The following is a 144,179-nucleotide window of genomic DNA, read 5'->3' on the forward strand; positions in this document are numbered from 1 at the left end:
GCACGAGATGCTCTGTAAATCCCAACTGGATGCAGGTATCTGATTCCTACGTTATCCAAACAATGGAGGGTGCAGAGGAGGTTTACCAGAATGCGGCCTGGCCTGGGGGTTGTGGGGGTTCTGAGCTACGGGTAATGACAAATGACTGCGTCCAGCATCGGTTGCATCTTCGATAAACTGTACCCATTCATCATTGTTCAGAGGTGGAAGGGAATCACTGGTTCCGCCCCAGTCAAAAGCTGTGTCCCAGTTCCAGGATGGCTATTACCTCACAGGGCAGTAGAAGTGGATTCTGCTGGAGATCTCTCTGGAAATAACAGGAGGAGGATTCGGCCTAACTGGATCGAAATGTTGAAAGGGACAGTACTGATACCACAGGCAGAATGGCCTACTCCTGAGCTGGGAGATTTGAAGCAAAATAACACTGATTTATAAACAAACTTGGATTAGCATCAAAACAGATGATTGAGAACCTGAAAGGGATCTCCAGGAAGTTACACATATCTTTTTACCCACTCAGAGCCCAAGGGACACTCCTTTTGTCAGTTGTGATTTATTTTCAGTTTCGGGTAAGATCGTGCCAAAAAGGAACCTGTCTAAATTTGTGACTCAAAATGCTGCTGTCCACTGTGTGTGCAGTTCCTGATGGCAGCTAGCACAGCTTAGTTACTTGACTACCGGGAGTGTCTGATGGGGACAGTGTAGAGGGTGCTTTACTCTGTATCTAACCCCGTGCTGTCCCTGTCCTGGGTGTGTTTGATGGGGACAGTGTAGAGGGTGCTTTACTCTGTATCTAACCCCGTGCTGTCCCTGTCCTGGGTGTGTTTGATGGTGACAGTGTAGAGGGAGCTTTACTCTGTATCTAACCCCGTGCTGTCCCTGTCCTGGGAGTGTCTGATGGGGGACAGTGTAGAGGGAGCTTTACTCTGTATCTAACCCCGTGCTGTCCCTGTCCTGGGTGTGTTTGATGGGGACAGTGTAGAGGGAGGTTTACTCTGTATCTAACCCCGTGCTGTCCCTGTCCTGGGTGTGTTTGATGGGGACAGTGTAGAGGGAGCTTTACTCTGTATCTAACCCCGTGCTGTCCCTGTCCTGGGAGTGTTTGATGGGGACAGTGTAGAGGGAGCTTTACTCTGTATCTAACCCCGTGCTGTCCCTGTCCTGGGAGTGTTTGAGGGGGGACAGTGTAGAGGGAGCTTTACTCTGTATCTAACCCCGTGCTGTCCCTGTCCTGGGTGTGTTTGATGGGGACAGTGTAGAGCGAGCTTTACTCTGTATCTAACCCCGTGCTGTCCCTGTCCTGGGAGTGTTTGATGGGGACAGTGTAGAGGGAGCTTTACTCTGTATCTAACCCCGTGCTGTCCCTGTCCTGGGAGTGTTTGAGGGGGGACAGTGTAGAGGGAGCTTTACTCTGTATCTAACCCCGTGCTGTCCCTGTCCTGGGAGTGTTTGATGGGGGACAGTGTAGAGAGAGCTTTACTCTATATCTAACCCCGTGCTGTCCCTGTCCTGGGAGTGTTTGAGGGGGGGGGGGGGGGGGACTGTGATTAGCTGTTACCTTGCCCACCCCCCAGCCTATTTGTCCTGTGGGTCCCTGGGGCAGGAGTAGGAAAGGGAGGGCAGTTGTTTGTGCTGCTGGGTACTGAACTTCACCTTGAGGCAGTTGACCAGTTCATCAGGAAGGGCTCCTGCCCGAAACGTCGACTCTCCTGCCCCTCGGACGCTGCCTGACCTGCTGTGCTTTTCCAGCCCCACACTCTCGACCCTGATCTCCAGCATCTGCTGCCTCCTAGTGGACTCTGACCCCCCCCAATAGCGGTCTGTTGAGGTGTGGGGGAGAGGGGCAGGTTGTATTGGCGGGGGTTGGGGGTGGTGGAGGAAGTGGGGCTGGCTCCTGAGGAGAACGTTCCTCCCTCACAACCCCCTTCAATTACAAAGCTGAGCTCTCAGCACCTGGATGAGCAAGCTGCATTGGTATAGCACCTTGGCTTTACGCAAGCCGGGGCGATCGAACAGAGGTGACCCTGAGGCGCGCTGGTAGATTTATATCCGTGACTACAAAAGCCTGTTGGACGGGGTGAGATTTGAAGGCAGGGGGAGGTGCAGTAATGTTAGGGAGAGGAGATGGGCGTTCAGGGACACCCTCAGCTGAAGGGAGTGGTGGATTGACAGATACGAGGACACCCCAGGTTTCTCGAGGACCCCCTCGACGATGGTGGGCTAGAGACCAGACTCTTCGGAGAGAAACTGAAACGGTTTATTTATGATCACTGCGCGATCTCCGTTGCCAGGGCGGGGTGTCCTGTAAGCCGGGGTGGTACAGATTCTGGGATCCGTCCAGCTCTCAGGGACAGATGCTCCTCCTTCCGCTGGAACTGCGTGGCCCAGAGCAGGGAGGGCACAGCTCATCTGAAACCGGTTGGTTTTGAAACCAAAACCCTGGGCTGTTTGTTGAGAGAGAGAGAGAGAGAGAGAGAGAGAGAGCAGACAGGGGCAGTGCGTCACACACTTACTAATCTGCCCAGCGAGTTGACATTGGTGCACACACACTGACTCAGAGGTTTCAAAACAAAAGTGGGACAGTTGCCAGATTGACTTTGAAACATAAATTGAACATCAGGTTGTTACCACCTTCAGAACAATGTGGGATTTGACAGGCTGCTGTCAACATTGCAGCCCCACCACCCCAAAACACACACACACTCACACTCACATACACACACACTCACACACTCACACACACTCACTAACACACACACACACACATACACACACACACATACACACACACACACACACACATACACACACTCACACACTCACACACACTCACTAACACACACACACACATACACACCCTCACACACACACATACACACACACCCTCACACACACACACCCACACACACACATACACACACACACACCCTCACACACCCACCCACACATACACACATACCCACACATACACTCACACGCTCACACACACACATACACACACACACCCACACACACATACACACCCCCTCAAATACATACACACACACCCACACATACACACACACACATACACCCTCACACACACACATAAACACACACATACACACACACACCCTCACACACACACACACACACATACACACATACCCACACATACACACACACCCTCACACACACACATACACACACACACCCACACATACATACACACACCCACAAACACACACATACACACACCCCCCCCACACACACATACACACCCCCTCAAACACATACACACGCACACACACATGCACATACACACACACATACACACACACGCACCCACACACACACCCACACACACCCCACACACACACTCAAACACATACACACTCACACACACCCCCACACACACACATATACACACTCATACACACACATACACGCCCATACACATACACACATACACCCACACCCACACATATACACACACATACACACACACCCACACATACACACACACATATACGCACACACACGCAGCCACACCCCCACACACACACAAGCACCCACACACACGAACACACACACACCCACACACACCCACACACACACACCCACACACACAGACACACACTTCATCACACACACTCACCTACAGACACACCATCACACACACACTCATGCACACACACCTTCAAGCACACCCCCACACACACACCCACACACACAGACACACACTTCATCACACACACTCACCTACAGACACATCCTCACACACACACTCAAGCACACACACCCTCACGTACACCCTCACACACAGATGCCCACACTCACCCACACACATAGACACACACACACTCTCACACCCACACACCCACGCACACACCCACGCACACCCTCACACACCCCCACACACAAACACACTCACGCACACCCTCACACACCCCCACACACAAACACCCTCACACACAAACACCCACGCCCACACATGCTCACACGGACACCCACACATACACACACCCTCACAAACACTCATGCACACACACCCTCACGCACACCCTTACTCACAGACACCCACACACACACCCACACACAGACACACACACCCTCACACACACACCCTCACACTCACACACCCACAAACACACTTTCAGCTCCACACACATACACACCCTCATACATACACACACTCACACACTCACCCCCAAGCACACACATCCTCACACACACACCCCCACACACACAAACACCCTCATACACACACCCACAGACACACTCTCAGCTCCACACACACACCCCCTCACACACACGCACCCACGCACACACACCCTCACATACACACCTACACACCCATAGACACACACACCCTCGCTCACACAAACAGATGCACACACACTCACGTACACACCCCCTCACACACATGCTCACCCACAAACTCTCAGCTCCACACACACACCCACGCACATACACACCCTCACACACACCCACAGACACATACACACCCACCCACAAACACACACACACCCTCACACACACACCCCCACACCCACAGACGCAAACACACAACAAACACACACACACCCTCACACATACACATCCAGAGACACACACACACACCTCCTCTCAACGTTCTCCACCACTAACCCCAGTAAACTCTACTCCCTATGTCCTCACCTTTACCAAGTAACACAATTTACGCCAACAGAGATGTAGGGACTGGAGGGGGTTACAGAGATAGGGAGGGGGAATAGGGGCTGGAGGAGTTACAGAGATAGGGAGGGGGTGTAGGGGCTGGAGGGGGTAACAGAGACAGGGAGGGGGTGTAGGGGCTGGAGGGGGTTACAGAGATAGGGAGGGGGTGTAGGGGCTGGAGGGGGTTACAGAGATAGGGAGGGGGTGTAGGGGCTGGAGGGGGTTACAGAGATAGGGAGGGGGTGTAGGGGCTGGAGGGGGTTACAGAGATAGGGAGGGGTGTAGGGGCTGGAGGGGGTTACAGAGATAGGGAGGGAGGTGTAGGGGCTGGAGGGGGTTACAGAGATAGGGAGGTGTGTAGGGGCTGGAGGGGGTTACAGAGATAGGGATGGAGGTGTAGGGGCTGGAGGGGGTTACAGAGAAAGGGAGGGGGTGTAGGGGCTGGAGGGGGCTACAGAGATAGGGAGGGGGTGTAGGGGCTGGAGGGGGTTACAGAGATAGGGAGGGAGGTGTAGGGGCTGGAGGGGGTTACAGAGAAAGGGAGGGGGTGTAGGGGCTGGAGGGGGTTACAGAGATAGGGAGGGGTGTAGGGGCTGGAGGGGGTTACAGAGATAGGGAGGGGATGTAGGGAATGGAGGGGGTTACAGAGATAGGGAGGGGTGTAGGGGCTGGAGGGGGTTACAGAGATAGTGAGGGGGTGTAGGGGCTGGAGGGGGTTACAGAGATAGGGAGGGGGGTGTAGGGGCTGGAGGAGATTGGCAAGGGTCTGATTTGCTCCTGCACAGATGTCTGTTCGGGAGTTTGGGTGTCTGTAGGATTGGGGAGACAGGTTTCGGTGTCTCACGGCCCCTGGCCCTTGGTTGCGTGGTCATACGGGTATATACCAGCATGGAGACAGACCCTTTGGTCCAACCAGTCTGTGCTGTACATCATCGGAATTTAAGTTGTCCCTGCCCCTGGCCCATTCCCTCGCAAACCTTCCTATTCCTGCATACATCCAAGCTTTAACTGTCCCCACAGCCAGCTGGATCCCCTGGAGGTTCACTCCAGATGCGAACCTCCCTCTGGCCCTTTTTAAAATCTCCCTCCTCTGAAAAAAAAATTCTTGAACTCCCCCACCCTGGGGAAAAGACGGCTGCCATCCCCTTATCCCTCTCCCTGCTGATTATCTCCACACAGATTTGTATCGGGAAGGAGACATTGACAGAGTTGCTATCCTGAAAGGGTCTCTAGGGGAAGCTGCCTGGGGTTGCAGCCGAGAGTGAACGCGCTGAGGTGGCGTGTGTTCCTCTACTTCTTTCTGTTTTGGACGAACTGAAACAGAAATTGAACCGGTGGGAGAAGCTAAGGGATCGTCAGTCAGAGAGAAAAAAAAAACAGCCTGTGAATCTGCGGTCAGTGCCAAGTCAGCTCACGCACACCAGAGCTAAAGGTGTCTCCAGTTTCAACATCAAAGAATAGACAATTCTCAAAAGGGGTTGAAGGTGCTGAGGGACGGCTTACGAAACTCGCTCAAGGTTGCAGGACTGATGTAGGGGTCAATACATAATGCGCACAGTCTTTATTAATAGCAGAGTGGTGTACACAAGGGCAGAGAGACTTGTACAAGACATTTGCTGGGGTCAGCTGTGCAGTTGTGGAAGGCACGTTATTGAAGAGGATACTTCGCACAGAGTCAGGTCCCAACCCACGGTTTCAGGTATGAGAAAACGTCCGTGATAAAGATACTTTGAAGAAGTTCAGACTGCCCACCTTTGAGAGAGAAAACAGGTTGAGAGGGGATTTAACTGAGGTTTTCAAAGTCAACGAGCACAGAGGAAATCGGGAGAAATTGTTCCCGCTCAATAAAAGGGATGTGCAAAGATAGCACGAACATCGTTGTGAGACCGTTGCATGGATTATCGAAACAGATATAAGGTGCAGGGTTATCACAGAATGCCCAACAGGGTGTTGAAGGGGTGTCCCCACTGGATTAGTGGTGCTGGAAGAGCACAGCAGTTCAGGCAGCATCCAAATAGCTTCGAAATTGATGTCCCCACTGACAAGCATCCCACTCAGATCCCTTCCCCACATATCCCAGAGTTAACTCAGCCAGCCTTCCCATCCCTGGGCACTATGGGCCAACCCACCCTAACCTACACATCCCTGAACACTATGGGGTAATTTAGCACGGCCAACCCACCCTCACCTACACATCCCTGAACACTATGGGGTATTTTAGCACGGCCAATCCACCCTAACCCACACATCCCTGAACACTATGGGGCAATTTAGCATGGCCAATCCACCCTAACCCACACATCCCTGAACACTATGGGACAATTTAGCACGGCCAATCCACCCTAACCTACACATCCCTGAACACTATGGGTAATTTAGCATGGCCAATCCACCCTAACCTACACATCCCTGAACATTATGGGTAATTTAGCATGGCCAATCCACCCTAACCTACACATCCCTGAACACTATGGGGTAATTTAGCACGGCCAATCCACCCTAACCTACACATCCCTGAACACTATGGGGTAATTTAGCACGGCCAATCCACCCTAACCTACACATCCCTGAACACTATGGGGTAATTTAGCACGGCCAATCCACCCTAACCTGCACATCCCTGAACACTATGGGGTAATTTAGCATGGCCAATCCACCCTAACCTACACATCTTTGGACTGTGGGAGGAAACCGGAGCACCCGGAGGAAACCCACACAGACACGGGGAGAATGTGCAAACTCCACACAGACAGTCACCTGAGGCTGGGATCGAACCTGGGTCCCTGGGAGGCAGCGGTGCTAACCACGGAGCCACCGTGCTGGCCCTTACGGGGAAAGACTGGAGATTGAGTCAAATTAGTCGGAAAGCCTGCAGAGATACAGGAGCGAAGGGCTCCTGGATTATAACCATCCTGGGATTGTGTGTGCTTCGGGATGGGACAGGGAGGTTAGGACTGGGGCACAAAGTTTAAAAACAAGGGGCCTCCCCTTCAAGGTGGAGATGAGCAGAAATATCAGCCTTCAGATGGTCACAGTCGGTGGAATGCAGTGTAAGCGGGTGACTGAATACTCTTTCGGCAGATGTAGACAGATTCCTGACTGATGACAGAATCAGTGTTTCAGTTGCCGGTGGTAGAGTGCACTCGATTCCGCAATCAGTTCAATCTCAGATGGTGAAGATGTGAAACGTGACCATTCAGCCCATCATGTCTGCACAGGCTCTTCACTGCAGCATTTGGAACCAGTGTCACTGTCCTGAGCCTTCCCACAATCCTACCCAATGTTTCTATTCAAATAATCATCAAACACTCTCTTGAATACCTCACAAACTTATCTGATTAAATCTGACAGTGCGGCACTCCCTCAGCACTGACCCCTCTGACAGTGCAGCACTCCCTCAGCACTGACCCCTCTGACAGTGCGGCACTCCCTCAGCACTGACCCTCTGACAGTGCGGCACTCCCTCAGCACTGACCCCTCTGACAGTGCGGCACTCCCTCAGCACTGACCCCTCTGACAGTGCGGCACTCCCTCAGCACTGACCCTCTGACAGAGCGGCACTCCCTCAGTACTGACCCTCTGACAGTGCGGCACTCCCTCAGTACTGACCCTCTGACAGTGCGGCACTCCCTCAGTACTGACCCTCTGACAGTGCCCACTCCCTCAGCACTGACCCTCTGACAGTGCGGCACTCCCTCAGCACTGACCCTCTGACAGTGCGGCACTCCCTCAGCACTGACCCTCTGACAGTGCGGCACTCCCTCAGTACTGACCCTCCGACAGTGCGGCACTCCCTCAGTACTGACCCTCTGACAGCGCAGCACTCCCTCAGCACTGACCCTCTGACAGTGTGGCACTCCCTCAGCATTGACCCTCTGACAGTGTGGAGCTCTTAATTGCAGAGTTGTTGTGTTGTCCTGACGCTGGAGAAGATAACAATCTCGGGAAAGATTGAGTCTAGCGAGGTGTTTTGTAACAATGGTGGGTATTTGAAAATGGAGGCTTGGCGTAACTGGGAACCAGTGTGGGTCAGTGAGTGCTGGAGTGAGTGTGAGGGTTTTGATGACTTGTTTAACGTGACCCTTAGCAGTGCTTGACTTACCCAGAGAACAGGCTCGCCCAGAAGTAAATAGGAGCCACTGTGTCAATAATGAGAAACCATCATAAATAGACAGGATTCCTTCTTTGGATTGTTGGTCAATTTTATTGCAATTTATGCATACATTCACAGACTGTCCCACAGAGTGGAGGAAACAGATACCTAAGTAAGCATGGACACTCAGATTAGATTACCTACAAGAGTGGAAACAGGCCCTTCGGCCCAAAATGTCACACCGCCCCTCCGAAGAGTAACCCACCCAGACCCGTTCTCCTTCTGACTAATGCACCTAATACCACAGGCAATTTAGAATGACCAGTCTTCCCTAACCTGCACATCTTTGTGTCTGTGGGAGGAGACTAGCGCGAACCCACACAGACACTGGAAGGACGCGCAAACTCCACACAGACAGTCGCCCGAGGCTGGAATCGAACCCGCGTTCCTGGCGCTGGGAGGTAGCAGTGCTAACCAGTGAACGACTGTGCCAGTCAGTTCATTGAAATGCAGCAGAGGTGAATACATGATAAAGTGCTGTTTCTGACTGAGGTACACTACATTATGAGAGGCACAGGCAGAGTGGATCATGAGAGTCTCTTCCCCAAGGCAGACGTGTCTCAGACCAGAGGCACAAGTTGAAGATCAACAGCACGGTGCTGGAGAAGCTCAGCAAGTCAGGCAGCATCCGAGGAGCAGGAAAACCGACGTTTCGGGCATAAGGCCTTCAGCAGGAAAGGGTGACAAAGGACTGTTGCCCGAAACGTCGACTCTCCTGCTCCTGGGACGCTGCCTGACCTGCCGTGCTCTTCCAGCACCGCACTCTCAACTCTGACCCCCAGCATCTGTCACTTGGTCCTCACTTTCTCCTCCGCCTCGGTTGAAGGTGAGGGGTACGTGGCTCAGAAGGGAGCTGAGAAAATTATTTTTGACCCAGAAGGCGGTAGAAATATGGAACGCGCTGTCTGAGAGGGTGGTGGAGGCAGCAACAATTCAGAAACGTCTGGGTGAGCACTTTAAGCGTCAGGGTGATGGACCAAGTACAGATAAATCCTTCGACACCAGACGACACTAATCCCATTTATCTGCACTCGGTCCATCATTGACACGATGGGCCGAAGGGCCTGTTTCTGCGCTGTAGGACTCAATGGACGTCTCCCGTCGCAACCAGGGATGGACAATGGCCCTCACAAATTGAGGTCATATTTCACACACACACCGAGGAGAGCTGGGAGCTTTGCAGGGAAACCTGGAGCAGGTTGCACTGCGCAATACCACCACCTGCTGGCAGAGGGCGGGCTCTGCGCGGGCAGCCAGAATCAATCCAAGGAGGAGGCCATGTTGCGTGTCTGTGCCAGTGCGCTTGAGGGAGCTGTTTAACCAGCTCCACTCCCTGACTTGCCTCCACCCTTCCAGTGTTTTTCCAGCTCTCCGTTTTGAAAGTTCCTCTGGAATCTGTTTCCATCAGAGACTCATAGAGATGTACAGCACGGAAACAGACCCTTCGGTCCAACCCGTCCATGCCGACCAGATATCCCAACCCAATCTAGTGCCACCTGCCAGCACCCGGCCTGTATCCCTCCAAACCCTTCATATTCATATACCCATCCAAATGCCTCTTAAATGTTGCAATTGTACCAGCCTCCACCACATCCTCTGGCAGCTCATTCCATACACGTACCACCCTCTGTGTGAAAAAGTTGCCCCTTAGGTCTCTTTTATATCTTTCCCCTCTCACCCTAAACCTATGCCCTCTAGGTCAGGACTCCCCGACCCCAAGGAAATGACTTTGCCTATTTACCCTATCCATGCCCCTCATGATTTTATAAGCCTCTATAAGGTCACCCCTCAGCCTCCGACGCTCCAGGGAAAACAGCCCCAGCCTGTTCAGCCTCTCCCTGTAGATCAAACCCTCCAACCCTGGCAACACCCTTGTAAAAACAATGACTGCAGATGCTGGAAACCAGACTCTGGAGTAGAGGTGCTGGAAGAGCACAGCAGTTCAGGCAGCATCCGAGGAGCAGGAAAATCGATGTTTCGGGCAAAAAAGCCCTTCATCAGGAATACAGGAATAGTGATGAAGGGCTTTTGCCCGAAACATCGATTTTACTGCTTCTCGGATGCTGCCTGAACTGCTGTGCTCTTCCAGCACCACTAATCCAGAACATCCTTGTAAATCTTTTCTGAACCCTTTCAAGTTTCACAACATCTTTCCGATCGGAAGGAGACCAGAATTGCACACAATATTCCAACAGTGGCCCAACCAACGTCCTGTACAGCCGCAACATGACCTCCCAACTCCTGTACTCAATACTCTGACCAATAAAGGAAAGCATACCAAACGCCTTCTTCACTATCCTATCTACCTGCGACTCCACTTTCAAGGAGCTATGAACCTGCACTCCAAGGTCTCTTTGTTCGGCAACACTCCCCAGGACCGTATCATTCTGGATCATGCCAACACGATGGGTCAAAAGCACATTCTCCTCACGCACAACCCCCTCCCCACCGCACCCCCGGATCCGTATTGCTATTTCTGCATTCAGGTGGTTCCCAACTCTGCCACCAAAGGGAAGGACTACCCAGAAAGCTCAGCCCCAACAGTCAGCCATTTGTCAGTGTAAGTATTTCTGTCGCTAATTGTCAGTCAGTAAAAGCCTGACTTGGTTTGATGCTAAAGCTGACTATGGCTGGCTGGTCACAACTGAAGTGCAGGGGGACGATAGTCAAGCCGCCGAAATGTGTAGATCCTGCTCAGAGCACTGTGTACTGCAATTCCCGAGGTAAAAACAATGACTGCAGATGCTGGAAATCAGATTCTGGATTAGTGGTTCTGGAAGAGCACAGCAGTTCAGGCAACTTGGATGCCTACTGCAATTCCCACCAGAGAGGTAGACAGGCCACTCACTAGGTTGGGGGGATTGAGAGGGAGGGAACTACCCCAGGAGAGAACTCAACGTTTCTGCAGTACCAGCTTGCCAGGACGCCGAGGACAGTGGGACCTGATCGTGGTCTTTGAAGGGGTTTCAGGAAGGTGGGTGTCGACAGGATGTTCCCATTTGTGGGAGGAGACCATGACGACCCATCTCAGACTGTCCCTAATAAATCCGGTCAGGACTTCAGTAGAAATGCCTTCACCCAGATAGTGCAAGAGAAGGGACATTACAGAGATAGGGAGGGCGTGTAGGGGCTGGAGGGGGATACAGAGATAAGGAGGGGTGTAGGGGCTGGAGGGGGTTACAGAGATAGGGAGGGGGTGTAGGGGCTGGAGGGGGTTACAGAGATAGGGAGGGGTGTAGGGGCTGGAGGGGGGTTACAGAGATAGGGAGGGGGTGTAGGGAATGGAGGGGGTTACTGAGATAGGGAGGGGTGTAGGGGCTGGAGGGGGGTTACAGAGATAGGGAGGGGGTGTAGGGGCTGGAGGGGGTTACAGAGATAGGGAGGGGTGTAGGGGCTGGAGGGGGTTACAGAGATGGGGAGGGGGTGTAGGGGCTGGAGGGGGTTACAGAGATAGGGAGGGGGTGTAGGGGCTGGAGGAGGGTACAGAGATAGGGAGGGGGTGTAGGGGCTGGTGGGGGTTACAGAGATAGGGAGGGGTGTAGGGGCTGGAGGAGGTACAGAGATAGGGAGGGGGTGTAGGGGCTGGTGGGGGTTACAGAGATAGGGAGGGGGTTACAGAGATAGGGAGGGGGTGTAAGGGCTGTGGGGGTTACAGAGATAGGGAGGGGGTGTAGGGGCGGGAGGGGGTTACAGAGATAGGGAGGGGGTGTAGGGGCGGGAGGGGGTTACAGAGATAGGGAGGGGTGTAGGGGCTGTGGGGGTTACAGAGATAGGGAGGGGGTGTAGGGGCGGGAGGGGGTTACAGAGATAGGGAGGGGTGTAGGGGCTGGAGGAGGTTACAGAGATAGGGAGGGGTGTAGGGGCTGGAGGAGGTTACAGAGATAGGGAGGGGTGTAGGGGCTGAGGAGGTTACAGAGATAGGGAGGGGTGTAGGGGCTGGAGGGGGTTACATAGATAGGGAGGGGGTGTAGGGGCTGGAGGGGGTTACGGAGATAGGGAGGGGTGTAGGGGCTGGAGGGGGTTACAGAGATAGGGAGGGGGTGTAGGGGCTGGAGGGGGTTACAGAGATAGGGAGGGGGTGTAGGGGCTGGAGAAGGTTACAGAGACAGGGAGAGATGTAGGGGCTGAAGAGGGTGACAGAGATAGTGGGGGGGGGGGGGGGGTTCTGGGCCATTGAAGGATCAGAGAGCAGAATGAGACTTGGACACTGGGATTGTTTGATGTTGACCCTCCAATTATGTTTGAATGACCTTTTTCCAAGGTACGATTCCCAAACGTGCTCCTGTATTTCTCCCAGCTGTCCTGCAGCCCAAGCACGCAATCCTCAACGTGGTAAGGACTCTGAGGAAGCACCCTCGCTTCTGTCGCATTCCTGGCACACAGCGATGGGCAAACTATTCACCTGTGGGGGGCATCACAGGTGCAGCCAAGTGACAGGAGTGGACACTGGGCATTGGGGGTCATTGGATGTTGGGACCACCACATGGCCCGGAAAGTCAATGAGAAAAGAGGTAGAGATCAGAGCAGAAGCTCTCAGAAGATGAAACGAGCTGCCGAAATTCACGTTTTCAGTCTCTAGGCCTTGAATTCGCTTCTGACGCTGGGCTTATTGGTCAAGATGACCTCGATATCGCTGAGAATCTGCGGAGTCAGCTGAGGAAGGATCTGGACAGAGAAAATACCAACAATGTGATCAGCTACTCAGCAATGACAACCTGAATGAGAACATCCCAACAGTGCACGAGAATAGGGGACAGCGAGGGCGGCAGATGCTGGGCATCAGAGTCGAGAGTGTGGTGCTGGAAAAGCGCAGCAGGTCAGGCAGCATCCGAGGAGCAGGGGAATCGGCGTTTCAGGCATAAGCCCTTCATCAGGAATGTGATGAGAATCTTATGCCCTGTGCTTTTCCAGCACCAAACGTTTTCAGTCCAGTGCACAATAAAATGCCAAGTCTCAAAAGAAAACCAATAAACTGCTAAATCTTCCTCAATGACCTCGAGGAGAAATATTCATAACAGAGAGGAAAACGATTTAGATTGCAAGCATGAGATCAGTCACCAAACACTCCCAGGACAGGGACAGCACGGGGTTAGATACAGAGTAAAGCTTCCTCTACACTGTCCCCATCAAACACTCCCAGGACAGGGACAGCACAGGGTTAGATACAGAGTAAAGCTCCCTCTACACTGTCCCCCATCAAACACTCCCAGGACAGCAACAGCACAGGGTTGGATACAGAGTAAAGCTCTCTCTACACTATCCCCATCAAACACTCCCAGGACAGGGACAGCACAGGGTTAGATACAGAGTAAAGCTCCCTCTACACTGTCCCCCATCAAACACTCCCAGGACAGCAACAGCACAGGGTTGGATACAGAGTAAAGCTCTCTCTACACTATCCCCATCAACACTCCCAGGACAGGGACAGTACATGGTTAGATACAGCATAAAGCTACCTCTACACTGTCCCCCTCATCAAACCCTTCCAGGACAGGGACAGCACGGGGTTAGAATCAGAGTAAAGCTCCCTCTACACTGTCCCCCTCATCAAACTTTCCCAGGACAGGGACAGCATGGGGTTAGATACAGAGTAAAGCTTTCTCTACACTGTCCCCCATCAAACACTCCAAGGACAGGGACAGCACTAGGTTAGATACAGAGTAAAGCTCCCTCTACACTGTCCCCATTAAACACTCCCAGCACAGGCACAGCACAGGGTTGGACACTGAGTAAAGCTTCCTCAACATTGTCCCCATCAAACACTCCCAGGACAGCGACCGCACAGGGTTAAATACAGGGTAAAGCTCCCTCTACACTGTCCCCATCAAACACTCCCAGCACAGGGACAGCACGGGGTTAGATACAGAGTAAAGTTTGAACTACAACGTCCCCAACAAGGCTCAAAGGTAGAAGACAGAGGGTGGTGGTGGAGGGTTGTTTTTCAGACTGGAGGCCTGTGACCAGTGGAGTGCCACAAGGATCGGTGCTAGGCCCTCTACTTTTTGACGTTTACATAAATGATTTGGATGTGAGCATAAGAGGTACAGTTAGTAAGTTTGCAGATGACACCAAAATAGGAGGTGTAGTGGACAGCGAAGAGGGTTACCTCAGATTTCAACAGGATCTGGACCAGATGGGCCAATGGGCTGAGAAGTGGCAGATGGAGTTTAATTCAGATAAATGCGAGGTGCTGCATTTTGGGAAAGCAAATCTTAGCAGGACTTATACACTTAATGGTAAGGTCCTAGGGAGTGTTGCTGAACAAAGAGACCTTGGAGTGCAGGTTCATAGCTCCTTGAAAGTGGAGTCACAGGTAGATAGGATAGTGAAGGAATCGTTTGGTATGCTTTCCTTTATTGGTCAGAGTATTGAGTATAGGAGTTGGGAGGTCATGTTGCGGCTGTACAGGACATTGGTTAGGCCACTGTTGGAATATTGTGTGCAATTCTGGTCTCCTTCCTATCGGAAAGATGTTGTGAAACTTGAAAGGGTTCAGAAAAGATTTACAAGGATGTTGCCAGGGTTGGAGGGTTTGAGCTACAGGGAGAGGCTGAACAGGCTGGTGCTGTTTTCCCTGGAGCGTCGGAGGCTGAGGGGTGACCTTATAGAGGTTTACAAAATCATGAGGGGCATAGATAGGGTAAATCGGCAAAGTCTTTTCCCTGGGGTCGGGGAGTCCAGAACCAGAGGGCATAGGTTTAGGGTGAGAGGGGAAAGATATAAAAGGGGCCTAAGGTGTAGGGTCTGGAGGGGGTTACAGAGATAGGGAGGGGGTGTAGGGGCTGGAGGGGGTTACAGAGATAGGGAGGGGGTGTAGGGGCTGGAGGGGGTTACAGAGATAGGGAGGGGGTGTAGGGGCTGGAGGGGGTCACAGAGATAGGGAGGGGTTGTAGGGGCTGGAGGGCGTCACAGAGATAGGGAGGGGGTGTAGGGGTTGGAGGGGGTCACAGAGATAGGGAGGGGCTGGAGGGGGTTACAGAGATAGGGAGGGGGTGTAGGGGCTGGAGTAGGTTACAGAGATAGGGAGGGGTGTAGGGGCTGGAGGGGGTTACAGAGATAGGGAGGGGGTGTAGGGGTTGGAGGGGGTTACAGAGATAGGGAGGGGTTGTAGGGGCTGGAGGGGGTTACAGAGATAGGGAGGGGTTGTAGGGGTTGGAGGGGGTTACAGAGATAGGGAGGGGTGTAGGGGCTGGAGGGGGTTACAGAGATAGGGAGGGGGTGTAGGGGTTGGAGGGGATTACAGAGATAGGGAGGGGGTGTAGGGGTTGGAGGGGATTACAGAGATAGGGAGGGGTTGTAGGGGTTGGAGCGGGTTACAGAGATAGGGAGGGGTTGTAGGGTCTGGAGGGGGTTACAGAGATAGGGAGGGGTGTAGGGGCTGGAGGGGGTTACAGAGATAGGGAGGGGGTGTAGGGACTGGAGGGGGTTACAGAGATAGGGAGGGGGTGTAGGGGCTGGAGGGGGTCACAGAGATAGGGAGGGGTTGTAGGGGCTGGAGGGCGTCACAGAGATAGGGAGGGGGTGTAGGGGTTGGAGGGGGTCACAGAGATAGGGAGGGGCTGGAGGGGGTTACAGAGATAGGGAGGGGGTGTAGGGGCTGGAGTAGGTTACAGAGATAGGGAGGGGTGTAGGGGCTGGAGGGGGTTACAGAGATAGGGAGGGGGTGTAGGGGTTGGAGGGGGTTACAGAGATAGGGAGGGGTTGTAGGGGCTGGAGGGGGTTACAGAGATAGGGAGGGGTTGTAGGGGTTGGAGGGGGTTACAGAGATAGGGAGGGGTGTAGGGGCTGGAGGGGGTTACAGAGATAGGGAGGGGGTGTAGGGGTTGGAGGGGATTACAGAGATAGGGAGGGGGTGTAGGGGTTGGAGGGGATTACAGAGATAGGGAGGGGTTGTAGGGGTTGGAGCGGGTTACAGAGATAGGGAGGGGTTGTAGGGGCTGGAGGGGGTCACAGAGATAGGGAGGGGGTGTAGGGGTTGGAGGGGATTACAGAGATAGGGAGGGGGTGTAGGGGTTGGAGGGGGTTACAGAGATAGGGAGGGGTTTTAGGGGCTGGAGGGTGTTACAGAGTTAGGGAGGGGTGTAGGGACTGGTGGAGGTTACAGAGATAGGGAGGGGCTGTAGGGGCTGGAGGGGGTTACAGAGATAGGGAGGGGGTGTAGGGGCTGGAGAGGGTTACAGAGATAGGGAGGGGTGTAGGGGCTGGAAGGGGTTACAGAGATAGGGAGGGGGTGTAGGGGCTGGAGGGGGTTACAGGGATAGGGAGGGCTGTAGGGGCTGGTGGTGGGTACAGAGATAGGGAGGGGGTGTAGGGGCTGGACGGGGTGACAGAGATAGGGAGGGGGTGTAGGGGCTGGAGGGGGTTACAGAGATAGGGAGGGGGTGTAGGGGTTGGAGGGGGTTACAGAGATAGGGAGGGGTGTAGGGGCTGGAGGGGATTACAGAGATAGGGAGGGGTGTAGGGGCTGGAGGGGGTTACAGAGATAGGGAGGTGGTGTGGGGGGTTACAGAGATAGGGAGGGGTGTAGGGGCTGGAGGGGATTACAGAGATAGGGAGGAGTGTAGGGGCTGGAGGGGGTTACAGAGATAGGGAGGTGGTGTGGGGGGTTACAGAGATAGGGAGGGGTGTAGGGGCTGGAGGGGGTTACAGAGATAGGGAGGGGGTGTAGGGGCTGGAGGGGTTTACAGAGATAGGGAGGGGGTGTAGGGGTTGGAGGGGGTTACAGAGATAGGGAGGGATTGTAGGGACTGGAGGGGGTTACAGAGATAGGGAGGGGTGTAGGGGCTGGAGGGGGTTACAGAGATAGGGAGGGGGTGTAGGGGCTGGAGGGGGTTACAGAGATAGGGAGGGGGTGTAGGGGTTGGAGGGGGTTACAGAGATAGGGAGGTGGTGTGGGGGGTTACAGAGATAGGGAGGGGGTGTAGGGGCTGGAGGGGGTTACAGAGATAGGGAGGGGGTGTATGGGCTGGAGGGGGTTACAGAGATAGGGAGGGGGTGTATGGGTTGGAGGGGGTTACAGAGATAGGGAGGGATTGTAGGGACTGGAGAGGGTTACAGAGATAGGGAGGGGTGTAGGGGTTGGAGGGGGTTACAGAGATAGGGAGGGGGTGTAGGGTTTGGAGGGGGTTACAGAGATAGGGAGGGGGTCTAGGGGTTGGAGGGGGTTACAGAGATAGGGAGGGGGTGTAGGGGCTGGAGGGGGTTACAGAGATAGGGAGGGGGTGTAGGGGCTGGAGGGGGTTACAGAGATAGGGAGGGAGGTGTAGGGGCTGGAGGGGGTTACAGAGATAGGGAGGGGGTGTAGGGGCTGGAGGGGGTTACAGAGATAGGGAGGGGGTGTAGGGGCTGGAGGAGGTTACAGAGATAGGGAGGGGGTGTAGGGGCTGGAGGGGGTTACAGAGATAGGGAGGGGGTGTAGGGACTGGAGGGGGTTACAGAGATAGGGAGGGGGTGTCGGGACTGGAGGGGGTTACAAAGGTAGGGAGGGGGTGTAGGGGGTGTGGGGCTGGAGGGGGTTACAGAGATAGGGAGGGGGTGTAGGGGTTGGAGGGGGTTACAGAGATAGGGAGGGGGTGTAGGCGTTGGAGGGAGTTACAGAGATAGGGAGGGGGTGTAGGGGCTGGAGGTGGTTACAGAGATAGGGAGGGAGGTGTAGGGGCTGGAGGGGGTTACAGAGATAGGGAGGGGTGTAGGGGCTGGAGGGGTTACAGAGATAGGGAGGGGGTGTATGGGTTGGAGGGGGTTACAGAGATAGGGAGGGAGGTGTAGGGGCTGGAGGGGGTTACAGAGATAGGGAGGGGGTGTAAGGGCTGGAGGGGGGTTACAGAGATAGGGAGGGGGTGTAGGGGTTGGAGGGGGTTACAGAGATAGGGAGGGGGTGTAGGGTTTGGAGGGGGTTACAGAGATAGGGAGTGGGTCTAGGGGTTGGAGGGGGTTACAGAGATAGGGAGGGGGTGTAGGGGCTGGAGGGTGTTACAGAGATAGGGAGGGGGTGTAGGGGCTGGAGGGGGTTACAGAGATAGGGAGGGAGGTGTAGGGGCTGGAGGGGGTTACAGAGATAGGGAGGGGGTGTAGGGGCTGGAGGGGGTTACAGAGATAGGGAGGGGGTGTAGGGGCTGGAGGAGGTTACAGAGATAGGGAGGGGGTGTAGGGGTTGGAGGGGGTTACAGAGATAGGGAGGGGGTGTAGGGGTTGGAGGGAGTTACAGAGATAGGGAGGGGGTGTAGGGGCTGGAGGGGGTTACAGAGATAGGGAGGGGGTGTAGGGGCTGGAGGTGGTTACAGAGATAGGGAGGGGGTGTAGGGGTTGGAGGGGATTACAGAGATAGGGAGGGGGTGTAGGGGCTGGAGGGGGTTACAGAGATAGGGAGGGGGTGTAGGGGCTGGAGGGGGTTACAGAGATAGGGAGGTGTTGTAGGGGCTGGAGGGGGTTACAGAGATAGGGAGGGGGTGTAGGGGTTGGAGGGGATTACAGAGATAGGGAGGAGGTGTAGGGGTTGGAGGGGGTTACAGAGATAGGGAGGGGTGTAGGGGCTGGAGGGGGTTACAGAGATAGGGAGGGGTGTAGGGGTTGGAGGGGATTACAGAGATAGGGAGGGGGTGTAGGGGTTGGAGGGGGTTACAGAGATAGGGAGGGGTTGTAGGGGTTGGAGGGGGTTACAGAGATAGGGAGGGGTTGTAGGGGCTGGAGGGGGTCACAGAGATAGGGAGGAGTTGTAGGGGCTGGAGGGCGTCACAGAGATAGGGAGGGGGTGTAGGGGTTGGAGGGGGTCACAGAGATAGGGAGGGGCTGGAGGGGGTTACAGAGATAGGGAGGGGGTGTAGGGGTTGGAGGGGGTTACAGAGATAGGGAGGGGTTGTAGGGGCTGGAGGGGCTTACAGAGATAGGGAGGGGTTGTAGGGGTTGGAGGGGGTTACAGAGATAGGGAGGGGTGTAGGGGCTGGAGGGGGTTACAGAGATAGGGAGGGGGTTTAGGGGTTGGAGGGGATTACAGAGATACGGAGGGGTGTAGGGGCTGGAGGGGGTTACAGAGATAGGGAGGGGGTGTAGGGGCTGGAGGGGGTCACAGAGATAGGGAGGGGGTGTAGGGGTTGGAGGGGATTACAGAGATAGGGAGGGGGTGTAGGGGTTGGAGGGGAGTACAGAGATAGGGAGGGGTTGTAGGGGTTGGAGGGGGTTACAGAGATCGGGAGTGGTTGTAGGGGCTGGAGGGGGTCACAGAGATAGGGAGGGGGTGTAGGGGTTGGAGGGGATTACAGAGATAGGGAGGGGGTGTAGGGGTTGGAGGGGGTTACAGAGATAGGGAGGGGTTTTAGGGGCTGGAGGGGGTCACAGAGATAGGGAGGGGGTGTAGGGGTTGGAGGGGGTTACAGAGATAGGGAGGGGTGTTGGGGCTGGAGGAGGGTACAGAGATAGGGAGGAGTGTAGGGTCTGGAGGAGGTTACAGAGATAGGGAGGGGGTGTAGGGGCTGGAGGGGGTTACAGAGATAGGGAGGGGGTAGGGGCTGGAGGGGGTTACAGAGATAGGGAGGGGGTGTAGGGGCTGGAGGGGGTTACAGAGATAGGGAGGGGGTGTAGGGACTGGACGGGGTTACAGGGATAGGGAGGGCTGTAGGGGCTGGTGGTGGGTACAGAGATAGGGAGGGGGTGTAGGGGCTGGACGGGGTTACAGAGATAGGGAGGGGGTGTAGGAGCTGGAGGGGGTTACAGAGATAGGGAGGGGTTGTAGGGGCTGGAGGGGGTTACAGAGATTGGGAGGGGGTGTAGGGAATGGAGGGGGTTACAGAGATAGTGAGGTGCTGTAGGGGCTGGCGGGGGTTACAGAGATAGGGAGGGGTGTTGGGGCTGGTGGGGGTTACAGAGATAGGGAGGGGGTGTAGGGGCAGGAGGAGGTTACAGAGATAGGGAGGGGGTGTAGGGGCAGGAGGGGGTTACAGAGATAGGGAGGGGGTGTAGGGGCTGGAGGGGGTTACAGAGATAGTGAGGTGCTGTAGGGGCTGGCGGGGGTTACAGAGATAGGGAGGGGGTGTAGGGGCTGGAGGGGGTTACAGAGATAGGGAGGGGTGTAGGGGCTGGTGGTGGGTACAGAGATAGGGAGGAAGTGTTGTCTGCTGGAGGAATTTGAGTCATGCATTTGCAGAGAGAGATGTGTAAAGTTGAATGAAAATGATAAAACTTCTCTGGATTGACAGTGACTTGAGCTCTGTGAGAAACAGCAGGGGATTGGGGAGTGAAGTCGTATCCTCTTAATATTTTAGAAACTGTCCCCGTTTTGTGAATCCCTCTTTACCTCCCAGGCCTTGCTGCTGTTTGCGATGACCTCACTGGTGCCCTGTTCGACTTTGGAGCGAACGTTCAGGAACTCTCAAAGCCCCTGTCAGGATTTCCCCAGTTTAGGAATGCCGTACATTCGGACACCTACCTGAATAGCAGCGAGGTTTTCACGCAGTTGCCCAGCGTCTGATACTCCGAGTAGGACGGAACTGACTGTCTCGTTGCGCAGGCACCAGGCTGATAGGGAGACACGAGCACAGAATAACGCAGTGTTCAGGAAAAATCTACATACACAGGTCCCCACGTCAGAGAGTCCAAAGGATCTATGTATCCAATCACAACTGACTGAAATACACATCCCAATGGACCCAACCCCTTCCCATTCATTCCCATTGTACACCATCCCAATGGACCCAACCCCTTCCCATTCACTCCCATTGTACACCATCCCAATGGAACTAAACCCCTTCGCACTCACACCCATTGTACACCATCCCAATGGACCCAAGCCCTGCCCATTCACTCCCATTGTACACCATCCCACTGGACCCCAACCCCCTTCCCATTCACTCCCATTATACGCCATCCAAATGGACTCAAACCACTTCCCATTCACTCCCATTGTACACTATCCCAATGGACCCAACCCCTTCCCAATCATTCCCGTTGTACACCATCCCAATGGAGCCAACCCCTTCCCATTCATTCCCATTGTACATCATACCAATGGACCCAACCCCTTCCCAATCATTCCCGTTATACACCATCCCAATGGAGCCAACCCCTTCCCATTCACTCCCATTGTACACAATCCCAATGGACCCCAATCCACTTCCCATTTACTCCCATTGTACACCATCCCAATGGACCCAACCCCTTCCCAATCATTCCCGTTGTACAGCATCCCAATGGACCTAACCCCTCCCCAATCATTCCCGTTGTACCCCATTCCAATGGACTCAAACCGCTTCCCCTTCACTCCCATTGTACACAATCCCAATGGACCCCAATCCACTTCCCATTCACTCCCATTGTACACCATCCCAATGCACCCAACCCCTTCCCAATCACTCCCATTGTACACCTTCCCAAAGGACCCAACCCCTTCCTAATCACTCCCATTGTACACCATCCCAATGGACCCGATCCCCTTCCCATTCACTCCCATTGCACACAAACCCGATGGACCCGAAACCCTTCCCATTCACTTGCAATGTACACCATCCCAACTGATCCAAACCCCTTCCCATTCCTTCCCATTGTACACCATTCCAATGGACCTGATCTCCTTCTCATTCACTCCCATTGTACACCATCCCAATGGACTCAAACCCTTTCGCATTCACTCACATTGTACACCATCCCAATGGACCCAACCTCTTCCCATTCACTCCCATTGTACACCATCCCACTGGAACCAAACCCCTTCCCATTCACTCCCATTGTACACCATCCCAAAGGACCCAACTCCTTCCCAATCACACCCATTGTACACCATCCCAATGGACCCAAACCCCTTCCCATTCACTCCCATTGTACACCATCCCAATGGACCCAAACCCCTTCCCATTCACTCCCATTGTACATCATCCCAATGGACCCAAACCCCTTCCCATCCAATCCTATTGTACACCATCCCAATGGACCAAATCCCCTTCCCATTAACTCCCATTGTACACCATCCCAATGGACCCAAACCCCTTCCCATTCACTCCCATTGTACACCATCCCAATGGACCCAAACCCCTTCCCATTCACTCCCATTGTACATCATCCCAATGGACCCAAACCCCTTCCCATCCAATCCTATTGTACACCATCCCAATGGACCAAATCCCCTTCCCATTAACTCCCATTGTACACCATCCCAATGGACCCAAACTCCTTCCCATTCACTCCCATTGTACACAATCCCAATGGACCCAAACCCAATCCCCATTCACTCCCATTGCACACAATCCCGACGGACCCGAACCCCTTCCCATTCACTCCCATTGTACACCATGCCAATGGACCCAAACCCCTTCCCATTCACTCCCATTGTACACCATCCCAATGGACCCAAACCCTTTCCCATTCACTCCCATTGTACACCATCCCAATGGACTCGAACCCCTTCCCATTCACTCCCATTGTACACCATCCCAATGTACCCAAACCCTTTCCCATTCACTCCCATTGTACACCATTCCAAACAATCCAAACCACTTCCCATTCACTCCCGTTGTACACCATCCCAATGGATACAAATCCCTTCCCATTCACTCCCATTGTATACCATCCCAATGGATCTGAATCCCTTCCCATTCACTACCATTGTACGCCATCTCAATGTACCCAAATCCCTTCCCATTCAATCCCATTGTACACCATCACAATGGACCCAAACCCCCTTCCCATTCACTCCCATTGTACACAATCCCAATAGACCCAAACCCCTTCCCATTCACTCCCATGGACCCGAAACCCTTCCCATTCACTCGCACTGTACACCATCCCAATTGATCCAAACCCCTTTCCATTCCCTCCCATTGTTCACCATCCCAATGGACCTAAACCCCTTACCATTCAGTCCCATTGTATACTATCCCAATGGGCCCGAACCCTTCCCATTCACTCCCATTGTACACCATCCCAATGGACCCAAACCCCTTCCCATTCACTCCCATTGTACACCATTCCAATGGACCCAAACCCCTCCCCATTCACTCCCAATGTACATAATCCCAATGGTTCCCACAATGTTCTCACTTGGCATCAATGGGAGCCAATGATGACTTCAAATCCAGCGGTTTTAGGTCTAAAGCCTAGTTCTGTGGCCAATGCCTTCAAGGTTATGGCAACTGCAGGTCGGGGCTTGGCTTGTTGAGACATTGCAAAGAGATGGCTGTCCCTCTTCACCCCAGGCCTTGTTGACTCTGACATATCCTTTCCATTCAACATTCCCACCCACCCAACCCATATAGGGCAGGCTCACCAATCGCCAGCTGGGTGATGGTGCAGGGGATCTTCTCTGCGATTGGCTGCAGGGCCTTCACCTTGGCATGCTGTCGCTGGCCTTCCTCACTCGTTATTCTCGCCCTCAGCCACTCATAACCCTGCAGGCCAACATAGGGTCAGACTCAGTCAGAACTCGAGCAGAGAACATCAGGGAAAAACTCAGATGGACGGCAGGACACTGGCACTCTGCAATCCTCGGTCTGAATGCACAGAGAATGGCCATCAGGCAAAGGACCAGAGAGTACAGGCCCAGTGAGTTCAGGCCCAGTGAGTACAGGCCCGGTGAGTACAGGCCCAGAGAGTACAAGCCCAGTGAGTACAGGCCCAGTGAGTTCAGGCCCAGTGAGTACAGGCCCAGAGAGTACAAGCCCAGTGAGTACAGGCCCAGTGAGTTCAGGCCCAGTGAGTACAGGCCCAGAGAGTACTGGCCCAGTGAGTACAGGCCCAGTGAGTACAGGCCCAGTGAGTACAGGCCCAGAGAGTACAAGCCCAGTGAGTACAAGCCCAGTGAGTACAGGCCCAGTGAGTACAGGCCCAGTGAGTACAGGCCCAGTGAGTACAGGCCCAGTGAGTACAGGCTCAGTGAGTACAAGCCCAGTGAGTACAAGCCCAGTGAGTACAGGCCCAGGGAGTACAGGCCTAGAGAGTACAAGCCCAGTGAGTACAGTCCCACTGAGTACAAGCCCAGTGAGTACAGGCCCAGTGAGTACAGGCCCTGAGAGTACAGGCCCAGAGAGTACAGGTCCTGAGAGTACAGGCCCATTGAGTACAGGTCCTGAGAGTACAGGCCCATTGAGTACAGGCCCAGTGAGTACAAGCCCAGTGAGTACAGGCCCTGAGAGTACATCCCCAGTGAGTACAGGCCCAGAGAGTACAGGCCCAGAGAGTACAGGCCCAGTGAGTACAGGCCCAGTGAGTACAGGCCCTGAGAGTACATCCCCAGTGAGTACAGGCCCTGAGAGTACATCCCCAGTGAGTACAGGCCCAGTGAGTACAGGCCCAGAGAGTACAAGCCCAGTGAGTAAAGGCCCAGTGAGTACAGACCCAGTGAGTACAAGCCCAGAGAGTACAAGCCCAGAGAGTACAAGCCCAGTGAGTACAGGCCCAGTGAGTACAAGCCCAGCAAGTACAAGCCCAGAGAGTACAGGCCCAGTGAGTACAGGCCCAGAGAGTACAGGCCCAGTGAGTACAAGCCCAGAGAGTACAGGCCCAGAGAGTACAGGCCCAGTGAGTACAAGCCCAGTGAGTACAAGCCCAGTGAGTACAAGCCCAGGGAGTACAGGCCCAGAGAGTACAAGCCCAGTGAGTACAGGCCCAGTGAGTACAAGCCCAAAGAGTACAGGCCCAGTGAGTGCAAGCCCAGTGAGTACAAGCCCAGAGAGTACAGGCCCAGTGAGTACAAGCCCAGAGAGTACAGGCCCAGAGAGTACAAGCCCAGTGAGTACAGGCCCAGTGAGGACAAGCCCAGAGAGTACAGGCCCAGAGAGTACAAGCCCAGTGAGTACAGGCCCAGTGAGTACAGGCCCAGAGAGTACAGGCCCAGTGAGTACAGGCCCAGTGAGTACAAGCCAGGAGAGTACAAGCCCAGTGAGTACAAGCCCAGAGAGTACAGGCCCAGTGAGTACAGGCCCAGAGAGTACAAGCCCAGTGAGTACAGGCCCAGTGAGGACAAGCCCAGAGAGTACAGGCCCAGAGAGTACAAGCCCAGTGAGTACAGGCCCAGTGAGTACAGGCCCAGAGAGTACAGGCCCAGTGAGTACAGGCCCAGTGAGTACAAGCCAGGAGAGTACAAGCCCAGAGAGTACAAGCCCAGTGAGTACAGGCCCTGAGAGTACAGGCCCAGTGAGTACAGGCCCAGTGAGTACAAGCCCAGAGAGTACAAGCCCAGAGAGTACAGGCCCAGTGAGTACAGGCCCAGAGAGTACAAGCCCAGTGAGTACAGGCCCTGAGAGTACAAGCCCAGTGAGTACAGGCCCAGTGAGTACAGGCCCTGAGAGTACAGGCCCAGTGAGTACAAGCCCAGTGAGTACAGGCCCAGTGAGTACAAGCCCAGTGAGTACAAGCCCAGTGAGTACAGGCCCTGAGAGTACAGGCCCAGTGAGTACAGGCCCAGAGAGTACAAGCCCAGTGAGTACAGGCCCAGAGAGTACAGGCCCATTGAGTACAAGCCCAGTGAGTACAGGCCCAGTGAGTACAGGCCCTGAGAGTACAGGCCCAGTGAGTACAGGCCCAGAGAGTACAAGCCCAGTGAGTACAGGCCCAGAGAGTACAGGCCCATTGAGTACAGGCCCAGAGAGTACAAGCCCAGTGAGTTCAGGCCCAGTGAGTACAAGCCCAGTGAGTACAGGCCCTGAGAGTACAGGCCCAGAGAGTACAAGCCCAGTGAGTACAGGCCCAGTGAGTACAGGCCCAGAGAGTACAAGCCCAGTGAGTACAGGCCCAGTGAGTACAAGCCCAGTGAGTACAGGCCCAGTGAGTACATGCCCAGTGAGTACAGGCCCTGAGAGTACAAGCCCAGTATGTACAGGCCCTGAGAGTACAGGCCCAGAGAGTACAGGCCCATTGAGTACAGGCCCAGTGAGTACAAGCCCAGTGAGTACAGGCCCTGAGAGTACATCCCCAGTGAGTACAGGCCCAGTGAGTACAGGCCCAGTGAGGACAGGCCCAGTGAGGACAGGCCCAGTGTGGACAGGCTCAGTGAGTACAAGCCCAGTGAGTACAGGCCCAGTGAGGACAAGCCCAGAGACTACAGGCACAGTGAGTACAGGCCCATTGAGTATAGGCCCAGTGAGTACAAACCCAGTGAGTACAAACCCAGAGAGTACAAGCCCAGTGAGTACAGGCCCAGTCATTACAGGCTCTGTGAGTACAAGCCCAGTGAGTACAGGCCCAGTCATTACAGGCCCATTGAGTACAAGCCCAGTGAGTACTAGCCCAGTGAGTACAGGCCCAGAGAGTACAGGCCCAGAGAGTACAGGCCCAGAGAGTACAAGCCCAGAGAGTACAAGCCCAGCGAGTACAGGCCCAGCGAGTACAGGCCCAGCAAGTACAAGCCCAGAGAGCACAAGCCCAGTGAGTACAGGCCCAGTGAGTACAGGCCCAGTGAGTACAGGCCCAGTGAGTACAGGCCCTGAGAGTACATCCCCAGTGAGTACAGGCCCAGTGAGTACAGGCCCAGTGAGTACAAGCCCAGAGAGTACAGGCCCAGTGAGGACAAGCCCAGAGAGTACAGGCCCAGAGAGTAAAGGCCCAGTGAGTACAAGCCCAGAGAGTACAGGCCCAGTGAGGACAAGCCCAGAGAGTACAGGCCCAGAGAGTAAAGGCCCAGTGAGTACAAGCCCAGAGAGTACAGGCCCAGTGAGTACAGGCCCAGAGAATACAGGCCCAGTGAGTACAGGCCCAGAGAGTACAGGCCCAGTGAGTACAGGCCCAGAGAGTACAGGCCCAGTGAGTACAAGCCAGGAGAGTACAAGCCCAGAGAGTACAGGCCCAGTGAGTACAGGCCCAGAGAGTACAGGCCCAGAGAGTACAGGCCCAGTGAGTACAGGCCCTGAGAGTACAGGCCCAGTGAGTACAAGCCCAGTGAGTACAGGCCCAGTGAGTACAGGCCCAGTGAGTACAGGCCCAGAGAGTACAGGCCCAGAGAGTACAGGCCCATTGAGTACAGGCCCAGAGAGTACAGGCCCAGTGAGTACAGGCCCAGAGAGTACAAGCCCAGTGAGTACAAGCCCAGTGAGTACAGGCCCAGTGAGTACAGGCCCAGAGAGTACAGGCCCAGTGAGTACAGGCCCAGAGAGTACAGGCCCAGAGAGTACAGGCCCAGTGAGTACAGGCCCAGAGAGTACAAGCCCAGTGAGTACAGGCCCAGAGAGTACAGGCCCAGTGAGTACAGGCCCAGTGAGTACAGGCCCAGTGAGTACAGGCCCAGAGAGTACAAGCCCAGAGAGTACAGGCCCAGTGAGTACAGGCCCAGAGAGTACAGGCCCAGTGAGTACAGGCCCAGAGAGTACAGGCCCAGTGAGTACAGGCCCAGAGAGTACAGGCCCAGTGAGTACAGGCCCAGAGAGTACAGGCCCAGTGAGTACAGGCCCAGAGAGTACAGGCCCAGAGAGTACAGGCCCAGTGAGTACAAGCCCAGTGAGTACAGGCCCTGAGAGTACAGGCCCAGTGAGTACAGGCCCAGTGAGTACAGGCCCAGAGAGTACAAGCCCAGAGAGTACAGGCCCAGACAGTACAGGCCCAGTGAGTACAGGCCCAGAGAGTACAGGCCCAGTGAGTACAGGCCCAGAGAGTACAGGCCCAGTGAGTACAGGCCCAGTGAGTACAGGCCCAGAGAGTACAGGCCCAGTGAGTACAGGCCCAGAGAGTACAGGCCCAGAGAGTACAGGCCCAGTGAGTACAGGCCCAGAGAGTACAGGCCCAGAGAGTACAGGCCCAGTGAGTACAGGCCCAGAGAGTACAGGCCCAGTGAGTACAGGCCCAGAGAGTACAGGCCCAGTGAGTACAGGCCCAGTGAGTACAGGCCCAGAGAGTACAAGCCCAGAGAGTACAGGCCCAGTGAGTACAGGCCCAGAGATTACAGGCCCAGTGAGTACAGGCCCAGAGAGTACAGGCCCAGTGAGTACAGGCCCAGAGAGTACAGGCCCAGTGAGTACAAGCCCAGTGAGTACAGGCCCAGTGAGTACAGGCCCAGTGAGTACAGGCCCAGAGAGTACAGGCCCAGTGAGTACAGGCCCAGAGAGTACAGGCCCAGTGAGTACAGGCCCAGTGAGTACAGGCCCAGAGAGTACAGGCCCAGAGAGTACAGGCCCAGTGAGTACAAGCCCAGTGAGTACAGGCCCAGAGAGTACAGGCCCAGTGAGTACAAGCCCAGTGAGTACAGGCCCAGTGAGTACAGGCCCAGAGAGTACAGGCCCAGTGAGTACAGGCCCAGTGAGTACAGGCCCAGTGAGTACAGGCGCAGTGAGGACAAGCCCAGAGAGTACAAGCCCAGAGAGTACAAGCCCAGTCAGTACAGGCCCAGTGAGTACAAGCCCAGTCCGTACAGGCCCATTGAGTACAGGCCCAGTGAGTACAAACCCAGTGAGTACAGGCCCAGTGAGTACAGGCCCAGAGAGTACAGGCCCAGTGAGTACAGGCCCAGTGAGTACAAGCCCAGAGAGTACATGCCCAGAGAGTGTAGGTCCTTGAGGCTGAGGCCTTTACTCTGTATCTAACCCCGTGCTGTCCCTGTCCTGGGAGTGTTTGATGGGGACAGTGTAGAGGGAGCTTTACTCTGTATCTAACCCTGTGCTGTCCCTGTCCTGGGAGTGATGGATGGGGACAGTGTAGAGGAAGCTTTACTCTGTATCTAACCCCGTGCTGTCCCTGTCCTGGGTGTGTTTGATGGGGACAGTGTAGAGGGAGCTTTACTCTGTATCTAACCCCGTGCTGTCTCTGTCCTGGGAGTGTTTGATGGGGACAGTGTAGAGGGAGCTTTACTCTGTATCTAACCCCGTGCTGTCCCTGTCCTGGGTGTGTTTGATGGGGACAGTGTAGAGGGAGCTTTACACTGTATCTAACCTAGTGCTGTCCCTGTCCTGGGTGTGTTTGATGGGGACAGTGTAGAGGGAGCTTTACTCTGTATCTAACCCCGTGCTGTCTCTGTCTTGGGAGTGATGGATGGTGATAGTGTAGAGGGAGCTTTACTCTGTATCTAACCCCATGCTGTCCCTGTCCTGGGAGTGTTTGATGAGGGGACAGTGTAGAGGGAGCTTTACTCTGTATCTAACCCTGTGCTGTCCCTGTTCTGGGAGTGTTTCATGAGGGGACAGTGTAGAGAGAGCTTTACTCTATATCTAACCCCGTGATGTCCTTGTCCTGGGAGTGTTTGATGGGAGAGAGGGTCAGTGTAGAGGAAGCTTTACTCTGTTGTAACCCAATTCCTCCCGATGCTGATTAACAGGGGATTGAATTTTGAGTCTCTCCCATGGGTTTTGTTTCCAGGTAAAAGTTGCATATCACTGAATCTTACCTGCAATGATGCCCTGGAATGTTCTGGAATGCCATCTTCGTATTTTCCAGTGATTAAGCCACATGCCAATGGTGACCATGTCATCACTCCTAGACCTGAGAGAGATACAGAGCTTTCAGTTAAGGGTGGTCTGGGGGAGGAAACAAGACCGAGAGACTAAAGGGAATCTGTGAACAACAGCAAGACAGCGAGGCAGAGAGAGAGGGAGGGAGAGAGAGAGAGAGAGAGGGAGAGCGATAGGGAGAGAGAGAGGGAGGGAGAGCGAGAGGGAGAGAGGGAGAGAGAGAGAGAGAGAGAGAGAGGGAGAGCGATAGGGAGAGAGAGAGGGAGGGAGAGAGAGAGAGGGAGGGAGAGCGAGAAGGAGAGAGGGAGAGAGAGAGAGAGAGAGGGAGAGCGATAGGGAGAGAGAGAGGGAGAGCGAGAGGGAGAGCGAGATGGGGAAAGGTGGTGGGGAGAGAGAAGTGGGCAAGAGAGAGGGGGAGTGAGAGGGAGAGAGAGGGGGGGAGAGAGAGAGAGAGGGGAGGAAGAGAGAGAGGAGGAGAGAGAGAGAGAGAGGGGAGGAAGAGAAAGAGGAGGAGAGAGAGAGAGAGAGAGGAGGAAGAGAGAGAGGAGGAGAGAGAGAGGTGGGGAGAAAGGGGAGAGAGGGGAGGGGGGAGAGAGAGAGAGACAGTGCAGGGCATAGATAGCTAGAAAGAAACAGAGAAAGAGACAAAAATGGAGAGAGATAGAGAGAAAGAGAGATACATATCACGAGAAAAATATTGGAGAGAAAATGAAAGCCCTGAACAACAGAGAACAAATGAGAGAGACTGAAAGGGAGGGACAGTCAGAGAGACAGAAGACTCATGTCTGACAGAGACAACGAGTTAGAGACAGAAAGGGAGAGGGACTGAGGAAAAGGGACTATGAGGGAGACAGAGGAAGGAAGTGAAGGGGAGAGAGAGAGAGAGAGAGAGAGAGAGAGGGAGGGTGGGGGAGACAGGCATAAAGGAAGAGTAATAGATGGAATTTGTCAGCACTGCAGAGGACAGGCTGCCAGCTGAGGCACTGTTTGATATGACCAGGAAGGTTGATGAGGGCAGGGTGGTAGACGTAGTCTATATGGGTTTCAGTAAGGCCTTTGATAATATTCCACACGGGAAGCTGCTCTGGAAGGTCAGATCGCATGGAATCCAGGGGGAACCTGGCAAATTGGATCCACAATTGGCTTGGTGGTAGGAAACAGAGGGAATTGTGGAATGATGTTTGTTGGACTGGAGGCCTGTGACTAGGGGAGTGCCTCAGGGCTCGGTGCTGGGCCCATTGCTGTTTGTTACCGATTTCAGTGATTTGGATGAGAATGTACAAGGTATGATTAGTGAGTTTGCTGATGACACTAAAATAATCGGCATCGTGGACAGTGAGGAAGGTTATCAGAAATTGCAGCCGGACCTTGATCAGCTGGGGAAGTGGGCCGAGAAATGGCAAATGGAGATTAATATCGATAAGTGTGAGGCCTTGCATTTTGGAAAGTCAAATCAAGGTAGGAGATTTCATGGTGAATGGGAGGGCCTTAAATAAGGAGTGTAGGAGAACAGAGGGACCTTGGAGTTCAGGTGCAGGGTTGTCTGAAAGTGGAGTCCCAGGTAGACAGGGCAGTGAAGGAGGCTTTAGACACACTGGCCTTCATCAGTCAGGGCATTGAGTATAGACGTTGGGAAGTTATGTTGCAGTTATACAGGACGTTGGTGAGGCCGCACTTGGAGTACCGTGTTCAGGTTTGGTCACCTTGCTATAGGAAGGATGTTATTAAACTGGACAGTGAGCAGAGGAGGTTTACAAGGATGTTGCCAGGTCTGAAGGGACTGAGTCACAGGGAGAGGTTGGACAAGCGAGGACTTCTTACTTTAGAGCGTAGGAGACTGAGGGAGAATGTTAGAGAGGTGTATAAGATCATGAGAGGCGAACACACTCAGTCTTTCTCAAATCGAGGACTAGAGGGCATCAGTTTAAGGTGAGAGGGGAAAGAATAAAAGGGAACCTGAGGGGGCAACATTTTTACCCAGAGGGTGGTATGCAGATGGAATGAGCTGCCAGGGGAAGTGGTTGGGGCGGGGACATTAACAACGTTTAAAAGGCATTTGGACAAATACATGGAGAGGGAAGGATTAGGGGGATATGGGCCACGTGCAGGGAAATGGGGTTAGCGTGGATGGGCATTTTGGTCAGCATGGGCCAGTGTGGGCCGAAGGGACTGTCTCCGTGCTGTAGATTCCCTACAGTGTGGAAACAGGCCCTTCAGCCCAACCCGTCCATACCAACCCTCCGAAGAGTAACCCACCCAGACCCTTTTCCCTCTGACTAATGCACTGAACACCATGGGCAATTTAGCACGGCCAATTCACCCTGCCCTGCACATCTTTGGACTCTATGACTCTGTGTTTCAGATGACAGGCTGCCATTTGAGACACAGTTAAGAGTTTGGGGGGGTGTTTCTGATGTGTGTACAGTGTGTTCACATTAAGTTTTTGAAGTGCATGCAAAGTGTCTTGTTAAATGTTTATTTTGCGTTTATGACATACTTGAGGTTTGTTTGTGAAGTATTTTGAGTCACAGAGATGTACAGCATGGAAACAGACCCTTCAGTCCAACCCATCCATGCCAACCAGATATCCCAACCTAATCTTATCAGATTTGCCAGTACTTGGTGCATAACCCCTGAGGGGTGACCTTATCGAGGTTTATAAAATCATGAGGGGCATGGATAGGGTAAATCAACAAGGCCTTTTCCCTGAGGCAGGGAGTCTAAAACCCTTCATATACCCCTCCAGATGCTTTTTAAATGTTGCAATTGTACCAGCCTCCACCACTTCCTCTGGCAGCTCATTCCATACACGTACCACCCTCTGAGTTTAAACGTTGCCCCTTAGGTCCCTTTAATACCTTTCCCCTCTCACCTTAAACCTATACTTTCTAGTTCTGGACTCCCCCACCCAAGGGAAAACAGCCCCAGCCTGTTCAGCCTCTCCCTGTAGCTCAGATCCTCCAACCCTGGCAACATCCTTGTAAATCTTTTCTGAACCCTTTCAAGTTTCACAACATCTTTCCGATAGGAAGGAGACCAGAATTGCACACAATATTCCAACAGTGGTCTAACCAATGTCCTGTACAGCCGCAACATGACCTCCCAACTCCTGTACTCAATACTCTGACCAATAAAGGAAAGCATACCAAACGCCTTCTTCACTATCCTATCTACCTGCGACTCCACTTTCAAGGAGCTATGAACCTGCACTCCAAGGTCTCTTTGTTCAGCAACACTCCCTAGGACCTTATCATTAAGTGTATAAGTCCTGCTAAGATTTGCTTTCCCAAAATGCAGCACTTCGCGTTTATCTGAATTAAACTCCATCTGCCACTTCTCATCCCATTGGCCCATCTGGTCCAGATCCTGTTGTAATCTGAGGTAACCCTCTTTGCTGTCCACTACACCTCCAATTTTGGTGTCATCTGCAAACTTACTAACTGTACCTCTTATGCTCGTATCCAAATCATTTATGTAAATGACAAAAAGTAGAGGGCCTAGCACCGATCCTTGTGGCACTCCACTGGTCACAGGCCTCCAGTCTGAAAAACAACCCTCCACCACCACCCTCTGTCTTCTACCTTTGAGCAAGTTCTGTATCCAAATGTTTAGATTAGAGTGGTATCGGAAAAGCACAGCAGTTCAGGCAGCATCTGAGAAGCAGTAAAATCGACGTTTCAGGCAAAAGCCCTTCATCAGGAATACAGGCAGAGTGCCTGAAGGGTGGAGAGATAAGTGAGAGGAGGGTGGGGGTGGGGAGAGAGTAGCATAGAGTACAATGGGTGAGTGGGGGAGGGGATGAAGGTGATAGGTCAGGGAGGAGAGGGTGGAGTGGATAGGTGGAAAAGGAGATAGGCAGGTCGGACAAGTCCGGACAAGTCATGGGGACAGTGCTGAGCTGGAAGTTTGGAACTAGGGTGAGGTGGGGGAAGGGGAAATGAGGAAACTGTTGAAGTCCACATTGATGCCCTGGGGTTGAAGTGTTCCGAGTTGGAAGATGAGGCGTTCTTCCTCCAGGCGTCTGGTGGTGAGGGAGCGGCGGTGAAGGAGGCCCAGGACCTCCATGTCATTGGCCGAGTGGTGGAACTGGTCCTCCTGGGAGCAGATATGGCGGAGGCGGAGGAATTGGGAATACGGGATGGCATTTTTACAAGAGGTAGGCTGGGAAGAGGTGTAATCCAGGTAGCTGTGGGAGTCGGTGGGTTTGTAAAACATGTCAGTGTCAAGTCGGTCGTCATTAATGGAGATGGGGAGGTCCAGGAAGGGGAGGGAGGTGTCAGAGATAGTCCAGGTAAATTTAAGGTCAGGGTGGAATGTGTTGGTGAAGTTGATGAATTGCTCAACCTCCTCGCGGGAGCACGAGGTGGCGCCAATGCAGTCATCAATGTAGCGGAGGAAGAGGTGGGGAGTGGTGTCGGTGTAGTTACGGAAGATCAACTGTTCTATGTAGCCAACAAAGAGACAGGCATAGCTGGGGCCCATATGTGTGCCCATGGCTACTCCTTTGGTCTGGAGGAAGTGGGAGGATTCAAAGGAGAAATTGTTAAGGGTGAGGACCAGTTCGGCCAAATGAATGAGAGTGTCGGTGGAAGGGTACTGTTGGGGACGTTTGGAGAGGAAAAAATGGAGGGCTTGGAGGCCCTGGTCATGGCAGATGGAGGTGTAGAGGGATTGGATATCCATGGTGAAGATGAGGCGTTGGGGGCCGGGGAAACGGAAGCCTTGGAGGAGGTGGAGGGCGTGGGTGGAGTCTTGAACGTATGTGGGGAGTTCCTGGACTAGGGGGGATAGGACAGTGTCGAGGTAGGTAGAGATGAGTTCAGTGGGGCAGGAGCATGCTGAGACAATGGGTCGGCCAGGGTGGTCAGGCTTGTGGATCTTGGGAAGGAGGTAGAACCGGGCAGTGCGGGGTTCCCGGACTATGAGGTTGGAAGCTGTGGGTGGGAGATCTCCTGAGGTGATGAGGTTCTGTATGGTCTGGGCGATGATGGTTTGGTGATGGGGACCAGTTCCACCACAGAACACACCAGATGGCCTCCTTCTTTAGAGACCGCAATTTCCCTTCCCACGTGGTTAAAGATGCCCTCCAACACATCTCGTCCACATCCCGCACCTCCGCCCTCAGACCCCACCCCTCCAACCATAACAAGGACAGAACGCCCCTGGTGCTCACCTTCCACCCTACCAACCTTCGCATAAACCAAATCATCCACCGACATTTCTGCCAACTCCAAACGGACCCCACCATCAGGGATATTCCCTCCCCACCCCTTTCGGCCTTCCGCAAAGACCGTTCCCTCCGTGACTACCTGGTCAGGTCCACACCCCCCTACAAACCACCCTCCCATCCTGGCACTTTCCCCTGCCACCACAGGAACTGTAAAACCTGCGCCCACACCTCCTCCCTCACCTCTATCCAAGGCCCTAAAGAAGCCTTCCACATCCATCAACGTTTTACCTGCACATCCACTAATATCATTTATTGTATCCGTTGTGGTCTCCTCTACATTGGGGAGACTGGGCGCCTCCTAGCAGAGCTCTTTAGGGAACATCTCCGGGACACCCGCAGCAATCAACCAAACCCCCCCGTGGCCCAACATTTCAACTCCCCCTCCCACTCTGCCGAGGACATGGAGGTCCTGGGCCTCCTTCACCGCCGCTCCCTCACCACCAGATGCCTGGAGGAAGAACGCCTCATCTTCCGCCTCGGAACACTTCAACCCCAGGGCATCAATGTGGACTTCAACAGTTTCCTCATTCCCCCTTCCCCCACCTCACCCTCGTTCTAAACTTCCAGCTCAGTAACTGTCCCCATGACTTGTCCGGACTTGTCCTACCTGCCTATCTCCTTTTCCACCTATCCACTCCACCCTCTCCTCCTTGACCTATCACCTTCATCTCCTCCCCCACTCACCCATTGTACCCTGTGCTACTCTCTCCCCACCCCCACCCTCCTCTAGCTTATCTCTCCACCCTTCAGGCTCACTGCCTTTATTCCTGATGAAGGGCTTTTGCCCGAAACGTCGATTTTACTGCTCCTCGGATGCTGCCTGACCTGCTGTGCTTTTCCAGCACCACTCTAATCTAAACTCTGGTTTCCAGCATCTGCAGTCATTGTTTGTACCTGTATCCAAATGGCCAGTTCTCTCTGTATTCCATCAGATCTAACCTTGCTAACCAGTCTCCCAGGAGGAACCTTGTTGAACGCCTTATAGATCATAAAGATCCATATAGATCACATCTACCACTCTGCCCTCATCAATCTTGTTATTTCTTCAAAAAACTCAAGTTCATGAGACATGATTTCCCATGCACAAAGCCACGCTGACTATCTCTAATCTAGGGTACACCTGATCAGGTCCTGGGGATTTATCCACCTTTATGTGTTTTAAGACATCCAGCACTTCCTCCTCTGGAATATGGACATTTTGCAAGATGTCACCATCTATTTCCTCACATTCTATATCTTCCATGTGGGATGCTGGAGTTGTGTTTCTGGTGTGTCTGTGGTATCTTTACATACTTGTATGGTGTCTTTGCACTATATCTACTGCATGTTTGTGTTGTGTCCACAATACATTAGTGATGTCTTTACAATTATGGTGTGTTTCAATTTGATTTGATTTAGCGCTGTCACTAACACCAAATAGAGTGAAAAGTGTTGTTTTGTGTGCTGTACAGGCCGATCATACCATACATACAGCAAGGTGGCTCAGTGGTTAGCACTGCTGCCTCACAGCACTAGGGTCCCAGGTTCGATTCCAGCCTCGGGCGACTGACTGTGTGGAGTTTGCACATTCTCCCCGTGTCTGCGTGGGTTTCCTCCGGGTGCTCCGGTTTCCTCCCACAGTCCAAAGATGTGCAGCTTGGGAGGATGGGCCATGCTAAATTGCTCCAATAATGTTCAGGCTAGGTGGGTTAGCCGTGGGAAATGCTGGGTAAGAGGGGCAGGGTAGGGGGATTTGTGTCTGACTGCGATGATCTCCTGAGGGTTCCTGTGGACTCAATGGGCCGAATGGCTTGTTCCCACACTATAGGGATTCTGTTTACAGTGTGTTTGTGCTATGCTCCACCACTAACACCCCGCGGCCCTGTTTATTATCACTGGTGACTTCAATCACGCCAATCTAAGGAAGGTGTTGCCCAAGTACCACCAGGACATTACCTGCCCCACCAGGGGCCTGAACATTTTAGACCACTGCTACACCCCTGTGAAAGATGGCTACCACTCCATGCCCCGCCCTCATTTCGGGAACTCCGACCACAATGCTGTGTTTCTTCTCCGGCTTACAGGCAAAAGCTCAAACAGGAGACCCCCCCCCCCCACTGACGGATACAGGCCCCGTGCTGGTCGGTGGAGGCAGACGATTAACTCTGGTGCTGTCTGGAGTTGGCTGATTGGGCTGTGTTCAAACAGGCCACAGGTACCTCGGATGGGTTCGTCACCACCGTCACAGACTTTATCAGCAAGTGTGTGGAGGACTGCATACCGAGGAAGTCAATCCGGGTGGTGTTCCCCAACAGGAAACCCTGGAAGAATGAGGACATACAGAACCTGCTAAAAAAACCAGGTGTGAGGCCTTCAGGTCAGGAGACCCACTCCAATATAAGGAATCCAAGTCTGACTTTTGCCAAGCCATTAAGACAGCCAAGGACCAACACCGATCCGAACTAGAGACCCAGACAGACACCCGGCGACTATGGCAAGGACTGAATGATATCATAGGTTTGAAAAAGAGACAGTGCGAGATAGCAGACAGTGACACATCCCTCCCAGATCGTCTCAATGCCATCTATGCTTGTTTTGAGCAGAATTTCGGCGGAGAGGCAAAACCTATCCCGACAAGTCCTGACAAACCATCCCAACAGTCACAGCATCAGAGATTAGAGCAGTTTTCCTTCGGGTGAATCCAAGGAAAGCGTTGGGACCAGACTGAGAACCAGGCCGTGCACTCAGAGCAGGCGCAGTTCAACTGGCAGAGTTCTTCTTGGATACCTTCAACCTGTCCCTGCAGCAGGCCATGTCCCCGCTGTTCCAAGAGGGCCAACATCATCCCTGTACCTAAGAAGGCTCATGCAGCATGTCTCGATGACTACCGTCCAGTGGCCCTAACTTCAATGGGTCATGAAGTGCTTTGAAAGCTGGTCATGGCATTAATCAACTCCAGCCTCCCCACTCCTCTTGACCCACTCCAATTTGCCTACCTGACCAACAGATCCATGTCAGATGCCATATCACTTGCCCTTCACTCCTCTCCTAGAATATCTTGACACCAAGAACAGCTACGTAAGAATCCTACTCATTGACTACAGTTCAGCCTTCAACACTATTATCCCCTCATGGCTGATTACTAAACTTAGTGATCTCGGAGTAAGCCCCACTCTCTGCAACTGGATCATCAATTTCCTGACCCACAGGCTACAATCAGTGAAGATTTGGGACAATATTTCATCCTCACTAACACTTAACACTGAAGTCCCCCCCCTAGGGATGCGTACTCAGCCCCCTACTGTACTCACTGTATATCCACGACTGCGGTGCCAAATACCAGACTAATGCCATTTACACGTTCTCTGATGACACCACCATAGTCGGTTGAATCTCAGATGGCGACGAAACAGACTACAGATGGGAGGTGGGAACTAGCTCTCAATGCTGGCAAAACCAAGGAACTCATTATTGACTTTCAGCGGGATGTTACTCATACCCCCTACACATTAACAACGCAGAGGTGGAACGAGTGGAGAGTGTCAAGCTCCTGGGCGTGGTCATTAGCAACAAGCAAACATGTGGACGCACTGGTTACAAAGGCCCAACAACATCTCTCCTTCCTCAGGCAGCTGAGGAAATTTGCCATGACGGTGAATACCCTTACCAACTTTTATAGGTGCGCCATCGAGAGTGTTCTGTCTGGATGTATCACTACCTGATGTGGGAACTGTACCGTTCAGGATCAGAGACGGTTACAGAGAGGGGTGAACTCGGCCTGGACAATCACAAAGGCCAACCTCCCATCTAGAGGATCCATCTACCAGGCCCGATGTCAGGGAAAGGCCGCCAGCATTCTCAAAGATCCATCCCACCCTGGCAATGTTTTTCTACAACCTCTACCATCGGGGAGAGGGTACAGAAACCTGACCACACACACCATCCGGTTTGTAAACAGTTTCTACCCGACTGTTGTTAGAATACTGAATGGACTCACAAACTCTGAACATTCACCTGTCCCTGTGTTTTTGTTTTGGCCGCTGTTTACCTATTATTTACTTATCGATGTTACTTAACTCTGTAACCTGTCTGTATTGCTCACAAAACAAAGCTTTTCACTGTATCTCAGTTCACGTGACAATTCAATTCAATTCAATATTGACAACCTGTTTACGGTGTGTTTACAGTGTGTCTGTGGTGTATTGATGGTGTGTTTACGGTGAGTTTGTGGTGTATTGATGGTGTGTTTATGGTGAGTTTATGGTGTGTTTGTGGTGTGTTTGTGGTGTGTTTACAGTGTGTTTGTGGTGTATTGATGGTGTGTTTACGGTGAGTTTGTAGTGTGTTAACGGTGAGTTTGTGGTGTGTTTACGGTGTGTTTACGGTGAGTTTGTGGTGTGTTTGCGGTGTGTTTACGGTGTGTTTGCGGTGTGTTTACGATGTGTTTGCGGTGTGTTTGTGGTGTGTTTGCGGTGTGTTTACGGTGTGTTTACGGTGTGTTTGCGGTGTGTTTGTGGTGTGTTTACGGTGTGTTTACGGTGTGTTTGTGGTGTGTTTGTGGTGTGTTTACGGTGTGTTTACGGTGTGTTTACGGTGTGTTTTGGTGTGTTTACGGTGTGTTTACGGTGTGTTTGCGGTGTATTTGCGGTGTGTTTACGGTGTGTTTACGGTGTGTTTGTGGTGTGTTTGTGGTGTGTTTGCGGTGTGTTTGTGGTGTGTTTGCGGTGTGTTTGTGGTGTGTTTACGGTGTGTTTGTGGTGTGTTTGCGGTGTGTTTACGGTGTGTTTGTGGTGTGTTTGTGGTGTGTTTGCGGTGTGTTTGTGGTGTGTTTGTGGTGTGTTTGCGGTGTGTTTACGGTGTGTTTGTGGTGTGTTTGCGGTGTGTTTACGGTGTGTTTACAGTGTGTTTGCGGTGTGTTTGCGGTGCGTTTGTGGTGTGTTTGTGGTGTGCTTGCGGTGTATTTACGGTGTGTTTACGGTGTGTTCGCGGTGTGTTTGTGGTGTGTTTGCGGTGTGTTTACGGTGTGTTTGTGGTGTGTTTGTGGTGTATTGATGGTGTGTTTACAGTCTGTTTGTGGTGTATTGATGGTGTGTTTACGGTGTGTTTGTGGTGTATTGATGGTGTGTTTGCGGTGTGTTTATGGTGTACTTGTGGTGTGATCGTGGTGTGGTTGCGGTGTGTTTGCGGTGTGTTTGTGATGTGTTTGCGGTGTGATTGCGGTGTGTTTGCAGTTTGTTTGTGGTGTGTTTGCGGTGTGATCGCGGTGTGTTTGCGGTTTGTTTGTGGTGTGTTTATGGTGTGTTTGTGGTGTGTTTACGGTGTGTTTACGGTGTGTTCGCTGTGTGTTTGTGGTGTGATCGCGGTGTGGTTGCGGTGTGTTTGCGGTGTGTTTGTGATGTGTTTGCGGTGTGATCGCGGTGTGTTTGCGGTGTGTTTACGGTGTGTTTGTGTTGTGTTTGCGGTGTGTTTACGGTGTGTTTGCGGTGTGTTTACGGTGTGTTTGTGGTGTGTTTACGGTGTGTTTGCGGTGTGTTTACGATGTGTTTGCGGTGTGTTTGTGGTGTGTTTACGGTGTGTTTACGATGTGTTTGCGGTGTGTTTACGGTGTGTTTACGGTGTGTTTGTGTTGTGTTTGTGTTGTGTTTGTGGTGTGTTTACGGTGTGTTTGCGGTGTGTTTGCGGTGTGGTTGCGGTGTGTTTACGATGTGTTTGCGGTGTGTTTGTGGTGTGTTTACGGTGTGTTTACGATGTGTTTGCGGTGTGTTTACGGTGTGTTTGTGGTGTGTTTGCGGTGTGTTTACGGTGTGTTTGTGGTGTGTTTACAGTGCCACTGTAGTGAGCCTGCAGTGTGCCAGCTGCCTTGAATACTCACCGATCTTGTGGTAGAGCTCAGGAAGGTGTGCCTCGACCTTGTCTCTCTGGAAGAGATGGTACTGAGCCTGCTCACAGGATGGAGTGATCAGGTTAAACTGACGGGCAATGGCGTAAGCTTCCTGAGGACAGAGAGGCACGAGAGACGGTCAGTGACAGTGCTCCGTGATCTGTAACAGTCACAATGGTTCTGCAAGTGAACGATTTCGGAAACGCTCCCCCCTCCCCCATCAATCTCCACACTCTCGATTGTCCTGGCTTCCCACACAGAGGAGGCAAGGCAGCGCATGTTGGAGGGAGTAGGTAGCCCGAAGCTAAATGGAAGGCATGGCAGGACAGCTCGGCTGTGTGGGCTGAATCCCATGCCTTGTGACCCCAGACAATCACAGGAGACTTAACGTCTGTGCTTTGGAACTTGGGCTGGAGTCACTGGGTCTTCTGTAAGACTGAGATTGATGTGGATGACGTGTTTAATAACCGCGGCTGGTTACCTTGCAGAGCTGGAGAGGTGGCTAGGGACTGGGTAGCGCTGGGCAGTCTGAGATCACCAGGTGATTCGGGCCTGGCTCGGGTACAGGAGTCCTCCCCGAACCCCCCCCCCCTCCCCCAAGCCTACCGGACTCACTAAAGCACCTTTCATTTTGGGTACTGGTGAAGATGATACATTTTTCCAGGAATGTACAACTGTAACACCCAAAATGGCACAGCTTACGGGCTGTGGGATCGGGTAATAGTGCAGTGATTAATAGTTTGAGGACCAGATAAGTTTTTCTGTGCCCAGAGATGCGACGCCAAGTCTCCCTGACGCCGGGGTCAAAGGGCAGCTGCAGGGCGTTACTTAGGGGTCGGGTGCCGAGCCAGAGGTCACAGCCCACACTGGGGGAAAGAGGGATCGTAATCCCGGAAGTGGATTTTCGGGCACGAGACTGGGCAATCAGGGCCCCTCAGGCAGTAAGGTGCGGGATCGACCCCCATGTGTTCATGAGCACGGACGCAGGAGGTTTGTGTGATCAAACACGGGGCTGGGGAAAATGATGCAGGAGGGAGGGCTTTAGATTCCTGGGGGCATGCAGGCTGGTCTAGGGTCAAGAAGGAGATGTGGCTGCAAGACTGGGAACGGAACACGAAAGGATATTCATCATTTCGGAGGGATCATCAGAAAGGGAGAGGAGCTGGAGTCATGGTTTAGTGACAGAAGATTTCCACTTGAGAGAACGTGATATTTAGTGAAGCGAAGAAAGTGTGAGGGGCTTTTTGTAGAGCACCAAACAGCAGTGGCATTGTGGGACCCAGTATAAATCAGGAAAGGTCGCCCCATTACAGGAAGGATGTGGAAGCATTGGAAAAGGCGCAGAGGAGATTTACCAGGATGTTGCCTGGTCTGGAGGGAAGGTCTTATGAGGAAAGGCTGAGAGACTTGGGTCTGTTCTCATTGGAGAGAAGAAGGGATTTAATAGGGACACACAAGATGATCAGAGGATTAGATAGGGTAGACAGTGAGACTCTTTTCCCTTGGATGATGATGTCAGCGTGTACGAGGGAGCAAACTGAGGGGTGATAGATTTAAGACAGATGTCAGAGGCAGGTTCTTTACTCAGAGAGTGGTAAGGGTGTGGAATGCCCTACCTGCTAATGTAGTCAACTCAGCCACATTAGGGAGATTGAAACAATCCTTGGATAAGCACATGGATGATTTTGGGATAGTGTAGGGGGACGAGCTGAGAATAGTTCACAGGTCAGCGCAACATCGAGGGCCGAAGGGCCTGTTCTGTGCTGTATTGTTGTATGTTCTATGTTCTAACTTAGAGATCCATTTAACAAGGAGAATGCAGCATCATGAATGCCTTCAATGTTTGCTGGGTCAATCTAATGAGCACCAATGCTGTGGAGTAGGACAGTCTTGGAATGTATTTGAGACAGTTATTGAGATAGTTTTCTGGAGGGACATGTTGAGGAATCATCTAGGACATCGGTTATTTCTCATCTGGTATTGTACAATGAGAGAGGAATCATTAATAACGTTACTGTCCAGGAATCTTGAAGGAATATTGAACATTGTATGACAGAATTTTCTATTCAATTTAAAACAAAAAGGGTGTAATTTAATCTCAAACCGGTGTCTTAAATCTAAATGGGGCAATTATCAAGGGATGGGAATCTGATGGATTGGAAAAATACGTTTAAAAGATTAACACAAGGTACAATGGCTAGTAATTCAAGAGTTAATTCATGTTTTTCGAAGAACTTACATCTCTTGAAGGTAAAATTTTCCCAAAGGAAATTGAGTTGGGGTTACCTTAACCCTAACCCTATTACAGGGGGGAATATTAACCAATATATATGCAGGAGATGAAGGAATTGCCAAAAACAAAAGTGTAGATTAGACTCCCTACAGTGTGGAAACAAGCCCTTCGGCCCAACAAGTCCACACTGACCCACCCCTCTACCCAATATTTACCCCTGACTAATGCACCCAACACTATGGGGCAATTTAGCACGGCCAATCCTCCTGATCTGCACATCTTTGGACTGTGGGAGGAAACCCACGCAGACACAGGGGAGAACGTGCAAACTCCACACAGACAGGAATTGAACCTGGTCCCTGGTGCAGCACTAACCACTGAGCCACTGTGCCATCCATAGCTGTAGGCCGAACGATTGGGACACTTTTAGAATCCATCAAAGAAGGACAAATAAGTTTATCAAGAAATAGAGAATCCAAAATGAATGTAAACTAACTGGAAAAATAAAAGCAGCTTTTAAAAGTTTGTATTGGTATTTAAAAATGGAAAAAGGATTAGCAAAGTGTAGAGGCAGGTACTGCGGATGCTGGAGATTAGAGACAAGATTAGAGTGGTGCTGGAAAAGCACAGCAGGTCAGGCAGCATCCGAGGAGCAGGAAACATCGATATTTCAGGCAAAAGCTTTTGCCCGAAACGTCGATTTTCCTGCTCCTCAGATGCTGAAAGACAAGTGTGAGCCATTGCAGGAAGAGATAGGTGAACCTCGAATAGGAAAGAGAAGCTAAAGAAGTACTTTGTGCCTGTCTTCAGAAAAGAACATAAGAATTCTCCCTGAGATAATTCGGACCCAATGGTGTAGTCAGAATGTGGTGTTGGGCTAAATTAATATCAGTGAACATCGTAGAATTGGAGAAATTAATTGGGCTGAAAGTTGACAAATTCCAAGACCCAGGGACCTTTACAAATCACCTTTCCGAATTTGATTAATTCTGCAATGGTTCCTGGAGATTGCAAAGTCTGAAATGATTAGAAAAGAGTGAGAGAGAGAAAACCGAGAACAAAATAACCTGTTCAGGCTTGACACCAGTGACAGGGAGGAGCTTATTAGAATCTATTCAAAGGATGTGGTTACTGGTTACCTAGGAACGAATTGCCTGATTGGGGAAGCAGAGTCAACATCGATGGATGAAAGGGAAATCATCTTTGACAAACCAGGATGTTTTGATGGCGTTACTAACAGAGTCAACAAGGGGAAACAGGTGGATGTGATATACTTGGGTTTTTCCAAAGGTGTTTGACAAATTTCAACAGGGTGGCACGGTGGCTCAGTGGTTAGCACTGCTGCCTCACAGCACCAAGGGACCTGGGTTCGATTCCAGCCTCAGCCGACTGTCTGTGTGGAGTTTGCACATTCTTCCCCCGAGTCTGCGTGAGTTTCCTCCCACAGTCCAAAGATGTGCAGGTCAGGGTGGATTGGCCACGCTAAATTGCCCCATAGTTTTAGGCGCATTAGTTAGGGGTGTGTATATATAGGGAGGGGGAATGGATCTGGGTAGGTTACACTTCGGAGGGTCAGTGTGGACTTGTTGGGCCGAAGGGCCTGTTTCCACACTGTAGGGAATCTAATCTAAAAGGAGTGAATCAAGAAAATTACAGCATGTGTGGGATTCAGGGTACTATCCTCACAGACTAAAGAATGATTTGGTCAGCGGTATCTGAGAAGGAGATACTTGAACGGGAGGGAATGCGAGAAGGACTCAGCAGACTGACTCCAGGGGCTGGGGACGACTGGCCTGTGAGCAGCGATTGAGTCAAAAGTACTCCCTTGTGCTTCCAGGTTGATGGACTGCATTAAGCCGTCGGTCAGCTTGACGCTGAGAGACTCAGATGGAGGGGCTGAATGGCCTTCTGCTGCTCCTGTCAACCAATGTTTGAAAAACCAATAAGTTGTGAAAGGACGAGGGATGGAAGGGAGAGTCGAGAGGTCAATCTGCTTCAATAGTGATTCCAGTGCAGAGGGTCCTTCGAGTCTATGATTTGGTGTTGGCTCTCACCCGTGAGGTCAGCCTCTAACCCCATCAATGGTAGCGATGTCATCAGCTGTCTGGGAAGTGCATTCTGTAATCCTCCACTGCTCCCGCGCGGCAGCATGACACACCTCTTTAAAAGACACGCCTTTGATTAAGTTCAGAACCAGTAACCTGCACTGACTTACTCTCACTGACCGCGAAGGGTTCCACTCACGATTCCACATCAGCTTTGCTCCATCCTCCCATTCACCTCCAGCCCCGTCACCCCTCCATATCTCTGTAACCCCCTCCAGACCCTACACCCCCTCCCTACCTCTGTAACCCCCTCCAGCCCCCTACACCCCCTCCCTATCTCTGTAACCCCCTCCAGCTCCTACACCCCCTCCCTATCTCTGTAACCCCCTCCGGCCCCTAAACCCCCTCCCTATCTCTGTAACCCCCTCCAGCCCCTACACCCCCTCCCTATCTCTGTAACCCCCTCCAGCCCCTACACCCCTCCCTATCTCTGTAACCCCCTCCAGCCCCTACACTCCTCCCTATCTCTGTAACCTAATCTAGCCCCTACACCCCCTCCCTATCTCTGTAACCTCCTCCAGTCCCTACACCCCCTCCCTATCTCTGTAACCCCTCCAGCCCCTACACCCCCTCCCTATCTTTGTAACCCCCTCCAGCCCCCTACACCCCCTCCCTATCTCTGTAACCCCCTCCAGCCCCTACACCCCCTCCCTATCTCTGTAACCCCCTCCAGCCCCTACACCCCCTCCCTATCTCTGTACTCCCCTCCAGCCCCTACACCCCCTCCCTATCTCTGTAACCCCCTCCAGCTCCCTACACCCCCTCCCTATCTCTGTAACCTCATCTAGCCCCGACACCCCCTCCCTATCTCTGTAACCTCCTCCAGCCCCTACACCTCCTCCCTATCTCTGTAACCTCATCTAGCCCCTACACTCCCTCCCTATCTCTGTAGCCCCCTCCAGCCCCTACACCCCTCCCTATCTCTGTAACCCCCTCCAGCCCCTACACCCCTCCCTATCTCTGTAACCCCCTCCAGCCCCTACACCCCCTCCCCATTTCTGTAACCCCCTCCAGCCCCTACACCCCCTCCCTATCTCTGTAACCCCCTCCAGCTCCCTACACCCCCTCCCTATCTCTGTAACCTCCTCCAGCCCCTACACCCCCTCCCTATCTCTGTAACCCCCTACACCCCCTCCCTATCTCTGTAACCCCCTCCAGCCCCTACACCACCTCCCTATCTCTGTAACCCCCTACACCCCCTCCCTATCTCTGTAACCCCCTCCAGCCCCTACACCCCCTCCCTATCTCTGTAACCCCCTACACCCCCTCCCTATCTCTGTAACCCCCTCCAGCCACTACACCCCCTCCCTATCTCTGTCAACCCCTCCAGCCCCTACACCCCTCCCTATCTCTGTAAACCCCTCCAGCCCCTACACCCCCTCCCTATCTCTGTAACCCCCTCCAGCCACTACACCCCCTCCCTATCTCTGTAACCCCCTACACCCCCTCCCTATCTCTGTAACCCCCCTCCAGCCCCTACACCCCCTCCCTATCTCTGTAACCCCCCTCCAGCCCCTACACCCCTCCCTATCTCTGTAACCCCCTCCAGCCCCTACACTCCCTCCCTATCTCTGTAACCCCCTCCAGCCCCTACACCCCCTCCCTATCTCTGTAACCCCCTACACCCCCTCCCTATCTCTGTAAACCCCTCCAGCCCCTACACCCCTCCCTATCTCTGTAACCCCCTCCAGCCCCTACACCCCCTCCCTATCTCTGTAACCCCCTCCAGCCCCTACACCCCCTCCCTATCTCTGTAACCCCCTCCAGCCCCTACACCCCCTCCCTATCTCTGTAACCCCCTCCAGCCCCTACACCCCCTCCCTATCTCTGTAACCCCCTCCAGACCCTACCCCCCTCCCTATCTCTGTAACCCCCTCCGGCCCCTAAACCCCCTCCCTATCTCTGTAACCCCCTCCAGCCCCTACACCCCCTCCCTATCTCTGTAACCTCCTCCAGCCCCTACACCCCCTCCCTATCTCTGTAACCTCATCTAGCCCCTACACCCCCTCCCTATCTCTGTAACCTCCTCCAGCCCCTACACCCCCTCCCTATCTCTGTAACCTCATCTAGCCCCTACACCCCCTCCCTATCTCTGTAGCCCCCTCCAGCCCCTACACCCCTTCCCTATCTCTGTAACCCCCTCCAGTCCCTACACTCCTCCCTATCTCTGTAACCCCCTCCAGGCCCTACACCCCTCCCTATCTCTGTAACCCCCTCCAGTCCCTACACTCCTCCCTATCTCTGTAACCCCCTCCAGCCCCTACACCCCCTCCCTATCTCTGTAACTCCCTCCAGCCCCTACACCCCTCCCTATCTCTGTAACCCCGTCCAGCCCCTACACCCCCTCCCTATCTCTGTAACCCCCTCCAGCCCCTACACCCACTCCCTATCTCTGTAACCTCCTCCAGCCCCTACACCCCCTCCCTATCTCTGTAACCCCCTCCAGGCCCTACACCCCTCCCTATCTCTGTAACCCCCTCCAGTCCCTACACTCCTCCCTATCTCTGTAACCCCCTCCAGCCCCTACACCCCCTCCCTATCTCTGTAACTCCCTCCAGCCCCTACACCCCTCCCTATCTCTGTAACCCCCTCCAGCCCCTACACCCCCTCCCTATCTCTGTAACCCCCTCCAGCCCCTACACCCCCTCCCTATCTCTGTAACCTCCTCCAGCCCCTACACCCCCTCCCTATCTCTGTAACCCCCTCCAGCCCCTACACCCCCTCCCTATCTCTGTAACTCCCTCCACCCCCTACACCCCCTCCCTATCTCTGTAACCTCCTCCAACCCTTACACCCCTCCCTATCTCTGTAACCCCCTCCAGCCCCTACACCCCTCCCTATCTGTGTAACCCCCTCCAGCCCCTACATCCTTCCCTATCTCTGTAACCCCCTCCAGCCCCTACACCCCCTCCCCATTTCTGTAACCCCCTCCAGCCCCTACACCCCCTCCCTATCTCTGTAACCCCCTCCAGCCCCTACACCCCCTCCCTATCTCTGTAACCCCCTCCAGCCACTACACCTCCTCCCTATCTCTGTAAACCCCTCCAGCCCCTACACCCCTCCCTATCTCTGTAACCCCCTCCAGCCCCTACACCCCTCCCTATCTCTGTAACCCCCTCCAGCCCCTACACCCCTTCCCTATCTCTGTAACCCCCTCCAGCCACTACACCCCCTCCCTATCTCTGTAACCCCCTACACCCCCTCCCTATCTCTGTAACCCTCCTCCAGCCCCTACACCCCCTCCCTATCTCTGTAACCCCCCTCCAGCCCCTACACCCCCTCCCTATCTCTGTAACCCCCTCCAGCCCCTACACCCCCTCCCTATCTCTGTAACCCCCTCCAGCCCCTACACCCCCTCCCTATCTCTGTAACCCCCTCCAGCCCCTACACCCCTCCCTATCTCTGTAACCCCCTCCAGCCCCTACACCCCTCCCTATCTCTGTAACCCCCTCCAGCCCCTACACCCCCTCCCTATCTCTGTAACCCCCTCCAGCCCCTACACCCCCTCCCTATCTCTGTAACTCCATTCGCCACTATTTTTTTCTATGTTCTGTGTATTCCTCCAATTCTGACCTCTCATTGAATCCCTGACTCCCTTGTTCGTTCCACCTCTGACGGTCATATTTTGGGGAATTCCCTCCCTAAATCTCTCCTCCTTGTTCTGTCTTTCCCAGTGACCTGCTCTCCTCCTCTCTCTCCAATATGATGCAGCTTAAAACTGAGCTGGGTGACCCAGCTCTTGGTCAGTGGTCACCGGTATCTGCTCAAGTGGCTCAGTGTCAAATTTAGCCCTACTTCACTCAGCTTAGCGTGTTTGGTCACCACTAAAGGCTCTACAGAAATGCAGTTTACGCTCGTCCTATCTTGTCCCTTTGCAAAAGCCACCTGCATGAATCTTTGATCAGGGAACGCTGTGGGTTTCCTGTTCATCCAGATCCTCACCGTGATCTCCACTGAGGTCCATCGGGATGTTCCCCAGTACATTGTCTTCCCCTGGTTTATGAGGAATGTCATGGCCCGGACAATCTCTGTCGGAAGATGGAAAATTGCAGAGTGAGCATCTCATGTCTCCAGTGCTCCAAACCACCCTCTGCCATCCCTGCACTGACTGTGGTCGACAGGAGGAGAATTCCCAATCCCAATCCCTGCACAACTAGTAGACAGGGGGAGAATTCCCAATCCCAATCCCTGCACTGACTGTGGTCGACAGGGGGAGAATTCCCAATCCCAATCCCTGCACTGACTGTGGTCGACAGGGGGAGAATTCCCAATCCCAATCCCTGCACTGACTGTGGTCGACAGGGGGAGAATTCCCAATCCCAATCCCTGCACTGACTGTGGTCGACAGGGGGAGAATTCCCAATCCCAATCCCTGCACTGACTGTGGTCGACAGGGGGAGAATTCCCAATCCCAACCCCTGCACTGACTGTGGTTGACAGGGGGGGGTAATTCCCAATCCCAATCCCTGCACTGACTGTGGTCGAAGGAGGGGGAATTCCCAATCCCAATCCCTGCACTGACTGTGGTCGACAGGGGGAGAATTCCCAATCCCAATCCCTGCACTGACTGTGGTCGACAGGGGGAGAATTCCCAATCCCAACCCCTGCACTGACTGTGGTTGACAGGGGGGGGTAATTCCCAATCCCAATCCCTGCACAACTGTGGTCGACACAGGGAAAATTCCCAATCCCAATCCCTGCACTGACTTTGGTTGACAGGGGATAATTCCGAATCCTAATTCCTGCACCGTCTGTGGTCGGCACAGGGGGAGAATTCCCAATCCCAATCCCCTGCACTGACTGTGGATGACAGAAGGAGAATTCCCAATCCCAATCCCTGCACCGACTGAGCTTGACAGGGGGAGAATTCCCAATCCCACAGCAGTGACCATAAAGAGAACAGAGTTCCTCCAAGACCGAAAACTTCAGGTGGAATAGCTTCTTCCAGAGAGTGGTGTTGCTGTTCGAACCCACAGGGAGAGGCAAGCAGCCTCAACTTCTCCAAAAGGGAATGAGCTCAAAGGGACAGGATGGATATTTCCCTTCTCTCGTTTCAGATGGAGATGAGGAGGGATTTCATTTCTTCCTCTGAGCGTCTCTGTCTGCGGCACTCTCTTCCCCAGTCCACAGCGAGCGCTTGCTCCTTGAATATTTCTAAGTCTGATGTTCGATTTTTGGTCAGCGAGGGAGTCAGAGGTCACTTGGTGGTGATGCTGGGGTGCGTGGATAGGCAACAAAATGGGGCTGAGTCTACATACACCCGAGGGGCCGAATGGCCTTTCCCTAACTCCTATGTTTGCATGTTTTAACGATATGTCTGAAGGCTGAGGGGAGGCCGAGGGGAGGGGAACAGTGTGCAGTGTTAAACACCAGCACAACTCAGGATGGGCTGAATGGCCACCCTGCGTATCCCGTATCACTGTATGAAATGTCACCTTATTTACGGTATCCCTCCTGGTCGTCTCTCCTCAGCAAGCGTGCTGATATTTTTTTTGACTATAATGTGCTTCGAGGCCCTCAGCTACTGTCGTAGAGTCTAACCCTCAGTCGAATTGCTTTAGAATGAGATGGATGTCAAGGTGAGACATCTGAGGCCTATCCCCTCGGTCACATAGCAGGAGGTGGTGGTATAATCAGTGTTACTCATCAATTAATCCATTGGCCCACGAGGGCAGAGATTCAAAACCCACCATAACAGCTTCAAATAATAAACAAAAACCTGTCGCATTTGGTTCTAGTCCCAGTGACAGGAACCACAGCAATGGAGAGATCCACCCAGTTCCCAAATATCTTTTAAGGAAAGGAATCTGCCCTCCTTACCTGTCCTGGCCCACACGCACTCTAGAAAGGAGGCCATTTGGCCCCTCAGGTCTCCTCCACAATGTTGCGACCGACCTTTGACCTCTGTGCTGGGAGGGACATCGCTGGTCGGGTAATAGAAGGGCCGAGGCTCCCCCCGTCAGAGGTGCAGACAGTGGGGAGTCGCTTGAGGCTATATGGTGGTTTGTTAAAAACCCAGCCCCTGATGAACTAACCCGGGGTGGGGACGAAGATGACCCTGATGCCAAAACCGACACACATGCTTTGACCTTAAAGGCATTGAGGGTTATGGGAATGCAGCGTTGAGAGAGAGGATCCAGCATTCATCTTGCTCGTGTTTCTAGTTTCTATACATCAGACCTTTCATCCACCTCATCCTGGTGTCGGGACTCCTTCAGGAGAGCGAGCCGAATGATAGGAACGAGGAGGCCATCCAGCCCCTTGAGCCTGCCTCGCCATTTCATACAATCATGGTTAATCTCATCTTCACCTCAACTCCACTTCCCTCCCTGTTCCTGATAGCCCGTTACCAGTTACAAATCTGACCATGTTTTCTTGAAATGTATTCCATGTCCCAGCATCCATGCACCCTGGGATAGCGAATTCCACGGATTCATGTCATTGAGAGGAGTAAGCAAGTACGTTCGCCTCACCTGGATTGAAATCTGCCGCCCCTTCTCGTTCTAGATTGCCATGTATGAGCAAGGATGCTCTCTCAATCCCCTTTCATGTCTTATATCCCTCAATCACATCTCCTCGCACTCCCCAAACTCCAGAGTTTCGGTCTAAACTGGTTTTCATAAGTCAAACCTCTCATCTCTGGAATCAGGCTAGCGAAAACCTCCTCTACAAGACAACTATATCGTTGCTGAATTAAGGAGGTCAAAACTGAACCCAGATCCAGATGCCCTTGTACCGTTGCAACATCACTGACTTCCCTCCATCTCTATTCCTTCAGCAATAAATACCAAAGTTCCATTTGCCTTCCTCCTAAACCAGCTTTCTATGGTTCATTCATAAGACCATAAGACGTAGGAGTGGAAGTGAGGCCATTCGGCCCGTCGAGTCCAGTCCGCCATTTAGTCATGGCCGATGGGCGTTTCAACCCCACTTACCCAAACTGTCCCCGTAGCCCTTAATTCCTTGTGAGGTCAAGAATTGATCAATCTCTGCCTTGAAGACATTTAACGTCCCGGCTTCCACTGCGCTTGGTGGCAGTGAATTCCACAGGCCCACCACTCTCTGGCTGAAGAAATGGCTCCTCGTTTCCTTTCTAAATTGACCCCCTCTAATTCTAAGGCTGTGCCCATGGTGGGTTCTAGTAACCCCACTTGGCAGAAACAAATTCCCAGCGTCCACCCTTTCTAAGCCATGCATTATCTTGTGTCATGTATGAGGATACCCAGGTCCCTCTTCAATGGAGCACTCTGAAGTTTCTCTCTGGTTAAGTCTGCTTCAGTAACACCATTGCCGATATTTGGCTGTTTTATGCCTCATGTGGTAGTGGGGAGAAGCAAGCGAGCAGATCAAAACTACTCTCGCCAATCCCCCTGCTAGATGCTCCTCTCTCTCATGACCAACAATAATGGGCTACAAACACAGAGAACTCTGGAGAAACTCGACAGGTCTCGTACAGAGAGAAACAGAGTGAATGTTTCGAATCCAGTCAGACTCATCAGAACTGAAAGGTGCTGGGAAATGATGTCATCAAAATGGAGGTCAGAGATCATGCTCTGAGGTGGCTACTACATCACCCCCCTATTCCCCGGGTATGTGTTGTCAGAGTAGACCAATATTTTCTTTTACACTCCTATTCTTAACATCTATCTTACATCTCTATCACTTCTTTACTACTATTTGCACCTTTTCACTTCTAACCTTAACATCTATCTTACATCTATATCATCTCTTAACCACTATTTGACCTTTTCACTCCAAACCTTAACACCTATTTTACAACTCTATCATTTCTTTACTACTATTTGCACCTTTTCACTCCTAAAGTTAACACCTGTTTTACACCTCTATCATTTCTTTACCATGATTTGCACCTTTTCACTCCTAAAATTAACACCTATTTGACATCTAATGGGTGTCCTTGATAAGTATGTACCAGTCAGGCAGGGAGTAAAGGGTCGTGTGAGGGAGCCGTGGTTTAACAAGGAATTGGAATCCCTTGTGAAAGGGAAGAGGGCGGCCTATGTAAAGATGAGGCGTGAAGGTTCAGTTGGGGCGATTGAGAGTTATAAGGTAGCCTGGAAGGATCTAAAGAGAGAGCTAAGAGCAGCGAGAAGGGGACATGAAAAGTCCTTAGTTGGTAGGATTAGGGAAAACCCTAAGGCTTTCTATAGGTATGTCAGGAATAAAAGGATGACTAGGGTAGGTATCGGTCCAGTCGAGGATAGTAGTGGGAAGTTGTGTGTGGAGGCGGAGGAGATTGGAGAGAATCTAAATCAATACTTTTCGTCAGTATTCACTCAGGAACAGGACACTGTTGCTGATGTGAATATTGAGTCACAAGTGATTAGAATGGATGGCCTCGAGGTACGTAGGGAAGAGGTCTGGGGAATACTGGAAAGGATGAAAATAGATAAGTCCCCTGGGCCTGATGGCATTTATCCTAGGATCCTCTGGGAAGCTAGGGAGGAGATAGCGGAGCCATTAGCCTTGATTTTTATGTCATCGTTGTCTACGGGAATAGTGCCAGAAGACTGGAGGATAGCGAATGTGGTCGCCTCGTTCAAGAAGGGGAGCAGGGATAGCCCAAGTAACTATAGGCCAGTGAGTCTCACTTCTGTTGTGGGCAAAGTCTTGGAGAGAATTGTAAGGGATAGGATTTATGAACATCTGGATAGGAACAATGTGATCAAGGATAGTCAGCATGGTTTTGTGAAGGGCAGGTCGTGCCTCACAAACCTTATTGAATTCTTTGAGAAGGTGACCAAGGAAGTGGACGAGGGTAAAGCAGTAGATGTGGTGTATATGGATTTTAGCAAGGCGTTCGATAAGGTACCCCATGGCAGGCTAATGCAAAAACGACGGAGGTATGGCATTGAGGGTGCATTAGAGGTTTGGATTAGGAATTGGCTGGCTGGAAGGAGACAGAGGGTAGTAGTTGATGGTATAGGTTCATCTTGGAGTGCAGTTACTAGCGGTGTTCCACAAGGATCTGTTTTGGGACCATTGCTGTTTGTCATTTTTATAAATGACCTGGAGGAGGGGCTTGAAGGTTGGATGAGCAAGTTTGCGGATGATACGAAAGTTGGTGGAGTTGTTGACAGTGAAGAAGGATGTGGCAGGTTACAGTGGGATATAGATAAGTAGCAGAGCTGGGCAGAAAGGTGGCAAATGGAGTTCAATGTAGCTAAGTGTGAAGTCATTCACTTTGGTAGGAGTAACAAGAAGATGGGTTACTGGGCTAATGGTAGGCTACTTGGTAGTGTGGATGAGCAGAGGGATCTTGGTGTCCATGTACACAGATCTCTGAAAGTTGCCACCCCGGTAAATAGTGCAGTGAAGAAGGCATATGGTGTACTGGGCTTTATTGGTAGAGGAATTGAGTTCCGGAGTCCTGAGGTCATGTTGCAGTTGTATAAGACTCTGGTGCGGCCGCATCTGGAGTATTGTGTGCAGTTTTGGTCGCCATACTATAGGAAGGATGTGGAGGCACTGGAACGGGTGCAGAAGAGGTTTACCAGGATGTTGCCTGGTATGGTAGGAAGATCCTATGAGGAAAGGCTGAGGCACTTGGGGTTGTTTTCATTGGAGAAAAGAAGGTTTAGGGGTGACTTGATAGAGGTGTACAAGATGATTAGGGGGTTAGATAGGGTTGACCATGAGAACCTTTTTCGCGTATGGAGTCAGCTTTTACTAGGGGACACAGCTTTAAATTAAGGGGTGGTAGGTATAGGACAGATGTTAGGGGTAGATTCTTTACTCAGCGGGTTGTGAGTTCATGGAATGCCCTGCCAGTATCAATGGTGGAATGTCCCTCTTTATGGTCATTCAAGCGGGCATTGGATAGACATATGGAGGTTATTGGGCTAGTGTAGGTTAGGTAGGCTTCAGTCGGTGCAACATCGAGGGCCGAAGGGCCTGTACTGTGCTGTATTTTTCTATGTTTCTATGTTCTATCTCTATCACTTCTTTACCACGATTTGCAATCTTGTATTTGATTTTGGGCAGTCTCGCCAGCTGACGTACTTGCTGTTCCCTTTCTGTCAACAGCAGAAAAGCTAGCACTTTCCAACCCCTTTAAGTTCTGATGAAGATCTCGTGGGATCCGAAACAATAACATGGCCCTGCTGAATTTCACGAGCACTTCCTGTTTTAATTTCAGATTTGCAGTATCTCCAGCCTTTTGCTCTCGTTAAAGTGAAACTCTTCATCTGGTGACAGATACCTTCCACAAAGAAAACCCTCAAACGTGGGCTGTAATGACCTGTCAACAGAAAGCAGGTTTTAGAGAATTAATGGATAACGTCAGAACAACATGGAACTCCATGCATAACGGAGAACTGTGAGGCAATAAACATGCAGAATGGGTGTGGAAATGGTTCATTACTTTCAGTATCATTCACTTTGAGGTCGGGTGCTTTGGTAAGAGGAATAATGGAGTGTTGTGTAACCTCCTCAGATTTATATAAAGTTAAGGAGATCTGGAGTGGGGAGGACGCTAGAAATTCAAAACTCATTAAACCTACAACAATGCAAACACTTGCAGAAGGCTTAAGTGGAACAAGATGTGAGTGTGGGAAAAATAGACATTTGTACATTTGTGGTCTCAGAGTCAACTGTGGTTCAGTGGCTGTATAACTCACTGTGGCTGGACACTCTCCAGTTACTGAGTTCCAAGCTTAAGATCCTTACTGGAAGTTGAGGCTGGAAATCTGAGCTGTCGTCTCGAGGTTTAATGAATTTATCAAGGGTGTCTCACAGACCCGGACACACATGCTTGCAGATATGTCCTTCTGCTCAATGCACACATGTATATATGGACATGCCTCAAACACACACACACACACGCGCGCACATACACACACACGTGCGCGCACACACGCGCATGCGCACATGCACACACACACACACGTGCGCGCACAGGCACACACGCATACGTACACACACCCACACACACAAGAGCATGCACACACACACACACACACACACACATGCACACGTGCACACATACACACACACGCAAGCACACACACAAATGTGCACGCAGACACACACATACACACACACATACACACACATACGCGCACACATGCACGTGCGCACACGGAAACAGACCCTTCGATCCAACTTATCCATGCTGACCAAATATCCTAATTTGACGAAGTCCCATTTGCCATCACTTGGCCCACATCCCTCCAAACCCTTCCTATTCATATACCCCTCCAGATGCCTTTTAAATGTTGTAATTGTACCAGCCTCCACCACATCCTCTGGCAGCTCATTCCCTTTACACATCATCCGATCATGTACACATGCTCACAGATGAGCATCACAACTCCATAAGTCAGGGGAGCAGATTTAGGCCATTTGGCCCATCGAATCTGTTCCACCATTTGATCATGGCTGACAGGTTTTTCAACCCCATCCTGCTGCCTTTTCCCTGTAACCCTTGACCCCCTCACTAATCAAAACCTATCAATCTCTGTCTTAAATACACTCAATGACTTGGCCTCCACAGTCTTCTTCAGCAACAGATTCCACAGGTCTGGCTGAAGAAATTCCTCCTCATTTCATTTCTAAAGGATCATCCCTTCACTCTGAGGCTGTGCCCTCCGGGCCTAGTCTCTTCTACTCCTGAAACAGCATCTCCATGTCAACTGCATCTGGGCCTCTCAGTATTCTAGAAGTTTCAACGAAGTCCCCCCTCATCCTTCTCAACTCCGTCGAGTACAGACCCAGACTCCTCAACCACACCTCAATGTGACAAGCACATCATCCCTGGGATCATTGTTGTAAACCTTATCTGGACCCACACCAATGTCAACACATCCTTCCTGAAATACAGAGCCCAAAACCGCTCACAATATACCAAATGCCATCTGATCACTGGATCTGCTTTGTCTAACTTTCTCGCTACCTCCCCAATGAATTCTGATAGATTTAGAGTCCCGGAGACATACAGCACAGAAACAGACCCCCAACTCGTCCATACCAACCAAGTTTCCCAAACTAGACGAGTTCCATTTGCCAGCATTTGGCCCACCTCCCTGTAATACACACTTATTCAAATATACCTGTCCAAATATCTTTTAAATGTTGTAACTCTACCTGCGTCTACCACTTCCTCTGGAGGTTCATTCCACCCATGAACCACTCTGCGTCAAAACGTTGCCCACCTTCCCCACCCCTCCTCCCCCTGCCATGTCACTTTTAAATCTTTCACCTCTCACCTTGACACTAAGTCCCCTAGTCACAACTTCTATACTCAATGGACTAGATAACAAAGGTCTGTCCGACATGACCTCCCCTTGACAAAGCCAACCTATCTTTACGAACTATCCTTAATAATCGACTCTCAAATCTTACTAACTATTGAGGTCAGGCTACCTTGTGGCTCCAAGAGCAGGTCAGAGGCTGGGAATCCTGCAGCGAGTAACTCCCCTCCTGACTCCCCAAAGTCTGTCCACCATCTACAAGGCACAGGTCAGGAGGGTGAGGGAATACTCCCCACTTGCCCTGGGTGGGGGCAGCTCCCACAACACTCAAGAAGCTCGATACCATCCAGGACAAAGCAGCCCCCTTGATTGGCACCGCATTCACAATCATCCATTCCCTCCCCACCGACGCTCAGTAGCAGCAGCGTATAATACCAACAAGATGCCCTGGAGAAATGCCCCAAAGATCCTCAGACAGCACATTCCAAACTCATGACCACTTCTTTTGAGAAGGACAAGGGCAGCAGATACATAGGAACATCACCACCTTCAAGTTCCCCTCCAAGCCCCTCACCATCCTGACGCCACTGTTTCTTCAGTGTCACAGGGTCTGCACACGGACTGCAGTGGTTCAGGAAGGCAGCTCACTACTACCTTCTCAAGGGGCAACTTATGGATTGGGTAATAAATGCTGGGCCCAGCCAGCGATGCCCACATTCCCATGAACGCATGATTAGAAAACCTTTATTCAATTGTAATACCATCACATCTGATTCCAGCTTCTCCTTCTGAGATTGCAGGGTGAATCTTTTACAGCCACTGCCACTGAGGGGTTCCATCACCTTAAGCTCCCTGTTCAAGTCTGCCTCATTACACATCATCAAATCGAGAATTGACTGTTCCCAGTGGGCTCTACAACAAGCTGCTTCACTCGTGCATATACACACTCTCTCACACATACACCTATACACATACGCGCACACTCAGACACACACGATATACACATACACATACACACACTCAGACACACACACATACACATACAGACACACTCAGGCACACACACATACACATATGCACATACTTACTCACACATGTACACAAACACATACACACTCACTCTCTCACAAATATATACACATATGCACACATATGCATATACACACACACTCACTGTCTCACACACACAATATACACACTCACTCTCACCCTCACACATACACATACACACACACACTCAGACACACACAGATATACACATTCACTGTATCTCACACTCACATACACATACACACACACACTCTCACAAACATACACTCACACGTTTACACACACATACATACGCACATATGCATACACACACACACTCAGATATATATGTATATATACACACACGCACAATCAAATACTCACACTCACACACACACACTCAGATGCATTTAGACAGACACACAGATGGAGTAGTTCAGTGCTAGGGTGGGAGGGAGCCTCCATTCTCTCAGTCTATAAGGGGGGGAGCTAATATGTCTGTACATACCCTCTGATGGAACAGTCACATCAGGCCTGTTCACAAAGACAATGTCGACATATTCAAGCTGTAACCGGTCAAGTGAACCCCTGAGTCCTGAACATAAGAATACATCATTGAATAAGATAAACACAGAGAATAGATTAACAGAGCACACCCGAGAGTTTACTCAGTATTCATCACAGTACAAACAGAGGATAACAGGGAATGATCCACTCCGATCTGTGTGTGTGTGTGTGAGTGAGAGAAAGAGTGTGTGTGTGAGAGAGAGAAAGAGTGTGTGTGTGTGTGTGAGAGAGTGTGTGTGTGTGAGAGAGTGTGTGTGTGTGAGAGAAAGAGTGTGTGTGTGAGAGAGAGAAAGAGAGTGTGTGTCTGTGAGAGTGTGTGTGTGAGAGAGAAAGAGAGTGTGTGTCTGTGAGAGTGTGTGTGTGTGTGAGAGAGAAAGAGAGTGTGTGTGTGTGAGAGTGTGTGTGTGTGTGTGTGTGAGAGAGAAAGAGAGTGTGGATGTGAGAGTGAGAGAGAGAGTGTGTGTGAGTGTGAGAGAGAGTGTGTGTGAGTGTGAGAGAGAGTGTGTGTGTGAGAGAGAGAGAGAGAGCGAGAGAGAGAGAGTGTGAGAGTGTATGTGTGAGAGAGAGAGTCCTGTCAGGTTAATGTCAGGTCCTGGACAATGGGACCTTGATCAGTTGGAGAGTAGCTGATGTTGCTCTTCTGTTCAAGTAGGGAAATGGGATAATCCAGAAAAGTATAGACCAATGAGTCTCACATTGGTGGTTGGAAAGCTATTGGAGAGAATTCTAAAGGATGGGATTTACACGCATTTGGAAAAGCATGCCCTAATTAGGGTCAGTCAGCGTGGCTTTGTGCGGGGTAGGTCATGTCTTACTAACTTGATTGAATTTTTCGAGGTTGTGATGAAGGTGATTGATGAGGGTAGAGCAGTGGATGTTGTCTATGTGGATTTTAGTGAGGCTTTCGACAGGGTAGCTCATGGTTGGCCCATCCAGAAGATGCATAGGATCCACCATGACTTGGTCACATGGATTCAGAATCGGCTTACCCATAGAAGGCCGAGGGTGGAAAGGTGTTTATCTGGCTGGAGGCCCATGACTAGTGGTGTCCCGCAGGGAACCGTACTGGGGACCTCTGCTCTTTGTGATGTACACAAATGACTTGGATGAAAATATAGATGGGTGGGTTAGTAGGTTTTGCAGATGACACAAAGATCGGTGGAGTTGGAGATGGTGCAGAGGGTTGGCAAAGGATACAGTGGGATATAGATCAGCTGTGGACATGGGCAGAGAGATGGCCCATGGAATTTGATCTGGGTAAGTGTGAGGTGCTGCACTTTGGGTGATCAACTGTTAAGGAAAATTATACAGTTAGTGGCAGGACCCTGAACAGCATTGATGGGCAGAGGGATCTTGGGGTTCAAGGCCATAGCTCCCTGAAGGTGGCCACACAAGAAGATAGGGTCGTAAATACAGTGTCAGACATGCTTGTCTTTATTGATTGGGGAATTGAGAACAAGAGTCAGGATGTCATGTTGCAGTTTTACAAGCCACACTTCAGAGTATAGTGTGCAATGCTGGTCACTACATTACAGGAAGGATGAGGAGTGTTTAGAGAGGATGCTGCCTGGATTGGAGGGTTATAAGGTATAAAGGCAGGCTAGAAAAAAACAGTATTGTATTCCCTAGAGTGGCAGAGGCTGAGGGGAGACTGGATGGAAGTCTATAAAATTATGAGATGCTCAGATAGGGGTGACATTTAGAATCTTTCCCCTGGAGTTGAAATCTCTAAAATTAGGGGGGATGCATTTAGGGTAAGAGGAGGAACATTCAAAAGGAGATGTGTGGGACAAGTTTGTTTACAGAGAGAGTGGTAGGACTCTGGAACCTATTGCCAGAGGTGGTGGAGGAGGCAGACGTGACAGGGAGCATTTAAGGGGTTTTATGATAAGCACATGAATATGCCAGGAATGGAGGGATGTGGACCAAGAGCAGGCAGAAGGGATTAGTTTCACTTGACATCATGTTTTGCACAACATCATGGACAGAAGGGCCTATTCCTGTGCTGTACTGTTCTCTGTTTGAAGAGTCACAGATGAAGTTTAAAGAATCGAATCCCTGCAGTCTGCAACAGGCCATTCGGCTCATTGAGTCCACACCGACCCACCAAGTGCATCTCACCCAGACCTTACTCTGTCCCTTTAACACTGCATTCCCCATGGTCAAAGTACCTAACCAACACATCCCTGAACACTATGGGGTAATTTAGCATGGCCAATCCACCCTAACCAACACATCCCTGAACACTATGGGGTAATTTAGCATGGCCAATCCCCCCTAACCAACACATCCCTGAACACTATGGGGTAATTTAGCACGGCCAATCCACCCTAACCTACACATCCCTGAACACTGTGAGGCAATTTAGCACGGCCAATCCACCCTAACCTACACATCCCTGGACACTATAGGACAATTTCCCATGGCCAATCCACCCTAACCTACACATCCCTGGACACTATGGGGTAATTTAGCATGTCCAATCCACTCTAACCTACACATCCCTGAACACTATGGGGTAATTTAGCATGGCCAATCCACCCTAACCTACACATCCCTGAACACTATGGGACAATTTAGCACGGCCAATCCACCCTAACCTACACGTCCCTGAACACTATGGGGTAATTTAGCACGGCCAATCCACCCTAACCTACACATCCCTGAACACTATGGGGTAATTTAGCATGTCCAATCCACCCTAACCTACACATCCCTGAACACTATGGGACAATTTAGCATGGCCAATCCACCCTAACCTACACATCCCTGAACACTATGGGTAATTTAGCACGGCCAATCCACCCTAACCTACACATCCCTGAACACTGTGGGGCAATTTAGCATGGCCAATCCACCCTAACCTACACATCCCTGGACACTATGGGGTAATTTAGCATGGCCAATCCACCCTAACCTACATATCCCTGAACACTATGGGGCAATTTAGCATGTCCAATCCACTCTAACCTACACATCTTTGGACTGTGGGAGGAAACTGGAGCACCCAGAGGAAACCCACGCAGACACTGGGAGAACCTGCAAACTCCATTTGCAAAATCTGCAAATTTCCAAGGCTGGAATTGAACCTGGGTCCCTGGCGCTGCGAGGCAGCAGTGCTAACTACTGAGCCACCATGCCGCCATTTAGTTTAGCTAAATGTGAGGTGTTGCACTTTAATAAGGCATACCAGAGCAGGACTTATACAGATAATGATAGGACCCTGGGCCGTGTGGCCTAACAAAGAGACCTGGGGGTTGGGAGTGGGGGGTGGGGGCAGGGATATGGTTCTTTGAAAATGAGGATGTGGGTGGACAGGTTGGTGAAGGAGGTATTTGGCATGTTTGCTTTCATTGGCTAAAACACTGAATACAGGGGTTGGGAGGTCAGGTTGCGGCTGCATAGGACCTTGGTTAGGCCACTTTTGGAACACTGTTTACAATTCCAATTGCCTTTCTACAGGAAGGATGTTGTTAAACTTGAGAGAGTGCAGAAAAAACATTACAAGGACGTTGCTGTGACTGGATGATTTCAACTATGGGGAGAGGCTGAATAGACTGGGGCTGTTTTTCCCAAATGTCAGAGGCTGAGGGGTGACCTTATAGAGGTTTATAAAATCATGAGGGGCATGGATAGGGTAAATAGTTAAGGGCTTTTACCCAGGATAGCAGAATCCAAAACTAGAGGGCACGGGTTTAAAGTGTGAGGGGAAAGATTTTAAAGGGGCAACTTTTTCACACAGAGGGTGGTACGTGTATGGAATGAGCTGCCAGAGGATGTGGTGGAGGCTGGTACAATTGCAACATTTAAGAGGCATTTGGATGGGTATATGAATAGGAAGGGTTTGGAGGGATATGGGCCGGGTGCTGGCAGGTGGGACTAGATTGGGTTGGGATATCTGGTCGGCATGGACGGGTTGGACTGAGGGGTCTGTTTCTGTGCTGTACATCTCTACAACTGTATGTACAGTATGAGTTGAAAAATGTAGCGCTGGAAAAGCACAGCAGGTCAGGCAGCATCCGAGGAGCAGGAGAGTCGACGTTTCGGGCAAAAGCCCTTCATCAGGAACGTGCAATATATGCTTTCGGTAAAAGGGGAATGAATCACTTGGTGCTCTCCTTTCAACCTTGCAGCAATGAGCACGTTAGCAAAGCAGAAATATGGTGGAGATAGACAGGTTCATTCAAGAGGACATAGCCTGGTGCTTTGGCCTGTCTGAGTGCCTGTGTCTTCACAGTCAGTACAGTGGCTGAGAAACACTTGGGTCTTGTAAGGCGCTATACAAATTCAAGTGTTTGACATGAGTCTACCTTCGATGATGTGCTTGCGGGAGAGCCCCCTCTCAGTCTCCGCCCTGCGGAAGAAGAGAAATGTTCTCAAATTGGTGACGTTGACGGGGTGGTGATGCCTTGGGTCTGACACAGCAAGTCCATCGTTATCCCAGCCCCAATCCTCCAGAGACGTGTCACTTCAAGCTCAGTGTCCAACCAACACCCTCTCCAAGACCTCACCAGACCAGCCATTCAGCCCCAGTTAGCCCAAACTGGGAACCATGCTTCTATCCCATTATCAAGGGCTGTTCGACTGCAGAGGGCATCACACCAGATGTGAGGCTTGCATCACCCAACAATATGCAGACAAACATACAAGTTTATATACACAAACACGCACCAATGCATAAACACAGCCTCACATTAACATACAAATGGATAACTTACAAACACACAGACACACACACTCTACAATGCACAAATATTCACACATGAAGCAACCTATCACAATAATAAACATAACATAGCATGCACACACAAACCAGACACAGATACACACAGATATAGACACATACAGAGACAGTACAGACATAGACGCACACAGATACACACACATGTAACACAGAGATAACACACACAGACACACACACGTAACAGAGACAACACACAGACACACACATGTAATACAGAGACAACACACAGATAAACACACATGCAACACAGAGATAACACAGACACACACACGTAACACAGAGACAACACACAGACACACACACATGTAACACAGAGACAACACACACATGTAACACAGAGACAACACATAGACACACACATGTAACAGAGACAACACACAGACACACACATGCGACACAGAGACAACACACACAGACACACACACGTAACACAGACAACACACAGACACACACATGCAACACAGAGACAACACACACAGACACACACACATGTAACACAGAGACAACACACAGAAACACACATGCAATAAAGAGACAACACACACGGATACACACATTCAACACAGAGACAACACGCACAGACACACACATGTAATACAGAGATAACAGACACACACACGTAACACAGAGACAACACACAGAGACACACACACATGTAACACAGAGACAACAAACACATACATACATATATGTAACACAGAGACAACACATGGACACACATATTTGTAACACAAAGACAACACACATAGATACACACATGTAACACAGAGACAACACACAGAAACACACATGCAATAAAGAGACAACACACATGGATACACACATGCAACACAGAGACAACACGCACAGACACACACATGTAATACAGAGATAACAGACACACACACGTAACACAGAGATAACACAGAGAGACGCACACATGAAACACAGAGATAACACACACATACATATATATAACACAGAGACAACACACAGACACATATATGTAACACAAAGACAGCACACATAGATACACACATGTAACACAGAGATAGCACACACAGAAACACACACGTAACACAGAGACAACACACAGACACACACATGTAACACAGAGACAGCACACACAGACACAACAGCAGAGACAACAGACACATGTGCAGACACAGACACACACAATGACACACTGTCTGTGTTCTACATGTACACGGACTCAGCTCTATTCTACCCCCCTGCATCAACTACACAGTCAAGCACCTGTAAGAGATCATGTCTTTTTAATTGTGGACTGTGGACTGAAAATGAAATACATAGACATTGCTTTTAGAAGGGGAGGATATAGAAGGAGCTGTTTGCAGCTTTAGGAAGAACAAGTGAAGCTAACTCATGCATAGGAGACAGTGTTAACACTTTCGGGACATTGATCTGAAGCTGTTTATTATGGGTTCAGGCGAGACCAGCGTAGCAATAACCCTCCTATTGGTCCAGCTATGGGTCAGCAGAAAACCCTGTGAAAGAACTGGCAACAAACGCCAGAAAACACATCTGTCCTGAGGAAGGGTCACTGAACCCGAAACGTTAACTCTGATTTCTGTCCACTGACACTGCCAGACCCACTGCGTTTCTGCTTTCGTTTCTGATTTCCAGCAGATCGTTTTACTCTTTTCCAATATCCCTCTCTGTCCCCTTTCTCCGTAACGTTGCTTGGTCAAGGTCTGAATTCTGGACTTTGAGATTGAATGAATGTGCCGGGGAAGAGAGGAGATTTCATGCGTTTTTCCCACAGTGAAAACAACTCCTTGTGTTAGTGAGTTTTGAGAAGATTTGTAGCTCAGGTTGAGGTTCTGGATGTAGGTTTGCTCGCTGAGCTGAAAGGTTCGTTTCCAGACGTTTCAGGGTCACCGCACTAGGTAACACCTTCAGTGGGCCTTGGGATGAAGGATTGGATGTAGGTTTGCTCACTGAGCTGAAAAGTTTGTTCGGAGCTCACTGAAGATGTTACCTAGTACGGTGACGAAACATCTGAAAACGAGCCTTCCAGCTCACCGAGCAAGCCTACATCCAGAACCTCCTTGTATATTTTAAAGCGATGACCATTTATCCATCACCAGTCCACAGTTGAAAACAAAAAGCAGAGACCTCTTAAGTCACTATGACCCCAGGGCTAAAGGACTGACCTATGTTTGAACATGGAGTCAGTCTCTACCCTCCCCTACATCTCGGCGTTTCCGCTGGGATTTGAGGTGGGGGGGGGGGGTAGTGGTGAATACTCAGGGACCTAAGAAAGGCACCATTGCGAAGACTTGAGGAGAGGGAAAGGCTTGTGGAAGTGGGGTGCGTTGAACACACAGAAACCTGAGAATTGAGTGCGCCCCTTCAAGAAGGTAGCTCACCGCCAGCTGCTCCAGGGGCAACTAGCAACGGGGTAACAAACACTGGGCCCAGAAAACACACACCCCACAAAATGAATAAAATAAACTTAAAGAATACTCACTGTCCTCCCCAGTAGAGTTTCGTGCTGATTATAAAAGTGGACCGTCTGTGAAGGGAAGCCAAATGTTTAATCCACCATTTGAGATGTTTTCCCTCTCATTGTTTCCTCTTCACATGGTCATTTAATCCCTCCTGCCTTTCTCCCCCTTTCCCTATTGTTTTTTCATCTCCCCCCTCCTTTCCCCCAAACAGCTTCCAATCTCCAACCTGTCGCAGGGCTGATTAAGGGGGGTGGGGTGGGGGGGGGGAATCTCAGTCGGGCCGGAGATTGGCTAAGTCCCGAAGATTTTGCCAACAGCATGCCTGGACTTAGACGTGGAAGACCCTCCCTTCAACAAAATCTTGGCGTGAACAGGTTTGGTTTACAAGGTGGGGGGGGGGGGGGGGGGGGGGGGGGCGGAAAGTGGGTTCAAGGTTTTCACTCAAAGTAAAGCAAAGCGATGTGGAACATCCACAGAGACACTCGAAAACAAACAGCAGCTGGGTCTAGATTGGGTTGGGATATCTGGTCGGCATGGACAGGTTGGACCGAGGGATCTGTTTCCGTGCTGTACATCTCTGTGACTCTACAAGAAACTGCCCTGGCTGCCTCTGTGGGGAGAGAGGTAAACAGAGTTCATGTTGCACAGCACAGAAAGAGGCCCTTCGGCCCATTGAGCCAGTGTCAGTCAGAAACAACAGTGCGACTCCCACTTTCCAGCACTTTGACCAACAGGAGAGGAATCAAGGTTCATGGGGAGAATAGGGTTGAGAAACATATTGAATGGTGCAGCAGATCCGGTGGGCCGAATGGCCTACCTCTGTTCCAATATGCCCTTATGGTCTTGTATGGCCAATGGGTTGAGAAGTGGGAGATGGAGTTTAATTCAGATAAGTGCGAGGTGCTACATTTTGAGAAAGCAAATCTTAGCAGGACTTATACACTTAATGGTAAGGTCCTAGGGAGTGTTGCTGAACAAAGAGACCTTGGAGTGCAGGTTCATAGCTCCTTGAACGTGGAGTCGCAGATAGATAGGATAGTGAAGAAGGCGTTTGGTATGCTTTCCTTTATTGGTCAGAGTATTGAGTACAGGAGTTGGGAGGTCATGTTGCGGCTGTACAGGACATTGGTTAGGCCACTGTTGGAATATTGTGTGCAATTCTGGTCTCCTTCCTATTGGAAAGATGTTGTGAAACTTGAAATGGTTCAGAAAAGATTTACAAGGATGTTGCCAGGGTTGGAGGATCTGAGCTACAGGGAGAGGCTGAACAGGCTGGGGCTGTTTTCCCTGGAGCATCAGAGGCTGAGGGGTGACCTTATAGAGCTTTATAAAATCATGTGGGGCATGGATAGGGTAAATAGACAAGGTCTTTCCCCTGGGGTCGGGGAGTCTAGAACTAGAGGGCATAGGTTTAGGGTGAGAGGGGAAAGATATAAAAGAGACCTAAGGCAGAGGGTGGTGTGTGTATGGAATGAGGTGCCAGAGGATGTGGTGGAGGCTGGTACAATTGCAACATTTAAGAGGCATTTGGATGGGTATATGAATAGGGAGGGTTTGGAGGGATATGGGCCGGGTGCTGGCAGGTGGGACTAGATTGGGTTGGGATATCTGGTCGGCATGGACAGGTTGGGCCGAACGGTCTGTTTCTGTGCTGTACATCTCTATGACTCTATGACTCAGCATTGCAAGTGCACATCTCAACATTTCTTTTTGGTTCTGAGGGTTTCTGCCCCTCCTACCCTCTCAGGCATCGAGCTTCACATTCTCACCCCCCCAACGCCCCTCTGGGTGAAAAGGTTTCTCCTCAAGACCTCCTGCCTCTTATCTTGAATCCATGCCCCCCCCTCCCCAGGTCATTGACCCCTTTCCCAAGGGAGACAGTTTCTTCCTGTCCATCCGATCCATGCGTCCTCCCCATAACTTTCACACATCTCCGCTCTCAATCTCCTCTGCTCTAGGGAAAGCAACTCCAGGGTCTGTTGAATGCCTCTTCATAACTGAGACTCTCCAGCCCAGGCAGCGACCTGGTAAATCTCTTGCACACCCTCTCCAGTCGATCCAATCCCTCCTATCATCTGGATTCCAGAACTGCACACAATATGGATCTTTTGGCAGAAATCAGGACAGAACCTTTAGGTTCTTATTTTTTTAAAGAATCCCTACGGTGTGGAAACAGGCCCTTCAGCCCAACAAGTCCATACCGACCCGCCAAAGAGTCTCCCATCCAAACCCACTACTCTATATTTACCCCTGACTAGCGCGCCTAACCCACACATCCCTGAACACTATGGGACAATTTCCCATGGCCAATCCACCCTAACCTACACATCTGTAAACACTATGGGGTAATTTGGCATGGCCAATCCACCCTAACCTACACATCCCTGAACACTATGGGGTAATTTAGCATGGCCAATCCACCCTAACCTACACATCCCTGAACACTATGGGGTAATTTGGCATGGCCAATCCACCCTAACCTACACATCCCTGAACACTATGGGGTAATTTAGCACGGCCAATCCACCCTAACCTACACATCTGTGAACACTATGGGGTAATTTGGCATGGCCAATCCACCCTAACCTACACATCCCTGAACACTATGGGGTAATTTAGCACGGCCAATTCACCCTAACCCACACATCCCTGAACACTATGGGGTAATTTAGCATGGCCAATCCACCCTAACCTACACATCTGTAAACACTATGGGGTAATTTAGCATGGCCAATCCACCCTAACCTACACATCCCTGAACACTATGGGGTAATTTAGCATGGCCAATCCACCCTAACCTACACATCTGTAAACACTATGGGGTAATTTAGCATGGCCAATCCACCCTAACCTACACATCTGTGAACACTATGGGGTAATTTAGCATGGCCAATCCACCCTAACCTACACATCCCTGAACACTATGGGGTATTTTAGCATGGCCAATCCACCCTAACCCCCACATCCCTGAACACTATGGGGTAATTTAGCACGGCCAATGCACCCTAACCTACACATCCCTGAACACTATGGGGTAATTTCCCATGGCCAATCCACCCTAACCTACACATCTGTGAACACTATGGGGTAATTTAGCATGGCCAATCTACCCTAACCTACACATCCCTGAACACTATGGGGCAATTTAGCACGGCCAACCCACTCTAACCTACACATCCCTGAACACTATGGGGCAATTTAGCACGACCAATCCACCATATCCTACACATCCCTGAACACTATGGGGCAATTTAGCACGGCCAATCCACCCTAACCTACACATCCCTGAACACTATGGGGCAATTTAGCACGGCCAATCCACCCTAACCTACACATCCCTGAACACTATGGGGCAATTTAGCACGGCCAATCCACCCTAACCTACACACCCCTGAACACTATGGGGCAATTTAGCACGGCCAATCCACCCTAACCCACACATCCCTGAACACTATGGGGTAATTTAGCACGGCCAATCCACCCTAACCTACACATCCCTGAACACTATGGGGCAATTTAGCACGGCCAATCCAACCTAACCTACACATCCCTGAACACTATGGGGTAATTTAGCACGGCCAATCCACCCTAACCTACACACCCCTGAACACTATGGGGTAATTTAGCACGGCCAATCCACCCTAACCTACACATCCCTGAACACTATGGGGTAATTTAGCACGGCCAATCCACCCTAACCTACACATCCCTGAACACTATGGGGTAATTTAGCACGGCCAATCCACCCTAACCTACACACCCCTGAACACTATGGGGTAATTTAGCACGGCCAATCCACCCTAACCTACACATCCCTGAACACTATGGGGTAATTTAGCATGGCCAATCCACCCTAACCTACACACCCCTGAACACTATGGGGTAATTTAGCACGGCCAATCCACCCTAACCTACACATCCCTGAACACTATGGAGTAATTTAGCATGTCCAATCCACCCTAACCTACACATCCCTGAACACTGTGGGGTAATTTAGCATGGCCAACCCACCCTAACCTACACATCCCTGAACACTATGGGGTAATTTAGCATTGCCAACCCACCCTAACCCACACATCCCTGAACACTATGGGGTAATTTAGCATGGCCAATCCACCCTAACCTACACATCCCTGAACACTATGGGGTAATTTAGCATGGCCAACCCACCCTAACCTATACATCCCTGAACACTATGGGGTAATTTAGCATGGCCAATCTACCCTAACCTACACATCCCTGAACACTATGGGGCAATTTAGCACGGCCAACCCACTCTAACCTACACATCCCTGAACACTATGGGGCAATTTAGCACGACCAATCCACCATATCCTACACATCCCTGAACACTATGGGGCAATTTAGCACGGCCAATCCACCCTAACCTACACATCCCTGAACACTATGGGGCAATTTAGCACGGCCAATCCACCCTAACCTACACATCCCTGAACACTATGGGGCAATTTAGCACGGCCAATCCACCCTAACCTACACATCCCTGAACACTATGGGGCAATTTAGCACGGCCAATCCACCCTAACCCACACATCCCTGAACACTATGGGGTAATTTAGCACGGCCAATCCACCCTAACCTACACATCCCTGAACACTATGGGGCAATTTAGCACGGCCAATCCAACCTAACCTACACATCCCTGAACACTATGGGGTAATTTAGCACGGCCAATCCACCCTAACCTACACACCCCTGAACACTATGGGGTAATTTAGCACGGCCAATCCACCCTAACCTACACATCCCTGAACACTATGGGGTAATTTAGCACGGCCAATCCACCCTAACCTACACATCCCTGAACACTATGGGGTAATTTAGCACGGCCAATCCACCCTAACCTACACACCCCTGAACACTATGGGGTAATTTAGCACGGCCAATCCACCCTAACCTACACATCCCTGAACACTATGGGGTAATTTAGCATGGCCAATCCACCCTAACCTACACACCCCTGAACACTATGGGGTAATTTAGCACGGCCAATCCACCCTAACCTACACATCCCTGAACACTATGGGGTAATTTAGCATGTCCAATCCACCCTAACCTACACATCCCTGAACACTGTGGGGTAATTTAGCATGGCCAACCCACCCTAACCTACACATCCCTGAACACTATGGGGTAATTTAGCATGGCCAACCCACCCTAACCCACACATCCCTGAACACTATGGGGTAATTTAGCATGGCCAATCCACCCTAACCTACACATCCCTGAACACTATGGGGTAATTTAGCATGGCCAACCCACCCTAACCTACACATCCCTGAACACTATGGGGTAATTTAGCATGGCCAATCCACCCTAACCAACACATCCCTGAACACTATGGGGTAATTTAGCATGGCCAATCCACCCTAACCTACACATCCCTGAACACTATGGGGTAATTTAGCACGGCCAATCCACCCTAACCTACACATCCCTGAACACTATGGGGTAATTTAGCGTGGCCAACCCACCCTAACCTACACATCCCTGAGCACTATGGGGTAATTTAGCGTGGCCAATCCACCCTAACCTGTACATCATTGGATTGTGAGAGCACCCGGAGGAAAGCTGCGCAGACACGGCGAGAATGTGCAAACCCCACATAGAGAGTCGCCCGAGGCTGCAATCGAACAGGCTCCCTGGTGCTGTGAGGCTGCAGTGCTAACCATTGAGCCAGTGTGTTGCCCAGCTCTGAAGGTGTGTCATACCTGACTTGAAATGCCAATCCTGTTTCTCTCTCCGCTAAGAGCTGCTGAGTTTCTCCTGCCCTTGTTGCTTTCACTTCCGATCTGCACCCCCCCCCACCCCCCAACCCCCTCCCCGTCTTGGCTTGTGATCTCAGATTTTGACTTCGGGACTGACTTCTCCGTGTAGAGCCAGGGTTGGGGATGGGACTTTCTTCTTCGGCCATTTCTCCCCACCCTCTGGAGCTGGTTCTGGAATGGCAGCAACAGACTGCACTTCGGAAAGTCACTGAAGAGAGATTTCAGCCCCTCCCCGGTGCTCCATACACGTAACTCCTCCCTGCTTCCTTCCTGTCTCCGGGTGAGGTAGGAACATCCCGGAAAAAAACAGTCTGCAGTTTATGATGCCTGCTGGCTCTCAGATAAGCCCCCACCCCTGCAACTGGTCAGTGAAGTGAGCACAGTGACTTGGGAGTCGGGGGGGGCAACAGAATGAAAATTTCTGTGAAATGACAGGGGGTGGGGGGGAGTTGGGATCTTATTGGCACAAGCATTCAGATTTATTAAATTTCAAGGATTATCAGACCCCCCGTTCTCCCACCACAGTTAGGTGTAACCTTGATCTTTCTCACCTCCAGCCCTTCTTCTTAATGATGTTTCCCAGCGTTATCTCAGCCCTAGACAGAGAGAGAGAGAGAGAGAGAGAAAGGGCAGAGAAAGAATTACACCAACTTTGCCAACGACGCCCGCTTCCCAACAACACGTTATTCAACGTGCTTAATCAGATCGTGAGTTAAGCAGCAGAATGTTTTTTGGAGAAGTATCTTATTGTAAATCTACGGTTTCGCACAAACACCAGTTTGCACATTTCCCTTCTGGGCCCTCTCCCTGTCCAGAAGCCAATACTCCATTTTGGAGGAACCCTGCTCTTTATTTTCTTCCTTATCTCCTGTTAGGAACTCTCACCACCATATCACCCTAAAATAGCCATTTATTAAAATAACCGATGAGTTTTGAGAAGAGTTGTAGCTCAGGATGAGGTTTCGGATGTAGGTTTGCTCGCTGAGCTGGAAGGTTCATTTCCTGACGTTTCGTCACCGCACTAGGTCACATCTTCAGTGGGCCTCAGGCAAGGCACTGCTGAAAATTCCTGCTTTCTATTTATATGTTTGGGTTTCTTTGGGTTGGTGATGTCATTTCCTGTGGTGATGTTATTTCCGGTGGTGATGTCACTTCCTGTTCCTGTTCCCAGGAACAGGAACAGCTCGCCGTGGGCTGTTCTGATTTACCCATCTGCAAGCCAGATTTCCAAGGCTGTAACACCAGCCTCGCTGACTGGGCCTAGACATTCTTGCCTGTAACTAATTGCCCTTGAGGAAGGTGAGAGGGTGAGCCACCATCTTGAATCACGTACTTTAACTTTGAGCAATTCAGTTTGACACAAGTAGACCCTAAATAGGTCCAGGAGCACCTGAACAGTGCAGGGGATGGGGGCTTGCAGGGTAATAGTGGGGAGTTGTGGGTAGACAGTCAGGGCGAGGGGGCACATTGATCAATTTCCCAAACCTTGGTGCCTTGGCCCACCAAGCTACCCCCCCCCCCCATCCATCTTTGATTCCCCTCTCCCCATCCCCCCACCCCCCCCACTCCCCCAGTAAGGCTCAGGTCCCCGTTTGGCGTTGTGCGTGGCCTACCTTCCAGAAGCATAGGTCTCCGCGGTATCAAACAGGTTGACCCCGTTCTCGTAGGCGAGGGTCAGGATTTCTTCAGCAGCCTGCCAAGGGGACCACGAAACATCAGGGTAAGTCAATAAAACACACACACACACACACACACACATATACAGGTACATATACACACACACACACATACACATACACATGCACACACACACACACACACACATATACAGACACATATACACACACACATACACACACACACACACACACACAGGCACATATACACACACACATACACATGCACACACACACACACACACATACAGACACATATACACACACACACACAGGCACATATACACACACATACACATACACACATACGTACGCACACACATACAGGCACACATATACACACACGTACAGGCACACATATACACACACACACGTACAGGCACACATATACACACACGTACAGGCACACATACACACACACACACACTAGGGAGCTCCAATCCAACTGCACTGTCATGGCACAGTTCCTCAAGCTGTCACTAAACAGGGTGTCATGCTCATTGAGTATGGGGAGCAGCCATATGGGTGCACAACAAGATCCCACTGACTGGGACTGTGACAAAGTCCAGGTAATCTATTTTCAGACAGACGGCTGTGGATAACTACCAGCCGAGGGCACTAGGAGGGCAGACTGCTTGCTTGTGCTTTTGCAGAGAGTTACGCAGCCCGGAAACAGACCCCTCAGTCCACCAGTCCATGCTGGCCAGATATCCCAACCCAATCTAGTCCCACCTGCCAGCACCCGGCCCATATCCCTCCAAACCCTTCCTATTCATATACCCATCCAAATGCCTCTTAAATGTTGTAATTGTACCAGTCTCCACCACTTCCTCTGGCAGCTCATTCCATACACGTACCACCCTCTGTGTGAAAAGGTTGCCCCTTAGGTCTCTTTTATATCTTTCCCCTCTCACCCTAAACCTATGCCCCTCTAGTTCTGGACTCCCCCACCCCAGGGAAAAGGCTTTGTTTGTTTACTCTATCCATGCCCCTCATGATTTTATAAACCTCAGGAAGGTCATAGAATCCCTACAGTGTGGAAACAGGCCCTTCAGCCCAACCAGTCCAGAGGAAGTGGTGGAGGCAATTGCAACATTGAAGAGGCATTTGGATGGGTGTATGAATAGGAAGGGTTTGGAGGGATATGGGCCGGGTGCTGGCAGGTGGGACTAGATTGGTTTGGGATATCTAGCTAACATGGACAGGTTGGACCGAAGGGTCTGTTTCCATGCTGTACACCCCTATGTCTCTTAGTCCACACGAACCCTCCAAAAAGTAACCCACCCATACCCCTACTACTCTACATTTACCCCTGACTAATACACCTAACCTACACATCGCTGGACACCATGGGCAATTTATTATGGTCAATCCACCCTGACCTGCACACCTTTTAGACTGTCCACGCAGACACGGGGAGAATGCGCAAACTCCACACAGACAGTCGCCCGAGGCTGGAATCGAACCCGGGTCTCTGGCGCTGGGAGGCAGCAGTGCTGACCACTGAGCCACCGTGCCACCCCAGGGCTGGGGTCACCCCCTCGGGGACACCCCAGGGAAAACAGCCCCAGCTGATCCAGCCTCTTCCTGTGGCTCAAACCCTCCAATCCCAGCAACATGAGACCACCCCAACGTCTTCACTGCCCGAAGGGAAGATACCCCTCTGAATGGCAGTGAGAGAGCATTATGTCAGTAATCCAGCCCACTGCCTACATTTGCACTTCTTCCAAATAACTCCTGAGGGGGGGGGGGGTGTTTTACCCTCACCCGGCCTTTGCTTCAATATCTCACTTCAAGCCTTTAGTGTATGAACATTCAAGGGATGGAGGATAGGACCCAAGAGCAGGCAGGAGGGGTTAGTTTAATTTGGTGTCATGTTCGGCCCAACGTTACGGACGTAAGGCACCATTCCTGTGCTGTAAAGTTCTAACTTTGCTCCTCTATCCTCAAAGTTGTTGCAGTCGACTCCCTCCAGACTGGACAGGGAGTGTATGGCTGAGTGCTTCCCAAGTGGGGACCAAAATCCCATTCTCATTCAATTACAAACGGTGTTCATGGACTAATGGGATCCTGACAATGTGACTCAGGGGGGCAGGCGTTGGTCAATGTGAGGCCGTCGGCCTGACACAGCAACACAAGCAGGTTCTTGAGCCTGCGATACAACCGAGAGGTTGTTTTGGGTTAAAATCCAGGCCCCCCCCGCCACCCCACCCCCCCACCCCCCCCCCCCCCCCCCCCCCACCCCCCCACCCCTCCCCTCCGCAGGTTCTGCAGCGGTTCAAGAGAACCAGCTCACAATCACCTTCACAAGAGGCAACTTGGGATGGGCACTGAAGGCTGGCCCGGCCATGAGAGAGGTCACAGAGAGGATTCACAAGAATGGATTCAGGGATAAGAGCTTCAGTGGTGAGGATAGATTGGAGAAGTCCCGGACTGCGTTCCGCGAAGGACGCTGAGAGCAGATTTGATCGTGGGGTGTTCAATATCAGGAGGGGGGTCTCCGGACAGATTAGAGAGGGAGACACCTGAGGGGGTTTGGAGAGGGACGCCAATCTGAGGTGATTCATTAAAGCAGCAACAGTGATAGGGGGGGGAATGTCTTGACAGAGCAACTAGTTAGGGTCTGGAATACACTGCCCAAGAGGATGGTGGAAGGGCTTTGAGTTCTTAACCAAAGAGGGAGAATCAGCAGGGACATGGGGAGTTGGGCAAGGAAAGGGGAACAGGTGATTAGCTATGGCTGGACAGTTCCCATCCATGCTGATTGAATCTTGGATTCCCTACAGTGTGGAAACAGGCCCTGCGCCCCAACAAGTCCACACCGACCCTCCGAAGAGCAACCCACCCAAACTCACTCCCCATTATGCACTTAGCTAATGCACCTAACCTACACATCCCTGAACACTATGGGGTAATTTAGCATGGCCAATCCACCCTAACCTACACATCCCTGAACACTATGGGGTAATTTAGCACGGCCAATCCACCCTAACCTACACATCCCTGAACACTATGGGGTAATTTAGCATGGCCAATCCACCCTAACCTACACATCCCTGAACACTATGGGGTTATTTAGCATGGCCAATCCACCCTAACCTACACATCCCTGAACACTATGGGGCAATTTAGCACGGCCAATCCACCCTAACCTACACATCCCTGAACACTATGGGGTAATTTAGCACGGCCAATCCACCCTAACCTACACATCCCTGAACACTATGGGGTACTTTAGCACGGCCAATCCACCCTAACCTGCACATCCCTGAACACTATGGGGCAATTTAGCACGGCCAATCCACCCTAACCTACACATCCCTGAACACTATGGGGTAATTTAGCACGGCCAATCCACCCTAGCCTACACATCCCTGAACACTATGGGGTAATTTAGCACAGCCAATCCACCCTAACCTACACATCCCTGAACACTATGGGGTAATTTAGCACGGCCAATCCACCCTAACCTACACATCTTTGCATTGTGGGAGGAAACCAGAGCACCTGAAGGAAACCCCCACACAGACACGGGGAGAATGTGCCAACTCCACACAGACAGTCGCCCGAGGCTGGAATTGAACCCAGGTCCCTGGCGCTGGGAGGCAGCAGTGCTAACCACTGTGCCATCATTCCACCCCATTGATTGGAGCAGACTGTAAGCCACCACTTGCAGAGAGGAATGAAGCAACATCTAGGCCAGGCACGCACTCACCTCGTCTGAGATCTGAGCCCCGAGTGTGACCCAGCTCCCTGGAAAGAAAACGAACAACAGGTTAAACAACTCCGAGTTACTGAGAGTATGATCTCACTCACAGAAACCTCCCCTCCCTCCGACTCTGCATCTTTTTCCAGGTATCTCCCCGTACCTTGTTCTGTCTTTGCCCCAGTCTCCACCCCCTCCCCCCACCGACTTCCTGACACAATTCCCACCCTCCTGGACAAAAGGTTGGGTGTAACCTCTGAACTGGTGACCAAATGCATGACCTTTGACCTGTCGTTAATTAGAACACCACCTCTGGTTCTTGAACTTAATCGGAAGGCCGACAAAGAACAGGAACTAAGACTGTGTGACGAGGAGAGCTAGGATGGCGCCAGAGAATATGAGTTCCCCGATTGGAGATGTTAATCCAGTCCAATCATGGAGCCTTAGCTGACTGTTACAAACAGGACAGAGTCTAGATTAGAGTGGTGCTGGTCAGCAGGTCAGGCAGCATCCGAGGAGCAGAAAAATCGACATTTCGGGCAAGAGCCCTTCATCGGGGAAAGTCAGACTCCCTGGGAGTTGAGTCTAACGAGGCTGTACTAGAGTCAAGGACTTTGCATGTTCAATTAAAGAGTGACTTGGTGACTGGATACTGGTCTCTGTGGAGCTGAGTAAAATAATGGCCCCACATCAGCAGTCACAGAGTCAGACAGCATGGAAACAGATCCTTTGTCCCAACTTAGATCAAACACAGGGCTTTCCTTATTTTCTCATTGAAGTGAAGAAGGATGAGAGGCAACTTGATAGAGGTGTACCAGATAATGAGAGGCAGAGATATACGGGATCATCAGAGACTTTTTTTATCAGGTGGAATGGCTCTCACAAGCGTTCATAAATTTAAGGTGCTTAGAGGAAGGTTTTGGGGAGATGTCAGAGGTAAGTTCTTTACACAGAGAGTGGTGGGTGTGTGGAATGCACGGCCAGTGGTGGGAGTAGAGTCAGAGACATGAGGGACATTTAAACATGGAAGAAAGTAAAAAGTGGGTTAGTTTGATCTTAGAGTAAGAAAAAAGGATAGCACAACATCAAGGGCCGAAGGGCCTGTACTGTGCTGTACTGTTCTAAGATTGTCACTGCCAATCAGAGTCTCGTTGCTAAGTCACAGATGCCAACAGTAAGTCTCACACTACGTCACTGCCCGCACTCAATCCCATTCCCTCCTCGTTGTTACTCACCTATTCCCACACAAGAGACTCGCAGACCTGATCTTCCCATATTTCTGCAAGAAAAGCACAAATCCTGTGAGTCCTTTAAGAAGCTCAGGATGCAGGTGGGCCACATATGTCCATGTTCCTCTCTGTTATAACACCTGCCATGCACACAGGCTAGATCCTTCAAGCACTGCGGACAGTTTTAACTGGTACTTCCAAACCATGTTTTTGAAACAGAACTGATAGAGCCAAAAATGGCTGCAGCTGTGAATGAAGTGTGTGTTTGTGTGTGTGCATGTGCTCGCATGTGCGCAGGGAGAGAGAGTGAGAGAGAGAGAGAGAGAGCCGAGAGAGAGGGAGCCGAGACAGAGAGAGAGAGACCCATGGAATGTCCTACCTAAAGGCGGCATGGTGGCTCAGTGGTTAGTCTCAGGCGACTGTCTGTGTGGAGTTTGCACATTCTCCCCGTGTCTGTGTGGGTTTCCTCCGGGTGCTCTGGTTTCCTCCCACAGTTCAAAGATGTGCAGGTCAGGTGGATTGGCCATGCTAAATTGCCCGTAGTGTTCAGGGATGTGTAGGTTCGGGTGGATTAGTCAGGGGTAAATACAGGATGATAGAATAGGGGGATGTGTCTGGGTGAGTTACTCTCTGGAGGGTCGATGTGGACTTGTTGGGCCAAAGGGCCTGTTTCCACACTGTAGGGAATCTATAAAGATACAAAGTGAATTGCCAATGACAATTCTTTTCGAGGGACAGATTGGACTATGATCTCTTGTGACTACACAGATATCAAGAGCCTGACAGCAAATCAGGCCCCTAAAGGGACAAATTTTGTTTTTCTGTTTGAAACAAGGACTCCATTTTGGCCATTGTACCTGGACTGGTTCTATTCCCCAGTGCAAATATCCTGTCTTTACCCTACATGAATAGACAAGTGCGGGGTTAACGAAAGCTCTACTGGCGTGTGCTGGTGGGACTGACCATTCCCATGTGTACGAGGTGTTAGTGGGCTGTGATGGTTGTGGTTAAAGGTCGAGTACCCTGGTCACCCTTGCATTGCAAGTAAAGAGACTCTCTCACCCTGTTGCTAAGAAGTCAGCAAACTGGCAAAGCAGACAAAATGAAATGGAGGTAGGAAGCGGAAGAGGCCATTCAGCCCTTCAAGCCTGTTCTGCCACCCAATGAGGTCATGACTGGCCTATGACCTAACTCCATACAGTCAGCCCGCTTCCCTTAGTACCTCTGCAGCAAGATTTTGCGTCTCTTAGATTTACAATCACCTGATCCGGTATTCCCTGCCATACGTGGCAGAGCATTCCAAGCCACTATCACCCTTTCTGTGTAGAAGTGCTTCTGAATATTTCTCCTGAATAGTCTGATCCTAATCTCTAGTCTATGCCCCCAGTTCTAGAACCCAACAACCAGTGGAAATAGTTTATTTTTATCTACCCTGTCTTTCCCTGTTAATATCTTGAAGACTTTAATCAGATCGCCCCTTAACCTCGGAGATCCTAGAGAAATCAGGTATAGTTTTCACAATCTCTCCTCATAACCATACCCCTGAAGTTCAGGTTCTACACACTCCAAGGTCACTATATCCTTCCTAAAGTGCGGTGACCAGACCCACTCACAGTTCCCCAAATGGGCTCAAAGAACCAAGAAAATTGTTCAGCTTGGATTTTGTATAACTGCAGCATAACGTCTATATCCTTGTATTAGTCCTCTCGATACAAAGGCAGGCATTCCATTGGCTTTCTTGATGATGTTTGTGGCATGGTTAGATTAGGTTAGACCCTCTATGGAAACAGGCCCTTCGGCCCAACAAGTCCACACTGACCCTCCGCAGAGTAACCCACCCAGACCCATTCCCCAACCCAGGTGATTAATGCACCTATCATCATGGGCAATTGAGCATAGTCAATTCACCTGACCTGCACATCTTTGGATTTTTAAGGACATTTTAAAAGAACCACGCACCTGAACTTTGGATAGCCACTGTATTTAACTTCGTACCATCTAGAAAGTACCCTGATCTATCCTTTTCCTGTTCAAGATGGATACCTCACACTCTCTCACACCAAACTCCATCTGCTACAGCTTTGCCCACTCACTTAGTCTATCAATAGCTCTTGGTAATTTTACGCTCTCCTTTACACAGCTATCAAGACTCTCTAACTTTGCTCTAACTCTGGATGCATGATCTTCGATGCCGTGAGGAGACAGCGAGGCCTGCAGATGCTGGAGAGATCAGAGTTGAGAGTGTGTTGCTGGAAAAGCACAGCCAGGGTCAGGCAGCATCCAAGGGGCAGGAAAATCGACGTTTCGGGCTGGAGCCCTTCATCAGGAAAGGCTGACCCTGCAGTGATTTTCCAGCAACACACTCCCAGCTCTATGCCATTACCCAAGTTATCAATAAAGAATGGGAATAATTGAGGCTCTAACAGAGATCCAAGTAGAACATTACTTGTCACATCCTCCTTCTGTCCATTATCCCTCCTTCTGTCACCTGCCACTCAACTAATGTCCCAGCTAAGTCAGTAATTTGCCAGTTCCATGGGCTTTTTTTTAGATTAGATTACAGTGTGGAAACAGGCCCTTCGGCCCAACAAGTCCACACCGACCCGCCGAAGCGCAACCCACCCATACCCCTACATTTACCCCTTACCTAACAGGACAATTTAGCATGGCCAATCCACCCTAACCTGCACATTTTTGGACTGTGGGAGGAAACCAGAGCACCCGGAGGAAACCCACACAGACACGGTGAGAATGTGCAAACTCCACACAGTCAGTCGCCTGAGGCTGGAATTGAACCCGGGTCTCCGGCGCTGGGAGGCAGCAGTGCTAACCACTGTAGCATCGTGCCACCCACCGTGCTCACACCAACTTATACCTGAGTTAATAGTCTCTTACATGGAATTTTATCAAATGCCTTCTGGGGGGTCCATATACACAACATCTGGCTCTCTCTGATTAATTGAATATTTTTCAAGGTGTTCAGTTACTCCACCCTTGACTCCAGACTCCAGTAATTTCCCTGCCACAGATGCTATGTCAACTGGCTTGGATTTCCCTGGATTTCCTTCTTCTTAAAAATCGAAGTGGCAATTTTCCAATCCAGTTGGAAATATCGAAGGAGCTTTGAGAGATTATAATTGTGGTGTCCACAATGTCACTCCTTATTTCCTTCAATATCTTCAGACAGAAACCATCAGGTCCTGTGGCTTTGACAATATTAATCCAATTAATTACCTCATAATCCAATTAATTAACCTCAGGGTGGCAGAGTGGTTAGCACTGCTGCCTCCCAGCGCCACAGACCTGGGTTCGATTCCAGCCTCAGGCAACTGTCTGTGTGGAGTTTGCACATTCTCCCCGTGTCTGTGTGGGTTTCCTCCGGGTGCTCCAGTTTCCTCCCGCAGTCCAAAGATGTGCAGGTTAGGGTGGATTGGCCATGCTAAATTGCCCATAGTGTTAGGTGCAGTGTGAAAACAGGCCCTTCGGCCCAACAAGTCCACACCAACCCTCCGAAGAGTAATCCACTCAGACCCATTTTCCTCTGACACTAACACTACAGTCAATTTAGCATGGCCAATCCACCCTAACCTACACATCCCTGAACACTATGGGGCAATTTAGCATGGCCAATCCACCCTAACCTACACATCCCTGAACACTATGGGGTAATTTAGCATGGCCAATCCACCCTAACCTACACATCCCTGAACACTATGGGGTAATTTAGCATGGCCACTCCACCCTAACCTACACATCCCTGAACACTATGGGTAATTTAGCATGGCCAATCCACCCTAACCTACACATCCCTGAACACTATGGGGTAATTTAGCATGGCCAATCCACCCTAACCTACACATCCCTGAACACTATGGGGTAATTTCCCATGGCCAATCCACCCTAACCTACACATCTTTGGACTGTGGGAGGAAACCGGAGCACCCGGAGGAAACCCACGCAGACACGGGGAGAATGTGCAAACTCCACACAGACAGTCGCCTGAGGCTGGGATCGAACCCTGGTCACTAATGCTGTGGGGCAGCAGTGCTAACCACTGAGCCACCGTGCCACCAACCCAATCTAGGCTGACCTGCCAGCACCTGGCCCATACCCAATCAGGACATTGAAATCTCAATCTTGAAATTGACTGTTTAGCGACCTTGAGTACCACCCACAACAACAGCACAATTATCAGTTATCAACTGTTGAATTATATATCTGTTCGTGCTTTAGTAAACTTGTAACTTTTTTGAACTTTCCTCTTATTTCTAATCTGTGCGCGTTATTATCTCTCCTCACATTCAATAATTAATAAACTCCTTGCTTGTTAACCGAAGAAGGCCTGGATGGATCTCGGAAGGGGAAATGTCAGTGATGAGGAGAGACTGAAGACGTTAGGCCCGTTCCCCTCGAAGGGAAGGAGGCTGTAGAGGAGACTTCGCTGAGGTTTGCAAAATCAGAGCAGATTGGGGGAAGCTGTTCCTGCTGTTGGAAGGAACAAGAGCTGCGTAGATCTAAAGTAATGCACAAAGGACGATGTGAGGAATAATGTTTCCACACAGCGAGTAGTTTTAGATTAGATTCACTACAGTGCCCTTCGGCCCAACAAGTCCACACCGACCCTCTGAAGAGTAGCCCACCCAGACCCATTCCCCTCTGACTAACGCACCTCACTCTATGGGGCAACTTAGCATAGCCAATCCACCCTAACCTGCACATCTTTGGACGGTGGGGGGGAAACCGGAGCAAACCCACACAGACACGGGGAGAATGTGCACACTCCACACAGACAGTCACCCAAGGCTGGGATTGAACCCAGGTCCGTAGCACTGTGAAGCAGCGGTTCTAACCACTGAGCCATCGTACTGTCACGGCGAAGTGTTTGGTACAAAGTAGAGAAGAAAGGAAATATAGCTTAAAATGTTTAAAACAGTACATGGATTGACTGCCTGTAGATATGTGTGTGTGTGCGTGACAGAGTGTGTGTTTTCATGTGTGCATGCTTGGTATCTGATAGGGGGGTTACAGAGATAGGGAGGGGGGTAGGGGCTGGAGGGGGTTACAGAGATAGGGAGGGTGTGTAGGGGATGGAGGGGGTTACAGAGATAGGGAGGGGGTGTAGGGGATGGAGGGGGTTACAGAGATAGGGAGGAGACTAGGGTTGGGTGGAGATTAAACAGATAAGTTGTGCTATCAGAGTTGGAAGAGGTTATGGAGAGAGGAACAGGATAGAACCAGGAGCAGGTTACAGGGATAGGGTGTGGTGCAGGATTTGGAGGATGTTACAGAGGTAGAGAGAGTAGTTGGGTGATAGAGAAGGTTACACAGATAAGGATCCGTGTGGGAGCTGGAGGTGACTATGGAGATGGGGGATCAATGTGGGCGGCGGGGGTGCTGGATTAACACATGAGGGAGACAGGAATAGGAGAATACACCGGTCATGGGTGGGGGGTTGGAGAGGAAATGGGTGTGTATCTGTCACACTCACACACACACCCTCACACACACACACACTCACACACACACACTCACACACACACACACTCACACACACACCCTCACACACACACCCTCACACACACAAACACACACCCTCACACACACACCCTCACACACACACCCTCACACACACAAACACACACCCTCACACACACACACACTCACACACACACCCTCACACACACACACACTCACACACACACACTCACACACACACCCTCACACACACACCCTCACACACACAAACACACACCCTCACACACACACCCTCACACACACAAACACACGCCCTCACACACACACACACTCACACACACACCCTCACACACACACACACTCACACACACACACATCCTCACCCACACACCCTCACACAAAAACACCCTCACACACACACCCTCACACACACACCCTCACACACACACCCTCACACAACCTCACGCACACACACCCTCACACACACCCTTGTACACACATACTCACCCTCACACACACACTTCCTCACACACACCCTCACACACACACCCTCACACACACCCTCACACACATCCACACACACACCCACACACACAACCTCACACACACACCCTCACACACACACCCTGATACACACATGCACACACACCCTCTCACACACACCATCACACACACCCACCCACACACCCTCACACACACACTCCCACACACAACCTCACACACACACCCTCACACACACACCCTGATACACACATGCACACACACCCTCACACACACCATCACACACATCCACACACACAACCTCTCACACACACACCCACACACACACAGACCCTCTCACACACCCTCACACACACCCACACACACAACCTCACACACACACCCTGATACACACATGCACACACACCCTCACACACACACCATCACACACACCCACACACACAACCTCATACACACACACCCTCACACACACACCCTCCCACACACAGACCCTCACACACACCCTCACACCACACCATCACATACCCTCACATACATGCACACACACAACCTCACACACACACCCTCACACACACACACCCTCACACACACACCCTCCCACACACAGACCCTCACACACACCCTCACACCACACCATCACATACCCTCACATACATGCACACACACCCTCACACACACACACCCTCACACACACACACCCTCCCACACACACCCTCCCACACACAGACCCTCACACACACCCTCACACCACACCATCACATACCCTCACATACATGCACACACACACCCTCACACACACCCTCGTACACACATACACACCCTCACACACACACTCCCTCACACACACCCTCACACACACTCTCACACACACAGACACACACACCCACACACCCTCACACACACACCCACACACACATGCACACACACCCTCACACACATACACACACACACCCTCACACAGACACACACACCCTCACACACACACATCCTCACACACACAGACACACACACCCTCTCACACACACACACCCTCACACACACATACCCACCCACGCACCCACACACCCACACCCTCACACACACACACTCACACCCTCACAGACGCACACACAGACACACACAGCTCTGTCTCATACACAGAAGCCCCAGCACAAGGCAGATGGGCTGAATAGCCTGTGCTGGAAATTTTCTGTGCTGGTCACGACAGTGATTTCCGTTTACCAAGCACTCCAACACATCACAAAACTGATCCCTGCATGACAGAGAGTTCGGGAGATTTGGAGCTTGGGATTGGGGATGACAGACATTTGGGGGTGGGGGTGGGGGGGAGAGGGGTGTTTAAGGAGCTGCTGAAGGGAGGGGAGTGGGAGAAGGGTGGGTGAGGGAGCGGGTGCAGAGCCTGGCGAAGAGGTTAGGGACTGGGGGCACGTCCAATGGTGAACCCCTCACCTGTACAACATGCCAGTGCTCTCGGCGACAGTATCATGCAGTGAAAGCTGGCATTCCTGGAGGAACATCTCCAGCCTGTGATTCTCCAGGGCTTGCCTGGTCTCCTCCGTGAGCAGGTCATCCCTCTGGCCCGGGACCCTGCCCATAGCCGACTTGACCGGTGGCCCCACACACTTGGGCTTCTTGTTGGTGTTAAGGCCGTACAGTTCCTCCACCGAAAACTTTGCTTTCCCGGCCGCTGCACCCCCACCCCCTCCACCGCCCCCTCCCGATCTTGAACCAACCATGGGGCTCTGTCACGCCTCACACTCACTCCCTGGTTTGTGTCCCAGAGCCAGGCACACTTCCTGTAGGTGAGGACTCCCTGTCCCCTGTCTCACACTCGCTCACACTCACAGCTCTGTCTCACACACACACACACTCACAGCCCTGTCTCACACCCGCCCAGCTCCAGCACACACTCACAGCTCTGTCTCACACACACACACACACTCACAACTCTGTCTCACACACACCCAGCTCCAGCACACTCGCACAGCTCTGTCTCTCACACACACACACACTCACAACTCTGTCTCACACACACCCAGCTCCAGCACACTCGCACAGCTCTGTCTCTCACGCACACACACACTCACAGCTCTGTCTCACACACACACACTCACAGCTCTGTCTCACACATACACACTCACAGCCCTGTCTCACACCCGCCGAGCTCCAGCACACACTCACAACTCTGTCTCTCACACACACACACTCACAGCCCTGTCTCACACCCGCCCAGCTCCAGCACACAGCTCTGTCTCTCTCTCACACACACACACACTTACAGCTCTGTCTCACACACACACACACACTTACAGCTCTATCTCACACACACACACACTCACAGCTCTGTCTCACACACAGCCAGCTCCAGCACACACTCACAGCTCTGTCTCTCTCTCTCACACACACACACTCACAGCCCTGTCTCACACACACACACTCACAGCCCTGTCTCACACCCGCCCAGCTCCAGCACACACTCACAACTCTGTCTCACACACACACACACTCACAGCCCTGTCTCACACCCGCCCAGCTCCAGCACACACTCACAGCTCTGTCTCTCTCTCACACACACACACACTTACAGCTCTGTCTCACACACAGCCAGCTCCAGCACACACTCACAGCTCTGTCTCTCTCTCACACACACTCACAGCTCTGTTTCTCTCTCACACACACACACACTTACAGCTCTGTCTCACACACACACACACTCACAGCCCTGTCTCACACCCGCCCAGCTCCAGCACACAGCTCTGTCTCTCTCTCACACACACACACACTTACAGCTCTGTCTCACACACACACACACTTACAGCTCTATCTCACACACACACACACTCACAGCTCTGTCTCACACACAGCCAGCTCCAGCACACACTCACAGCTCTGTCTCTCTCTCACACACACACACACTTACAGCTCTGTCTCACACACACACACACTCACAGCCCTGTCTCACACCCGCCCAGCTCCAGCACACAGCTCTGTCTCTCTCTCACACACACACACACTTACAGCTCTGTCTCACACACACACACACTTACAGCTCTGTCTCACACACACACACACTCACAGCCCTGTCTCACACCCGCCCAGCTCCAGCACACACTCACAGTGCCTTGTCTGAGTGAAATTTGAGCGCTCCCTTCGACGGCATCCCGCGGACAGGTGACATTACAATGATGCTGTGCAGAGACCAGAAGGAACAGCAATCTTACTCTGTCGCGCATGTAATCCACTCCAAATCACATTTACAAATGGTAGATTAACCCTTCATTCATCCCTCGTGTCGTGTAACAGGTGGTTTGGAAGTCACCTTTGTTAAAATACTAGGAATGCCTGATGGTAAGAGAGAGTATAAGGAGCTTGACTTTACATCGAGCCCCATGCCCGAGGAGAGAGACGGGGACAGTACCACAGGAGATTCACTTTCCATTCAGAGGAGTAGAGAGGACTTGGTTGAGTTTGCAACCACATTTTATCTCTGTCCTCAGATCTTGGTGCACACCATGTTCAGAGAGCTTTAATTTCAGTTTAAAATAACAGAGAGAACTTCCCTGTGGATCTAACCCGGCGCTGTGACTGTCCTGGGATGGTTTGGATGGATATCAAAAAACTGGGGCAGAATGCAAAAACGAGATAGAGGGCCTGGTGATGGGGAGCGGTGAGGAACACCCTCGCTCCCTCGGTGTCGGCAAAACTAAAGAACCGATCATTGACTTCAGAGGACGAGGATATGCCCCTGTATAAACGGAGTGGTGGTGGGGAGGGTAAGGATGAGAATGAGAATCGGTCCAGGAGGGATGGCGATGAACGCAGCACAACACCCTCATCTTCCACAGGAAGGGCTCATGCCCAAAACGTCGATTCTCCTGCTCCTTGGATGCTGCCTGACCTGTCGCGCTTTTCCAGCAACACATTTTCAGCTCTGATCTCCAGTCCTCACTTTCTCCCATCCACGGACTCCATTTGTGTCCTTGTTGGAGTAGAATGTTTACCAATATCATCAAAGGCCCATCACACCCTGGTCATGATCTCCTACAACACCATCAAAGGCCCATCACACCCTGGTCATGATCTCCTACAACACCATCAAAGGCCCATCACACCCTGGTCATGATCTCCTACAACATCATCAAAGGTCCATCACACCCTGGTCAAGATCTCCTACAACACCATCAAAGGTCCATCACACCCTGGTCATGATCTCCTACAACATCATCAAAGGTCCATCACACACTGGTCATGATCTCCTGTATCACCATCAAAGGCCCATCACACCCTGGTCATGATCTCCTACAACACCATCAAAGGCCCATCACACCCTGGTCATGATCTCCTACAACACCATCAAAGGTCCATCACACCCTGGTCATAATCTCCTACATCACCATCAAAGGCCCATCACACTGTGGTCAAGATCTCCTACAACACCATCAAAGGCCCATCACACCCTGGTCATGATCTCCTACAACACCATCAAAGGTCCATCACACACTGGTCATGATCTCCAACAACACCATCAAAGGCCCATCACACACTGGTCATGATCTCCTACATCACCATCAAAGGCCCATCACACCCTGGTCATGATCTCCTACAACACCATCAAAGGCCCATCACACCCTGGTCATGATCTCCTACATCACCATCAAAGGCCCATCACACTCTGGTCATGATCCCCTACATCACCATCAAAGGCCCATCACACCCTGTTCATGATCTCCTACATCACCATCAAAGGCCCATCACACCCTGGTCATGATCTCCTACAACATCATCAAAGGTCCATCACACCCTGGTCATGATCTCCTACAACATCATCAAAGGCCCATCACACCCTGGTCATGATCTCCTACAACACCATCAAAGGTCCATCACACCCTGGTCATGATCTCCTACAACACCATCAAAGGCCCATCACACCCTGGTCATGATCTCCTCCAACACCATCAAAGGCCCATCACACCCTGGTCATGATCTCCTACATCACCATCAAAGGCCCATCACACCCTGGTCATGATCTCCTACAACATCATCAAAGGCTCATCACACCCTGGTCATGATCTCCTACATCATCATCAAAGGCCCATCACACCCTGGTCATGATCTCCAACAACACCATCAAAGGCCCATCACACCCTGGTCATGATCTCCTACACCACCATCAAAGGCCCATCACACCCTGGTCATGATCTCCTACAACACCATCAAAGGCCCATCACACCCTGGTCATGATCTCCTACACCACCATCAAAGGCCCATCACACACTGGTCATGATCTCCTACATCACCATCAAAGGCCCATCACACCCTGGTCATGATCTACTACAACACCATCAAAGGCCCATCACACCCTGGTCATGATCTCCTACAACACCATCAAAGGCCCATCACACCCTGGTCATGATCTCCTACAACACCATCAAAGGTCCATCACACCCTGGTCATGATCTCCTCCAACATCATCAAAGGCCCATCACACCCTGGTCATGATCTCCTACAACACCATCAAAGGCCCATCACACCCTGGCCATGATCTCCTACAACACCATCAAAGGTCCATCACACCCTGGTCATGATCTCCTACAACACCATCAAAGGTCCATCACACCCTGGTCATGATCTCCTACATCACCATCAAAGGTCCATCACACCCTGGTCATGATCTCCTACAACACCATCAAAGGCCCATCACACCCTGGTCATGATCTCCTACAACACCAATAAAGGCTCATCACACCCTGGTCATGATCTCCTACATCACCATCAAAGGTCCATCACACCCTGGTCATGATCTCCTACAACACCAATAAAGGCTCATCACACCCTGGTCATGATCTCCTACAACACCATTAAAGGTCCATCACACCCTGGTCATGATCTCCTCCAACACCATCAAAGGTCCATCACACCCTGGTCATGATCTCCAACAACACCATCAAAGGCCCATCACACCCTGGTCATGATCTCCTGCAACATCATCAACAGTCCATCACACCCTGGTCATGATCTACTACAACACCATCAAAGGCCCATCACACCCTGGTCATGATCTCCTACAACACCATCAAAGGCCCATCACACCCTGGTCATGATCTCCAACAACACCATCACAGGCCCATCACACCCTGGTCATGATCTCCAACAACACCATCAAAGGCCCATCACACCCTGGTCATGATCTCCAACAACACCATCAAAGGCCCATCACACCCTGGTCATGATCTCCTCCAACACCATCAAAGGCCCATCACACCCTGGTCATGATCTCCAACAACACCATCAAAGGTCCATCACACCCTGGTCATGATCTCCTACAACACCATCAAAGGCCCATCACACCCTGGTCATGATCTCCAACAACACCATCAAAGGCCCATCACACCCTGGTCATGATCTCCTCCAACACCATCAAAGGTCCATCACACACTGGTCATGATCTCCAACAACACCATCAAAGGTCCATCACACACTGGTCATGATCTCCTACAACACCATCAAAGGCCCATCACACCCTGGTCATGATCTCTGACAACAACATCAAAGGCCCATCACACCCTGGTCATGATCTCCAACAACACCATCAAAGGTCCATCACACACTGGTCATGATCTCCAACAACACCATCAAAGGTCCATCACACCCTGGTCATGATCTCCTACAACACCATCAAAGGTCCATCACACACTGGTCATGATCTCCTACAACACCATCAAAGGCCCATCACACCCTGGTCATGATCTCTGACAACAACATCAAAGGCCCATCACACCCTGGTCATGATCTCCTACAACACCATCAAAGGCCCATCACCCCCTGCTCATGATCTCCTCCAACACCATCAAAGGCCCATCACACCCTGGTCATGATCTCCAACAACACCATCAAAGGTCCATCACACCCTGGTCATGATCTCCTACAACACCATCAAAGGCCCATCACACCCTGGTCATGATCTCCAACAACACCATCAAAGGCCCATCACACCCTGGTCATGATCTCCTCCAACACCATCAAAGGTCCATCACACCCTGGTCATGATCTCCTACAACACCATCAAAGGTCCATCACACCCTGGTCATGATCTCCAACAACACCATCAAAGGCCCATCACACCCTGGTCATGATCTCCTCCAACACCATCAAAGGTCCATCACACCCTGGTCATGATCTCCTACAACACCATCAAAGGTCCATCACACACTGGTCATGATCTCCTACAACACCATCAAAGGTCCATCACACACTGGTCATGATCTCCTACATCACCATCAAAGGTCCACCACACCCTGGTCATGATCTTCTGCAACATCATCAAAGGCCCATCACACCCTGGTCATGATGTCCTACAACACCATCAAAGGTCCATCACACCCTGGTCATGATCTCCTACAACACCATCAAAGGCCCATCACACCCTGGTCATGATCTCCTACAACATCATCAAAGGCCCATCACACCCTGGTCATGATCTCCTCCAACACCATCAAAGGTCCATCACACCCTGGTCATGATCTCCTACAACGTCATCAAAGGCCCATCACACCCTGGTCATGATCTCCTACAACACCATCAAAGGTCCATCACACCCTGGTCATGATCTCCTACAACACCATCAAAGGCCCATCACACCTTGGTCATGATCTAATACAACACCATCAAAGGCCGATCACACCTTGGTCATGATCTCCTACATCACCATCAAAGGTCCATCACACCCTGGTCATGATCTCCTACAACACCATCAAAGGTCCATCACACCCTGGTCATGATCTCCTACAACACCATCAAAGGCCCATCACACCTTGGTCATGATCTAATACAACACCATCAAAGGCCGATCACACCTTGGTCATGATCTCCTACAACACCAACAAAGGTCCATCACACCCTGGTCATGATCTCCTACAACACCATCAAAGGCCCATCACACCCTGGTCATGATCTCCTACATCATCATCAAAGTCCCATCACACCCTGGTCATGATCTCCTACATCATCATCAAAGTCCCATCACACCCTGGTCATGATCTCCTACATCATCATCAAAGGCCCATCACACCCTGGTCATGATCTCCTACATCACCATCAAAGGCCCATCACACTCTGGTCATGATCTCCTACATCATCATCAAAGGTCCATCACACCCTGGTCATCATCTCCTACAACATCATCAAAGGTCCATCACACCCTGGTCATGATCTCCTACAACACCATCAAAGGCCCATCACACCCTGGTCATGATCTCCAACAACATCATCAAAGGCCCATCACACCCTGGTCATGATCTCCAACAACATCATCAAAGGCCCATCACACTCTGGTCATGATCTCCTACATCATCATCAAAGGTCCATCACACCCTGGTCATCATCTCCTACAACATCATCAAAGGTCCATCACACCCTGGTCATGATCTCCTACATCATCATCAAAGGCCCATCACACACTCGTCATGATCTCCAACAACACCATCAAAGGTCCATCACACCCTGGTCATGATCTCCTACAACACCATCAAAGGCCCATCACACCCTGGTCATGATCTCCTACAACACCATCAAAGGCCCATCACACCCTGGTCATGATCTCCTATAACACCCTCAAAGGCCCATCACACCCTGGTCATGATCTCCTACATCACCATCAAAGGTCCATCACACCCTGGTCATGATCTCCTACATCACCATCAAAGGCCCATCACACCCTGGTCATGATCTCCAACAACACCATCAAAGGTCCATCACACCCTGGTCATGATCTCCTACAACACCATCAAAGGCCCATCACACCCTGGTCATGATCTCCTACATCATCATCAAAGGTCCATCACACCCTGGTCATGATCTCCTACATCACCATCAAAGGCCCATCACACCCTGGTCATGATCTCCAACAACACCATCAAAGGTCCATCACACCCTGGTCATGATCTCCTACATCACCATCAAAGGCCCATCACACCCTGGTCATGATCTCCTACATCACCATCAAAGGTCCATCACACCCTGGTCATGATCTCCTACATCACCATCAAAGGCCCATCACACCCTGGTCATGATCTCCAACAACACCATCAAAGGTCCATCACACCCTGGTCATGATCTCCTACATCACCATCAAAGGTCCATCACACCCTGGTCATGATCTCCTACAACACCATCAAAGGCCCATCACACCCTGGTCATGATCTCCTACAACACCATCAAAGGCCCATCACACCCTGGTCATGATCTCCTACATCATCATCAAAGGTCCATCACACCCTGGTCATGATCTCCTATAACACCATCAAAGGCCCATCACACCCTGGTCATGATCTCCTACATCACCATCAAAGGTCCATCACACCCTGGTCATGATCTCCTACATCACCATCACAGGTCCATCACACCCTGGTCATGATCTCCTACAACACCATCAAAGGTCCATCACACCCTGGTCATGATCTCCTACATCACCATCAAAGGTCCATCACACCCTGGTCATGATCTCCTACATCACCATCAAAGGCCCATCACACCCTGGTCATGATCTCCTACAACACCATCAAAGGCCCATCACACCCTGGTCATGATCTCCTACATCACCATCAAAGGCTCATCACACCCTGGTCATGATCTCCTACAACACCATCAAAGGTCCATCACACCCTGGTCATGATCTCCTACATCGTCATCAAAGGCCCATCACACCCTGGTCATGATCTCCTACAACACCATCAAAGGCCCATTACACCCTGGTCATGATCTCCTACATCACCATCAATGGCCCATCACACCCTGGTCATGATCTCCAACAACACCATCAAAGGCCCATCACACCCTGGTCATGGTCTCCTACATCACCATCAAAGGCCCATCACATTCTGGTCATGATCTCCTACAACATCATAAAAGGCCCATCACACCCTGGTCATGATCTCCAACATCACCATCAAAGGCCCATCACACCCTGGTGATGATCTCCTACAACACCATCAAAGGCCCATACAACCCTGGTCATGATCTCCTACAACACCATCAAATGCCCATCACACCCTGGTCATGATCTCCTACATCACCATCAAAGGCCCATCACACCGTGGTCATGATCTCCTACAACACCATCAAAGGCCCATCACACCCTGGTCATGATCTCCTCCATCATCATCAAAGGCCCATCACACCGTGGTCATGATCTCCTACAACACCATCAAAGGCCCATCACACCCTGGTCATGATCGCCTCCATCATCATCAAAGGCCCATCACACCCTGGTCATGATCTCCTCCATCATCATCAAAGGCCCATCACACCCTGGTCATGATCTCCTACATCACCATCAAAGGCCCATCACACCCTGGTCATGATCTCCTCCAACACCATCAAAGGCCCATCACACCCTGGTCATGATCTCCTCCAACACCATCAAAGGTCCATCACACCCTGGTCATGATCTCCTACAACACCATCAAAGGTCCATCACACCCTGGTCATGATCTCCTACAACACCATCAAAGGCCCATCACACCCTGGTCATGATCTCCTACAACACCATCAAAGGTCCATCACACCCTGGTCATGATCTCCTACAACACCATCAAAGGCCCATCACACCCTGGTCATGATCTCCTACAACACCATCAAAGGCCCATCACACCCTGGTCATGATCTCCTATAACACCCTCAAAGGCCCATCACACCCTGGTCATGATCTCCTACATCACCATCAAAGGTCCATCACACCCTGGTCATGATCTCCTACATCACCATCAAAGGCCCATCACACCCTGGTCATGATCTCCAACAACACCATCAAAGGTCCATCACACCCTGGTCATGATCTCCTACAACACCATCAAAGGCCCATCACACCCTGGTCATGATCTCCTACATCACCATCAAAGGTCCATCACACCCTGGTCATGATCTCCTACATCACCATCAAAGGCCCATCACACCCTGGTCATGATCTCCTACAACACCATCAAAGGCCCATCACACCCTGGTCATGATCTCCTACATCACCATCAAAGGTCCATCACACCCTGGTCATGATCTCCTACATCATCATCAAAGGTCCATCACACCCTGGTCATGATCTCCTACATCACCATCAAAGGCCCATCACACCCTGGTCATGATCTCCTACATCACCATCACAGGCCCATCACACCCTGGTCATGATCTCCTACATCACCATCAAAGGCCCATCACACCCTGGTCATGATCTCCAACAACACCATCAAAGGTCCATCACACCCTGGTCATGATCTCCTACATCACCATCAAAGGTCCATCACACCCTGGTCATGATCTCCTACAACACCATCAAAGGCCCATCACACCCTGGTCATGATCTCCTACAACACCATCAAAGGCCCATCACACCCTGGTCATGATCTCCTACATCATCATCAAAGGTCCATCACACCCTGGTCATGATCTCCTATAACACCATCAAAGGCCCATCACACCCTGGTCATGATCTCCTACATCACCATCAAAGGTCCATCACACCCTGGTCATGATCTCCTACATCACCATCACAGGTCCATCACACCCTGGTCATGATCTCCTACAACACCATCAAAGGTCCATCACACCCTGGTCATGATCTCCTACATCACCATCAAAGGTCCATCACACCCTGGTCATGATCTCCTACATCACCATCAAAGGCCCATCACACCCTGGTCATGATCTCCTACAACACCATCAAAGGCCCATCACACCCTGGTCATGATCTCCTACAACACCATCAAAGGCCCATCACACCCTGGTCATGATCTCCTACATCACCATCAAAGGTCCATCACACCCTGGTCATGATCTCCTACATCACCATCAAAGGTCCATCACACCCTGGTCATGATCTCCTACATCACCATCAAAGGCTCATCACACCCTGGTCATGATCTCCTACAACACCATCAAAGGTCCATCACACCCTGGTCATGATCTCCTACATCGTCATCAAAGGCCCATCACACCCTGGTCATGATCTCCTACAACACCATCAAAGGCCCATTACACCCTGGTCATGATCTCCTACATCACCATCAATGGCCCATCACACCCTGGTCATGATCTCCAACAACACCATCAAAGGCCCATCACACCCTGGTCATGGTCTCCTACATCACCATCAAAGGCCCATCACACTCTGGTCATGATCTCCTACAACATCATAAAAGGCCCATCACACCCTGGTCATGATCTCCTACATCACCATCAAAGGCCCATCACACCCTGGTGATGATCTCCTACAACACCATCAAAGGTCCATCACACCCTGGTCATGATCTCCTGCAACACCATCAAAGGCCCATCACACCCTGGTCATGATCTCCTACAACACCATCAAAGGTCCATCACACCCTGGTCATTATCTCCTCCAACATCATCAAAGGTCCATCACACCCTGGTCATGATCTCCTACAACACCATCAAAGGTCCATCACACCCTGGTCATGATCTCCTCCAACACCATCAAAGGTCCATCACACCCTGGTCATGATCTCCTACATCACCATCAAAGGTCCATCACACCCTGGTCATGATCTTCTGCAACATCATCAAAAGTCCATCACACCGTGGTCATGATCTCCTACAACATCATCAAAGGCCCATCACACCCTGGTCATGATCTCCTACAACACCATCAAAGGTCCATCACACCCTGGTCATGATCTCCTACAACACCATCAAAGGCCCATCACACCTTGGTCATGATCTAATACAACACCATCAAAGGCCGATCACACCTTGGTCATGATCTCCTACAACACCATCAAAGGTCCATCACACCCTGGTCATGATCTCCTACAACACCATCAAAGGCCCATCACACCCTGGTCATGATCTCCTACATCATCATCAAAGTCCCATCACACCCTTGTCATGATCTCCTACAACATCATCAAAGTCCCATCACACCCTGGTCATGATCTCCAACAACATCATCAAAGGCCCATCACACTCTGGTCATGATCCCCTACATCACCATCAAAGGCCCATCACACCCTGGACATGATCTCCAACAACATCATCAAAGGCCCATCACACCCTGGTCATGATCTCCTACAACACCATCAAAGGCCCATCACACACTGGTCATGATCTCCTACATCATCATCAAAGGCCCATCACACACTCGTCATGATCTCCAACAACACCATCAAAGGTCCATCACACCCTGGTCATGATCTCCTACAACACCATCAAAGGCCCATCACACCCTAGTCATGATCTCCTACATCACCATCAAAGGTCCATCACACCCTGGTCATGATCTCCTACATCACCATCAAAGGCCCATCACACCCTGGTCATGATCTCCAACAACACCATCAAAGGTCCATCACACCCTGGTCATGATCTCCTACAACACCATCAAAGGCCCATCACACCCTGGTCATGATCTCCTACATCATCATCAAAGGTCCATCACACCCTGGTCATGATCTCCTACATCACCATCAAAGGTCCATCACACCCTGGTCATGATCTCCTACAACACCATCAAAGGTCCATCACACCCTGGTCATGATCTCCTACATCACCATCAAAGGTCCATCACACCCTGGTCATGATCTCCTACATCACCATCAAAGGTCCATCACACCCTGGTCATCATCTCCTACAACATCATCAAAGGTCCATCACACCCTGGTCATGATCCCCTACATCACCATCAAAGGCCCATCACACCCTGGACATGATCTCCAACAACATCATCAAAGGCCCATCACACCCTGGTCATGATCTCCTACAACACCATCAAAGGCCCATCACACCCTGGTCATGATCTCCTACATCATCATCAAAGGCCCATCACACACTCGTCATGATCTCCAACAACACCATCAAAGGTCCATCACACCCTGGTCATGATCTCCTACAACACCATCAAAGGCCCATCACACCCTAGTCATGATCTCCTACATCACCATCAAAGGCCCATCACACCCTGGTCATGATCTCCTACATCACCATCAAAGGTCCATCACACCCTGGTCATGATCTCCTACATCGTCATCAAAGGCCCATCACACCCTGGTCATGATCTCCTACAACACCATCAAAGGCCCATTACACCCTGGTCATGATCTCCTACATCACCATCAATGGCCCATCACACCCTGGTCATGATCTCCAACAACACCATCAAAGGCCCATCACACCCTGGTCATGGTCTCCTACAACATCATAAAAGGCCCATCACACCCTGGTCATGATCTCCTACATCACCATCAAAGGCCCATCACACCCTGGTCATGATCTCCTACAACACCATCAAATGCCCATCACACCCTGGTCATGATCTCCTACAACACCATCAAAGGCCCATCACACCGTGGTCATGATCTCCTACAACACCATCAAAGGCCCATCACACCGTGGTCATGATCTCCTACAACACCATCAAAGGCCCATCACACCCTGGTCATGATCTCCTCCATCATCATCAAAGGCCCATCACACCCTGGTCATGATCTCCTACAACACCATCAAAGGCCCATCACACCCTGGTCATGATCTCCTACATCACCATCAAAGGACCATCACACCGTGGTCATGATCTCCTACAACATCATCAAAGGCCCATCACACCCTGGTCATGATCCCCTACAACACCATCAAAGGCCCATCACACCCTGTTCATGATCTCCTACAACACCATCAAAGGCCCATCACACCCTGGTCATGATCTCCTACAACACCATCAAAGGTCCATCACACCCTGGTCATGATCTCCTACAACACCATCAAAGGCCCATCACACCCTGGTCATGATCTCCTACATCACCATCAAAGGCCCATCACACCGTGGTCATGATCTCCTACAACATCATCAAAGGCCCATCACACCCTGGTCATGATCCCCTACAACACCATCAAAGGCCCATCACACCCTGTTCATGATCTCCTACAACACCATCAAAGGCACATCACACCCTGGTCATGATCTCCTACATCACCATCAAAGGCCCATCACACCCTGGTCATGATCTCCTACAACACCATCAAAGGTCCATCACACCGTGGTCATGATCTCCTCCATCATCATCAAAGGCCCATCACACCCTGGTCATGATCTCCTACATCACCATCAAAGGCCCATCACACCGTGGTCATGATCTCCTACAACACCATCAAAGGTCCATCACACCCTGGTCATGATCTCCTACAACACCATCAAAGGCCCATCACACCCTGGTCATGATCTCCTACATCATCATCACAGGCCCATCACACCCTGGTCATGATCTCCTACAACATCATCAAAGGTCCATCACACCCTGGTCATGATCCCCTACATCACCATCAAAGGTCCATCACACCCTGGTCATGATCTCCTACAACATCATCAAAGGCCCATCACACCCTGGTCATGATCTCCTACAACAACATCAAAGGTCCATCACACCCTGGTCATGATCTCCTACAACACCATCAAAGGTCCATCACACCCTGGTCATGATCTCCTACAACACCATCAAAGGCCCATCACACCGTGGTCATGATCTCCTACAACAACATCAAAGGCCCATCACTCCCTGGTCATGATCTCCGACATCACCATCAAATGCCCATCACACTCTGGTCATGATCTCCTACATCACCATCAAAGGTCCATCACACCCTGGTCATGATCTCCGACATCACCATCAAAGGCCCATCACACCCTGGTCATGATCTCCTACAACACCATCAAAGGCCCATCACACCCTGGTCATGATCTCCGACATCACCATCAAAGGCCCATCACTCCCTGGTCATGATCTCCGACAACACCATCAAAGGCCCATCACACCCTGGTCATGATCTCCTACAACACCATCAAAGGCCCATCACACTCTGGTCATGATCTCCTACATCACCATCAAAGGTCCATCACACCCTGGTCATGATCTCCTACAACACCATCAAAGGCCCATCACACCCTGGTCATGATCTCCTACAACACCATCAAAGGCCCATCACACCCTGGTCATGATCTCTTACACCATCAACAAAGGCCCATCACACCCTGGTCATGATCTCCTACACCATCATCAAAGGTCCATCACACCCTGGTCATGATCTCCAACAACACCATCAAAGGCCCATCACACCCTGGTCATGATCTCCAACAACACCATCAAAGGCCCATCACACCCTGGTCATGATCTCCTACAACACCATCAAAGGTCCATCACACCCTGGTCATGATCTCCTACATCATCATCAAAGGCCCATCACACCCTGGTCATGATCTCCTACAACACCATCAAAGGCCCATCACACCCTGGTCATGATCTCCTACATCACCATCAAAGGCCCATCACACCCTGGTCATGATCTCCTACAACACCATCAAAGGCCCATCACACCCTGGTCATGATCTCCTCCAACACCATCAAAGGTCCATCACAACCTGGTCATGATCTCCTACAACACCATCAAAGTTTCATCACACCCTGGTCATGATCTCCTACATCACCATCAAAGGCCCATCACACCCTGGTCATGATCTCCTACATCACCATCAAAGGTCCATCACACCCTGGTCATGATCTCCTACATCACCATCAAAGGCCCATCACACCCTGGTCATGATCTCCGACAACACCATCAAAGGCCCATCACACCCTGGTCATGATCTCCTACATCACCATCAAAGGCCCATCACACCCTGGTCATGATCTCCTACATCACCATCAAAGGCCCATCACACCCTGGTCATGATCTCCTACATCACCATCACAGGCCCATCACACCCTGGTCATGATCTCCTCCAACACCATCAAAGGTCCATCACAACCTGGTCATGATCTCCTACAACACCATCAAAGTTTCATCACACCCTGGTCATGATCTCCTACATCACCATCAAAGGCCCATCACATCCTGGTCATGATCTCCTACATCACCATCAAAGGCCCATCACACCCTGGTCATGATCTCCTACATCACCATCAAAGGCCCATCACACCCTGGTCATGATCTCCTACATCACCATCACAGGCCCATCACACCCTGGTCATGATCTCCTACATCACCATCAAAGGCCCATCACACCCTGGTCATGATCTCCTACATCACCATCAAAGGCCCATCACACCCTGGTCATGATCTCCTACATCATCATCAAAGGCCCATCACACCCTGGTCATGATCTCCTACATCACCATCAAAGGCCCATCACACCCTGGTCATGATCTCCTACATCACCATCACAGGCCCATCACACCCTGGTCATGATCTCCTACATCACCATCAAAGGCCCATCACACCCTGGTCATGATCTCCTACAACACCATCAAAGTTTCATCACACCCTGGTCATGATCTCCTACATCACCATCAAATGCCCATCACACCCTGGTCATGATCTCCTACATCATCATCAAAGGCCCATCACACCCTGGTCATGATCTCCTACATCACCATCAAAGGCCCATCACACCCTGGTCATGATCTCCTACAACACCATCAAAGGCCCATCACACCCTGGTCATGATCTCCTACATCACCTTCAAAGGCCCATCACAACCTGGTCAAGATCTCCTACAACACCATCAAAGGCCCATCACACCCTGGTCATGATCTCCTACATCACCATCAAAGGCCCATCACACCCTGGTCATGATCTCCTACATCACCTTCAAAGGCCCATCACAACCTGGTCAAGATCTCCTACAACACCATCAAAGGCCCATCACACCCTGGTCATGATCTCCTACATCACCATCAAAGGCCCCTCACACCCTGGTCATGATCTCCTACATCACCTTCAAAGGCCCATCACAACCTGGTCATGATCTCCTACAACACCATCAAAGTTTCATCAAACCCTGGTCATGATCTCCTACATCATCATCACAGGCCCATCACACCCTGGTCATGATCTCCCACAATACGATCAAAGGTCCATCACACCCTGGTCATGATCTCCTACAACACCATCAAAGGTCCATCACACCCTGGTCATGATCTCCTACAACACCATCAAAGGCCCATCACACCCTGGTCATGATCTCCTACAACACCATCAAAGGCCCATCACACCCTGGTCATGATCCCCCACAATACGATCAAAGGTCCATCACACCCTGGTCATGATCTCCTACAACACCATCAAAGGTCCATCACACCCTGGTCATGATCTCCTACATCATCATCACAGGCCCATCACACCCTGGTCATGATCTCCCACATCACCATCAAAGGTCCATCACACCCTGGTCATGATCTCCTAAAACACCATCAAAGGTCCATCACACCCTGGTCATGATCTCCTTCAACACCATCAAAGGTCCATCACACCCAGGTCATGATCTCCTACAGCACCATCAAAGGCCCATCACACCCTGGTCATGATCTCCAACAACACCATCAAAGGTCCATCACACCCTGGTCATGATCTCCAACAACATCATCAAAGGCCAATCACACCCTGGTCATGATATCCTACAACACCATCAAAGGTTCATCACACCCTCGTCATGATCTCCTACATCATCATCAAAGGCCCATCACACCCTGGTCAAGATCTCGTACAACACCATCAAAGTTCCATCACACCCTGGTCAAGATCTCCTATATCATCATCAAAGGCCCATCACACCCTGGTCAAGATCTCCTACATCATCATCAAAGGCCCATCACACCCTGGTCATGATCTCCTACAACACCATCAAAGGCCCATCACACCCTGGTCATGATCTACTACAACACCATCAAAGGTCCATCACACCCTGGTCATGATCTCCTACAACACCATCAAAGGTCCATCACACCCTGGTCATGATCTCCTACAACACCATCAAAGTCCATCACACCCTGGTCATGATCTCCTACAACACCATCAAAGGTCCATCACACCCTGGTCATGATCTCCTACAACACCATCAAAGGCCCATCACACCCTGGTCATGATCTCCTACAACACCATCAAAGGCCCATCACACCCTGGTCATGATCTCCTACATCACCATCAAAGGTCCATCACACCCTGGTCATGATCTCCTCCAACACCATCAAAGGTCCATCACACCCTGGTCATGATCTCCTACATCGCCATCAAAGGCCCATCACACCCTGGTCATGATCTCCTACATCACCATCAAAGGCCCATCACACCCTGGTCATGATCTCCTACATCACCATCAAAGGTCCATCACACCCTGGTCATGATCTCCTAAATCACCATCAAAGGCCCATCACACCCTGGTCATGATCTCCTAAATCACCATCAAAGGCCCATCACACTCTGGTCATGATCTCCGACAACACCATCAAAGGCCCATCACACCCTGGTCATGATCTCCGACAACACCATCCAAGGCCCATCACACCCTGGTCATGATCTCCGACAACACCATCAAAGGCCCATCACACCCTGCTCATGATCTCCTATAGCACCATCAAAGGCCCATCACACCCTGGTCATGATCTCCTACAACACCATCAAATGTCCATCACACCCTGGTCATGATCTCCTACAACTGCATCATAGGCCCATCACACCCTGGTCATGATCCCCTACATCACCATCAAAGGCCCATCACACCCTGGTCATGATCTCCTACATCACCATCAAAGGCCCATCACACCCTGGTCATGATCCCCTACATCACCATCAAAGGCCCATCACACCCTGGTCATGATCTCCTACAACACCATCAAAGGCCCATCACACCCTGGTCATGATCTCCTACAACTGCATCAAAGGCCCATCACACCCTGGTCATGATCTCCTCCAACACCATCAAAGGTCCATCACACCCTGGTCATGATCTCCTACATCACCATCAAAGGCCCATCACACCCTGGTCATGATCCCCTACATCACCATCAAAGGCCCATCACACCCTGGTCATGATCTCCTACATCATCATCAAAGGCCCATCACACCCTGGTCATGATCTCCTACAACTGCATCAAAGGCCCATCACACCCTGGTCATGATCCCCTACATCACCATCAAAGGCCCATCACACCCTGGTCATGATCTCCTACATCACCATCAAAGGCCCATCACACCCTGGTCATGATCCCCTACATCACCATCAAAGGCCCATCACACCCTGGTCATGATCTCCTACAACATCATCAAAGGCCCATCACACCCTGGTCATGATCTCCTACAACACCATCAAAGGTCCATCACACCCTGGTCATGATCTCCTACATCACCATCAAAGGCCCATCACACCCTGGTCATGATCTCCTACATCACCATCAAAGGCCCATCACACCCTGGTCATGATCTCCTACATCACCATCAAAGGCCCATCACACCCTGGTCATGATCTCCTACAACACCATCAAAGGCCCATCACACCCTGGTCATGATCTCCTACATCACCATCAAAGGCCCATCACACCCTGGTCATGATCTCCTACATCACCATCAAAGGCCCATCACACCCTGGTCATGATCTCCTACAACACCATCAAAGGTCCATCACACCCTGGTCATGATCTCCTACATCACCATCAAATGCCCATCACACCCTGGTCATGATCTCCTACAACACCATCAAAGGCCCATCACAGCCTGGTCATGATCCTCTACATCACCATCAAAGGCCCATCACACCCTAGTCATGATCTCCTACATCACCATCAAAGGCCCATCACACCCTGATCATGATCCCCTACATCACCATCAAAGGCCCATCACACCCTGGTCATGATCTCCTACAACACCATCAAAGGCCCATCACACCCTGGTCATGATCTCCTACAACACCATCAAAGGCCCATCACACCCTGGTCATGATCTCCGACATCACCATCAAAGGTCCATCCCACCCTGGTCATGATCTCCTACAACACCATCAAAGGCCCATCACACCCTGGTCATGATCTCCTACAGCACCATCAAAGGTCCATCACACCCTGGTCATGATCTCCTACAGCACCATCAAAGGTCCATCACACCCTGGTCATGATCTCCGACATCACCATCAAAGGCCCATCACTCCCTGGTCATGATCTCCGACATCACCATCAAATGCCCATCACACTCTGGTCATGATCTCCAACAACACCATCAAAGGCCCATCACACCCTGGTCATGATCTCCTACAACACCATCAAAGGCCCATCACACTCTGGTCATGATCTCCAACAACACCATCAAAGGCCCATCACACCCTGGTCATGATCTCCTACAACACCATCAAAGGCCCATCACTCCCTGGTCATGATCTCCGACATCACCATCAAATGCCCATCACACTCTGGTCATGATCTCCGACATCACCATCAAAGGCCCATCACTCCCTGGTCATGATCTCCGACATCACCATCAAATGCCCATCACACTCTGGTCATGATCTCCTACAACACCATCAAAGGCCCATCACACCCTGGTCATGATCTCCAACAACACCATCAAAGGCCCATCACACTCTGGTCATGATCTCCTACAACACCATCAAAGGTCCATCACACCCTGGTCATGATCTCCAACACCATCATCAAAGGTCCATCACACCCTGGTCATGATCTCCAACAACACCATCAAAGGCCCATCACACCCTGGTCATGATCTCCAACAACACCATCAAAGGTCCATCACACCCTGGTCATGATCTCCTACATCATCATCAAAGGCCCATCACACCCTGGTCATGATCTCCTACAACACCATCAAAGGCCCATCACACCCTGGTCATGATCTCCAACACCATCATCAAAGGTCCATCACACCCTGGTCATGATCTCCTACAACACCATCAAAGGTCCATCACACCCTGGTCATCATCTCCTACATCATCATCAAAGGACCATCACGCCCTGGTCATGATCTCCTACAACACCATCAAAGGTCCATCACACCCTGGTCATGATCTCCTACAACACCATCAAAGGACCATCACGCCCTGGTCATGATCTCCTACAACACCATCAAAGGACCATCACACCCTGGTCATGATCTCCTACAACACCATCAAAGGTCCATCACACCCTGGTCATGATCTCCTACAACACCATCAAAGGACCATCACACCCTGGTCATGATCTCCTACAACACCATCAAAGGTCCATCACACCCTGGTCATGATCTCCTACATCACCATCAAAGGTCCATCACACCCTAGTCATGATCTCCTACAACACCATCAAAGGACCATCACACCCTGGTCATGATCTCCTACAACACCATCAAAGGTCCATCACACCCTGGTCGTGATCTCCTACATCACCATCAAAGGCCCATCACACCCTGGTCATGATCTCCTACATCACCATCAAAGGACCATCACACCCTGGTCATGATCTCCTACATCACCATCAAAGGTCCATCACACCCTGGTCGTGATCTCCTACATCACCATCAAAGGCCCATCACACCCTGGTCGTGATCTCCTACATCACCATCAAAGGCCCATCACACCCTGGTCATGATCTCCTACAACACCATCAAAGGCCCATCACACCCTGGTCATGATCTCCTACGTCATCATCAAAGGTCCATCACACCCTGGTCATGATCTCCTACAACACCATCAAAGGACCATCACGCCCTGGTCATGATCTCCTACAACACCATCAAAGGACCATCACACCCTGGTCATGATCTCCTACAACACCATCAAAGGTCCATCACACCCTGGTCATGATCTCCTACAACATCATCAAAGGTCCATCACACCCTGGTCATGATCTCCTACAACACCATCAAAGGCCCATCACACCCTGGTCATGATCTCCTATAACATCATCAAAGGCCCATCACAACCTGGTCATGATCTCCTACAACACCATCAAAGTTTCATCACACCCTGGTCATGATCTCCTACACCATCATCAAAGGCCCATCACACCCTGTTCATGATCTCCTACATCACCATCAAAGGCCCATCACACCCTGGTCATGATCTCCTACATCACCATCAAAGGCCCCTCACACCCTGGTCATGATCTCCTACAACACCATCAAAGGTCCATCACACCCTGGTCATGATCTCCTACAACACCTTCAAAGGCCCATCACACCCTGGTCATGATCTCCTACATCATCATCACAGGCCCATCACACCCTGGTCATGATCCCCCACAATACGATCAAAGGTCCATCACACCCTGGTCATGATCTCCTACAACACCATCAAAGGTCCATCACACCCTGGTCATGATCTCCTACAACACCATCAAAGGCCCATCACACTCTGGTCATGATCTCCGACATCACCATCAAATGCCCATCACACTCTGGTCATGATCTCCAACAACACCATCAAAGGCCCATCACACCCTGGTCATGATCTCCTACATCACCATCAAAGGCCCATCACTCCCTGGTCATGATCTCCGACATCACCATCAAATGCCCATCACACTCTGGTCATGATCTCCAACAACACCATCAAAGGCCCATCACACCCTGGTCATGATCTCCTCCAACACCATCAAATGCCCATCACACTCTGGTCATGATCTCCAACAACACCATCAAAGGCCCATCACACCCTGGTCATGATCTCCAACAACACCATCAAAGGCCCATCACACCCTGGTCATGATCTCCAACAACACCATCAAAGGCCCATCACACCCTGGTCATGATCTCCTACAACACCATCAAAGACCCATCACACCCTGGTCATGATCTCCAACAACACCATCAAAGGCCCATCACACCCTGGTCATGATCTCCAACAACACCATCAAAGGCCCATCACACCCTGGTCATGATCTCCAACAACACCATCAAAGGCCCATCACACCCTGGTCATGATCTCCAACAACACCATCAAAGGTCCATCACACCCTGGTCATGATCTCCTACAACACCATCAAAGTCCATCACACCCTGGTCATGATCTCCTACAACACCATCAAAGGTCCATCACACCCTGGTCATGATCTCCTACAACACCATCAAAGGCCCATCACACCCTGGTCATGATCTACTACAACACCATCAAAGGTCCATCACACCCTGGTCATGATCTCCTACAACATCATCAAAGGTCCATCACACCCTGGTCATGATCTCCTACAACACCATCAAAGGTCCATCACACCCTGGTCATGATCTCCTACAACACCATCAAAGGTCCATCACACCCTGGTCATGATCTCCTACAACACCATCAAAGGCCCATCACACCCTGGTCATGATCTACTACAACACCATCAAAGGTCCATCACACCCTGGTCATGATCTCCTACAACACCATCAAAGTCCATCACACCCTGGTCATGATCTCCAACAACACCATCAAAGGCCCATCACACCCTGGTCATGATCTCCTACAACATCATCAAAGGCCCATCACATCCTGGTCATGATCTCCTACATCACCATCAAAGGCCCATCACACCCTGGTCATGATCTCCTACAACACCATCAAATGCCCATCACACTCTGGTCATGATCTCCTACAACACCATCAAAGGTCCATCACACCCTGGTCATGATCTCCTACATCACCATCAAAGGTCCATCACACCCTGGTCATGATCTCCTACAACACCATCAAAGGTCCATCACACTCTGGTCATGATCTCCTACAACACCATCAAAGGTCCATCACACCCTGGTCATGATCTCCTACAACACCATCAAAGGTCCATCACACCCTGGTCATGATCTCCTACAACACCATCAAAGGCCCATCACACCCTGGTCATGATCTCCTACAACACCATCAAATGCCCATCACACCCTGGTCATGATCTCCTACATCACCATCAAAGGCCCATCACACCCTGGTCATGATCTCCTACATCACCATCAAAGGTCCATCACACCCTAGTCATGATCTCCTACAACACCATCAAAGGACCATCACACCCTGGTCATGATCTCCTACAACACCATCAAAGGTCCATCACACCCTGGTCGTGATCTCCTACATCACCATCAAAGGCCCATCACACCCTGGTCATGATCTCCTACATCACCATCAAAGGACCATCACACCCTGGTCATGATCTCCTACATCACCATCAAAGGTCCATCACACCCTGGTCGTGATCTCCTACATCACCATCAAAGGCCCATCACACCCTGGTCGTGATCTCCTACATCACCATCAAAGGCCCATCACACCCTGGTCATGATCTCCTACAACACCATCAAAGGACCATCACACCCTGGTCATGATCTCCTACAACACCATCAAAGGTCCATCACACCCTGGTCGTGATCTCCTACATCACCATCAAAGGCCCATCACACCCTGGTCATGATCTCCTACAACACCATCAAAGGCCCATCACACCCTGTTCATGATCTCCTACAACACCATCAAAGGTCCATCACACCCTGGTCGTGATCTCCTACATCACCATCAAAGGTCCATCACACCCTAGTCATGATCTCCTACAACACCATCAAAGGTCCATCACACCCTAGTCATGATCTCCTACAACACCATCAAAGGCCCATCACACCCTGGTCATGATCTCCTACAACACCATCAAAGGCCCATCACACCCTGGTCATGATCTCCTACATCACCATCAAAGGCCCATCACACCCTGGTCATGATCTCCTACAACACCATCAAAGGCCCATCACACCCTGGTCATGATCTCCTACAACACCATCAAAGGCCCATCACACCCTGGTCATGATCTCCTACATCACCATCAAAGGCCCATCACACCCTGGTCATGATCTCCTACAACACCATCAAAGGCCCATCACACCCTGGTCATGATCTCCTACAACACCATCAAAGGCCCATCACACCCTGGTCATGATCTCCTATAGCACCATCAAAGGTCCATCACACCCTGGTCATGATCGCCAGTGTAGTGGGAGCTGTGCTCTGTATCCAACCCCGTGCTGTCCCTGTGCTTGGGTGTGTTTGATGGGGACAGTGTGGAGGGAGCTTTACTCTGTATCTATTCCTGTGCTGTCCCTGTGCTGGGAGTGTTTGATTGGGGGACAGTGTAGAGGGAGCTTTACTCTGTATCTAACCCCGTGCTGTCCCTGTCCTGGGAGTGTTTCATGTGGACAGTGTAGAGGAAGCTTTACTCTGTATCTAACCCCGTGCTGTCCCTGTCCTGGGAGTGTTTCATGGGGACAGTGTAGAGGAAGCTTTACTCTGTATCTAACCCCGTGCTGTCCCTGTTCTGGGAGTGTTTGATGGGGGACAGTGTAGAGGGAACATTACTCTGTATCTAACCCCATGCTGTCCCTGTCCTGGGAGTGTTTGATGGGGACAGTGTAGAGGGAACTTTACTCTGTATCTAACCCCGTGCTGTTCCTGTCCTGGGAGTGTTTGATGGGGACAGTGTAGAGGGAACTTTACTCTGTATCTAACCCTGTGCTGTCCCTGTTCTGGGAGTGTTTGATGGGGGGACCGTGTAGAGGGACCTTTACCCCGTATCTCACTGATACTTGAAGGGGGCGTCTGTGCCTGTCTCTCAGGCCTTGTCAGTGACCTCCTTCAGTGATAACCACCGAGTTCAGTGCTAAGGGGTAGGTGATTGTTGTTGTTTCCATGCAGGCCTTGTGACTGCGTGTTGGAACACACACAGGATTCAATTCACAAACAGTCAGCCAGAAGGTGGGCGGACGCAAGAATAAAGAGCTTTCGAAATAAGATACACAATTAAAGGTATCTGCTGACAGGCTGAGTAATTGTTGGCTGTTTGTTTTGGCTTTCACCTCTGTTACAAGCTGCAAGCCATCATCTTTGGTCACAGCTGACTTGCTCTGGGTTCTCGCCAAACTGTCTCTTGTCTCTCTCTCTCTCTCTCTCTGTCCCTTTGTCTGTGTAATCCATGTCACCTGTCACAGGATAATACTCTCTTCGGTCTTGCAAACACTGACAGTTCATTAAAGGACAGCAGAAACCCATGGACGCTGGAAATCTGCAACAAAACAATAAAACAAACATAAGCTCAGAAGCCTGGATCATTCGGGATGCTGTGGGGGGGGGTGACAGAGAGGAGTTATAGGGAGGTAGTCACGCTGGCTCAGCGGTTAGCACTGCTGCCTCACAGCACCAAGGTCCCAGATTCGATCCCAGCCTCGGGCGACTGTCTGTGTGGAGTTTGCACATTCTCCCAGTGTCTGCGTGGGTTTCCTCCGGGTGCTCCGGTTTCCTCCCACAGTCCAAAGATGCGCAGGTTAGGGTGAATTGGCCATACTAAATTACCCCATAGTGTTAGGTGCATTAGTCAAAATGCGTGGGTTGCTCTTCGGAGGGTTGGCGTGGCTTTGTTGGGCCGAAGGGCCTGTTTTCACTCTGTAGGGAAACTAATCTAATACCTTCTGGGGAAGATGGGACCTATACAAGAAGGACAGGTTGTACCTGAACTAGAGGGGTACCAATATTCTAGGGTTTGCTAGAGCTCTTCGGGAGTATTTAAACTAGATTCGGAAAGGGGGGGGTTGGGGGTGGGAACCAGATGGACTAAGTAATGTACAGCCAGATATACTGTGCAGAGGGTCTGTGAGGAAGGATAAACAGTCGATAGGGTGCAGCCAGTGTGATGGGTTGAAGTGTGTCTATTTTAATGCTAGAAGTATCAGGAATAAGGGGAAATGAACTCAGAGCATGGATCAGTACTTGGGACTATGATGTTGTGGCCATGACAGAGACTTGGCTATCACAGGGGCAAGAATGGTTGTTGGATGTTCCAGGGTTTAGATATTTCAAAAGGAATGGTGGGAGGGGGGGGGATGGGGAAGGTAAAAGAGGTGGAGGAGTGGCATTGCTAATGAGGGATAGCTTCACAGCTTCAGAAAGGGAGATCATCGAGGAGGGTTTGTGTACAGAGTCGGAATGGGTGGAAGTCAGAAACAGGAAAGGAGCAGTCACTTTATTGGGAGTTTTCTACAGGCCCCCCAATAGCAATAGAGACACGGAGGAGCAGATTGGGAGACAGAGTTTGGAAAGGTGTGGAAGTAACAGGGTTGTTGACATGAGTGACTTCAACTTCCCTAATATTGATTGGAGCCTACTGAGTTCAAATAGTTTGCATGGAACAGTTTTTGTCAGGCAGGTCCAGGAAGGATTCCTGACACAATGTGTAGATAGGCTAACTTGGTGGGGGGGGGGGGGGGGGGAGTGGTGGGGGAGGCCATATTGGATTTGGTGCTTAGCAACGAGCCAGGCGAGGTGTGAGATCTCTTGTTGGGTGAGCATTTCGATGATAGTGATCACAACACCATGACCTTTTACTCTACTCATGGACAAAGATAGGAGCATGGAAAAGTATTTACCTTGGGGGAGGGAGAATGTTAATGCTATTAAGCAAGATCTGGGACTCCTAAATTGTTGTTCTCAGGGAAATGCAGGACAGAAATGCGGAGGTTGTTTAAGAAGCACCTGTTGATGGTCAGATTTGTCCCACTGAGGCAAGGAAAGGATGATAGAGTGAAGGAACCTTGGATGAAAAAGGATGTGGAACATCTAGTCAAGAGGAAGAAGGAAGCTTACTTAAGGTTGAGGAGGCAAGGATCAGACAGGGCTCTAGAGGGTTACAAGGTAGCCAGGAAGGAACTGATGAGTGGACTTAGGAGAGCTAGAAGGGGGCATGAGAAAGCTTTAGGAGGTAGGATTAAGGAAAACCCTGAGGCGTTCTACACTTATGTGAAGAACAAGAGGATGGCCAGAGTGAGGGTAGGGCCAATCAGGGATAGTGGAGGGGAGTTGTGCCTAGAATCAGAGGAAGTCGGGGAGGTCCTTAATGAATACTTTGCTTCAGTAATCGTTGACATTCTCTGACGACAGTGTGACATAGACTGATACACTCAAACAGGTTGATGTTAGGAAGGAGGATATGCTGAAATCTTTGAAAAACATATGGACAGACAAATCCCCTGACCCAGATGGGATATACCCTAGGTTACTACAGGAAGTGAGGGAAGAGATTGCTGCGCCTTTGGCGATGATCATTGCGTCCTCACTGTCCACTGGAGTAGTGCCAAGGTGATTAGAGGGTGGCAAATGTTATTCCCTTGTTCAAGAAAGGGAATAGGGATAATCCTGGGAACTACAGATCAGTCAGTCTTATGTCTGCAATGGGTAAAGTATCGGAAGGATTCTGAGAGACAAGATTTATGATTATGTAGAAAACCATAGTTTGATTAGAGATGGTCAGCATGGCTTTATAAGGGGCAGGTGATCCCTCACAAATCTTATTGAATTCTTTGAAGATGTGACAAAACATATTGGTGAAGGTAGAACAGTGGATATGGCGCATATGGATTTTAGCAAGGCATTTGATAAGGTTCCTCAGGGCAGGCTCATTCAGAAAGTAAGGAGGCATGGGATACAGGGAAATCTGTCTGTCCGGATACAGAACTGGCTGGCCCATACAAGAGGGTGGTGGTATTCCGCAGGATCGGTTCTGGGACCTCTGCTCTTTGTGATTTTTATCAATAACATGGATGAGGAAGTAGAAGGCTGGGTTAGGAAGTTTGCCGATGACACCAAGGTTGGTGGAGTGGTTGATAACGTGGAGGGCTGTTGTAGGTTGCAACGGGACATTGACAGGATGCAGAGCTGGGCTGGGAAATGGCAGATGGAGGTCAACCTGGAAAGGTGTGAAGTGATTCACTTTGAAAGGTCCAATTTGAATAGAGAATGCAGGGTCAAAGGCAGGATTCTTAGCAGTGTGGAGGAACAGAGGGATCTTGGGGTCTATGTCCATAGATCCCTCAAAGTTACCACCCAAGGTGATCGGGTTGTTAAGAAGGCGTGGGGTGTGTTGGCTTTCATTAACAGGGGGATTGAGTTTAAGAGCCGCGAGGTTATGCTGCAGCTCTACAGAGTCCTGGTTAGACCACACTTGGAATATTGTGTTCAGTTCTGGTCACCTGATTATAGGGAAGATGTGGAAGTTTTTAGAGAGGGTGCAGAGGAGATTTCCCAGGACGCTGCCTGGACTGGACTGGTCTTATGGAGAAAGGTTGAGGGAGCAAAGGCTTTTCTCATTGGAGAGAAGGAGGATGAGGGGTGATTTGATAGAGATACAGGATGATAAGAGTCACAGGTAGATTGGATAACCAGAGACTTTTTTCCCAGGGCGAGTCGTGAGTTCATGGAATGCCCTGCCAGTAGCAGTGGTGGACTCTCCCTCTTTATGGGCATTTAAACGGGCATTGGATAGGCATATGGAGGATAGTGGGCTAGTGTAGGTTAGGTGGGCTTTGATCGGCGCAACATTGAGGGCCGAAGGGCCTGTACTGCGCTGTATTCTTCTACGTTCTATGTTCTTAAATGTCTATCACGAGGGGGTATAATTTTAAGGTGATTTAGGGGAGGTTTAGGGGAGATGTCAGAGGGAGGTTCTTTACTTAGAGAGTGGTGGGTGTGTGGAACCCACTGCCAGCAGTGGGAGTAGACTCAGAGGGACATTTGAGCGACGGCTGGATAGGTGCATGGAAGATAGTAAAATGAAGGGTATGTAGGTTAGTCTGTTCTTAGAGTAGGATAGAAGGCCGGTTCTGTGCTATTCTGTTCTATGGTCTATGTTCTATGTTCTAAACAGCAGAGCCTCCCAGCCGCAGTGGACAGAGAATTCAAAAAGGTAAGACTCAGCAGCTGATCAGAACCAAGATATGTCCGGAGGACGCAGAGACTGGGGTGGGGGGCGGAATAGCGGGGAGTGAAGAGAAATGGTTATTCCTGGCACAACACCTGAGCAAGGAGGTTCAAGAGTGGCATCAGGAAGAGGACACATTGAGGGCAGGGGGAAACTCTCCCCCCACCCACCAACAAAAGGAGCTCAATGGTAATCCGAGGTCAATGGTAGTCTCTGCTGCCAGTTCGACAGTGTAGGGCTGGGGTGGACAAAGTTAAAAAAACCACACAACACCAGGTTACAGTCCAACCTGGAAGCACTATCTTTCGGAGCACCACTCCTTCGTCAGGTAACTAGCGACTGGGCTTGTACACCCTTGAGTTTAGAAGGCTGAGGGGGGGGATCTGATTGAGACGCATAAGATTATTAAAGGATTGGACACTCTGGAGGCAGGAGGCATGTTTCCGCTGAGGGGTGAGTCCCGAACCAGAGGACACAGCTTAAAAATAAGGGGTAGGCCATTTCGAACAGAGTTGAGGAGAAACCTCTTCACCCAGAGAGTGGTGGGTGTGTGGAATGCTCTGCCCCAGGAGGCTGTGGAGGCCCAGTCTCTGGATACTTTCAAGAAAGAGTTGGACAGAGCTCTTAGAGATAGTGGAATCAAGGGATATGGGGATAAGACAGGAACAGGATACTGATTGTGGATGATCATAATAAATGGTGATGCTGGCTCGAATGGGCCAAATGGCCTACTCCAGTACCTATTGTCTATTGTCTATAACCTGGTGTTGTGTGATTTTTAACCCACTTCTACACATGGGCTTTCTGTTTCCATTTCAGGGTTTTAAAATACAATTTGCTCACGGGATTTAGTGAGGCACAACATTAATTGCCCTGAACAACCGTTACATATTAACGACCTTGCTGTGGGTCTGGAATCAGATAAAGGTCCAGGTCAGGTAAGGACAGCAGATTTCCCTCCCTGAAGAACATCCGTGACGAATTTTTACAACCCTCGTCACTATCAAATCCAGATGTTAATTATATCTAAATTTCGACATCGGCGGGAATTGAACTCACGTCCCCATAACATCAGCCTGGGGCCTGGATTACTTTGACCACTGACAGTGTCACTACATCTCTCCTCACCCGCGCCCCCCCCTTTTTCCAGAAGCCTCTGTATTCCCAGATTCTCAGAACTGTTCCAACACTGAAGGAGGGGGTTCAGTCCACCGCGTAACTCCCAGAATTCTGCTCCTTCTCCCTCTTTGGGTTAAAGGTGTAACTCCTTCTTGAAAGCTTCACTGTCCAAACTGGCATCGCCATCACACTCTCTCCAGACCTGAACCATTCCCTTCGTCAGAATCTCTCTCCCCTTTGTCGCCATCACTTCCTTTACCAATCATCTTAAATCTGAAACACAAACCGAAATTGCTGGAGAAACTCAGCAGATCTGGTGGCATCCGTTGACAGAGAAAGAAAAACAGATTTAGCGTTTTGAGTCCAGTTTTGAAGAAAGGTCATTGCTCTCTCTCTCTGTCTCTTTCTCTCTGTCTTTCTCACTCTCTCTTCTCTCTCTTTCTCTCTCCCCCTTTCTCTCTCTCTTTCTCTCTCTCTTTCTCTCGCTCTCTCTCTCTTTCCCTCTCTCCTGTCTCTCTTTCTCTCTCTCCTGTCTCTCTTTCTCTCTGTCTCAGTGTCTCTCTCTCTGTCTCTCTCTCTTTCTCTCTCTTCTCTCTCTCTTTCTTTCTCTCTCCCTTTCTATCTCTCTCTTTCTCTTTCTCTCTCTCTCTTTCTCTCTCTCTTTCTCTTTCTCTTTCTCTGTCTTTCTCTCAATCTCTCTCTCTTTCCCTCTCTCCTGTCTCTTTCCCTCTCTCCTGTCTCTCTTTCTCTCTGTCTCAGTATCTCTCTCTCTCTGTCTCTCTCTCTCTCTTTCTTTCTCTCTCCCTGTCTATCTCTCTCTTTCTCTTTCTCTCTCTCCACAGATGCTGCCAGACCCGCTGAGTTTCTCCAGTAATATCTGCTTTCGTTCCAGGTCTTCAGCATCTACAGTTCTTGGCTTCACTTCACTTTAAATGTGAGTTCCTCGAAATCTTGATCCTTCCCGAAACGTGGAAACATAAAAAACATAGAAAACAGGTGCCGGAGTAGGCCATTTGGCCCTTCAAGCCTGCCCTACTATTCAATATGATGGCGGTTGATCATGCAATTTCAGTATCCCGTTCCCGTTTTCTCTCCATACCCCTTGATCCCTTTAGCTGTAAGGGCCGTGCCCAACTCCCTCTTAAATATATCGAACGAACTGACCCCAACAGCTTCCTTTACGAGAGAATTGCACCACTCGCTGAGTGAGGAAGTGCTTCCTCATCTCAGGCCTTACCTCCTTATTCTCAGACGGTATGCCTCTCATTCTTCCCTGACATGGGGAACATTCTTCCTGCATCTAGCCAGTCCAGTCCCACCAGGAGTTTGAACGTTCCTAACGGGATTGGTGTCTGCCTCTGGACTCTGCCTCGGCCATTTTGACCCCCTTGATCCAATCTTCGCTTGACCCCCTTGTCCTCCGAGTGAAATAGGCCCGACTGTCCACCCTCATCGCTGAGGTCGCTCATCTCCCGAACCTTCCCTGCACTCCCTCTGCCCACCCAGAGCTATACAGGAATCAGGGGCAGGAGGCCATTCAGCCCCTCCGGCCTGCTCTGCATTCAATAAGGTCTGATTGTAACCTGAAATCCACATTGCCACCTACAAAATGCAAGTCCGACTCTGTTCGGAATACTGAATCCTACCCCTCCCCCACCCCCAAGTGGTGCACAATGCTCCAGCTGAGGACCACACCAGTATCTTACACAATTTAGTATCAAGCTCATTGCTCTGCACTCAATGCCCCTGTTGATAAAGTCCAGGATACTGTCTACTGATTAATCACACTTTGATCGGGGAAGGGTACAGACCAGTGAAGTTAAGATACATGGAGAAAGTGAGGGCTGCAGATGCTGGAGATCAGGGTTGAGAGGGTGGTGCAGGAAAAGCACAGCAGCTCAGGCAGCGTCCGAGGAGCAGGAGAATCAACGTTTCGGGCAAAGGCCCTTCATCAAGCCTTCTTCCTGAATGCTGCCGGACCTGCCGTAGTTAAGATACAGATGAGCCAGGACCTCACTTGAGATTCAAGGCTCTGGGTCTCACCAACAGGATTGGTGTTGGAAGATCCCGCAGCCGCGTTAAGAGGATTTGGCCACCGTGCAGCTGTTGCTGTGTCAACTGTCACATTGCAATTCCGGGTCCTGGCCACTATGTGGTGCACGTTTCCGAATTCCTTTCGCCGATCGCGCTGTTTCATTGTGTTCGGAAGGCCAGGAGAAATTCAACACTGAGGCACTGAAAATGGCTCCACCGGGGATTGGGGTGTGGGGTGGGGGAAACGGGGCGAGGAGTCATAAAATGCAAGAAAGGAATGGGGAAGGGGGAAAAGGAAAGCTTGCATTTTTATAGCACCCTTGGGACGTCCCAAAGGTTTTTCACAGCTGGTGAGGTGCTCCCTGTTTTAATACAGGGATTAGGACAACCCATTAGTGCACAGCAATCTCCTACAAACAGTGCTCCAATCCAGGTAACATGGACTGAGAAGTGGCAGATGGAGTTTAATTCAGATAAATGTGAGGTGCTACATTTTGGGAAAGCAAATCTTAGCAGGACTTATACACTTAATGGTAAGGTCCTGGGGAGTGTTGCTGAACAAAGAGACCTTAGAGTGCAGGTTCATAGCTCCTTGAAAGTGGAGTCGCAGGTAGATAGGATAGTGAAGAAGGCGTTTGGTATGCTTTCCTTTATTGGTCAGAGTATTGAGTACAGGAGTTGGGAGGTCATGTTGTGGCTGTACAGGACATTGGTTAGGCCACTGTTGGAATATTGTGTGCAATTCTGGTCTCCTTCCTATCGGAAAGATGTTGTGAAACGTGAAAGGGTTCAGAAAAGATTTACAAGGATGTTGCCAGGGTTGGAGGGTTTGAGCTACAGGGAGAGGCTGAACAGTCTGGGGCTGTTTTCCCTGGAGTGTCGGAGGCTGAGGGGTGACCTTATAGAGGTTTATAAAATCATGAGGGGCATGGATAGGATAAATAGACAAGGTCTTTTCCCTGGGGTCGGGGAGTCTAGAACTAGAGGGTATAGGTTTAGGGTGAGAGGGGAAAGATATAAAAGAGACTTAAGGGCAACATTTTCCACACACAGGGTGGTACGTGTATGGAATGAGCTGCCAGAGGATGTGGTGGAGGCTGGTACAATTGCAACCTTTAAGAGGCATTTGGATGGGTATATGAATAGGAAGGGTTTGGAGGGATATGGGCCGGGCACTGTCAGGTGGGACTAGATTGGGTTGGGATATCTGGTCGGCATGGACGGGTTGGACTGAAGGGTCTGTTTCCGTGCTGTACATCTCTATGACTCTGTAACTGTTTGTTCTCACTTGTAATATTGGTTATGACACCAGAAAGGGAGGTCCTGCCTTGAGAGGACCTCCTGTTCCTACCTGAGGGGAGATTTCAGACTGGTGTTTCATCTGAAAAGGGGACAGCTCTGGCCGGGTGGCACTCCCTTGGCACTGGCACTGTGAGCAATTAGCCCCGGGTTCGTGCTGAGATCTTTCCTGGAGTGGGGCTGTCAGAGCAGAACGCAACAGAGAGAGGAACTGCACCCACAGCCCGGAGAGTTTAATGCTCCCTCTCCCCAGCGATTCTGCATCGTCCTCACAATCTGCCAGCTGCTCACCGCTTCATAAGGTGTCACGTTCAGCACTGTCAGCTTTTCCACACCAGTGTTCATTAATGCTCTCAATTAACATCTCTCTTCCACGCTGACCCTGTTCAGAAAGGGACATCTATCCATGACAGAAAACACGAGCCACACAGTCACAAGATCTGCTGTTCACCTTCCTGCTTTAATTCTGAATTGGAAATATACTAAGGGTTGAGGTTGGGGTTAGGGCTAGGAATAGGGACCTTGGAAAACAGGCTCCTTGAACTTGGAGTCGCAGGTAGATAGGATAGTGAATGCGGCGTTTGGTATGCTTTCCTTTATTGGTCAGAGTATCGAGTACAGGAGTTGGGAGGTCATGTTGCGGCTGTACAGGACATTGGGTAGGCCACTGTTGGAATATTGCGTGCAATTCTGGTCTCCTTCCTATCGGAAAGATGTTGTTAAACTTGAAAGGGTTCAGGAAAGATTTACAAGGATGTTGCCAGGGTTGGAGGGTTTGAGCTACAGGGAGAGGCTGAACAGGCTGGGGCTGTTTTCCCTGGAGCGTCGGAGGCTGAGGGGTGACCTTATAGAGGTTTACAAAATTATGAGGGGCATGGATAGGGTAAATAGACAAGGTCTATTCCTTGGGCATAGGTTTATGGTGAGAGGGGAAAGATATAAAAGAGACCTATGGGGCAACTTTTTCACACAGAGGGTGGTACATGTATGGAATGAGCTGCCAGAGGATGTGGTAGAGACTGGTACAATTACAACATTTAAAAGGCATCTGGATGGGTATATGAATAGGAAGGGTTTGGAGGGATATGGGCTGGGTGCTGGCAGGTGGGACTAGATTGGGTTGGGATATCTGGTCGGCGTGGACAAGTTGGGCCGAAGTTTCCGTGCTGTACATCTCTGTGGTTCTATAACTCAGCCAAAGCTATGAATAAGGAGCAGGAGTACGCCACTCAGCCTCTTGGAATCATGCCTGCTCTGACTGCAGCCTCAACTCCACTTTCCCAAAAACCTTTGAGCCCTTTGTCAACACGGTGACTCAGTCGTTCGATTCCAGCCTCAGGTGACTGTCTGTGTGGAGTTTGCACACTCTCCCCGTGTCTGTGTGGGTTTGCTCCGGTTTCCTCCCACAGTCCAAAGATGTACAGATCAGGGTGAATTGGCTACGTTAAATTGTTCAGCGATGTGTGGGTTAGCCATGGAGTTAAGGTGTGTTAGCTAGGGCAGGAGGGTTGGTGATGGGTAAATGGCCTGAATCAATTGTATAATGTCAACCATCTTTTCACCTCTGGTATGAAAATACTCCATGCCCACTGACCCCACCACTCAGGGGGAGAGCTCTCGCATGTTCTCAGCACCCTCTGAGAGAACACTTCCCCTCACCTCCGTTGGAAAGGGGGAGACCCCTTCATTCTAAAACTGTCCCCCTTCATTCCAGTCTATCCCAACAGGGCAGATACACTTCCTGCACCCATCCTGCAAAGTTCCTTTGGGATCTTGTATGGAATGGTATGAGAAATAGTCCATCCAGCCTCTACGGTCTGCACCCACGTTTCCGATACCCCTCGATACTCTCCTGTCTATCATGAGTTCCATTGACAATGTGTCTTTAATAACCAGCCTCTCTCTCCCCCTCCCGTTCCTCCACTCTCTGGAGCAGCAAGTCCCAAAGTCACGCAACCGCCTCAGGCCACTGACTGTGTGGAGTTTGCACGTTCTCCCCGTGTCTGCGTGGGTTTCCTCCGGGTGCTCCGGTTTCCCCCCACAGTCCAAAGATGTGCAGGTTCGGTGAATTGGCCATGCTAAATTGCCCGTAGTGTTAGGGTGTGGGGTAAATGTAGGGGTATGAGTGGGTTGTGCTTCGGCAGGGCAGTGTGGACTTGTTGGGCCGAAGGGCCTGTTTCCACACTGTAAAGTAATCTAATCTAATCTAATCAACCCTCAGGAAGGACAAAACTCTCTCATCTCTAATCGAAAAGGACGACTTATCATTGTTTTTAACCCTGTGCCTTCATTCTGGATTGTTCCATCCACCATGTTGAGACCATTCAGGACCTTAGAGCTTTTAATCGAGACACCCCTCTTTTAAACTCAAGTGGAAACAAGTCCAGTTGGTCCAATCTGTCCTCATGAGATGAGCTGCATTTTCCAGGCATCAAACCCCTTCTGAAATGGTTCCAATACATTTGCATCTTCCTCTACATCAGGTGATTCAATTGGGTGCAGTATTCAAGAGGCAGTCCCACCAATGGCCTGTGTAAGCATGACCGCCGACCTTTAGCGTTCAATTCCTCTTAATAATTAGCCTTTGTAAACCACATGCTGCCCCTGCATACTGACATTTATTAGATTACTTACAGTGTGGAAACAGGCCCTTCGGCCCAACAAGTCCACACCGACCCGCCGCAGCGTATACCACCAAGACCCGTATTCCTACGTTTTACCCCTTCACCTCACACTACGGGCAATTTAGCACGGCCAATCCACCTAACCTGCACATCTTTGGAGTGTGGGAGGAAACCGGAGCACCCGGAGGAAACCCACGCAGACACGGGGAGAACGTGCAAACTCCACACAGAGAGTCGCCTGAGGCTGGAATTGAACCCGGGTCTCTGGCGCTGTGAGGCAGCAGTGCTAACCACTGAACTAGAATTCCATAGTTAGTCCCTGTTTAGGTATAGGCTCATACGGTTCAGATGAGGCCCTTTAGCAGCACGGTGGCTCAGTGGTTAGCACTGCTGCCTCACGGGACCCGAGTTCGATTCCCACCTTGGGCAATTGTCTGGGTGGAGTTTGCATGTTCTCCCCATGTCTGTGTGGGTTCCCTCTGGGTGCTCCGGTTTCCTCCCACAATCCAACGATGTGCAGGTGAGGATGGATTGGGCACGCTAAATTACCCGTAGTGTTAGGTGGATTAGCCAGGGGTAAATATAGGGTTGGGGAATGGGTCTGGGTGGGTAACTCTTCAGAGGGCCGGTGTGGACTGGTTGGGCCGAAGGGCCTGTTTCCACACTGTAAGGAGTCTAACCTCACCTAAAAAAGTCCGTGCTGCCAAAAATGTACAAAGTGCTACATCAGTCCCTCTTTTGCCTATCCCAGGCCCCTTTATTTATCTGCTCCTCAAGGTGCTGCTGTCCAGAGATCTCAACTCACTTACTTCCTCCAATAAGATCGTCTCTCATTCTTCTGAACTGCAATGTCAAGACTGTCTAACCCCTTCCTCACAAGACAACTCGTCCTTCCCGCTATCAGCTGGGCCAACGTTTCGTTTCTGAGGCATTTATACCCTTTCTTAAATGAGGAGACTGGAACCACACGTCACACCAATCCTCTGTACAACTGGAGCGAAACGCCCTTATTTTCACGTTCTGTTTTCATTGCAATAAAAACATTCTAGTTATCTTCCTCAATCACTTGCTGTAATCTGTAGCCCGACTTTGTGCAATTCTTGTAGCAGGACACCAAATCCCTCTGCACAGCAGAACTTCTGTGATCCTTCTCCATTTAAATAAAATACCACCTTTATGACCAAAGTGGACAAGCTAAACATTTCTCCTCATGTTACTCCATTCCACAAAACGTTACCCACTCGCTCAACCTGTCGCCACACCTCTACACAGACTCCTCCTCCTCTCCACAGCTCGCTGTCCAATCCATCCTTGGATCACCAGCAAATCTCACAATTGTAGCACTTCATCCAAGTTTCCAAACAAAGTGCAAATAGTTGAGGGTCAGTGCTGTGTTTTTGGGCAAGGTCAGAGAGGGGCAGCTTTGACATAGGGTCATAGAGATGTACAGCGCAGAAACAGACCCTTCGGTCCAACCCGTCCATGCCGACCAGATACCCCAACCCAATCTAGTCCCACCTGCCAGCACCCGGCCCATATCCCTCCAAACCCTTCCTATTCGTATACCCATCCAGATGCCTCTTAAATTGTACCAGCCTCCACCACTTCCTCTGGCAGCTCATTCCATACACGCACCACCCTCTGTGTGAAAAGGTTGCCCCTTTGGTCCCTTTTATACCTTTCCCCTCTCACCCTAAACCTATGCCCTCTAGTTCTGGACTCCCCCACCCCAGGGAAAAGACCTTGTCTGTTTATCCTATCCATGCCCCTTGTGATTTTATGAACCTCTATAAGGTCACCCCTCAGCCTCCGACGCTCCAGGGAAAACAGCCCCAGCCTGTTCAGCCTCTCCCTGTAGCTCAAACCCTCCAACCCTGGCAACATCCTTGTAAATCTTTTCTGAACCCTTTCAAGTTTCACAACATCTTTCCGATCGGAAGGAGACCAGAATTGTACACAATATTCCAACAGTGGCCTAACCAATGTCCTGTACAGCCGCAACATGACCTCCCAACTCCTGTACTCAATACTCTGACCAATAAAGGAAAGCGTACCATGACTAAAAAAAAGAGGGAAACCCAAAGAATGGATCCTTGGGGTGGTCCCCAGAGTTACTGGTCAGGGAGCACAAAGTGAGGTCCATTACATGGTGTTGCGATCAGTATATTCACCATACTTGGATCACCTGACAGTGTTTCACAAGCCCCTTCTCTTTTCAGCCCCTGACTTTTGTTTTTGAGTCCAACAAGGAGAAGAGGGAAGAAGCATTGACCCATGGCCTAATTCTTGAACCATATCTGTTTATCCCTTCAAGCCATTGCCTCACAAAGTCCTGTCGATTGAAGAGTCGCGCTCAGTTCTTCGCTCTCAATGGCTGGATGGGTCAGAATATTCAGAACACATTGCACCTCAGAGAGCTCTCCATCCAGCAGCTGTTAATGGTTCTATCCATTTCTTGGCCACATCGAGACTTGGCCATCATTCAGAGAAACGTGGTGCTAATTACTCGAGCTCATTCAGGCCTCATGGACAGCTGCTGAGTCTGCCTTACTCACGTTCCTGTTGATATTGGCCATCTGCCCAGATGGAGCCGAAGAAAGACTTTCCATTATCCACCTGACTCTCTACCTGCTCAGCAACGTCAGCCAAAGGAGGGCTCAAGGGAATTAAACGGGAAGGAGACGGATCCAGACTGTCCACTCTCTTTGAGCCCCTCCAGTCCCGGTCCCTCGAGTATCCCCCAACTCCCACTGATTTACCATTAGCGTCTGAGCTTCCTCAGGTCAGAGCTCTGGACGTCCCTCGACACTCAGCGTTGCTTCAAAATATTTTTTCTATTTGCTCAAAAGATGGGGACGTTGCTGTCGAGAGCGACATTTACTCTCCATCAGTAACTGCCCTTGGAAGAGGTGGTCATAGAGTCATAGAGTCCTACAGCATGGAGACAGCCCTTTGCCCCAGACTGGTCCATGCCGACCAAAATGTCCGTCCACGCTAACCCCATCTGGCCCATATCCTGATGAAGGGCTTTTGCCCGAAACATCGATTTTCCTGCTCCTCGGATGCTGCCTGAACTGCTGTGCTTTTCCAGCACCACTCTAATCTTGACTCTGATTTCCAGCATCTGCAGTCCTCACTTTTGCCATATCCTCCTAACCCTTCCCTCTCCATGTATTTGTCCAAATGCCTTTTAAATGTTGTTAATGTACCCGCCCCAACCACTTCCCCTGGCAGCTCATTCCATCTGTGTACCATCCTTTGGGTAAAAATGTTGCCCCCTCACATTCCCTTTTATTCTTTCCCCTCTCACCTTAACCTGATGCCCTCTAGTCCTCGATTCCCCATCCCTGGGAAAAAGACTGAGTGCGTTCATCCTATCCATGCCTCTCATGATCTGTCTATAAGATCCACCCTCAGTCACCTACTCTCTAAAGAAAAATGTCCTCGCTTGTCCAACCTCTCCCTATAACTCAGACTTTTGAGTCCAGGCAACATCCTTGTAAACCTCCTCTGCTCACTGTCCAGTTTAATAACATCCTTCCTATAGCAAGGTGACCAAACCTGAACACGGTACTCCAAGTGTGGCCTCACAACGTCCTGTATAACTGCAACATAACTTCCCAACGTCTATACTCAATGCCCTGACTGATGAAGGCCAGTGTGTCTAAAGCCTCCTTCCCTGCCCTGTCTACCTGGGACTCCACTTTCAGACAACCCTGCACCTGCATCTTAAGGCCCTCCCATTCACCATGAAATCTCCTACCTTGATTTGACTTTCCAAAATGTAAGACCTCACACTTATCGATATTAATCTCCATTTGCCATTTCTCGGCCCACTTCCCCAGCCGATCGAGGTCTGGCTGCAATTTCTGATAAACTCCCTCACTCTCCATGATTCCACCTATTTTAGTGTCATCAGCAAACTCACTAATCATACCTTGTACATTCTCATCCAAATCACTGAAATCGGTAACAAACAGCAATGGGCCCAGCACCGAGCCCTGAGGCACTCCCCTAGTCACAGGCCTCCAGTACAACAAACATCATTCCACAGTTCCCTCTGCTTCCTACCATCAAGCCAATTGTGGATCCAATTTTCCAGGTTCCTCCTGGATTCCATGTGATCTGACCTTCCAGAGCAGCCTCCCATGTGGAATATTATCAAAGGCCTTACTGAAACCCATATAGACTACGTCTACCACCCTGCCCTCGTCAACCATCTTTGTCACTTCATCAAAGAACTCAAATTTGTGAGACATGATCTCCCACGCACAAAACCATGACAACTGTTCCTAATGAAATCTTGCCTTTCCAAACACAGGTGTGTCTTAACTCTCAGAATCTTCTCTAGTAACTTACCTACTGCAGAGGTTAAGCTTACTGGTCTATAGTTGCCAGGCTTTTCTTTCGCATCCTTATTCAAGAAGGACTGCACATTCATTATGGATGGAATTGCTGCAGTTCGTCTGCTGTAGATGCACCCCACAATGCTATAAGGGAGGGGTGGTTCCAGGAATTTGACCCAGCGACACTGAAGGAACAGCGATATGTTTCCAAGTCAGCATGGGGTGTGGCTCGGAGTGGAACGTCTTATGGTGGATACTTCCCTGCCTCGAGAGTCACAGTTATTGAGTTTGGGGTGGAGTCACTGTGAGGGCATCAGCTAAAGCTCTCCTGGAAGATTACTTCCAGTGCTTAGCGGACTCCCTGCCCTGGCTTACACTCAAGATCCTGCTGAAACAGGCTCACCCATGAAACCAACTGCTAACTGAACCTCAACGGAAGTTGCTGTTAGAACTCAGCAGGTCTGGCAGCATCTGTGGAAAGAAATCTGAGTCCGGTGACACTTCATCAGAAATGTTAACACTGCTAACATTTGTTTTGCTAATTGAACCTTTCATGGATCCTCACAGAGGTTCAAAGTATCAGGATAATGGGTGATAGAAGATACAGGGAACAGGCCGTTTGTAGGTGATCTAATCTGAACCCTTTCAAGTTTCACAACATCTTTCCAATAAGAAGGAGGCCAGAATTGGACACAATATTCCAACAGTGGCCTAACCAATGTCCTGTACTGCCGCAACATGACCTCCCAACTCCTGCACTCAATACTCTGACCAATAAAGGAACACATACCAAACGCCTCCTTCACTATCCTATCTACCTGCGACTCCACTTTCAAGGAGCTATGAACCTGCACTCCAAGGTCTCTTTGTTCAGCCACATTCCCCAAGACCTTACCATTAAATATATAAGTCCTGCTAAGATTTGCTTTCCCAAAATGCAGCACCTCGCATTTATCTGAATTAAACTCCATCTGCCACTTCTCAGCCCATTGGCCCATCTGGTCCAGATCCTGTTGTAATCTGAGGTAACCCTCTTCACTGTCTACTACACCTCCAATTTTGGTGTCATCTGCAAACTTACTAACTGTACCTCTTATGCTCGCATCCAAATCATTTATGTAAATGACAAAAAGTAGAGGGCCCAGCATTGATCCTTGTGGCACTCCACTGATCACAGGCCTCCAGTCTGAAAAACAACCCTCCACCACCACCCTCTGTCTTCTACCTTTCAGCCAGTTCTGTATCCAAACGGCTAGTTCTCCCTGTATTCCATGAGATCTAACCTTGGTAACCAGTCTCCCATGGGCAACCTTGTTGAACGCCTTACTGAAGTCCATATAGATCATGTCTACTGCTCTGCCCTCACTTTGTTACTTATTCAAAAAACACAATCAAGTTTGTGAGACATGATTTCCCACGCACAAAGCCATGTTGACTATCCCGAATCAGTCCTTGCCTTTCCAAATACATGTACATCCTGTCCCTTAGGATTCCCTCCAACAACTTACCCTCCACTGAGGTCAGGCTCACCGGTCTATAGTTCCCTGACTTGTCTTTACCGCCCTTCTTAAACAGTGGCACCACGTTAACCAATCTCCAGTCTTCAGGCACCTCACCTGCGACTATCGATGATAGAAATCTCAGGAGAGTACTGTGATACAGGCTACGTGACTAGATGGGATTGAGGTTTATAAGGAGGAGGTGTTAGCAATTCTGGAAAGTGTGAAAATAGACAATTCCCCTGGGCTGGATGGGATTTATTCCTAGGATTCTTTGGGAAGCAGGGAGAAGATTGTAAAGTCTTTGGCTTTGATATTTATGCTGGCATTGTCTACAGGAATGGTGCCAGAAGACTGGAGGATGGCAAATGTTGTCCCCTTGTTCAAGAAGGGGAGTAGAGACAACCCTGGAAATTATAGACCAGTGGGCCTTACTTTAGTTGTGGGGAAAGTGTTGGGAAGGAATAAGTTGGTTAGGGATAGTCAACGCAGTTTTGTGAAGGGTAGGTCGTGCCTTATTGAGTTCTGTGAGAAGGTGACCAAACAGGTAGATGAGGGTAAAGTGGTTGATGTGGTGTATATGGATTTCAGTCAGGCATTTGATAAGGTTCCCTATGGCAGACTATTGCAGAAAATACAGAGGCATGGGATTGAGGGTGATGTAGTGGTTTGGATCAGAAATTGGCTAGCTGAAAGAAGACCGAGGGTGGTGGGAAATGTTCATCCTGGAGTTCAGTTACTAGTGGATCTGTTCTGGGGCCACTGCTGTTTATCATTTTTATAAATGACCTGGATGAGGGTGTGGAAGGATGGGTTAGTACATTTGCAGATGACACTAAAGTGTTGTGAATAGTGGTGAAGGGTATTGCAGGTTACAGAGGGACATAGATAAGCTGCAGAGCTGGACTGAGTGGTGGCAAATGGTGTTTAATGTGGAAAACTGTGAGGTGATTAGCTTTGGAAGGAGTAACAGGAATGCAGAGTACTGGGCTAATGGTAAGATTCTTGGTAGCGTAGATGAGCAGAGAGATCTCGGTGTCCATGTGCATAGATCCCAAAAGTTGCCACCCACTTTGATAGAGTTGTTCTGAAGGCTTATGGTGTGCTAGCCTTTAGTGTGTTTCGGAGCCATGAGGTCATGCTGCAGCTGTACAAAACTCTGGCGCGGTCGCACTTGGAGTATTGTGTACAGTTCTGGTCACCGCATTATAGGAAGGATGTGGAAGCTTTGGAAAGGGTACTCGGATGTTGCCTGGTATGGAAGGAAGGTCTTATGAGGAAAGGCTGAGGGACTTGAGGCTGTTTTCATTAGAGAGAAGAAGGTTGAGAGGTGACTTAATCGAGGTGTATACGATATTCGAGGGTTAGATAGGGTGGACAGGGAGAGCCTTTTTCCTCGGATGGTGATGGCTAGCACAAGGGGGCATAGCTTCAAACTGAGGGGTGATAGATACAGGACAGATGTCAGAGGTAGTTTCTTTACTCAGAGAGTAGTAGGGGTGTGGAACGGCCTGCCTGCAACACTAGTGGACCCGCCAACTTTAAGGGCATTTAAACGGTCATTGGATAGGCACATAGACAGGAACGGATTAGTGTAGGATAGATGGGCTTCAGATTGGTTCCACAGGTTGGCACAACATTGAGGACCAAATGGCCTGTTCTGCACTGTAACATTCTATAAGGGCCCGTACTGTGCTGTAATGTTCTATAAGGGCCAGTACTGTGCTGTAATGTTCTATAAGCACCTGTACTGTGTTGTAATGCTGTATAAGGTCCTGTACTGCGCTGTAATGTTCTATAAGGGCCTGTACTGCGCTGTAATATACTATAAGGAGCTGTACCGTGCTTTAATGTTCTATAAGGAGCTGTACCCCGCTGTAATGTTCTATAAGGAGCTGTACTGCGCTGTAATGTTCTATAAGGGGCTATACTGAGCTGTAATGTTCTATAAGGAGCTGTACTGCGCTGTAATGTTCTATAAGGGGCTGTACTGAGCTGTAATATTCTGTAAGGGGCTGTACTGCGCTTTAATGTTCTATAAGGGGCTGTACCGCACTGTAATGTTCTATAAGGAGCTGTACTGTGCTGTAATGTTCTATAAGGGGCTGTACTGAGCTGTAATATTCTTTAAGGGGTTGTACCGTGCTGTAATGTTCTATAACGGCTTGTACAGCGCTGTAATGTTCTATAAGGGGCTGTACTGAGCTGTAATATTCTGTAAGGGGCTGTACCGTGCTGTAATGTTCTATAAGGGCATGTACTGTGCTGTAATGTTCTATAATGGCCTGTACAGCGCTGTAATATTCTATAAGGGGCTGTACTGAGCTGTAATATTCTGTAAGGGGCTGTACTGTGCCGTAATGTTCTATAAGGGCATGTACTGTGCTGTAATGTTCTATAACGGCCTGTACTGCGCTGTAATGTTCTATATGGGGCTGTACTGCGCTGTAATATTCTATAAGGGCCTGTACTGATCTGTAATGTTCTGTAAGGGCCTGTACTGTTCTGTAACGTTCTATAAGAGCCTGTACTGTGCTGTAATGTCCTATAAGTGCATGTACTATGCTGTAATGTTCTATAAGAGGCTGTACTGTGCTGTAATGTTCTATAAGGGCCTGTACTGTGCTGTAATGTTCTATAAGAGGCTGTACTGTGCTGTAATGTTCTATAAGAGGCTGTACTGTGCTGTAATGTTGTATAAGGGTCTGTACTGTGCTGTAATGTTCTATAAGAGGCTGTACTGTGCTGTAATGTTCTATAAGGGCCTGTACTGTGCTGTAATGTTCAATAAGGGCCTGTACTGTGCTGTAATGTTCTATAAGGGCCTGTACTGAGCTGTAATGTTCTATAAGGGCCTGTACTGTGCTGTAATGTCATATAAGGGCCTGTACTGAGCTGTAATGTTCTATAAGGGGCTGTACTGTGCTGTAATGTCATATAAGGGCCTGTACTGAGCTGTAATGTTCTATAAGGGGCTGCACTGTGCTGTAATGTTCTATAAGGGCCTGTACTGTGCTGTAATGTTCAATAAGGGCCTGTACTGAGCTGTAATGTTCTATAAGGGCCTGTACTGTGCTGTAATGTCATATAAGGGCCTGTACTGAGCTGTAATGTTCTATAAGGGGCTGTACTGCGCTGTAATGTTCTATAAGGGGCTGTACTGTGCTGTAATGTTCTATAAGGGCCTGTACTGTGCTGTAATGTTCTATAAGAAGCTGTACAGCGCTGTAATGTTCTGTAAGGGGCTGTACTGAGCTGTAATATTCTGTAAGGGGCTGTACCGTGCTGTAATGTTCTATAAGGGCATGTACTGTGCTGTAATGTTCTATAAGGGCCTGTACTGCGCTGTAATGTTCTATATGGGGCTGTACTGCGTTGTAATGTTCTATAAGGGCCTGTACTGCGCTGTAATGTTCTATAAGAGGCTGTACTGCGCTGTAATGTTCTATAAGGGCCTGTACTGTGCTGTAATGTTCTATAAGGGGCTGTACTGAGCTGTAATATTCTGTAAGGGCCTGTACTGCGCTGTAATATTCTATAAGGAGCTGTACCGCACTGTAATATTCTATAAGGAGCTGTACAGCGCTGTAATGTTCTATAAGGGTCTGTACTGAGCTGTAATATTCTGTAAGGGCCTGTACTGTTCTTTAATGTTCTATAAGAGCCTGTACTGTGCTGTAATGCCCTATAAGTGCCTGTACTATGCTGTAATGTTCTATAAGAGGCTGTACTGTGCTGTAATGTCCTATAAGTGCCTGTACTACGCTGTAATGTTCTATAAGAGGCTGTACTGCGTTGTAATGTTCTAAACGGGCCTGTACTGTGCTGTAATGTTCGATAAGGGCCTGTACTGCACTGTAATGTTCTATAAGGGCCTGTACTGTGCTGTAATGTCATATAAGAACTGTACTGTGCTGTAATGTCGTATAAGAGCCTGTATTGTGCTGTAATGTCATATAAGGGCCTGTACTGAGCTGTAATGTTCTATAAGGGCCTGTACTGTGCTGTAATGTTCTATAAGGGCCTGCACTGTGCTGTAATGTTCTATAAGGGCCTGTACTGTGCTGTAATGTTCTATAAGGGCCTGTACTGTCCTGTAATGTTCTATAAGGGGCTGTACTGCGCTGGAATGTTCTATAAGGGCCTGTACTGTGCTGTAATGTTCTATAAGGGCCTGTACTGTGCTGTAATGTTCTATAAGGGGCTGTACTGCGCTGGAATGTTCTATAAGGGCCTGTACTGTGCTGTAATGTTCTATAAGGGCCTGTACTGCGCTGTAATGTTCTATAAGGGCCTGTACTGCGCCGTAATGTTCTATGAGGGCCTGTACTGTGCTGTAATGTTCTATAAGGGGCTGTACTGTGCCGTAATGTTCTATGTTATTGACTGGCAGTTGGTCAGATTGAGCTGATTCAAGGATTGTTTTTACAAATGTGTTTGAACACAAACTTGAACACAATTCAGTTCAGGAAGTTGAGCTAATTTAAAGCAATTTGTACCCAAATCATAATCACTCAGTAAACTCTCTCCACCCAGTATCCATGTGACTGATTGTCTCTGCATGAGTCTCTCAGGGGAGAGACCATCTTTAGCTGCTTCATCAATGCGTTCAGCAAGGCGTTCGATAAGGTTCCCCACAGTAGGCTATTATACAAAATGTGGAGGAATGGGATTGTGGGAGACACAGCAGTTTGGATCAGTAATTGGCTTGCTGAAAGAAAACAGAGGGTTGTAGTTGATGGAACATGTTCATCTTGGTGTCCAGTTACTAGCGGCGTACTGCAAGGGTCGGTGTTGGGTCCACTGCTGTTCGTCATTTTTATAAATGACCTGGATGAGGGCCTAGAAGGGTGGGTTAGTAAATTTGCAGACGACACTAAGGTCGGTGGAGTTGTGGATAGTGACGAAGGATGTAGTAGGTTGCAGAGAGACATAGATAGGATGCAGAGCTGGGCTGAGAGGTGGTAAATGGAGTTTAATGTGGACAAGTGTGAGGTGATTCACTTTGTTTGGAGTAACCGGAATGCAAAGTACTGGGCTAATGGTAAGATTCTTGGTAGTGTAGATGAGCAGAGAGATCTCGGTGTCCATGTACACAGATCCCTGAAAGTTGCCACCCAGGTTGACAGGGTTGTTAAGAAGGCTACAGTGTTTTGGCCTTCATTAATAGAGGGATTGAGTTCCGGAACCAGGAGGTTACGCTGCAGCTGTACAAAGCTCTGGTACGGCCACACTTGTAATGCAGTGACCAGAACTGCACACAATACTCCAAGAAGGATGTGGAAGCTTTGGAAAGGGTGCAGAGGAGATTTACTAGGATGTTGCCTGGTATGGAGGGAAGGTCTTACGAGGAAAGGCTGAGGGCCTTGAGGCTGTTCTCATTAGAGAGAAGAAGGTTGAGAGGTGACTTAATAGAGACATACAAGATCATCAGAGGGTTAGATAGGGTGGACAGGGAGAGCCTTTTTCCAAGTATGGGAACGGCAAACACGAGGGGACACAACTTTAAAGTGAGGGGGGGATAGGTATAAGACAGATGTCAGAGGTAGTTTCTTTACTCAGAGAGTAGTAAGGGTATGGAATGCTTTGCCTGCAATGCTAGTAGATTTGCCAAGTTGAAGTGCATTTAAGTCGTCATTGGACAGGCAAATGGACGTACATGGAATAGTGTAGGTGGATGGGCTTCAGATTAGTAGGACAGGGCGGTGCAACATCAAGGGCCGAAGGATCTATACTGTGCTGGAATGTTCTATGCTCTATGTTAATGACTTTCCTTCCATCAGAAGGTCAGGAGTCGGGATGTTCACTGATGACTGTGCAATGTTTCAGCACCATTCACAATTCCTCGGATACTGAAGCAGTCCGTGTCCAAGTGCACAAGATCTGGACAAATATCCAGGCTTGAGCTGACAAATGGCCAGTAACATTCGAGTCACACAAATGCCAGGCAATGAACATCTCCAACAAGAAAGAATCAAACCATTGGCCCTTGTCATTCAATGGCGTCACCATCACTGAATACCCACATCCTGGGGAATACCATTGACCAGAAACTCAACTTGACCAGAACCTCAACTGGACTAGTCATGGAAATACAGTGGCAACAAGATCAGGTCAGAGGCTGGGAAATCCTGCAACAAGTAACTCCCCTCCTGTCTCCCCAAAGCCTGCCCACCATCTCCAAGGCACAAGTCTGGAGTGTGGTGGAATACTCCCCACTTGCCCTGGATGGGGGCAGCCCCAACAGCACTCAAGAGGCTTGACACCATCCAGGACAAAGCAGCCCCCTGCTAGATTGGCACCACATCCACAAGCGTCCACACCCTTCACCCCCGACGCTCAGTAGCCGCAGTGCGGACCATCTATAAGATGCGCTTCAGTAATACACTCCTCAGGCAGCACCTTCCAAGCTTTCCTGCCCAGAAGGACAAGTGCAGCGGATATTTGGGAACACTAGCCCCTCCATGCTGCTCACCATCCTGAATACCCTCCCTGAGCAAATAGTGGGTCGACTTGCAGCGGTTCAAGAAGGTAGCTCACCCCCATCTTCTGAAGGGCAACTAGGGACGGGCACTAAATGCTGGCCCAGCCAACGACGTCCATATCCCACAAGTGAATAGAAAAAAGGGCATAGATCAGGTAAACAGGAAGGTGCATAGACAGGGTAGACAGGAAGGGGCATTTCCTCTTAGTGGCATCACGGACGGGGTCAGTAACTGGGGCATAGACTTGATATAAGGAGCAGAATTAGATTATTTACAGTGTGGAAACAGGCCCTTCGGCCCAACAAGTCCACACCGACCCGCCGAAGCACAACCCACCCACACTCATTCCCCTACATTTACCCCTTCACCTAACACTACGGGCAATTTCCCACGGCCAATCCACCCTAACCTGCACATCTTTGGACTGTGGGAGGAAACCGGAGCACCCGGAGGAAACCCACGCAGACACGAGGAGAATGTGCAAACTCCACACAGTCCGTCGCCTGAGGCAGGAATTGAACCTGGGTCTCTGGCGCTGTGAGACAGCAGTGCTAACCACTGTGCCACCCAAAATGTTTGCTTGGGAATGACGGTCTGCCAAAAAACAACCATCTAATGATTCTAATCGCGTTTTCCAGCATTTGGCCCATAGCTGTGTGTGCTTTGACATCACACACACGTCTAAACAGAACTTAAATATTTGACTTGATTTATTATTGTCGTGTGTGCTGAGACTGAGTGAAAAGCTTTGTTTGTGGGCTCTCCAGGCGAGTCAAACCTTACACAAGTACATCAGGGGTACAGAGCACAGTCTGACAGTTACAGGGAAGGTGCAGAGAACACTCAACTCCTAAATAAGAAAGGTCCGTTCAGAAATCTGACAACAGCGAGGAGGAAGCTGTTCTTGAATCTGTCTTCTGCCAACTGAAGAGGGTGGAGAGAGTATAACTGGGTTGAGAGGGGTCTTTGATTATGTTTGGAGGTGAGATTGGTTGGAATAATGGCATTGAAGGCAGAGCTAAAGTCAATAAATAGGATGTAGGTGTCCTTATTATCCAGATGAGTGTAGGGCCCAGGAGATGGTATCTGCCATAGACTTATTATGACAGTAGGTGAATTGTAGCAGGTCAAGGCAAACTGGGAGGCTGGAGTTGGTGTGTGCCATTACTGACCTCTGGAAGCAGTTCATAATTATGGATGTCAGAGGCAGGCACATTGCCTGACCTTTCTTTGGCACCGAGATGACAGTGGGCTCCTGGAAGTCGGTGGAACCTCACCTCATCGTACAGAGAGGTTAACGGTCCCTGCAAATACTCGCGCTAGCTGGTCCGTGCAGGATCTGAGTGCACAGCCAGGGATTTCAGCCAGGCCGGTCTCTGCCTGGGGTGGGGTCCACTCTCAGGAAGGCCGATCTGATGTCTGTGGCAGTTTCTAATCCATGGAATGGATTGAGTTCACTGGGGAGGGATGCCCTATCATCGGCGATTCGACTTGACTTTGCATGTCGTCAGTGTGCATTTGTGTGGTCAGTCTGCTATTGTCTCTCAACGTCCCCAATGGCTTTGCAAAGATCGCACCGAGAATTCCGTGTGGGTCAGGGTCATCCAACTTGAATGCCTCAGATTTCATAAGGAAGTAGATTTCCCAGTTCCTCCCTGATTTGCAACTGGGGGGGGGGGGGGACACACTAAACTTCTTTCACATGCAGTCCTCTGTTAGGAGAGCTTCCACCTCAATAAGCAAAAAGTTCCAGTTTCCCATCACCCTCTGAGTGAAAACCATTCCCTCACGTTTAGGAGAAGCGATGGCCTAGTGGTATTTATCACTGGATTGTTAATCCAGAGACTCCAGTAATGTTCTGGGGACCCGGGCACTTAGTGGAATTTGAATTTATATTTTAAAAATCTGGAATTAAAGATGACCGTGGAACTGTCGCTGATTGTCGGAGAACCCATCTGGCTCACTAATGCCCTTTTAGGGAAAAGGAAATCCGCCATCTTTACCCAGTCTGGCCTACATGTGACTCCAGACCTTCAGCAACATGGCCGACTCTTCTTATCCTCTGAGCAAAAAATACTGGCCCAGCCAACGATACCCTCATCCTGCGAATGAATAAAATAACAGGTCTCCTCGACCTGGCAAGCTACACGTCATCTGATGACATCAATGCAGAGATTCAACGTCACATGGGGTTGGCAAACACTGACATCAGACACCCAAGGTTGGCGAGTTTTCAATGATCAGGACATGATACCGAGTGCTGGTACCAAGATGCTTCAAGCTCTTCTATCGGACTCTGAAACTTGGACTCCACACAGATGCCACCTCATGCCACTTGAGAAGTAGCGTCACCGCTGTTGGCGACAGATTCTCGGCACCAGCTGATGGGAGAGGTGTACTAACATCAGCCAGCCTTGAAATAGCCCACGCCACCAGCAAGGATCGTCCAAAACAAACTGCGCTGGGCCAGTCATGTGCTGTTGCCTGAATTCCGATCAGCAAAACAAACCATCTTTGCCCAGATGAAGGAAGCATTTCAAAGACTTCCTTAAGAAATTATTCCTGATGAAGGGCTCTTGCCCGAAACGTTGACCCTCCTGTTCCTCGGATGCTGCCTGACCTGCTCTGCTTTTCCAGTGCCACTCTCTCGACTTAAGAAATGCAAAATCAATGTCAACCTGATGTTCAGAAGAAATTGATGTTTTTTTTCCCCCAGATTAGATTAGTGGCTCAGTGGTTAGCACTGCTGCCTCACAGCACCAGGGACCCATATTCGATTCCAGCCTTGGGCAACTGTCCACGTAGGTTCCCTCCCACAGTCCAAAGATGTGTAGGTTAGGGTGGATTGGCCGTGGGAAATTGCCCCATAGTGCTAGGTGCATTAGTCAGAGGGAAATGGGTCTGGGTGGGTTACTCTTCGGAGGGTCGGTGTGGACTTGTTGGGCCAAAGGGCCTGTTTCCCCACTGTAGGGAATCTTCACAGTGTGGAAACAGGCCCTTCAGCCCAACAAGTCCACACTGACCCTCCGAAGAGTGACCCACCCAGACCAGTTTCCCCTGACTAATGCACCTAGCACGTAAATTACCATGACCAATTCACCCTGACCTGCACATCTTTGGACGGTGAAAGGAAACCAGAACAAACCCACGCAGACCCGGGGAGAGTGCGTAAACTCCACACAGACAGTCGCCAGAGGCTGGAATCAAACCCCAGTCCCTGGCTATGGGAGACACAGTGAGCCAATGTGTCTTGAAGGAAGCTCCTGGATGAGGGGACAGAATTCTTTGAGACCACCCGTTGGTGGGAGAAAGTTTGGAAGAGGAACCCGAGAAAGGAATACCAGCATTTTTCAGGTTTATTTCATGCTTGACAAAAAGTGATGATGAGCATACAGACCGATCGCTTGATTAAGCTGCCCAATAGCCAAAAGATTACAATCTCTTCCAACGGGAGGGGGAGAAAGCAATAGCTAGTGGGGATAAGGGGCTCTGTTACAGGTTGGGGGCCTGTACTTATCGAGGGCCCAGTGCTAGGATCACAACTATTTACAATACATTTAAAAGGACTCGGATCGAAGAAGCGAATTGTGCAGATGTCAAAAATAGGTGGAAGGGCAGATTGAGAGAGGGTTTACAACAAACAGTTTACAGAGAAATAGTGATACGGACAACAAGTTAACCAATGGTGTGTAATGTGGGAAAATGGAGGAATTGCCTGATGAGCAAAGTTCGAGGAGGTTGGGACTCTATATTCATTCGAGAATGAGAGGTGATTGTATAGGGTTACGGAGTTCGGGATGGGGGGGGGCGGAAATAAAGAAAATCAGGAAAGCGGCCTGAGGAATGTTAGATCAAATCATGATCACTTTGGAAAAAAGAATACAAACATGGACTACTTTCTAAACGGTGAGAAAATTCGTAAAGCCAAAGTACAAAGGGATCATGGAGTGCTAGTCGAGGATTCTCTAAAGGTCGATATGCAGGTTGAGTCCGTGATTAAGAAAGCGAATGCAATGTTGTCAATTATCTCAAGAGGGTTGGAATATAAAAACACCATTGTGCTACTGAGACTTTATAAAGCTCTGGTTAGGCCCCATTTGGAGTACTGTGTCCAGTTTTGGTCCCCACACCTCAGGAAGGACATACTGACACTGGAGCGTGTCCAGTGGAGATTCACACGGATGATCCCTGGAATGGTAGGTCTAACATACCAGGAACGGCTGAGGATCCTGGGATTGTATTCATTGGAGTTTAGAAGATTAAGGGGAGATCTAATAGAACCTTACAAGATAATACATGGCTTGGAGAGGGTGGACATTAGGTGAGGAGACTAGGACCTGTGGACATAGCCTTAGAATTAGAGGGGGTAAATTCAGAACAGAAATGCGGAGACATTTCTTCAGCCAGAGAGTGGTGGGCCTGTGGAATTCATTGCCGCGGAGTGCAGTGGAGGCCGGGACGCTAAATGTCTTCAAGGCAGAAATTGATAACCCAACCTTGTGAACCTCCTCTGGTCTGACCTCACTGCTTTAGGTATCTCTTTCCTCAGCTCAGGAGCCCCAGAAAAGTTAATACAGGTAACACAATGCAAATTGATTACAAACAAAGTTGCAAGAGGTGTAGATTTTAGACCCCGCCCTACCCGTGTGGGTTTTGCAATCAAAGATTAGAAAACCAAATTTATTTCTAATCATGGGGTGTTGACTCTGTTGGCTGGGTCAGCACCCCATCCTTCTTCAGCAGTGAAGAGGCAACATTGACAAGGCTGTCATCACCAAGAATGGCTGTGGCCCCTCCATTACAAAACAAAAAGGACGGTGAATAAGATGGGTTTTACAACAACCATCTAGTCTGGAGGCTTACTTGCAGACTTTCACTGAATCCGAATTTCACCAACTGCTATGGTGAACACGTTCGTACAATATGGGAGTAGAATGAGGCCGTTTAGCTCATCGGAGTCTGCTCCGTCACTCCAGCAAGACTGATATGCTCCTCACCCCCTTCTCTCCATATCCCTTCAACCCATTACCAATTATAATTCTGTCAAATGCCTCCTTAAATGTGCTCACTGTCCCAGCATCCACCGCACTTTGGGGGTAGCAAATCCCACAGATTCACAACCTCTTTGGGAGAAATAGTTGAGAAGAATCTGTTTCAAATTTGCTACCCGCTTACCCCAAGACTGTGACCTTTCGACCAAGAATGCCCACAAGGGGAAGCATCCGCTCCCCGTCTATTTTATCCACACGTTTCGTCGTCTCGAATACCTCGACATGATCTGCCCTCATGGCACCAGAACATTAGCCACGAACTCTGGATTGTCTAGTGGCTCTAACAGACCTGGTGTTAGGGAATGAGCCAGGCTAGGTGGCAGAAGTTGCAGTGGGAGATTTCTTTGGGAATAGTGACCACAATTCCGTGAGGCCTTGAATACTCGTAGACAAAAGATGAGAGTGGCCCTAAGGGACAAGTACAAAACTGGGCCAAGGCCAATTATATCAAAATTAGGCAGGAGCTGGGAGATGTGGATTTGGGGGCAGCTATTTGAAGTGAAGTCCACATTTGAGATGTGGACGCTTTCAAAGATAGTACAGGTTAGGCATGAAAACAAGGGATAGGAAAGGCAAGATTCGATGACCGGAGAAATCACACAACTAGCCAAGAGGAAAAGGGAAACATACATAAGGCCCAGGCAGTTAAGAACAAAATAGGCCCTGGAGGAATATCGGAAGAGTAGGACCAATCTTAAATGATGAACCAAGTGGGCTAAAAGGGGTTCATGAAATGAATTTGGCAAGCAGAATGAAGGAGAATCAAGGCCTTTTATTCATATATAAGCAGCAAGAGGGTAACTAGAGAAAAGGTTGGTCCACTAAAGGATAAGGATGGAAGGAAGGCGGTGTGTCGAACCTGAGTGAGATTAGATTACTTAGTGTGGAAACGGGTCCTTCGGCCCAACAAGTCCATACTGACCCTCTGAAGAGCAACCCAGCCAGACCCATTCCTCTACATTTACCCCTTCACCTAACACTATGGACAATTTAGCACGGCCAATCCACCCTAACCTGCACATCTTTGGACTGTGGGAGGAAACCGGAGCACCCGGAGGAAACTCACGTAGACATGGAGAAAATGTGCAAACTCAACACAGACAGTTGCTCGAGGCTGGAATTGAACCCGGGTCTCTGGCGCTGAGGCAGCAGTGCTAACCGCTGGGCCACCGTGCTGCCCAATGATTCTCAATGGTTACTTTGCATCAGTGTTCACTGAGGAACTAGACGTGATGAATGCTGAGATTAGAGATAGAAGTTGATTTACTCTGGATCAGGTTGACATGAGGCGGCTATAGGATATTAAAGTGGACAAATCCCCAGGACCGGATGGAATCTATCCCAGGTTGCTGAGGGAGGAGAGAGAGGAAATAGCTGGGGCCCTGACAGATATCTTTGTAGCATCCTTAAACACAGGTGAGGAGCTGGAGGACTGGAGAGTTGCTAATGTTGTCCCCCTGTACAAGGATAGTAGGGATATTACAGGTAACTACAGACCAGTGAGCCTGACATCGGTGGTGGGGAAGTTGCTGGAGAAGATACGGAGAGATAGGATCTATTTATATTTGGAAAAGAATGGGCTGATCAGAGATAGGCAACATGGGTTTGTGCGGGAGAGATCCTGCCTTACCAAGAGTTCTTTGAGGAAGTAACCAAGTTGATAGATGAAGGAAGGGCTATAGATGTCATATACATGGACTTTAGTAAGGTGTTTGATAAGGTTCCCCATGGTAAACTAATGGAGAAAGTGAAGTCACATGGTGTGCAGGGTGATCTAGCTCAGTGGATAAAGAACTGGTTGAGCAACAGGAGACAGAGAGTAGTAGTTGAAGGGAGTTTCTCGAAATGGAGAAAGGTGACCAGTGGTGTCCCACAGGGGTCAGTGTTGGGGCCACTGTTGTTTGTGATATACATCAATGATCTGGCAGAGGGCACTGTTGGTCTGATCAAGTTTACAGATGACTATGAAGATTGGTGGCAGAAAGTGTAGGGGACTGTTAGAGAATACAGGAGAATATAGATAGGCTGGAGAGTTGGACGGAGAAGTGGCAGATGGGGTTCAATCCAGACAACTGTGAGGTGATGCATTTTGGGAAGTCTAATTCTAGAGTGAACTGAACTGTAAACAGAAGAGCCTTGGGAAAAGTTGATTGGGAAAAGTTGATGAGCAGAGAGATCTGGGAATTCAGGTCCCTTGTACTCTGAAGGTAGCTGCACAGGTGGATCGAGTGGTCAAGAAGGCGTATGGTATGCTTGCCTTCATCGGACAGGGTATTGAGTATAAGAGCTGACAGGTCATGTTAAAATTGTACAAGACATTGGTTCAGCCGCATTTAGAATACTGTGTACAGTCCTGGTCGCCACATTACCAAAAGGATGTGGACGCTTTGGAGAGGGTGCAGAGAAGGTTTACGAGGATGCTGCCTGGTATGGAAGGTGCTAGGTATGAAGAGAGGTTGAGTGGGTTAGGATTGTTTTCATTAGAAAAAAAGAGATTGGGGGGGAAGCTGATTGAGGGCTACAAAATCGTGCTGGATATAGACAAGATGGATAGAGATAAGCTTTTCCCCAGGGTGAGGGATTCAATAACGAGAGGTCACACTTTCAAGGCGAGAGGTGAAAAGTTTAAGGGGGAATACACACAGCAAGTACTTTACACAAGAGGGTGGTGGGAGTCTGGAATGCGTTGCCAGCAGAGGTGGTAGAGGCAGGCACGGTAGATTCATTTAAGATGCATCTGGACAGATGCATGTGTAGGTGGGGAGCAGAGGGAGACAGATCCTTAGGAGTTGGGCAATAGGTTTAGACAGTGGATTTGGATCGGCTCAGGCTTAGAGGGCCGAAGGGCCTGTCCCTGCCCTGTAAATTGTTCTTTGTTCTCTTTGTAGTATAGCACATATCTCCCATGCTGGGGTTAATAACATTCATCAAACCTTGCTACACTCATGCAAGTGCTAAACGTTGAACATCTCTTGAGGAATCACAGCCCTGAATGAAATAGAAACTGATAGATACAAACTCCTGTATAGGCCCCATTGGGGGAGCTTCCAGCCTTTGGAAAGCTAAACGTTAACCCTTCTGGCTCCTGGGGCATTCCCAAAGCAATCTAACCTGGTGGTAACACCACAGTCAGACTGCAGGTTAACAAGCCTGGCTCATATGGACTTCCTCTGGAAGCAGCGAGAGGTTGCCTGAAAATTGGCCCAAGTCTCGGAACACCCTTATTGTACAGTTGCCAGCTTGAACAAGGACAGGTGCAACATGACCTTCAGCCATCTGTACCGACTGGGACTTCACATACTGAGGAACCCTCACTAGATTCTGATTCACATTAAATATTAAAAGTGAGTATAAATATTTAAACAAGTGCAAAACGTTTTCCAATTCCCTTGTACTGAAACTGAAGGTCAACAGGGTAAGAGTAGGAGAATATTAATTTAAAACTGGAATTAGCTGTGGGTCTCTTAAAATTGACACTAAAGTGACTCAGACACCACGGCCTACTTGAAGTTAAACCACCCTGGTTACAGGGGGAGGTCGGATCTCCAGCACTGAAAAGGTCCTTGAGGCCATTGAGTCTACATTGGTCAAAAACCAGCACCTACATACCAGCACCTGCAGTGTGGAAACAAGCCCTTTGGCCCAACAAGTCCACACTGACCCTTTGAACAGCATCCCACCCAAACCCATTCCCCTATTACTCTACATTTACCCCTAACCAATCCACCCTAACCTGCACATCTTTGGACTGTGGGAGGAAACCGGAGCACCCGGAGGAAACCCACAGACACGGGGAGAACGTGCAAACTCCACACAGTCAGTCAATCAGTCACCTGAGGCGGGAATTGAACCCAGGTCTCTGGCGCTGAGGCAGCAGTGCTAACCAATGAGCTACTGCGTCACTCACAAGTAGGTGAAATCCAATCTTCACGTGGAAGAGTCCCTCTGTTGTGTTGGCTGGTACTGTGCAAAAATGGGATAGCCTTCAAAATGGATCCACTTACTCAAGGCTGAGCAATGACGGCCCAGTGCCTCAATAGCAGCAGAATCTTACTCTGATCTGCAGCCTCACTAGTACATACCCTCGAGCATCATGGCAATGTGATATGGGAGGAAAAAAAAATCCCAATTGAAGAGAATGCAGGAAGTTACACCAGGAACAGCATTCAGCACAACCTCACTTTAGGAACATCAAGCTGCAATACTTACATGGCAAGATGGAAA

The 144,179-nt window shown here is 50.3% G+C and overlaps 1 protein-coding gene across 1 annotated transcript; it reads right to left on the bottom strand.

Moving 5' to 3' along the window:
• Nucleotides 1-13,035: 13,035 nt before the first annotated feature.
• LOC140492446 (voltage-gated potassium channel subunit beta-2-like) lies at nt 13,036-86,725 on the bottom strand. Its single transcript, XM_072591336.1, has 15 exons — nt 86,439-86,725; nt 79,020-79,063; nt 77,794-77,831; nt 74,016-74,095; nt 72,954-72,998; nt 66,634-66,678; nt 63,727-63,770; nt 59,358-59,444; nt 55,831-55,869; nt 49,551-49,636; nt 41,262-41,382; nt 30,117-30,211; nt 24,081-24,201; nt 21,252-21,340; nt 13,036-13,495 (listed from the first exon to the last, which is right to left on the bottom strand). Exons 1-15 carry the CDS (start codon nt 86,723-86,725, stop codon nt 13,406-13,408), a joined length of 1,311 nt encoding a protein of 436 aa, XP_072447437.1. The 3' UTR covers nt 13,036-13,405.
• Between the last annotated feature and the right edge of the window lie 57,454 nt (nt 86,726-144,179).

The sequence above is a fragment of the Chiloscyllium punctatum genome, chromosome 21 (genome assembly GCF_047496795.1).
Source record: "Chiloscyllium punctatum isolate Juve2018m chromosome 21, sChiPun1.3, whole genome shotgun sequence".
Classification (NCBI taxonomy): domain Eukaryota; kingdom Metazoa; phylum Chordata; class Chondrichthyes; order Orectolobiformes; family Hemiscylliidae; genus Chiloscyllium; species Chiloscyllium punctatum.

Excerpts from the sequence above, each read along its gene's own strand:
- LOC140492446 (XM_072591336.1), bottom strand. The coding sequence starts at position 86,725 with ATGGTTGGTTCAAGATCGGGAGGGGGCGGTGGAGGGGGTGGGGGTGCA. Across the intron at positions 77,832-79,019 it reads AGTCTCTTGTGTGGGAATAG|GGAGCTGGGTCACACTCGGG; the intron begins GTGAGTAACAAC and ends TTTTCTTTCCAG. Across the intron at positions 72,999-74,015 it reads GAGACCTATGCTTCTGGAAG|GGCTGAGATAACGCTGGGAA; the intron begins GTAGGCCACGCA and ends CTCTCTGTCTAG.